General features: G+C 42.0%; 1 protein-coding gene and 1 long non-coding RNA gene across 7 annotated transcripts; one reads left to right on the forward strand and one right to left on the reverse strand.

Moving 5' to 3' along the window:
- The first annotated feature begins 7,836 nt into the window (after positions 1–7,836).
- On the forward strand, positions 7,837–84,883 carry LOC111853569 (uncharacterized). Of its 3 annotated transcripts, XR_011984508.1 has the most exons (6): positions 7,837–8,019; positions 26,840–26,963; positions 29,551–29,734; positions 30,574–30,679; positions 49,618–49,728; positions 84,754–84,883. It is a non-coding gene; the product is annotated as an uncharacterized lncRNA (long non-coding RNA). The 3 variants fall into 3 exon arrangements; XR_002840482.2 differs by lacking the exon at positions 84,754–84,883 and having other exon boundaries at positions 49,618–49,792; XR_002840483.2 differs by lacking the exon at positions 84,754–84,883 and having other exon boundaries at positions 7,838–7,927; positions 49,618–49,792.
- On the reverse strand, positions 54,244–114,668 carry LOC111853568 (F-box-like/WD repeat-containing protein TBL1XR1). 4 transcript variants are annotated; one of them, XM_023830589.2, is made up of 19 exons: positions 104,016–104,359; positions 76,823–76,891; positions 73,622–73,690; positions 67,599–67,680; positions 67,250–67,285; positions 63,857–63,959; positions 63,178–63,323; positions 62,584–62,818; positions 61,800–61,932; positions 61,052–61,193; positions 60,746–60,809; positions 60,349–60,446; positions 60,091–60,151; positions 59,868–59,989; positions 59,705–59,779; positions 57,943–58,070; positions 57,532–57,697; positions 56,975–57,076; positions 54,244–56,862 (listed from the first exon to the last, which is right to left on the reverse strand). In XM_023830589.2, the coding sequence occupies exons 6-19, from the start codon at positions 63,912–63,914 to the stop codon at positions 56,836–56,838; spliced, it is 1,557 nt and encodes a 518-aa protein (XP_023686357.1). In that variant the 5' UTR covers positions 63,915–63,959; positions 67,250–67,285; positions 67,599–67,680; positions 73,622–73,690; positions 76,823–76,891; positions 104,016–104,359; the 3' UTR covers positions 54,244–56,835. The 4 variants fall into 4 exon arrangements, with proteins under 4 accessions (XP_023686357.1, XP_023686358.1, XP_023686355.1 ...); XM_023830590.2 differs by lacking the exon at positions 67,250–67,285; XM_023830587.2 differs by lacking the exons at positions 67,250–67,285; positions 67,599–67,680; positions 104,016–104,359 and adding an exon at positions 114,650–114,668.
- Positions 114,669–144,179: the final 29,511 nt, after the last annotated feature.

A 144,179-nucleotide genomic window follows, 5' to 3' on the forward strand; every position in this document is an offset into this window, starting at 1 on the left:
TGTATTAAAGTCTCCCGCTGGAAATGATGAATTCTTTCTCTCCTAATTTTGTCATTTATGACCAAGGACAGTAATAAAGACACTTGTCACAGTAATGAAGTGAGCTCTGAGCAGCCTGATAACAATCTCCTTCCTGTATCTTCACACATTATTTCATTTTAATTTAGTCATTATGACTCCACTGCATTGACACTTTTTTTGTCCCATAATCACTCCAACCCCCCCCCCCCCCAACACCCCAAGAAGTGGCTGGTGGATGCATATAAGGGCTATGGTTCCTTGCAAAGCACGCAAAGGTTTTCTTACACAGGATAAAATGTAAATGGGAGACAAGCCAAAAAATATAGGGTTGAACTTTAATTTATGACATAACAATGGATTCCAAATTGTAACAGGGCCAGCTGTTCCCTGCATATTACCTAAAAAAACCATACTTGTTTTTTTCCTTCTTGAATAACAGCACCATGCACAGCTTGCATTAGGAGCAAAACAGCCCTTATTATCTTTGATGCTACAATCAGATACAAAAGCACCCATTCCATTGTGTGTTTTTTTCCATATATAATTAGTGTTTTTCTGCATGCTGAGACCAAGACACAATCTCATTGTGGAAAAAAGGGAAATATTATTCTTATGTGAATGTGTGGTTCACATTCCGTGAATGTTTGTGCCACAGTCACACAAACAGAGTGCATCACCGTCTGTAGTGTCGTTTGTATCGCGCACGGTGGGTCACACCACTCCTACGATGCCCGACATTCAAGGTGAAATCACCGATATTTTGTTTGCCGTTCTCACCAGCATCCTGGAATGCTATTTGCATATCTCATCTCACCCTCCTTTGAGACATACACACACATATATAGATATACACACATACTGTATAGGCGAGAGCAAAGCCTGAGGTGTGGTGTGAGCACAAGCCCAGGGTACTTACCTGGCACCCCCAAGGGTCTTGTTCAAGGGCCCAACAGAGGTGTGACTATTCTGCTGAGGACAGGATTCAAAGCGGTGCCCTTCTGATCATGGGCACAGAGGCCATGTGCCCCTAACCTGTGCCCCAAAACGCATTTATTACAATGCATTCATAAAGCATTATAAACATAGCTCTCTCTCTCTCTCTCTCTCTCTCTCTATATATATATATATATATATATATAAAAGGCATAACATGTCATAGCCTTGTGTATTATGCCTTATGAATGCTCTATGAAGCTCACATCTATAATGCACTATAGATACCTTTATGATGCAGTACAAAGGATCCGTAAGTCTTATAGTGACCATTATAATGCATTATGGCATCTATAGTGCATTATATATGACAGCTTTAAGTTTTACCATATTTTCATTCATTTTATGAATGCAGGACAGCATTAATCAGTCAACACAACAAAGATAATAAAATAAGAATAATATTAAGTTTAAGATTTTCTTTAAAAAAAAAAAACTGATGAAATTGAATTTGTAAAGGATATAATTATTTAATGATAAAACGTCAATTACTCATAAGTAATGTTATTATCAGATACCTTGTGTTCTAGGTAGTCTCACAAAATATATGCGTCTTTTTAAATGATGTTTAAATTCAGTGACTTGTCCTGTCCAGTAGCTACAACCGTACTGCAGCTGAGTCGTTCACCTTCACCAAGTCGTTCAATGCCGCTCTGGCCAGGTGTCACCTAGGACTAGAGAGGGACAGAGATGTCACAGATAAATTGGAGCTGTCTGTAGTGCCATCTGGGCCTCCTCACCCTTGACAGGGTGCAACTGGGGGTGTCGCCGATGCCACATCGACCAGTCAAGGCAGAAATGGAGATGAGAGGACAGGAAGTGACATGTAAGTGGAAAGACACGCCCCTGTAATATAGGTGTTAAGGCCACTGTTAACCTTTTGTGCAGATGAATGTCACAGGCTGAGCAAAAAGCTACTGGTTTCTCAGGAGTCTCTGCAGTGCAAAACTAATCATTGATTGGTTACAATGTTTGCTGTAGTAATCCTTCAAAAATAGGAATGCTGCAACAATTCTGGCACCCACCTCCCCCGCCACGAATCCTGTTCCGCTTTTGGGAAGGGTCCCGTTTCTGTTTTGGAATCAGATGGTGGCTGAATGACAAGGATGGTGATGACACTCCACTCCTGGACCTCCGCCGTTGCCCAGCTCCCCTACACCTCCTCCCCCCATCCCTCCAAATTTTGGCACAGAATCCCCCACTAGAGGGCGTCCTCTCTGGAGATGCCGACGACCACGCAGATCTCGTAATTCGCTCCAAGCGGCATCCTGGCTTGGCTATGTCCCTCCAGGACAGCGCTTGCGCGAAAGCCCATGGGCCCCATTCCGAGCCCCAGAAAGCGCCTGATTGGTCAAGGCGCTCGTATCGCCCTGTGGGCAGTCCGTTTGTAAAAAAAAAAAAAAAAACAGAAAACGTATACAGGCAGAACAGGGAACCCAAAGTGCTGCAGAACGCAAGACTACACTGAGATTTCTCTTCCTCAGTCGTGCTTTTTAAATAATTATTAAACATGTGATTTACATGCTTCCGTGGGATCCAAGGTAACCCCCCCCCCCCCCAATAATCAGCTACTCAGTTTTTCATCCCTGGCCCCCCCGCACCCGTAATTGCCTCTCTTAGTGTTTCTGTTTCTCCGGTTGGGTGATTTATTTCGTTTCAGTCCAGTAAATATTTCTACTTATGTTTGCAGTGTGGTTGCTGTGAAGAGAGGCCGGCCACATGGGCTTTGAGCGCTTTATTAAGAACGCATTACAGCCTCCTGCGCTTGCAGGTTAGGGAGTCCGCAAGCGGCTTGGCTGGCCCGGCCCAACAGGAGGCGTACAGTGAATTTAATAAGATTCACAATCGATAGATCATTTCACCTGAAGCACAATGCAGATAAATGACCACATCTTCCATTCTGAGCAAATTAATCTTATTGAGCTCAAGCCGTAAACACAATTATTAACAGGTACCGAGATTAGGAAGATCTTGTTCCTCCAGCTAAATGTAGGTGATTTTAGCACATATAGTCTGCTCATATATAGTAGTTTTTCACCAAAATAATGTACATGGACGTTGCAAAGGTAGTAATGTGATTTCCTACAGTACCCCAGATTAACATGCACTGTTACGATGTGTTTAGTTTGAGCTTTTAGTTTGTCTTAAGTAATTATAATGTTCATGCATTAGACTTTTTCAAAACCTTCTTTTCACATTTGGTCTTCATATTTAACCATTAGCTTCTTGATCTTAATCTTCTGTTAAGATTCAATTAACTTTCAAAACCCTGAAAATTATCCAGTTGGACCTATCAAGTCTAGAACAGGCAGAGCCTCACCCACAGGGGGAGTGACTGTTAAAGACGTAGACTCTTAAATTCAAAGGTTGCTGGATCTTATTAAATGTTCTGCTGCTGTACCGTTGACCAGATGAGCTTCACATAAATAACCCCAATGATAATGGGCAAAATCTGTTAGCTGCTTTGAATAAAATTTGGCAGATATTAAATGAAGCATAATGATCGCAGTAGGCAGATTAATTGACTTGCAACAGAGAATGTTTTATGCTTGAAAATTTCTGCAATGCCACACAGGAAAATGACTCATTCTGGAATACTCCTGATTGTTTAAAGCTGACCAATTGGCTATTTCTCAATTCTGGCCTATAAAATAGGAAGTTAGGGATTGCACAAAGAACACTATCTGAATAAGAGACACTTGTTTAACGTCATGCTCCAATTTGCTACCTGCACCTTACAGAAGGATATTCTGCTGATTTATTAATCAATGTCAGACTCATGAAACGGGACAGAACATAATAAGCATGACTGAGGGCGAGAATATGTTATTTTGAAAGTAATAAAATACAATTAAGAAGTAATTACAGCATGTGACATTTGATTTATTAGGCTCGGCCAATCCGTAACTCAGGTATTGTAGCTGCACTCACTTCACATGATACAAGATGGATAATGTCCAAAAAGTGGAATTTCAAGACGTGATATGTAATTTGAGAACTGTGATCCAGTACAAAAGAAAGCAATAAACAATAATGAAACAGACGGACACAGCGGTGAGGATGAGGAAAAAGACATTTGATGGTGTCGGCTTAGAGATCAATATGGATGCAGGTCATCCACATGTCATTATAAGCACTTCATCCGCTTTCATCTACTCCGGTCACCAGCGGGGGGGAAGACGGAATACTTTCTGAGTATGGCCGGGAATTTTAATGCAATTGGCCAGACAAAGTATTGACAGAAAAATATCGGATATTCATAAATTTATTCTTGGATGAAGCAGTCCAGGCTCAAAGAGCAGGAACCTGAAACCCTGCCATTGTCAAAAAAGAATATGAATTTTTATTACAATTTTACACTTTACAGCTATATATGGCCAGATATTTTTACTGCGGTAAATCAGGTTAAGAGCCTTCATTGGGGTCACGGCCCTTGGGGCCCAAAGACAGAAGCTTGACGGGTATTTTGCCTGAAGTCTTCCTGTATAAACCACGCCTTCAGATATTGCAGGTCTCGAAATAAGGTGATTTCTCCCTCTTTCTGATTTAACAAACAGCTCACCTCTTGGGCTGCGCAAAAGGATTAGCGAGCCTGATCAAGCTGCCCAATCCCCTTGTTTATAGATAAGGTGTTATTGCACTTCCCTTTGTTCTTGAAGGGGAAAAAGCTGCGGATTACTTTACAGACACTTTCACTTCATTCCCAGGTCAATTACTGGCACTTCAAATATGTTTTTGCCATCAAGCATCTGTTAGAGGGTTTGCTTGTTTACTGGCCAAACTGGTTAATGTAATGTCTGCGAATGTTTCATACCAATTATACAGTCATGGTGTTAGCCTTAGGATACAGCTGCAGCCATATTTTAAACAGGGTGGGGAACCATTGAACTTTTTGTTGTTATTATTAATTAAAGGATTCATCCAACTATCTTTTAACCCCTTATCCTGGTCAGGACTGTGGAGCTCTGGAGCTGATCCTAAGGGCAACAGGACACGAGGCAGCGGAAGACAACGGACAGACTGCCAGTCTAAAAGAAATAAATTTGCATTACATTAAACTTTTAGAATGGCAATGTGTGTGTCTATATATTTCCCCTGACTGTCACTGCCACTCCTAATTTACAGAGAGAAGGGGAAAGATTTCATTAAACAGCATTTGCTGTTGAAATAAAATCTCATTTTCAAGCATCAGGTTATATAACACATTTCACCATAGGTTCTTTAATGTTTTTTCAGTCTAGCACTGTCAGAGTTAAATCAACAGTTTGTTTACTCTATTGCTGAAAGCAAGCTGGATCCTCCACTGTTCACTGACACCTGTCTTGTGTGTGGTTTGTCCACAGTCTGCTTTGACATTTCTGTGATCATGCAGTACAGCCAGTCTTTGGTCAGGCTTGTTCTCAGCCTTGTCTTAAATCTCCGCAGCACATGGAATTACCTCGCACATGAGCAGGTTGTGACAGGCAAAGTCAAAAACAACTTGAACATGCACAAGATAGAATCTCATGACACTCTGCTGAAGAGTGCCAATAGGAGGTGTCTGTCCATATGCCTGCATTTTTTCAAATTTATTTACTTCTATCTGATACAGTACAATTCAAAAGTCTTAACCAGCCAAAAAGTGTTTAAAGCAACTTATCTGTAAGTGTGTATTTGAAAGAAAAAAAAAACACTTTTTAACTTTAGAATATAAGTGACAAGAAAAGTGACAAGAAATTATTCTGTTCTCCAAAAGGTTACTATTATCTTGTTGGATGTAAAGAACAACACAACTTTTGGTCCCAAACCTCAATTCGGGGGTGCCCCAGCCATTCTGTGTTATTTCGCCATCAGCTCATTTCATGAATTAACTGAATTAGCAAATTAACTTCATGAGCTATTGATTAGCCAAACAAAGTGCTAGTGGTCGAGCTCAACAAATACATGGGTATATTGGATGGTAACTGCAAATACTGGGGTGGCTTAAGCTTTCAAAGGTTTAGATATGGCTACACTGACACACTTTGGCAGACACAAAATCACAATTTTACACCAGCATAAACATAATTTAAACACAATTTTCTTTGGTGCCCTAAGACTTCTCCACAGTATTGTAGCTAGTTGACTGGTATGACTGGATACAGAACAAAAGCATTTCCAAAAGTGGTCTGTTGTTATGGCTACAATGTTCATTTCACAGTTCTATGCAGTTCCTTTTCCACTCAGAAAAATGTTACTTTTAAACACAACCTTAGTCAGAATGTTTAAGTTTAACGCAGTCTGTTTAGTTTATTGCAACTCACAATGCTTACTCAGGCACAATACTCACAGTAATGATAGACACACTTAACCCAATAATAGGATCAACAACATGGCACATGAAATTAACAATCTGGAATAAGTGGCATTAATCCGATTAACACACCATATCAAATAGCTTCTTTTATATAATCTTTTTAAGGATCATATTTTGAAACATGGTAGTCATCTAGTTTCATCAACTCGCAGCACTTAGCCTACTGACAATGCTAGCTAGATAAATTTAAATAATTCAGCATATTAAAAACTTGTTAAAAAAATAAGCATAATAAGAAAATCAGCAGTCATTAAAACATTACTTTGTCAGATTAACAATGGATAATAGTTGTCATTTCTCACGTTAACACCATATTGAGTAGACTATAATGGAATTAATTAGGATGACGTAAATTCTCACCTTGACTGTCGTCATCATCCCATTCAGGGTATACAAGAGCTTCATGTCCCGTCCTGGGCTGCCTGGGATTGGCTCCAGCCCCCATGTGACCCTGACCAGGACAAGCGCTTAGATGATGGATGGATTGTCATCATCGCCTGCTTGTTGAGTGGGAAATGGGACATCTGCCAGCTGAACAGGTGTAGAGCACAAGCACGTGGAACACATGCACGAGGATCACTCAAATTTGATATGATTTACACCAGTGGACAGTGTTAAACAGCACTACGCTGTATTAGGTATATGTCGCTCGGTCTGGCTCAGACCCACTTTTGCCTTCAGAACTGCATCAAGGGTCGACGAGCTGTACATTCAGAGGAGCTTCTGCACATCACTGCTGTACTGAGCTGTTATTTTTGCATTGTGACCATCTCGTTAGCTTTAACAGGCCTGACCATTCTCCTCTGGCTTCTCATTAACAAGGTGTTTTCCATCCACAGGACTGCCACTAACTAGCTTTCTTTTTTTATGTTTATTGCACCGTTCTCTGCAAACCTCAGGTACTGCAGCATGTGAAAATCCCGGGGACATGGCTGGAACTACCACATCTGGCACTAGCAGTCACATCACATTCAGAATCTCTCAGATGATGCATCTTTAGCCATTCTAATGCTTAGCCAAACTGTAACTGAATCCCTTGACCCTGTCTGTGCGCTCTATGTATTCACTTTTGCTGTTTGCAGCAGCAGGCTGTTTGTAATAACAAACAGGTGTACAGGTCTAATAAACTGGCCAGTATTGTAGGGACCACAGCCCTAATATACACACTGTGAGAAAAACACAGGGAAATAAACTTCACAGACACAGCATTGGGGCAGGAATCAATCCTGGACACCATACTGTTCCTTTAACATAATGTAATAAATGCTATATTATTTATAGAGGGAATCCATATAATTCAATGGGAGTTAAACGAAGATGTAAATAAGGTGTCCCATAATTATTTATCGTTGTACCGTTTACATTTTATCGCACGTGAGAAGTAGCGTTCATTACGTGAGCAGAGAAACGCGCGCTCGCTGTCCTCCGCGAGCCGGCCGTTAGCGGGGCGCGTGCCGGAGCGCCGCGAGGACAGGTGGCCGCGAGCCGAGCAGGCCGCGGAAGCTGGACTGCCGGCGAATCCCCGACGGGCGGCCCTGGCGCTCGCCGTCAGCGCGGCGCTGCCTCCGTTTTCCCCAGGTCAGCACTAATGCTAAACAGTGTGAAGAGATGTCTGCCAAGACTCCAATCGAATATGCAGATGGAGCTGGCTCCGCTTTCCGGACCTACCGGTAATTAAGGGGGAAGAGGCGGAGTGAAACGGGAGAATGCTTTGTGGCTAATTAGCATAAGATAGGTATTCATTGTGAATATGTATGCTTAAAATATATAGAAGTCTACAAATGCAGATAGATGGTTAAATGAAGACAATGAAGAAATGACACAAGGTTTTCATTAACACAGACTCTGTTATGTATTTGATATAACCATTTCCCACGTTGTAAACATAACACACAAAGTATGCGTATAAAATGTCATTTCCTAAGAAGTCCTACTTTTCTAATTTTTTTTTTCTGTAAAAATCTTACTTTTAGCTAGTGGTAAGACTGTAATTAAGCACCGTTGTTTACTTGTCTATTAAAATGAATGGTGTTCCATTAAATAAGCTTTTAATATTACAGTTATAGGTACTTTACTTGAAAGGGCATAAATAACTTAGGTACTACTCAATAACAAATCATGAACTAATACAGTTCCTAAATAAAATACGCAAACTGTTATGCTTCATTAAAGATGAATGAATATGGGATCAGCATATAACACTTAGCTTCTGGTTAATTAATGCATTAAATAAGAGTGTACTACTACATTATTTGTGCACCCTCAAGTAAAGTGTTACACAATTATATATATATATTTTTTACACATTATTCTATGCCGGGGGGGTGGCATGGTGGCGCAGTGGTTAGCGTTGTTGCTTCACACCTCTGGAACCAGGGTTCCATCTATGTGGAGTTTGCATGTTCTCCCAGTGTTGTTGTGGTGTTTCCTCCTGTTTCCCCTCCGCCATCCGAAGACATGCTGAGGTTAACTGGAGTTACCAAACTGCCCATATTTATACATGTGTGAGTGACTGATGTATGAGTGTGTCCTGAGCTTTTACCTGCCTTGTACCAATAGGCTCCGGACCCCCTGCGACCCTGAATAGGACACGTGGCTACTTAGCATGGATGAATGGCTTCTACATAAGGACATAAGAAATTTACAAACGAGAGGAGGCCGTTCGGCCCATCAAGCTCGTTTGGGGAGAACTTAACTAATAGCTCAGGGTTGTTAAAATCTTATCGAGCTCTGATTTGAAGGAACCCAGGGTTTTAGCTTGCACTACACTAGCAGGAAGACTATTCCATACTCTAACTACACGCTGCATGTGTGTGCCATTTAATAATCAAAATCTTGGGACATTATAAAATTTTGCTGTCCCCTGCCCTCTTACCTTAATGTACGATAACCTAGATCTGACTAGGGGCACAGTAGGGGTATGGATACCCCGGCAGCACTTTACAGGGGTGCTTAAATATGTAAAAATATACATAAAATTAAATGTATGTATGTGTGGGGGGTGGGGACAACATTTAGTGTGTGGCTTCAGAATTTCTAGCTCTGACCCTGAGCAGGACTACAGATGAAATCAGCCTGTAAATGCAGAGTATTCTCCGTGTTTCAGACCACGCTCTGTCGTCCCGTGCTATCACTTATGCTAATCCTCCTGCTTACTGTAGACCCAAAAAACAGACGATGCTTGGTCACTGCCACAAAGTGCACTTTTGCTTTATAAACAAGTCATTAAAATCTTTGTGTTTCGCTCAGCTAGGCACTTCTGCCGGCCGGCCAGAAGCTTCAATTTATAATCCCTGGCCACGTCGTGAGAGATTGATTTTCCCGGGCATTGTGGTAGCGGTGCAATCGCCCCCTGTGTATGTTTTATTCATTGTGTCTGTAGCCGGGTGCCACATTGAAACACGCTTACCCAAAGTCTATAAGGTTGCAACCCCACAATAACAACCCACTGGCAAAATGGTAAATAATTTCACATCGTTGTCAATACTCATGGATAGTGGGTGACTTTTTCTTCTTTAAAACCTCCATAAATGTCAGAATCGATGAGGTATCTCATGAAAATAGTCAAACTACCTTTACTAATCTATACATTTGTGTGACAAACTGAACACTATAAGCAAAAAATAAAAACGTTAAACAGCCTCACATGAGGGACTTAGGTTTACCTACACTTAATTTATGTCAAGATATGTTTTATGCATTACCTATATACCCAGTCATGCTTTAGTCATTGTTGTTGGAAGGTTAAATAGTTTGTGCATGTTTATCTGGAAAAGCCGACAAGCAAACAAATAATAAAACAAACAAATAAATGCACAAACAAATATTTTTTTTTGTTAAATGCATTCTGTTGAGACTCTGGCATTACTGACACAACCCAGAAGTCTCTAAATGTCCCATTCAGTGCTCTGCAGTAGTATTGGTTATCCTCTTTCTGTACATATTTACCTTTTAATGTGTGACTTTCATAGTCTGTAGCCCTGCATAAGGGGTGGCTACAGGTTGAAAGTGTTAAATTGTTGAAATATTAGCAGTTGTGAATGTTTATCAAAGCTACATATTAATCAGTTTGCTTTTTCTCCAGGCATCAGCAAGTTCAAGAGAGCAGCCTTAATTAAGCTACGTCTGAATTGTTTTGAAAGTCTCTTTATCCTTCAAGCCCTGTCAGACTTTACTGTTACCCAAGGGTATTTTTTTTTCCGTTCGATAGTATTCTCCTGAAGGCACTCTATGTCACTCCCCGTTGTGTATCAAATCAATTGGAAGGTACAGCTTCGCACACATGGGAGCATGGAGGAGCAAAGACTGCTGGGAAGTCACATGATGCTATTTACCCTGTCTGCTGTCCAGATTGCAAACAGGAAGCACATTGACACATGTCAGTTTGCCATGCTCAATTAATCACATGCTCTATCAGAATAACGGCAGAGAATCATTCCGCTCTTAAGCTACATATTAACAACTACGCAGAAACACAGCGGGTCTTATTGTAAATACTGTCTGGAAACAGAGATGGCCTGAAGGCAGGGAAAGAAATAACAGCAAATAAAAATATGGGCTGTCAATGCAGAATAGGAACAGCACAGCAAATCTATTTTACGATCTACATTTCAAACAAGCAATGCCTTAGGATGGACTCATTAAAATTCCAAAAGCACTATTAAGACTGAACTTACATTTACTGTTCTTGCCGAAAAATGTAATGTACTGTAGGAGCTGTATTGTAAATGCACAAGTCGTACATTTTAGCAATGAGTCATAAAATGAATCCTTAACAGGAGGACCAAGTGTAATTGGCTCCATCCTGAAGGGAATTACACAACAATGAGCAGTGGATTGGTTGGTGATGGTGAGTCCTGATTACATACCTTCTGCTTCTGAATATTTTTTGGGACTTATCAGGACTAGAGAACATTCACGCATGAAAATACATTGTGCTAATATGTAACCATATTTCTCAAAGAACAGCATTACATAGTGTTCAGCTTAGCAGGTCAGTAAACAGCGGATCACAACAGTTTCTGTTTTAAATTTAAGGGACTTTTACCAAGACTAACATGTTAGTCAGAGTCGTGTGATGATAAATGAAGGTGGCCTCCCTTTGGTGTTCCAAGTGCCCTTTTAATCGTCAATCACAGAAAAACACCCTAAGGCGACCCCCCCATGGCTGCCAACATTACTGCTTGGTCATGCCCCCTCCGGTTCACACAACTGTCTCTCAAAAACTCTGTGAATGTGACTGTACTGTAAGGTTGGTATGATTTAGCCATCAGTTATACGTGAACTTTTTCTAGATGGTAATTGTTCTTGTACGTTTCTTGTAAGTACTTGAAACCAGACCTTTATTTAGATTAATATTGTTTTCTTATTTATGTAATTTTATAATCAGTTGCTGTGTAGATGTCGTACTAAATTACGAGTCCTGATGTGCATTGCTGGAATATTCCTGGATGGGTGTGACTTTTCCCATGACTCATTATAGTTCACTCACCATATAAAAAATCCCTTTGCACACCTCAGCCGTTCATACATCTGGGCTTTTAAGTTACTGATGGGGGGGGGGGGGGGGGGGTGAAAACTTTCTCTGATTGACACACTAGTTAAGCTTGAGCTGCAGTACTGACTGCCTGACAATAAATAATGGACACAGTCACTGTTCTGACCTCTATGTGCTTTGGGCTGCAGATTAAAACGGAATGGCAATCCCAAAAATAGCTTGGTGATCCTCAGCCTCCCTATTGCCGTCCTTTTCCAAGTTACCTGGTGTGATGAAAGAGTCAGAACTTCAAACAACTGGCAAGTTAAAAGAACTGTAATATGCGTGAGGGCTAATAACGTCGTTTCTGTTTTTTATCCAGTAAGATCTGCAAATTTAAGTCTTATATAGCATAGGTGTGGTCAATGGTGTAGGAAAGACATTAACATTGACATTTAGTAATTTAAATCTTAATTTTTGGAGTAAAATTAAATATTTGGGGGGAATACATCCTCCCCACCCCCCAACTTCCTACAACCCTGGGTGTGGTAGCATCTTGGGTAAATGAGTAGTACTGTGGCTTCACAGCTCTAGGGTTGATGGGCTTATTTCTGCCCCTGAATTTCTGTGTGAAGTTTGCATGGTCTCCCTTCAGTGTTTCCTTCCACTGCTAGGAACTGGGCTTTTGAAACTGCCAATAATATCCATCAGAATGTGCTTGTGGGAGTTTTACTAACACAAAAATGTTCTGAGGGCAGAAGGAAAAATGACTGGTTCAGAGATTGAATCAGTTTGTAGAGGAGGTGGGTCTAAGCAACTAGAGGAGGCGGGACCAAGACATCTGATTGGTTGGCCCTGCTTTCTCTAGTTGCTTGGACTCTCCTCCTATACAATATGATTGAACCAATCATTTTTTGTTCAGCCCTCAGAATATTAGTGTGTAAGTGAAACTCATAAGCTCAGAATGTGACCTTGTATTGGATAAGCAGTCAAGGAAATTGGATGATAATGGATGACTTTATGTAATATTATGACAAAACCAGTTGAGTCAAAGTACCTTATCTCTCTTGAGGCATGGAGCAGGGCCCCGTTTCTGCCCCTTGCACACTTCCTGCTCCCCTGTGACAGCGGCGGTATCACTTAGGCTCCATCTGTGACGTTGCTGCAGTAGGCGAGATGTGAGCCTCATTGCTTCCCCACCCCCCACCCGCAACGTGCTGCTCTCGTGTCATGCAAATCTTCATATGTGGTGTAAGACTAATTACATACTCCTCATTACTATGTGTTGAAAATGAAGGCTTGATGAGGTGATGAGGTGCTGCTGTAGGGGCGGCGACCCGGGGGGCCTCCCCTGAATGGGGAATGAAGCGACCCCAGCCAAGTACTGTACAGCCGCCCCACTGAGGCGACAAGGCAGGGACTGGGGGACTAAATTTTAATCTCCTTAAATTATGCACCATACTACCCCCCCCCCCCCACACACACACACACACACACACACACACCTTGGTTATTAGGTGTATTTTACCCGAAAGTGACCTTTGCACAGCGAAGGTGCACTCCTACCCACCTATACTGCTGAATATTAAACGGGCTGAGTTCACAGCTCAAAGGTAAAACAGCTGGATCCTTGCTGGTATCAGATCCACGTCCTTGGCCCCTAACTGCATGTCCTTACCAGTGGATGACAGGGGCTTTTTGGGTTCCAAGCTGACAGCACAAGTTACGCAGCACAGCTCCCAGTCAGACAGTCATGTGGGGTTTTGCATCATAAATATTACAATGTATGGGATGGCAACAGAGCATAGGGGGCCGCTCTGCTAACATTTACTCAACCTTCAAGAGACATTTAACCCGTGAGCCCACAGGCTGCAGTCTCTGGTTCTGCATAATGCCATGATATTTAGGTTTACATACAGTGGTACTATACTAATCAGGCAACAGAAATGGAGAAACGCCTGGTTAACCCAAACTACAGGAACGCCATGTTCACAACAAAGCTTAATTTAACACAAGGGACTCGTTGCACTCTTTGTTTTTGTAGTTGTTGTTGTTTTTTTCTTTTTCTTTTTTTTTTTTGGTGTCATGCAGCACCTTCACCTTGCAGAAAAAAAGGCAAGTTGTTATTGTTTTAGAATCTTTAATTTGAGAATTCGCCGCATGACCAGTGTCTCTGTCGCCATGGTAACCGGCACGGCACAATCTGCAGAGAGAGGCGCCTGGCTCTCTCGCTGAGAATCTGAGAGGTGTTGGCTTATGCTGCTCCCGCTTTTTCGCTTTATTTTGCATATAAATCTCACAGACGAGGTCGCCCAACCCGGTAAGCGTTCCCAAGAGCTCACATGGCCTGCACATATGACGGACATGGATTTATGATTGAAGCCACATGAATGGCACTTGTCAATCTGGAATTTTTAACGTAGCATTTAGATGCCAGGCATGAGAGTGCATGGGCACAAATATAATACTGAAATCCCAGTGTGCTTTTATATAAAAGGTTCGGTGGTTGGGAATGGATAGTAAATATTACACACTTAAGGCAAATCTGGGTAACTTCTCAGTATAAGCATCATATAATCTCTGCCTGCTTAATACTCTTTGCTTCATGGACAATATTTGGTGCTAAACAGTATTCCAGCATTTCTCACTCTGGGTAACAGTTCCCTGATGTACCACTAGAGGTCCAAGGGACAAATTCTTTTCAAAACAGTATCTCTCCCCCCCCCTCCCCCAACCTCTCTCAGACAAGACACAGAAGAGACACAACAGTAAATTATTTGTTTGCCAGATACATGGAATAGTTGAGATCTTCGGAGGCACTCAAAACCAGGTGTTTGTGAAGACCACTGCTCTTTTACACATGTGACTACGCTGTTAGACAAGTGACTAAAATTCATTCTTGCATAACAGCTGCTTAACTAAGACATGGGCAATATCTATGGAATACTGAATCTATCCCAAGAATTACAACAATGTTGGTCCAAGACTTGCATCTTTCATAAAATTTGCTTTATGAATAACTTTTGGCCGTAGTGTTTCAATTAGTGCTGCAGTTTCAAACAAGGTTAATTAAGCAAGAAATCAAACTGAACAGAAATGACACAAAAAAAGAAGAATTACAAAAGGTTTGAAGGCAGCCAGCAGAAATTGTCTTAACACAGTTGGTCTAATCATTGTTCACATCATTATATTTCTGAAATTCTCCACTTTCTGCGACCTTGAGTCTCCTCAGCTCATAGCCTGACTGCTTCTTCTCAGAAAAACAAAGTATTTACCCATGAGGCCACACTGTGAAATAATTAGAGAAAATAAAATGTTACTGGCGGTAAGTGGAATTTATTAACTAAATTTTGAGCCAGATGACTACATTTTTCCCTGCTCACTCATCCGATACATCACGTGGCACTAAACAAGGATTACTCGCATTATTTGTGTCTTCTAACCAGCCTGGACTGATCCATGCATCACAAATATCTTCTCATTGCGGCTCACGAGGGATAGAAATAAACAAAAGCGAGGTATGCAAACGAAATGGAAGCGTCCCGGCTGTGCGGATCTACTCTCCACCGCAGGCGAGCGGAATGGAAAGCGGGCAGGGGGCCTGCGGTAGCTGGCGGCCGAAAAAACGACCCCATGAAGCCAAATGTAAATAAGGGTGAACGCCGGTCACTTCTAGCCTCGGAGCCAAAAGAGAAAATTTGCCTGGACGAAGGTTCGGCACCGGCCCAGCAAAGTGCCCAGTGACAGGGAGGGTAGAGCAAAAGGAAGGAAACAGAAAAAATGAATAATTAAATCACTGCGGTGGCTGGGTAAAGAATAGAGGAATTGTTAAGTATTGCTGCACATATAGGAACGCTAAATGCATGTTGTAATATTCAGACACAGTCACATGCCTCGTACATCCATTAGCTCTGCCAGATTACATCATATGCAGAACTTTTCTATAAGTTGATGCCTTGCCCAGTATGTGACTGGTCAGCGAGTTTGTAGCAATGTCACATAAAGTTGCTGTTCAATAAATGTTGCTGTTTATTGTTAATCGATACTGTCCTTTATACCTGTGCTTCACAAAAGCGTTACACATGTAATCATTGCTAATGGCACACCTAGATTTAACTTTAGCTCCAATGAGAGATGGGGGAATCGTTTGTACCTTTTAATAGAAAAGCAAAAATTAGGGTGCTGTGGTTCTCTGCCATGGGACACGGTGAGACTAAGACTCAGTTAAAACAGGGATTTGACATCCTTCCAGCAGAACAAATCAGAACACCGTATGCCTAAGCAAGAAACACGAACTCCCTATCTGCGTGCCAGTTGATGAGGGTGGCAGCGTGCACGGTCTGGGGCAGAAGGAGAGTCGGATGCCAGGGCACTCCTGCTGGTGTCCTGGAAAGCCGAAGCGTCCGGCATTTGCCGTGTCAGTTACGGTCAGCTGCACCGCGGCACCCCGTCGGCAGAGCCGCGGTGCCGAGGCGGGCGTGCCAGCGCGCCGCGTAATGTGTACGCATGCAGCTGGTCTCACTGTTTCCTGCGGTGCGCTGCATTAACATCAGCCTTTTTAATGCTTTTAGTGGGGAACATCCTTGCTCATACAATGGTCACATTTATTTTGAAGTAATTAAAAAGGGTGAAAAACAAATCATAGCAATCTATGTGCTTTGAGGCTTGAATTTTGCCTCAAAAAGATAAAAAAAAAACTTGATAAAGACAAATTACGCTTCTGAGAGCCGACGCGTAAAGATTGCCGTCCTGTTCATTTATCAATGTCTCCGAGAACCCAGGATGAGAAAACCTAATGCATTTTCGTCTCCATTACAAATTTAGATCTTACAGTGTATAACACAAAGCCGCTGGCTTTCAGTGCCCGCGTGAAAAATGGTTCCGCCATTGTTTAGGAATCGAATCGATAAGCGATCAAAGTTACGCCTAGCGCAAGTTTGCTCTCCAAATGATTATACTTATTATGTGACAGGAGGGACTGTAATGTTCCTGGTATGTACGAAGGTTCCCCCCCAACACACAGACACAGACACACACACACACACACACACGCATACCTATACTCAAATCTTTGTGGGGACCATCCATTCATTTCTATGGGCAAAATCCTAATCCCAACAATGATCCCAACCTTTAGGCCTACCCAGCCCTAACCTTAACCATAAGTGACCAAACAAAATACAAGTCAGTTAGCATTTTTAGATTTTGATTGCAGTTACAGATTTTTATAAAATTGAATTTCCCCAAAAAAAAGGTTCCCACAAGGTAAAAAAAAACAAGTTTTTATCACATTGTGGGGACATTTGATCCCCACAATGTAACGTATACCTGCACCACACATATACACACACACACAACAGAGTTGCCAACTTTGTTCAGCTGGCTGGAGTGAGATTTTCAATTCGAGACTAGTCTGCACATGTATTTACATGCATGTAACAGTTTACCTTGTAAATAGTCTGTAGGGTTTGCGAACTGCCTCAAAGCTTTTGATGTAGCTAATTTTAGGTTTATAATGGGATAATATAGATTTGCCTTGAGATTTCTTGCACGAGTGTGAAAGATCAAATAAGAAAGTGAAAGTGTGGATGTCACGCCAGATGTGTGAAAGTTGGCAGCAACACATGGACAATCACATAATTACATTATAATTTGTATCCATCCAGACTCCACAGCTGACTTTGATGGGAAGTTAAATTCAGGTTAACAATGGAACAGAATTCCATGCTTGATCATTCCTCGTTCTGCAAAATGATTCATCACAAAATTTTGTCGCAAACACTTATGCAACCATGTTTTTTGCACTACTGCATCCTCCCATAAGTGAAATTTCCATTACTTGTCTTGTGATGCGTTCTCAAAACGAGGGCAAATTATTCACAGACAGCCGCACACCGCTGAATGCTTCGGGGAAATAATTGGTGTGGCGTTTTTATAAACTAATTGGCCTGGAGACTGTGAATCAGGCACCACTCTGAACTTACGGTGGGTCAATTTCGATAACAGCAAGGGGAAAACTGGAAATTATATCGTGACCCTTTACAAAGAAGCTGGTCAATTAGAACTGCTTGAAAAAGAGCACATTCAAACCAGTACACATTATATGTATAATTAATGAAAGATGGATTGTTAAAACATTCAGGTCCTTCTCTGTTCTCCATGTGTCTTGGGTCCATTTGCATACGGCCCTGTGGAGGCCTTGCATCTGCCATATTTTCAATCCGACCAATTAATCAATCAGGTGGGCGGGGGTTAGGGATAATCTACATTTTACATAACTATTAGTAAATGTACTCCATCGTGTGGCCTATGCTTTACAGCAGTGTTTGCCAACCTGGTCCTCGGGGACCCAGAGAGAGTCGACATTTTTGCTCCCAGGAGCTGGGAGGGAGCAAAAAAATTGACTTTCTGTGCATCCCTAAAGACCGGATTTGGAAACATTGCTTTAGAAAAATATGTCAGTTTAAGCATTTACATACTTTAATTGGTCTAATTAATTGGCTTAATGACTTTGTTAAATACTGAGTTGGGAGGGGGGGAGCGAGGGGCCTACTCCAGCGTGCAGGCAGTGGGAAAGGCTACGTTAGGGGGACTTTACCATGGCCACACCCTCTCACATGTGGGTTGACCTATACACAATCATCAATACACCCCCTCACTAGAATGAACTATTCTTGCCACTGGGCATCGTTGTAACCTGTGCATTGTTATGTGTTTTTATTTATGGAGTCTTTCCTCTTGCTTAACTTGCAGGTTGAAAATTCGATTGACTCATTTCCCATGTGTTCATCCTGTGCTTCTGGATTTAGTACTCTGTTTGTGCCTGATCGACCCTTGCCCGACTAATGACTTGGGGGACTAGATTTGTGTTTCGGATTTTGGAAATGGCCGCATTTGGACTCTTCCCATTTGGAGCTTGTCCTGTGTTACAACTGTGAGGACTGCTGTGAGGAAGGTGTTTAGGAGTGCAAGAAGCCCTCTGATAGGTGACGAGCAGAGGTACACACTGCAGCTTTGCGGGATAGGTAACATAACAATAAATGCGATAGATTACACAATTAACCAAACATCGTCACTAATTAATCAGCGCCACAAGATTAGAGTAAAATACCTCCACAGCACACATCGAGCGCAAATCTTTAACTGGGTTGCTGGAAAATGTGAAAAAAAATCCTACTTTTATTGCATAACCTTAGACGAAACATAATAGTGAAAATGGGCAAGCGTATATCATGCAAAAGCTTTTATCAGAACACAAGGTCAATCGCGACCGGGGTTTGTGACAGAGTTGTGATGTTAGATTGCTAGCAGAACGATGAAGATAATCGAAGGTAGCTGTTTGCGCGACTGCCAGGACGTGCCATGGGTGCAGGTGGGGGCTGCTGGTCTTGACTCAGCTACAAAGACATGGCAGGACGGAAGAGGGTCCTGCCCGTTCTGTTAGACTTAAAGTACATGGTGGCCCAGGGGTCAGGTCTAAGACATCTGATTGGTTGGTCCGGCCTCCTCTAGTTGCTTGGACCCACCTCTTCTACAATCTGACTGGTTACCTCTCTGAACCAATCATTTTTCCTTCTGCCCTCAGAACATTTTTGTGTAAGTAGAACTTCGATGAGCTGAGTTGTTGGCCTCATCTCAGAAACAAAAAGAAAAATGGGCTAGTGAGTTCTGGATATTAGCGGTTCATTTTAAACATGGGAAAAGGTGGAGATGAAAGTGGGATCTGATGAAAGTTTGTGTGTGAGCTATTAATAAAATTGTTCATGCAAGTTGCTCTTTCGAAGAGACAAACTAAACCTCGCACGTTTAGTTTTTACACGTACCTTTTCTGCCTTGATTGACATGTATCACAATTCTTGTCGTATCTTTTTTCCTGATTGTCTCCTGACTCTAAGATGGACTGAGTGAGGTTTGAAAAATTGATCTTTAATTATGAACAACACGTGAACTTTAGCTTGGATATGAGCAGGATATGAACAAGCACCATCTTGTTCCCACAAGAGCATCGTGGGTCTGCTTTGGGACGACGCTGTCTCCCTCTGCTGTCAGAGTACCAGCAGTATGCATTGCAGTAAATCTCAATGATTGATGAAATTAAAACTACTCTCATGCCTTTTTACCCTGTAAAACTGCCTCAGTGATCACAGCAGAAAGCATTATCTTTGCCAAAAATAAGCAAACTTATTTCTTTTGCACAATCATTGAATTCGAGAGCCGTGCGGTAAATTTGGTAATTAAATGAAACGTGTAATCAGTTAAAGTTGTGTGGCTTCCAGGGAAGTTTATTTTAAAACATGAATTACTCCAAAACTCAGAAAAACAATAAGCTAGGGTTTCTTTTTTTATGACTCTATGAAGATATGTGCTATTTATATTGGGGAGGGAGTAAAAATCCATTTCATCTTCATTGCTCAGAAGATTGCATGTAGAATGCCTGACCGCATGCGCATAACTGCATGACTGAATTACATTTAAACATCAGTCGTGTAAGACTCTCACCATGGCAATACAGTTTGTTGGGGCGGATGGGTGGGGGGGGTATGGAACATTTACCTCACTTGATATCCAAGTTAAAGACCAGTGAACACGATGCATTTCTTGATGCATGTCCTGTGCCAATATCACTCCCTTACAAAGACATATCTTTATATAAATATGTACACTGTGTCACTGGTGTGTAAACTATTTCATCATACTATGTTTAGTAAACACCACAATCCTTCCAGATCCACCTTCACAGCAAACTACTGTATCTACGTTTAATTAATCTACATTTTTGAGATCGCAGCCAGTCACTGGAGGAATTGGGGGCTAAGGGTCTTGCTCAATGGTCCAACAGTAATGACTTTGCTGAGCGTGGGATTTGAAACAGCATCCTTTTGATCAGAGGCACAGCACTCTGACCCGCTGAGCCACATACACAAAACAGAAATAATTGAAAGATTCACACAGTTGTGTATATTTGTCTTTGCTTTATAATAAAACAGTTATTTCTGAAGGGGTACTGATTTTACCAGTGAAAATAGTTGACATTATTTTATCCAGTGGAAACTGTAGATATTACTTTAACCATGAATATAGTACTTACAGTAACTGTGTGTCCTTGTATCATCTTCGTACGACAAGATCAGACAGCAGAGAGGACAGGCCAGGATGGGAACTCTCCCTACCTGAATGTTTTCAGTATTTTGTTTTGCACGCCAGTTTTTCTGGACGCCGTGCAGATTTCCTGATGTGTTTTTGGGGGGGAGGGCCAGACGTATGCTGAGGAGATGATTAAGGAGGCTGGGCAGCGCCGTCGTTAGGAGGATGCAGGTGCGAGGGTGGTTTTAGCCTGGTAATTGGTTCAGAGTCGCTCCCCCCCCCCCCCAGAGGCTCTGCAGGGCTAGCTGGGGACCGCAGTGAGGCCAGCTGGTCGCTGGGGAGAGTAACCCTGTTGGAGTATTTGTGTGGGAAATGCTACTGTCAGGTTTGTTCAGATTAAATATTAATTGTATGTCTAAGTACAACCTGTTGTACCTACAGTGGGCAATAACATTTGAGAATTCTGTCCAATATGCTTAACAAGCGTGATGAGATTTAGAATTTATTTAGCTGAATGACCTACCTATTATTTCACTAACTATTTTACTAAATAACCCGCCTGACAGTATTTTTTCCCCCCCAAAATATATGTTATACGGATTATATATCACAGTGCCATACACATGAGTTTCTGCATGCGTTTTTATATGTGTGCTGACATTTCCCAGAAATGCTACATTATTCATTAATTATTCTATTAAGCCACTGTTTGGTCCTCAGCCCTGCCAAGTGCTGTCAAAGAAAACTACTGTGTTTCTGCTGTTGGCAAGTTAGAAGTGTCAGTCATGCTTCCAGGTAGGAGAACATTGTAGCAGAAGAAAGTGACTGTCGTTCATTCATCTTGTTCCCTCTGACCCTCACTAGGAGAGGTAAAGTCAATGAATGTTATTGGTTTCAGGCCTAATTTCAATCCATGTCTTTCAGTCTAACCCCAGATATTATGACCTGAAAAATCCCTTTCAAGTTACTTACTTACTTACTGGGCAGTGGTGGCTTGATGGTTAGGGTAGTGCACTTGTAATTGAAAGATTGCAGGTTCGAATCCCCCACCAGCAAGTCACCACTGAGGTACCCTGAGCAAGGTACTGTCCCCAAGCACTGCTCCCCGGGCGCTGAATTAGCTGCCCCCTGCTATGTCACGAAAGTCACATATGGGTCAAATGCAGAGGACACATTTCGTTGTTGTGCACTGTGTGCTGTGGTGTGTTGACAATGACCACTGATCACTAAATTCTAATTCTTAGCTTGATTATTATTGATGTTTGTTTTCCATATATGAGACAACCTGGAACACCCCCCAGGGATGCACCAGTAATTATTGGGGTCCTTACCTCTCTGTACTTGCCAGCTGGTATTAGAGCTCAGCGCTGTGTTAAGTTTACATAATGATGGGTTTAGTCCTCCGTAGACTCACAAGGTATAACACCAGGCCTTTAAATCGGGAAAGTCTGTCAGCAACATCCTGCTCCAAAATTGTGCAATTACTATAATTACCTGATAAGGTACAATGAAAACTTAAAAGTTATATGTCACATAAGATGCAACGTAGTGTACTCTTCAAGGTTTACACCTTGACAGGCTTGAATGATGTTCATATATGTTCATATATATCTACCGGGTACTTGCATATTATATGTTTTTGGTACACTTGGAAGTTAAAGAGGCCGCCTTTAATGAGTAGCCTCCAGTAAAGGCTGTTGCTTTTTGGCTCGTTAAAGTGCGATTGTGCATTTGGGTGATTCTTATTTGATCTTATTAACCATAAAGGATGCATCAAGTTGCCAATCAGCACACTTTCTTGAACAGGGCGTATGCAGGAGGTGACGTATCAGATGGGCTTCCATTCAGAGGCCGAGCTGATCTTCCGCCATGCTTCTTGGTGACTTTTCACTTTTAAAATACCATTTATCGTTGTATGGTGTTACTTGAGCATTTTAAAAGCTTCCATTTTTTTCATGTCGGTGTGGTACATTTGACTAAGGAAAAGCAGTTTAATTGATGAAATACTTTTTAGATAGATAGATAGATAGATAGATAGATAGATAGATATATAGATAGATAGATAGATAGATAGATAGATATATAGATAGATAGATAGATAGATAGATAGATAGATAGATAGATAGATAGATAGCCATTTAGACTGTAATGGCCTACAAGTCAATCTTCTAAACCTGATGTTTAGTTGACTCACACCTTGTTATTTGGCTGAATTGCTTCTATGATTTATACAGTTTCACTGTATTTATGGCTGAATGTCTATAATTTGTTTTGGGTACAATTCTTAGCAGAAAATTCACAGAAATAAATTACAATTAAGGATATTTGGCAGTTCACAATTCAATAACACCATGTCTGTGATATTTACTTTTTGAGGTGGTATTCTGTCTCTTTTGTTCAAAATACAAATGGCATTCAATCCTTTTTCTTATTTAGGTTTTTGTAACAATTCAGGGCCTAAAATTATTGGTTCAGAATCATAATTTCCATGGTTCTGAATCCAGATGAAAGAGCCGTTCTTAGCTCGAGACAGACTAGGGGTATGGCTATGAACTGAACGCCACAAAAAGTATTTAAAATGCAAATGTTTGAAATGCACATCAGTTTTAAGAAATACCAAAGACCATTTGCAAATTATGGAGGGTTGGTAAGCTACCTTGTCTGCAAGATTTGACGATTACACATGGTGTTTCATCATATCACTTATTCAGTACAGGGTCACTGTGAAACTATCCCAGCATGCATAGGGACAAGGAAGGTGATACCCAAGATGGAATGCCTTTCTATCATAGGGCATCCATTCATACTCACAGTGAGACACTATAAACAATTTAGGAACGCCAGTTAATCTAACCTTGTGTTGTTGGACTGCTCAGAGAAAACCTGCACAAATAAGGGGAAATCATTGAAATTACACACACCATCGGATTTACCATCAGTTACCGTCCAAGACACAGAGAGAATCTGCATGAATATTAGCCTGTAGTGTAGTTACACACTGTAGGTACACCTGAAAGGTTTCATGAATAAAAACATGCTGTGTACACCTGGAGGATCCTGTGCTTTTCGCAATATTAAATGCCCCCCCCCCCCCATCCCACTCAAAAAATGGCAGCAAGTAAACACTGATTGCTGGCTAACCTTTTCATATATGCATTGAAATTGAGGAAGCATTGTTTGAAAATGCCAATAGGTAAAACCATTTTGTCATGAAAACCATGTGATATACTAAAAATAGGATTTATTAACAGCTGGGGGGGTAAATCCCAAATATAAACAGGTTTTTAAATAGTTTAAATGAATTGACTAGGTGTGACAAACGAGACGGATTGTGTTCACGCTTTCTAAATGAGGGTCTAGCGTTGAAATGTTCAGGTACTGCAGTGTAAGTCTTGTCTCTAAAAATACTCTAAAAAATACCTGCTTCCCGTTTTTCAGTCCGGCACTCTTTGCATAGCATAAGTTGATTTGAGATTTTAAAAAGTAGGAATTTTTAAATAAATACGACGGTGTATTTCAGTGAGCCTTTAAATTGTCAAGAATTGGACAGAATAGAAGAAATGGGAACAACATAGACACACGGCACGATTCTTTTGTTTTCTGGTATTATTGTTTTGTCGTAGTGTCTCACTGGCTTAATTTTCCAAGTCAAATTGAATTTCAAATGCCAGATTTGCTTGTTAACCAGGAGAACAGAGCAGCTGCCGCACACACAGCGAGCCGCCTGAATGTAGCCATGATTCACTGAGTCTGCATCTGCAGGATGTTTCAGCTCAGGTAGCTTCCATGGGAGCCCACTGTGAGCCAATCCCACCCAGGCCTTTCCTTCAACCAGATCCATCCAGCTAATGTCCCTGCCAATCAAACGGGGAGGGGGGCGGGAACCCGCGGCCCAAACAGTGATGAATGGTTGTGATTGTAGGTTTTTGGGGGGGGGGGGGGGGGGGGCAGCACTGCAGTCGTCAGTGACGGCTCTTGATGAGCTGTTGCCGTACAACTTGCGAGATTCATCACCAAAATGAGACCAGAGGCCCGTTTTAACCGCCGTGCATCAAAATTATTGATTATCAAGGGATAGACTATGATGAAGAGGTCAAAGACAAACAACGCATGTGTAATCCAAAATATCCAGGAACTGCAAGCATCATACCATTGATTTAATAAGAAGGAAATAATCTAATCTAAAAGATTTTGTAATGATTTTTTAAAGACAAATTTTATCTTCATGTGCAAGAAAAATGTCTGAAGGTGTCACTTCATCTCCCACTGCTTAAAAAAGTCCACTCAGTTTGTACACACTCCCCTGCATTTATTGTCATGTTGAATGTGTCTGGTCACTTTAATTGGAAATAGAAAAAAAAAAACATCCAATCAGTGTAAGTCATTAGTCAGGGAGTGTCCCACAATTTCTTGAGCGCTTCCAACGCCGAATTCAAACAGCCTACCCTGCTACTTTTGCATGGACAACAGGGCACTTCTGAAATCCCTTAAGAGCCAGAATGAGGACCCTCAACAGCGCCCCCATCTGTCATCTATGGACTTAACAGCCAGCAGCTGCGTGACCTATTTTTCTCTCCAGGTTTTAAAGTAAAAAAAAAAAAAAAAAGAATAAATGGTATTCAGTTACACAACAGGTGTTTATTCTATAAAACAATCCCACACATTATGATTAGACAAGAAGTATTCTTTTACTAATAATGTGTATTTATAACATATGTTTAGCTGCAAGAACACAACTGCTGAGTCCCAAGAGTTTACGTGCACACCGAATGACTAATTTGCTAAAAACTGCTCTCCTCAGAAAATCGGGGGGGAGGATCCACATCTGCTTTTCAGCACCACACAGTCGCCAGCATTTCCCCTCGTCTAACTCCTCCGCCGTTAGTGTTTTGAAGCGAAGTTGGTATCGACTTCTGATTCGAAGTCCCTTGCTCGCGCAGGCAGGGCTATGGGAAGCTGCCTTTTATCTCCCTCTCTCTCTTTTCAGCCAGCTGATGGGCAGTGTGAGCAAATTGCTCCCCAGATGTCAGTTCAAAAGGTCTCCGAAGATAACAGTGACATCTTTATATAGCACTCCCCGCTAGCGCCCATGTCTGTCTTCCCCCAACCAATACCTACAAGCGCACTGTACGAACTCCCCTGTTTTTCATGCATAAAAACCCTCCCTTCACCTCTAAGTCCAACACCAGCTGCCTCCAGAAGTTCTGTACACTGTGTACAGTGTTGGGCATTTCAGGTCCAGAAGCTACAGATCCAGATGAAGATTTTTGAGTGTAGAGTCACAATCACGGAGTACTCAGTTGGTTGGTAGAAACAAAACCTTGGTCTGGATTTGTAGTTCTAGATGTAAAATGCTCAACACTCACTGTGTATGTGTAGCAGCTGTATACTATACAAATATAAAATGTGGTCATACATTTGCATCTAACTCACAGAAGAGTCATTGTTTTTCAGAAGGAGTCGGTGTAATCCTTGTGGTTAAGAATAGTGAAATGAAAAACACATATAAGTATTGTATCATATATTTATAATTTACAGCCAGTGGACAAAAGGGATATAAAGGGGCCTTTGCCTTCAGAGTATCTTTAATCCTGCTTGGAATGATGTCATCCAAGTCTCGATCTGTTCATAGTGGGATACAGGACCATTTTTCATGAAGAAAAGCCTCTGGTTCTTTGAGTGATGAAGGAGGTGGAAATGAACGTCTACTTCACAGCTTCCCGTAAAGGTTCAGTAATCTTTACTAGAAGCCATGGAAGGTTTGAAACTGAATTCAACCTTGTGTTCGTGAAACCACTTTTGAAGCCATTCAGCTGATCGAAAGGGGACATTATCATCTGGGATCTGGGAGCATCAAGAGGGAACCACATTTCCACCATAGGGTGTTACCTGGTCCTATTAAATAACATCACTTTCTGTAACCGTTGCAGAATCAAGCAGAGCAATCGCTGGACCTAACGGCCCTACGGAGATGGCTTCAGGTATCCCATGGCTTCCTTTAAAACAGAAACCAGCACAGATACAGAAAAAGGATGGAAGGTGACTCATCAGATTGTAAGACTTTTTTTTTTCCCATTACTCATGGGTCCTCATTTTGTACACCTTGCATTATGTTTTGTGTCTTTGCGCTTTAGCCTTGGATACAAGCAGTTTCCAAACAGCAGTCCTGCCATAAATTCCAGCTCTCCATCACTTTTGTTGTGTTGAATAACTATCCCATTCAGGGTACTTAAATCCCTATTGGTCACTTTTCATTTCTGAACACTGTACTGCTTTGCTAATACAGTTAAAATGTTTTTGGCACAAGCAGGCATGGATTTTGAGATTGTTCCCCATGACACATGAAATAATTTAGCACTTTTTGTGACTGATGGACTGGAAATTCAGGCACGACTCTCTGCCTTATTCAAACACCATCAGCTGCCTCATGTTGCTGTGAAAACTCACATATGAACAGTGTTGGGGAAGTTACTCTCAAAAGTAACCCGCACTCTTCTTTCATCACTAGTTCTCTCCCATTGACTTCAATACATTTCAGTCAAAGTTTTCCTATTCGAACACTGTTCATGCCACATCATCAACACTTAATATTGAACCTCAGGCCTCATCACCAAACACCTCCATTAATGACAGGTGAGAAATTCAGGTACAGAAAGTACAAATCCAGATCAAGGTTTTGTTTCAACCAACCGGTTGAGTATAAAAAGTCACAGTCAGAGTACTCAACTAGCTGCTTAAAACAAAGCCTTGGTCTAGATGTGTACTTTCTGAACCTGAACTTTCCATCTGTCTGTAATTCCACCTGTACATTTGTAACTTCCCCCCCAACACTTCATATGAAAGTGCTGATTGTCCAACCTTTTATAGACAAACTGCTAATTGGGATTCAGCCTCATTTGACTTACCTTTGTAGCTACATTTGTAATCAGATTTAGTAACTTCAAAGTCAAACTCTTTTTCACATGGTGTCATCGCCCCCCCCTCCCCCGGAAATTCAGCACATCATACATTGATATTACTAATGGACACAAAAGGACTGTGCAGCAGTGAATTGTAGCCATTAAATCATTGATTTAAAACAAAGGCAGAACAGGTCTGAATGTCTGTCCTTTTCCTAAGCAAAACTGCATTAGCAAAACGCAGGTCAGTCCTTTGGTATTGTGAATATTGGCAAGCAGGCAATGTTGGTAGTTTCTATGAATATATGATAAATAAAGCGTTTTGGACTTGGGTCCGTCGATATGCACTATTCCTTTCTATTTGCTTACTGATCCTTGAATACCTCGAAATCCGACAAACAAGAATTTCTGGGGCTGGTTTCCGTCGGTGCACGGACGCTGCAGCCCGGTGCGGCGTTGAAGGTTTAGTCCTTGGCAGGGTTGACCTGCTCTTCTGACATAGATAAACATTTTCCCCCAGATTTAGTAAAAAAGGAAACGCGCAAAAGTGGGAAAACTGGCTCCGGAAAGGCACCCCGATAACCCTCCCCATTTGTAAGTGCCGCTTAAGCTCCCCGTGGGATTACACACAGCAGCTGGACATGTCGGAGTTTTCAGGAGTAACCACTCCGCCCAGACTCTACTGCGATGTCCCCACTCGCCAAATTTTCAGAAAAAGAAGGGAAAAAAGAAAAGAAAAAAGTCTGTTGCTTATCAAAGCGGAATAAAGCCGGCAGCTGACTGGTGTTATAAACAGTAGACGAGATACGCTTTTCATGCGTATGACTATGAGTGAAAACGAACCGCTGTAAATATTCCAGCATGCGCTTGCCTATTAGGCAAAGACACCTATATATGCCCATCTATAGCCTATATTTATTATTTTGATTATTTATTTTGGGTACTGGGGATCGGGGGCGGTATTGTTATGGAAGTGACATAAATCATAAGGTCGCTGCGGGCGGGCCAGCCGCCGTTTACATTCAGGATGCATCCATAGGCGAGCCGCGCTGCGCGGTACCTTGCCTTGGGATGCCTTTCATGTGAACCATCATTTTCGACTTTGATAAGACGTTTCGTGTTACGCTAATTAATTTTTAAATCTGTAAGCAACCGCCATGCTGCCGTGCTGCTGCAGCATAGTGAGAGTTGAGACGAAAGAGCCCGAGTCTCATTTAAAAATAAGCCTCATAACTCGCGTCACGTCTTTTGCAGATAAAAACGCAGGAAACAGCAGGGGTAAGCGGCATTGCTCTGTAATTTGTTTGTCCCTTATTTTTGAATTTCCCCTTCATATTTGCATACATCATTCCGAATTCATCTGAATTCCTCACCAGAAAGTGTCTTTAGGATAGTGCTACTTTAGCCAAAACCTTAAAGTATGGTCATACGAAATAAGAATTATTAAGCACTTAATTTTATTCTGTAGTCTAATTAATTTACCGAGAACACCACCAAAAAGGTAGGAGATAAATTTTGATAGTTCATGAAAGGATTGCTTTATCTGTTCGCATACCAGTATAAAATGCATGCAGCTATTACTTGTCCACTGTGAACGATAAATATTCAGGTGAAATTTGCTTTCAATACTTCATATACCCTATATATATATTTTTTATTTTTTTTTTAAAGTTTATTAAAGTACTGATGGAACTGAAACCGATATATAGCGTTGCCTATTGACGGTCTTTTGGTTTCTGCAGATTAACACTGCCACCTGCAGGCCGGTGTTTGTCATGACAATACGACAGACCCACCGCAGCAGGCTGCAGTGAACAAAATCTATTTCACTGGAAAATGTGGCTGAGCACTCAACGCATTACTTACGATACGAGGCTTCAGTTTCAACTGTCCTTCTAGCCCATAATATACGAATATGATTATTCTGTAAGTCGAAGCAGCTAGTCTGTCTTTTGTTATGTAGATTTTTCAGTTTTGAGGAACTGTGTATGTTCATAAGTCTATTTAACAGCTTATTGGATTGACAGAATATTAGCAGAATGAGGTAGAAATAGTGTGTTTATTTTTCTTTCCCAACATTTATTTTCTTAGATGATTTTATCAAAGATTCCTTACCCTGAATTCAATTTGATTCAATTCAATTCAAGTTCAGGCAGAAGATGTCTGTCATCGGTCTTGGGGTGAGGGGTGCTGATTGCTGATTGGTTAGCCTAGTCGGGTGTGCAGCTGCACCCGGCACTTTGCACATACTGCAGAAATCAAAGAAAGAAATTTTTATAAAAAAAATCAAAACAACTGGATGCAATTAGAACATTTCGCATGATACAGCACCTGTTGTCAAAAGGAAATAATCAGACTTGTGAAAAATTAATTTGTTCCAAAAACTGGTGACAGGAATGCTGTTTTATGATATTGACTGTCTTTTGCATGTACCATAACTAAATATTTGAATACTTCCATTTTTGTTCTTGTAGATGACTGTATATAGTTCATACCTGACCAGTTCCTTCTGAATAAAGATTAAAAAGCTAAAATAAAAAGTAATGTACATTGATTTTTTTTTTGTTAACATCTAAAAATATTGATTCTTGACTATGCCACAATTCATAATGCATGATGGTGCAATTGGGGGAAAAAATCTTCTGTAACAGTAACATGTTTGCTGTCAAAGGCTGATATTTGTTCACCTGCTTGTCTGGACTACAGGCATCCAGTTAACTAGTGTTGGTAATTAAGGCACTTTCATTTTTAATTTATTCTTACAGCTGGACTTTTTAACAGCAGAGGCTCAGTGGTCAATACTATTGCCAGATATCCTCAGGGTTGCGGCTATCATTCCTGCTCTGTGATTTCTGCAATCCAAATAGATGGGTAAGTGAACTGATGTCTTTGAATTGCTCATTTACATTGTACATTTATTTATTTAGCAGATGCTTTTACTTAAAGCGACATATATTTGAGAAAGCAGGGTCAGACAGTCCCTGGAGCGATAAGGGTTAAGGGGAAGCTTCATGGGCCCAATGGTGAAATCACTCTGCCAATGGCGGGATTTGAACCAGCAACCTTCTGCCTACAGCAGCCTGACTTACTGAGCCCTGTAATAGACTAGAACCATCTCCAGAGTGGCCCCTGCCTTGTGCTTCCTGGGATGGGCTCCAGGCTCACTAGGCCCCCACAGATTGATGGATGGATGTTGGTTTCATTTTATAACCTGACATTGTAATGTTTTGCACATTTGGGTGTTTGCCAAGACATGCCTGGACTAATGTGTTTTTTTTTGGTGGACTAATCAGTCACACAGTTCGCTGTTAACAGAGAGAAACGGTGTTGTACTGACTAAGATTAGAGCATCTTTTCTGAAGTTTTACCTTCAGTGCCGTGCTTTCCGACGTTTAATGTGTTGCTTATAATTAAACCAAACTGCTCTTTAAACATTGTGGCCAGTTACTGGAAATGCCCCACCGATATTTCCATTAAGTTTGGAGGATCAGTGTAGGGCCTGCCTGCCTGCCTGCCACAAATTACGTTTTGGCTGGGTAACTGTTCTGGACCGACACAAGCCAAAGTCAGCCCACAGGGCTGTATTTACCGGCACATGCAAAATACATGTACGCTTTTATGTTCGAATCTATGAAGATGAACGAGTTTTGACCCTAAATCTGCCTTTGAAATAGCAATAAAATTAAACATGAAAATGCAGTAGTCCTATTGATTTCTGCATGTTTTTGTAAAAGTAAAATCTAACACACATCTTTCAGTGTAGCTTTCATGGGAAGTGAAATGAACCATTAAATAGTGGCCCCCGCCGACAAGGTGAAGGTCAGATTTGGCCCTCAACAGAAAATAATCGCCCGAGGCTGACCTAGGACTTACACAGGCATATGCGCATGGCTGCGAGAATGGGTATATAAAATTACAGCAGAGCTCTTCTTCTTGACTCTAATGAGATTGCAGAGATATTATAAACCCAGGACTCATCGCAAAAGTCAGTATTTATAAAGTGGGACAAAAATTAAAACAACTGTAAACTCCTCTGACAAATGGGTTTCATTTCAGAGATAATTGCATTTTTTTATGCATTATATACAAATGCCGTCTCATTTCCATTCATAATACATTTGTCTCCCTCTATACCTGTATTGTGGATGAACTTGAGCTGTTTGTGTTAGAAAACCATTTGGATACAAGGTGGGAAAATCTATCCATCTGCCTCCTGTGGACAGGTTTAGCGGGACCTGGAGTCTATCCCAGGCAGCATTGGGCACAATGATGCGGTCCAGCCTGGAGGGGATATCCATCCATCACAGGGCATATAGACACACACACTCAGAACAACTTAGAGGTGCCAGTCAGTCTAAATTCACATATTTGGATGGCAAAAGGAAACTAGAGGACCTGGAATCGTGTATAACACAGGAGGTGCTACAGCTGGGCACGGTGAAGGTGTGGCGATCCACAGAGCAGCTTATAGAAAATGAGGAAACTTTAGCGAATAGAAACAGCAGCAAGAAACAGAAGGGACCCCAAGGAGTGAAACACAGGAGATGGGCTACAGATAGGGGCTATACCTACATGCAGGGACATGCAGAAGAAACATCTACAACACTAACAGCAGCCACGACATCTGGGAGCAAGCGGGAGACTGAGGTGCAGTCAAGAAACGGAAGTCAATGCAATAACCGGCTGAGAAAAAGGGTGTGGACAGGCACGACATTTACAGAGATGACAAGGTCTGAAAAGGGGCAGGTGTGAGCTGTAGCCAGTTAGTCAGACACTATGGCTAAGGGGCAACAAGGAACAGGTGAGGGTCATTAACAATCATAAGACACTAAAGACTAAAGATACCAGAAAATACTAATACTGAAGAAACAGCGGCAACCAGGAACTAAAATGCGAGAAAGGACCAATGCTGAATAAGATTAGCACAACATAATTAATAAAGGGGAAACAAAACTCAAAATGGCCAGCATGGCCAGCCTTGAACTCATAACGTTAGAAGAGCACAGCCCATTCAGCTATGCAGCGGCCCAGGGAACAGGGGAAGACACCAGGCACTGTGACAGGTACTAAACATAGGAAAGAACAGGATGGCCAGTGACACCTGCTGGCCAAGCAGAGAAACAATAGATTTAATAGGAGAAGACAGGGACCGATCCTGACAGGAGGGCATGCTAACTCCACACACACATTCCAGTACGGCACTCAAACCCTCAACCCTGGCAGAGAGAAACCTACAGAGCTACTATGCTGTGAAGGGAAACAAACAAAAACTTCCATATAAGTAACACGTAAAACGAAAACTATCCATTATATGAATCAAGTTTCTGTGCAATTGGCTCAACGATTATTACTGATTATTTTGTGCCTCCTGAAAACCATTGACCTCCGCGGGAGAAAAAAAAACGAGACAGAACAATAATGAACAAGCAAAAAATAGTTTTTGTTCCGTAATGAATTGCTAACATGCTTTAAATATGTAAAATATGCCACCCTACAAAGCGTCAGCCAACTATGCAAAAATAGGCCATTCCAAAAGGAATTAACTGTTTTTAGTGACAATGTGGGTTGATTCAGGTGTAAACCTAAGGTCTGTGTGTGTGTGTGGGGGGGGGGGGGTGGTCTTGCAGCAAAGAAAGTGCCTTTCTTGTCAGGAAATGTGCAAATGTGAATCGTCACAATACAAGTTCTTCCTTGAGTTGTGTCAGAAAGGAAAGATGTGAAAAAATATTGCTGAAGCGCCCCCCCCCCCCTCCCTACCCACCGAGATCCCAGATCGTTTGGTGATTAATTCCTGTTTGTGACAGCACTTTTAAGGATATTTCACACACCCTGTGCATTTGCATTTAAGAAACTGAATCTGGAATGACAGTTATTTCTGGGCTGCGTGGACGCAGAAGATGCTGTACTGGTTACTGTTTCTCCAAAAACTGCTCTCTGACACCTTCGCGGTTAACCTTTCTGTGGTGGAAGAATCAGGCTGCCAGAAATGGAAATGGTATGTGGCTCAAATCACATTTTTACAAAAGCCAGCAAAGATGAGGTGCTAAAGGTTTCACTCAGTCCTGTTTAAAACACCCGAGTTTGTCAAGAATCACTGCAGTCAGAATATAGGACTGGAATAAGATTTTTGAAGATCTTGATGGCAGGTCTACGGTTCACTCTTTAAAATGAATCATGTTACTTCAACAACATTCTAAACTGCTCCGATTTTTTTGTTTTTACCATCGAAGTGGAGCTTTTCTTTATCACGAGTGTGGTTTGACTTTATTGTGGAGGAGGAAAATTCTCAGCAATCCTGAGCAAAGTTGCCGTTTGTTTATTTCTGCAAATGAACACCCATATGCCATTCTCTTTTATCCCCAGTCAGATAAACACGCTTATTTTTACCGAGTCAACTTTTAAAGATTTCAGCCCGATTAGCACACGGCTGTCGGCTTGATCTGCATATCGTCTCGGAGGAAACAGGCACTGTCTTCTGTGATGTTCAGTGTGGGCTGTATGGCTGCCAAATGGAGGCCCAGCTATGAGGTCGGTCTGAAAATCTGCTGTTTTTCTTTTTCTATACTGACTCCTAATGCCTCTAATTCCAGCCCAAGATATTTTTTTCTCCATCTGAAAGGATAGCAGGTACAAGAGGAATACATGCAATAATTGCATTACGTTTATTCATGGAAGCATATTATGTCTTTAAAGTAAACATCAGAAGCTGTATGAGTTAATTTAGTCACCCATGTAAGCTGTCCAGTTTAAAACTTTTGCTATTATGTTTTTCCATACAGGTTAAATTGAAATAAATGCAGTGGTTTACACGGTTCATAGCTGGCCAAAGCCCTAGGGTCGTTGTTCGGTGTAGATTTTTCTTTCCACCATTATTATTATTTTTTTTAACTCCTGTTACAACAAGGTCCACATCTGCCCACATCGGTTTAAACACCACAAAGTACATTGAAATGCTGAACTCACATCCCTGTAGGCATGGAAGATAGGAATAGCCCTGATGTTTTGCTAAGCAGAATATTTAAATAAATGATTATATAGAGATGGGTATAGGAGCATACACATGTTTTTAAAGATAAAGTTCTATCTTAAAAACAGAAAGAAAACACAAAAAAGGCCAACGAATGCAAAACTCAGCCAAAACATCAATGCACCCGTTTATCTTTCAAAATTAATCCTTTCCAAATGCCATACTGTATTACAGTTGACATGATCTAATTCATTTTATTATTACTATTAGGCTGGAGGTTTTAAATCAAACGATTTATAATCCAAGTACAGGCAGGTCTCTGCTTACCGAGTACTTATGTCCCTGAGCCTGTCTGTGATGTGAATTATTCATTATGCTTACTCGAAAGAGACATTTTAAGGATGTCTGAAAGTGGGCGTTGTGATTGATAGTCCAGGAGGTGTTTATATATTTCCTGCTGCATTTAAATATACATGCTTTATAGTTCATGCTTTATTTTATACTCAGTGCATCATTCATTAGGTATCAGTCCATTCATCCATCTTCTGCAGGTTATCCAGGATAAGGTCCTGGAGAGTCCCATGATGCTCTGGTCATGGGGTAGGGGGCAGTCTGGCCAAAGTGTATGTCAGGTCTTTTATTTTAAAAGATTATTTGATGGAATGGATTTTGGTTAGAAACAGGAGATGAGCACTCCAGACTGGAGTGTGGAGCTCTTGTGATCAATGGGAGGCTCTAATAAAAGCCTGTCCTGAAATGATGTGATGCCCTTTGTTTGGGGCTTATGGGATGGCGTCACAGCAGAGTCCGGGACCCCCTCCTGTAAGGAAGGCAATACCTTCATTGAGGTGGCAATTGTGTCAAATGCAGCACCTCCATGCACTGACCAGTGAGGTCAAAGTTCATAGACGTCTTCATAATCTTACAACGAGTCATTCGTAAGTGTCCCACTTTGGACTGAGAATGGTCTCGAAAGTAAGTGTGGTCATTTTGACCTGTCCCACTGCAGTTCTTTTAGAACCAGCCAGCTACGGTGTTGAGCTGCTGATGCCTCTGGATAGTACAGACCTAAAGACCTCCATAACAGCCCTCCCAAAAACGTACGTTCCTTCCTGTCATCTGAATGCAGGGCTTGGATTTAAAGGGGAAGGCGACCAAACCAGCAGCTGTCACCCCTGCAGATCTTTGACCCTGTAGACATGGAATGATCTCACTGTCAGTTCACACACACACACGCACGCACACATACACAAACCTGCACTCAAATCTTTATGGGGACTCTCCATTCATTTCTATGAGGAAAACTCTAATCCCAACAATGACAACCCAGCCCTAAGCTTAACCATAAGTAACCAAACAAAAGACAAGACTTTTTGCATTTTTAGTTTTTTGATTGCTGTCACAGATTTTTATAAAATTGAGTATTCCCTTGTAGAGACCAAGAAAGTGGTCCCCACGTCATCAAGATGGCAGATTTTTTTTATTACATTGTGGGGACATTTGGTAATACATACATGACCCTTCCCACCCGTCCCCACACACACACACACACACAGAAACATTCTCGCACAGTTTATGAACATCTCAAATGCATTTTATGACTCAAAAATTGATGGTAACTGTTAACGAAGTCTGGCACTTTTAGTAACTTATAAAAATTAGATGATTCAAAATGTTTTTCAGCAGTAACTGCCTTTCCGGGGACTAGTTACTCTTCTGTGATATTTATGATCATCACGATTGCTCAATGGCGTTCATAACTGCTTGTCTCATGCATCTGTTCACATGCACTATATATTAGAGAATTTTCCAGAACAAAATGGGGAATCGGTGATTCCTCACCAAGCTAGGTTACCCCAAACCCCGCCCCCCTCATTAGGACAGGCTGGAATGCATGTTTGATATAGACGTGCCACAGTTTATTCAGTCAAAGCTGATTAAAGTGAGACACTCAGCGTGTGGCCCTTATACAGGCTCACTTTTACAGCTGACAAGACGTCTTTCCAGATGGTACAAATGCCCGAGCCCAAGTTCAGTCCGTGTCACGTACACATATTGAATCTGTTTGCACATCTCTGACATGTTTTTTTTTTTTTTAATCCACTTTAAACCACGTTAATAAAGTGTTGGGCATGTTCAGTCTGAAAATGAATTAGGCTAATTTAATCTTACTGTAACTGTGAAATTGGCCCTGCCATTAGCAAATGAGGTCCCAGTGTCTGTTGTTTGCACTAATTTCTCTGAGTGCACTGAACCAGAACAAGCAGGAAGATGGGTTGTGATGGCGATATCTTGGTTTGATGTGCTCGGGATAACCTCTGAGCCAATTACATCGCAGCCGCTCGGATAAAGTGAGTAATGAGTGAGTTCCCGCGGTTCTAATGAAAACACTCAGTAATTACTGTTCCCAGATCCCTCTAACAGGCTGCCATCATCACTGCAACAGGAGAATAAATGAATTACTTGAATAAATAAATGAATTAGTAATTCCCAGTCAGTCATTCGGAAGAAGCTGGGAGGCGGGAGATGATCAGGAAAAAAGCAAAAAAGCTACAAGAATCGCGCTACATGTCAACCAAGGTAAAAAAAAAAAAAAAAAACATAAAAAATAAACGTGCCAGGTTTAGATGATCTCTGTGAAAGAACAACTTAGATGGACAGTTTGATTAATAGCCCACAAACTTTTATCAGGTTCCATCTTATCTCCACCCTTTTCCGTGTTGAAAATGAACAGCAAATTTCCAAAACTCAATAGTCCATTTTTTTGTTGTGATTGAGATGAGTCTGTCAGTGACCTAAAGACAGGCTTCCTCATATCTTACTGCACCAGGAACCAAAACTCACTCAGTCTGATGAAGAATCTTCATGAAATTTCCAAAATGCACTAAATCCACAGACATTTTCTCAAAAACGTACCCCACAGACTGATGATGAGTGAGTTCTGAAATGTGCTCTTCAATTGTTCAGACGGATCAAGAACCTTCCTCTTACGGATTCTTTGGCCAAGCCAAATTCGACACCTGTCTCGCACATGCCAGGACTCCAGAAATAGTTACTACATCTAACAATTTCTGACAGGGACCTTGGGAAATTTCACAGATGAGGAAAAAAAAAAAGCTTAAGGTGTGGGAGATAAGCGGCTGTGACGGCGAAGCGGGGAGGGAGTGCGGGGAAGAACGGGGGAAAAAAAGCGATGGCAACATCGACGGAAAAATTACACCACCGGAGAAAAGAAAATGTCAAAAGACGTTTGTTCGAGGCCAGAATGACTAACTGCAGGAGCAGAGAGAGAGCCTGTGTCTCCCCTGGAATCCTCTTTGCTCGGACCAAATACGCCGCTTTGCACTGCGCACCATTTCAGCGTCTTTGGTTTGGTGCCTTTGGTGACTCTGTACTATCTGTAGGTACCAGTTCAGTCCTTTCATGGGTTTGATGCACAATGGAATCAAAAGGCAGAGGATTTAACAAGCCATTTGTTCAGAAATGCTGTCCTCTTCCAAGTACGGCATACGTATTATTTATTTATTCCCGTTAAATGTCAATGCACAAAGCTTCCCACGAACTTTTCAATAGCTCATCCTTGGTAAGACATAACGGAGGGCCGGCAGGCTGCCGTTTGGGACTCTCCGAGAAAAGAAAACTGTTTTTTTGGATGTGATGTGATATGAAGATCACAGTGTGGTCTGTGTCTGATAAATGATGTTCGCTGTTGTGCGTTCTTCACTGAAGCGTGACTGTGCTTTATTCTGCTTTAATTTTGAGATTTCGATGCTACGTACCACAACCTTGTTCTTATGTCTATCTGTCTGAACCACCCGCCCCTCCCCCAACCCCCCAGTTCCCTGGTGTGAGTCTTGGAGCCAGTCTCGGTCCATGCTGCAGCCATAGTACCGGGCAAAGAAAATTGCTGGTTGACCAGGAAGCCTTCAGTGCTGTAACCTTTGTGCACTTTTCTGTTGACTACATTAAGTTAGCATCGTATGGAGGAAAGAAGCCAGACAGCCCAAGGGAATTCTTTATCATAGAGCTACAAAAAGAGGCTTCTTCCACTCATCCGATTTTTCATACTGTACATCATTAATCTCTTTTGTGTCACGGTATCCGTTTATGTGTTTAAGCTTTATCCAATTAACTTGCGAAGTGTCTCAGTTGAGATGTTGAGAATGCTATATAAAAATAAATTGAATGTGATAGGTTTTTTTTTCCTTGTTGTTGTTTTAAGGCACTTGTGGTAATTGCAGTCCTTAGATACAAAGTCAATTAAATACAATGACTGTTCTTAAAAAAAAAGGAAAGAAAAAAAAAGATTTCTTATGGACCCACTTACAGGAGAAAAAAAATCAAGAAATTAGCAGCATGAAATTTTCAAGTTTTAGTATTAAAATGACAGTACTGATGCAATGATGTGTAGGAGAACCTTAAACACACATTAGATATGGAGCAGTTAAGTTTGAAATATGTGAATTAAATATGAATTGACAAGGATGGATAAAAAATGTTCCAGTTCCTACAGATGTACAATTTATATGGTAAACCAGGATTTTTTTTCTCTGTGCTTACAGCATATTCTCAATAAAGCCTCCTTTCTATTTATTAAGCACCAATAGCGATATGCTCACATCTTCGTCTATGACAGAAGAATGACGTCGTCTATAATAACCGGTGTCCGTGCAACACTGGTTTTCCAATTTTTACTTCAACACTCAAAATGCAAATGTAAATTATTTAATTGCTGCACATCGCTCATCGTAGTAAAGTATCCTGCGAGTCGGAAATACTTCAGGCCTGTAATAATCACATCTGCACCATTCATGGTGAGAAGAGCATTTATCCAGTGAATTGGGGGCTGTTATTCATGGGGGCTGATTCGCCTTCTCATCTTCAATGTGAAGATACTGGTTCACCAAAGCATGCATGCTATAGATATTCTGTGGGTGCCATGACAACTAGAATGGGAGTCAGTCATACAATCATTAAATATCATTAAGCTCCTCAAACAATAGCGCTGCTTCACTGGGAAGCAAACTTTTTATTTTACAGTGACCCTGGAGGTGTGAGCCAGTGCTGAGTCACCCTGCTACCCTTAATTAGTCACTGCGTCTGATACATTCTGTATTTCGCTGAGCCCGTGGAGCTTTCTGTTTGATTCCCACACGAGCTGAAAATTTGCTAAATTCGACGACTGAGATGTTTATTCACGCCTTCCAAGCTGAAATGACCTCCTGACCACCTCAGGCCCTTTTGTGATGCTTCAATACTTTTTATTCACTATTCAGACTGGACCGTGGTTCCTAGTTCTGAGGCTCCAACTGGCAGTGTACAAAGACTCTTTGCTGTACTGCCTTCCATTGGGCCTGACAGGGCCCTAAGGATTGGCATTAATAGCTATGAACGCTTAAAAAAGATCGTTTGATATCACTACAGCAGTGTTTCCCAATCCGGTACTCAGGGAGCCACACACAACCCTCCGTCCCAGCTCCCTACTGAGGGACTGTCTGGCAGAGAACTAGGAGGGAGCAAAAACATGGACTGACTGTAGGTTCCAGAGGACCAGACTGGGAAGCACTGCATCACACAGTGCCAGAGGTCATTTTGAGGTGGCACATTAATCAAAATATAAATATAAGGCATCTAGAAAATGAGGGAATATTTAAGGTACCAAAATGCTGTAACTCTACATAAATTATAATTCAGGCAGAGGTGGAATTATCAAATGCACATTTAATACATCAATTTCTTGCAGTTAAAGGTAACTAACTTACACTAAGTACAAGACCCCCCCAAACTTCTGCATTACTCCTGTACTGAGAGCACATGTTTAGCAACACTATGAGCTCATTCTTCATCAGTATTTCATCAGGGACACAGAGAAACAGTTATGTAATAAATGGAGTTTTTAAATCAAAGTCTGATTTAACTAAAATGTAAAATTGACGGGGGAGGCGGGACTAGTTTCAGTCTAGGGTGGCCACGGCCCCTCAGTGCCCAGAAATTATGATGAACTTCTCTTGTAATATTGAATTGAGGTGTTTTTATCACTGGCCAGCTTGACAAAGTTTGGAATGACTAGCAGGCCGTGTTTACGATCATTTAGGCTCAAGGCCTCTATATCTAAAAACTTAATCACCACACGTTTTCGTTTCAGCTCGTCCTGGAACCGAAACTGAACTCTCCGTTTGCTTGATATCATCACATTTAATTTTATTCCAGTACATCATTTTACAGCTGATGGGCGGGTGCCAATACCTAAGTTTGTCCTTGGAGGGGATTTTTATGCAGTTCATTTCATAGTGGGACATTGCTGGTTTCCATGGAAACCGTGTCAGTTTTAGCCGAGAAGCGTGGCATATTGTACGTCTTAATGGCACCAATACAAATTAGCAAGATGCATGAAGTATTGCAGAAACAACTGAAACACAGTATGATGCGTATTCAAACTGCTCAGGACTACAAAGCTCTTAGAAGATTTCATTTTTTTTATTTTGCTTTTTTTATTTTATTTTTTTAACATGCTCATGTTCAACTGAAATTTGTAGTCCGCATCAAATTTATATTACTTGTTATTTATATTCATATTACATTTATGGGTAGCAGGTGGCACAGAAGCTAAAGAATTGGATTTGTGACCAAAAGTCCATGGTTACATCCTAAGAGCCGCTTCCATGGCAAGGGTTGGTCCAGTAAATCCCAGTCGTATAAATAGACAGGTTTAAAATTAGATCAAGGTATCCAGTAGGCGAATAAATAATGCAATGTAAAATTTAAATTCTGATATTTATTTTAATGGCGCTCCTAAAAAAATTCCCGAGGAGTCCTCCGCGTTACGGCAGTCTGGCGTTTTGCCGTGGCAGCGACCTGCAGGAATTCACCCCCGTGGCCGATGGGAAAGGCGTCCCCACCCGTTAACGGTGCTTGTACTGGTGGGCGTCTCGCGCCCTCGTCGCGTGGGTGTAAAGCCAGGATCAGAGTAGTCCACTTATAACTCCCAGACGACTCCCTACCAGCCAGAGCAAAGCTCCTGTCTGGGATCTCTGGGACCCTGCTCTATTCAGCTAGGAATGAAACGATCTCCATAGGAACCTTAGCAAAACGCTCGCCCGGTGATTCACAATGCTAACTTGCGGATTCTCCTCGCGGGTGTCCATGCCAATGCTACTTGGCCCTGCTGAGTTAAAGACCTGCTCTACTCAGCTGGTCTGAATATATTTATTAAAACACATCCAATGTGTCAAAGCTTGATCGATAGGTGTTGTGCACAAGTAACGAGTCCCAGCGATTGACAGCCCATATCAGCTATCCTGAGTCACTGCTACACTGTGTTACAGTTCATTGTCTGAATTCATGGCTTATTTGGCATTATAAAAGCACCATCTTACATTCAGACAACTAAAACAAAGTTAAAAAGGAGAATTATCACAACATTTTGAGATGAATTTACAGTCCCTAACACAACCAAGGTATGCTGGTCAGCATTTTTGTCATGACCTCCTTAGCTATTGAGTATAGAGAGATATATTAATCCTCTACATATGCAAAACATTTACTGAAATCATGAACGTAAGGAAATTTCCTGGTCACCTTTCCATCTTCCACCTTCTCTTAGTTTCCGTTCGACCTTCTCCTTCCTCGTCTTGATCTTCCTACACCTGCCACCAAGGTCTTACACCTGCCTATGGCTTCATTATAGTGCTGGGTAATTAATTAACGAATCAGAAGATCATACTCAAAAATCAGCTGCATTCCCGGGTCCCTGGGAATCTGCTTTCTTTTTGATCCCTCACCTGACATTTATGACGTGAAATTATAAAAAGAATAAAAAAGATACACTAAAAAAGTCACATTGTATTTTACTTTGTATACATTTTACCAGCTGTGTGACACAGGCACAGGGTTAGCACTGTTGCCTCGTACCCCTGGGATCACGGTTTTGGTCTCCACCCTCGCATACGTGTGTGGAGTTTGCATGTTCACCCCATGTCATCAAGGGTTTCCTTGGGGTCCCCCAGTACCCCCACCCAGCCCAAAAACATTTTGAGGTTAACTGGAGTTACCATGTTGCCCGTAGATACAAACAGTGTTGGGTTGGCGCCCCATCCTGGGTTGTTCCCTGCCTTGTGCCCTGTGATGGGTTGGCGCCCCATCCTGGGTTGTTCCCTGCCTCGTGCCCTGTGATGGGTTGGCGCCCCATCCTGGGTTGTTCCCTGCCTCGTGCCCTGCGATGGGTTGGCGCCCCATCCTGGGTTATTCCCTGCCTTGTGCCCTGTGATGGGTTGGCGCCCCATTCTGGGTTGTTCCCTGCCTTGTGCCCTGCGATGGGTTGGCACCCCATCCTGGGTTGTTCCCTGCCTTGTGCCCTGCGATGGGTTGGCACCCCATCCTGGGTTGTTCCCTGCCTTGTGCCCTGCGATGGGTTGGCGCCCCATCCTGGGTTGTTCCCTGCCTTGTGCCCTGTGATGGGTTGGCACCCCATCCTGGGTTGTTCCCTGCCTTGTGCCCTGTGATGGGTTGGTGCCCCATCCTGGGTTGTTCCCTGCCTTGTGCCCTGTGATGGGTTGGTACCCCATCCTGGGTTGTTCCCTGCCTTGTGCCCTGCGATGGGTTGGCGCCCCATCCTGGGTTGTTCCCTGCCTTGTGCCCTGTGATGGGTTGGTGCCCCATTCTGGGTTGTTCCCTGCCTTGTGCCCTGCGATGGGTTGGCGCCCCATTCTGGGTTGTTCCCTGCCTTGTGCCCTGTGATGGGTTGGTACCCCATCCTGGGCTGTTCCCTGCCTTGTGCCCTGTGATGGGTTGGCGCCCCATTCTGGGTTGTTCCCTGCCTTGTGCCCTGCGATGGGTTGGCGCCCCATTCTGGGTTGTTCCCTGCCTTGTGCCCTGTGATGGGTTGGTACCCCATCCTGGGCTGTTCCCTGCCTTGTGCCCCATTCTGGGTTGTTCCCTGCCTTGTGCCCTGTGATGGGTTGGTGCCCCATTCTGGGTTGTTCCCTGACTTGTGCCCTGCGATGGGTTGGTGCCCCATCCTGGGCTGTTCCCTGCCTTTTGTCCATAGGCTCCACACCCCCCCAAAGGCCTGAAGAGGGCAAGCAATTACAAAAAAATGTATGGATGGATGTTTCATCTGAATGCACTTTGGGGAAAAAAGCAGAAGCTTTGTTCTAAACAGCTTGGAGTTTCCACTGTCTGATACTAAGGGTCCAGCAGCAGAGATACTCAGTGGATTGTGACCAGTTCATTCCCAGGTCTTAGCGCACATATTAAATGCCACCACACTCACTCTGAGGTTGAGTTTTACGTTATTGTATCCTTCTGGTCGCAAGCCATGAGTAAATGATATATCACTATTGTGCACATAATAATCACACGATACCTGCAACATTAATAAATGCCACAAGTCACATTTACAGAAAATGACAGGATAAATTAAGAAGTGGTACATGCAGGTATTTCCCATAATTCCTCAGAGAACAAGCAGTAAAATGTGCTGGTCTTATTATAGCGCTTTGACATTAACACATACAGTGGTACCTCGGTTCTCGAACTTAATCCGTTCAGGTGTTATGCCGAAAAAGGCATCCCTGCCGTAGAATGCATGCCTGTCTCTAAATGACTGATTGGTCGCTGATCTGAAACGAGTTGAGCTACTTTGTCGAGTAAGGCTAGCGTAGTGGTAATCAATAGCCCCAAAAAACCCGTAAAACTCTAACCCTAACCCCCAAAAAACCTCTAAAACCCTAACCCCCAAAACTACCCTAACCCTAACCCTTGAAAAAACACTGACCCCCAAAAAACATTTAAAAGCTCAACTCGTCGGAACACCGGCATGCATTCTAAGGCAGGGATGCCTTTTTCGGCATAACTCCTGACTCCGGATCGAATCCTAAAAAGTTCTAGTTCTGATCGATTTTTTCCCATAAGAAATAATGGAAAACCAATTAATTGGTTCCCGGCCCCCCCAAAATTACACATAATATGTATTTTTTTAGCATTTAAACAAAAAATGAACAGGATAAAACAAGAAGAGCATTTTTTTCTTAATGGCTTCCAAAACGATAAAGATCGTATACCAACATTACCCCTGTCCTGCACCAATCGTCCGCTCCATCCGTGTGCCACGCCCCCTCGTTAACCACGTGTGGGATCCCCATGTGATCAGCTGTTTCTGGTTGTTGTCATTAGTCCTCTGTATTAAGTCCGCGTTTCACTTTGTTTCCCCAGTCCGGTCATTGGGTACGTTCGACTTGCTTACAGCGCTGGCTTAAAGCAACGCATTCTGAATTTCTGATCCTGACGCAATGCATTATGGTTAGATGCATTGTGACCTCTCACCCGGCTGCACAAACTGGAACCGCCTCCGTGACGACACACCTTTGCCCTTATTGGCTGAAGAGTTTAGTTACACGCATGACGTTTGTATCCCAGGCAGTTCCGATGTGTAATCTGCTATTTCTCCCGAATATCACGTAAAGCAGTGAGAACTGGTTTTCAGTTAATTTACCTGGTAAAATAAAGTTTAAATAAATGACATAAATGCTCTAATAGTACACGTAAGTTAGTAGTTTATTTATTGTTAGGTACTGTAATGTTGCGCTGCTTTATTTGGTTAATCGTCCAGTCTGTGAAGAAGGAATTAAAGTAAGATATTGCATTGTAGTCTGTAGATGACAATAAAAACTTTGAATCCGGTCCATTGTTTGTTTTTATTATTACTCTGTATTCGTTAATTTGTTCGTGAATAGCAAACTTCTAGGTTGTAACATTTGTACAACTATTATGTAACTTTTTGGTGAGCAATGGCTAACAAAATGATATAAAGTACAGTGTATTACCTGATACAGTATTTTCAATAAAATAGCATTATCACCAACAAGCGCTGCTACTACAGCAAATGCGAGGCTGCCACAAGCGTTACTTTTTGTTTCCGCTCAGAGACCTGCCGTGCGACTCCTGGTGCGTACAATTTATATTAGGTCAGCGTTCACGGTTCGACTTCTGATATTCAGATCGAGTTCTAGGTCGAACTGGTTTGTTCGACTTTCAAGAAATTCGAGTTCTAGTGAGTTCGAGAACCGAGGTACCACTGTATTTATTTTCTCTTTGTTTATAGCATATGAATGTTGGTGACTGAGCTGGTTTGCTACATTGGTCACTTAACATTAGAGGTCGTCTCAGGTAGTTTTGTTTGCTATTATGGGAGCTGGGAGGAAACTAAAATGTGTGCTGTACTGGGAAGGGTTATACTTCAACATAAATACTTAGTATTTAAAGTGTACTTTAGGTCCCGAAAGTAAAAATCCAGACCAAACTCTTGTTTCAGCCAGCCAGTTAATTGTAACTCTTTATACTCACCTGGTTGATGGAAACAAAATCTTGATGTGGGTTTGTAGTTTCTGGACCTGAATGTCCAACACTGAGTATTTACTCTATTAACAAAATTATAATGAGTGTTAGAAATCAGAGCAGGTTAGAGGAAAATTAGCTGCTTGGAACAGAAGTATTTTCGGAAAGAAAGAATTTTTAAAGAGATTATAAGCCCTCTTGTTACCTGGGGCTAAAGAAAGGGGCATTTTTCAATGTTCTCCTACCCTGACATCTCCAGATATGGACAACGGGCTATGTAAGATTTACGGTGTGAAGCGAATGCTTATAACCTTTTTCCCCATTTTCACACAGTACTTGGTCATACCTTTGCTCTACTCTTCTGGGATTTTATGAATTTAAAACGAGAAAACCCTACAGTGGGTGTGGAAGTGCGGTTGGAACACAGAATTGATATAGCAGGAGGACACGTTCTGGGCGGCGCCCCCATCAAGCACAGGGGAATACGGATGGATGGATGGATTTAAACGCTGGAAACATAGGGCTGATTGATGCACCCCTCACTTGTCAGATAGATGGGTATCATCTCCTCGCTCAGTGGAAGTTCTCAGCAAGCGTCGCCGACATGCTCATCATTCTCACTTAAGATGCCAATATAAAGCCCTTATGAAATGGGCTGATGTACAGGAGACGATCATTAGCCAATTTGGGCGTCACGGGTACCTGGCACACCTCCACAGGAGCCTCCCCAGGAGCCTCCACAGGAGCCTCCCCAGATCGCGCTGCAACTCATTTTCCAGAATCTGTTACCTTCTCTCTCTCACAAACGCTGAAACTATCAGCGCTTGAAAAGAAAGATGTGGGTGCTGGGCTTTTTTTGAAGAAAAAAAAAATGAAAAAGACTGTAGGACACGGCAGGTTCATAACTGCTCTGCAGTTTCTTCACCCGACACCGAGGTTTTAACTGGATTTGTTCCCTTCCAGGCCAGACCACGTCATATACTCACTGACACTAAGCGATTTTGCACCGAGGAACAATATTTATAGTAAGTCACCCTACTGGGCTAAAGTGATTTTCAATTAATCCAACCCCGTTCGTTATCTGTCTTAACTATGTCTTACTGCCATTTTCACCACGTCACTGTCACCAACTTGAAATCTCCCACTTTTTCTGCCAGCGTGTTCTGCCAAGTCACTTAATCCAGTGCCGTTTACATACTTTATCGCTTTACCTGCTTATAAAATCCTTTCCTTCCAGCAGCGCCGCCCCCCCCCCCACCACAGTGTAACCCCCCCTTGCTTCCCAGGGCCATACCTACCTGCCTCCACCTCTCCTAGAGGGTTCTGTTGCTATGTTAACCCCCCCGGCCTGCCTCCGATCCCCCGATTCGCTTAGTATTCCAGCCCGGGCTCGGCCAGAAAAAGGATGGCACAGGGTCAGCGGCTTCCAGAGAAAGGCACGCCGTCAGGTCGAGGGCCAGAACCATTTGCGATTCAATTAAAGGCGAGTCAGACACTTAGTCTACCCGGTGTGTTGCTTCACCCTCTCTCCGTTTTCTGATTAAATCAGCTCCGGCTATTTAAGCCGGGTCGACGTGATGCGCGTGACTTTAGGGGTCACGTACATGTAGACACAGACTTAGAGCGCGCCAGCTGTGCAGTGTGTGAACCTCGGCTAACGAAAGCCGTGACACTTAGTACCGACTGCTACTGCGCCATGTTTTCTCCAATGCTCTGCTTAGATGTGGATGTTCTCCACTCAGAAAACGCTCTGTTGAGCAAGCAGTGGGAGACAGACTGGGGGTAGGAATGCTGCATCTTCCTCCGCACACAAGCGCCGACACCCCCACAGACGAAGGTCAGCGAGAGACTTGCGTCTTTATGGGTAATATCTCTTCACGGCAACTGTTCATCATTTCCACGGGAACCAGTCCACTGTGGTAACCTGGCAGTGTTTATATTATGCAAGGCTCTTTAATAAGGCAATAGATCCCAGGAGACAATAGGGATTAAATGCTCAATGAATCCACATCCACTCAAGCATTATATGAAGCATGAATATGCAAAGCATCCTGTAAAAATGGAAAAGAAATGACAGTGGCTGACTGGGGAAGGTCTCAGTCATCTCCCACATCACCCCTTAAAGCCAGCCTGGGCTATCATGGAGAATACAACCTTTTGTGTTTTTACAATACGGTCGCTGTCTGACATTTCACACTACATTGTCAGAATCCCCAAATGAAACTACGACATTCTTTTTTACCTCCCATTTATCATTAAAAGTATTGTTATTTATGTATTTGCTGCTAGATCTTAGCCAGTATAATTATTGCACACTATGTTTTTGCTGTCTTACTTTTTGTTTATATACTATATTTGTTCATATGCACTATGCATATAAATCTTTCTCACCCAGCACCCATATTTATACACTGTGCGCCCCCCCCAGGTCTTAGGGGGCTATTTCATGCCACTGTACACCTGTATATGGATGGTATGACAATAAAGCTCACTATAAATAAAGCTATCACATTATTTTTTTTAATTCACGCCATTTGCAAACATTTTCCCTAATGATGTTTACTGTAAGTTTAACATTATAGGGTAAAGCTAGCACTTTAGCTGGTAGGGTTGCATGCTTGATTCCCAGTCCTGGCCGTGTCTGTGTGTGAAGGTTGTACGTCTTCATCCTTGTTAAACAGGTTTCCTCTCATGGTCAAAACAAACACTTAGGCAAATCACTGTGTAGATTTCCTATGGTGTGTGAGTCAATGCCCTGTGATGGACTGACATCCCATCTAGGGTGTCCCTTGTCTCATCCCCTGTGCTTCGTGCGACAGCTTCCAGGTCCACACTGACCCCATCCGGGAAAATCAGAATGAAAAAGAGATGAAAACGGAATGACTGATACCGTTCGATATACTGGCAGATTGTCTTTCTGTTGCCATTTCTTCATTACTTGGCAGTCATTATATTTTTAGCCAGTGCCTAGCACACAATTAACAATGTTTCTTCCCAAACAAATATTGCATCCAGAGCCCACGCCAATGTTTCCCTGCCAGCCGACACGCATATTATCGCACATAAAATAGCGAGACCAGAGGAGTGCTGGCGTCTGTCTCGGCCTGACAGAGACACAGTTCTCAGTGCCGCACACAAAGCCAACCTTGTTCTTTAAATGAACAATAAGTAATAAAAAAAAAATCATGGCGAATTGTCTGTCATGGTTTTTATTTTTTGTTCCCGCCACTGGCAGACCTCTTGGGTGAGGTCAGATTTCATCCAGGGGGTATGTGCAGATCTGACTGTGCTCCATCACAAGCCTCCCAAAATGTCACAGCAACGTGCCCCCTCACAATGAAGGGTGCCCTTTCCGGCTTCACCCTTAAAAAAAAACGCAGATGGAGGGGGAGGAGTAGAGGTTCCGTTTCTCCAGTTAGCCTCCGCTAACCGTGGCCTGCTTTGTGTCTCCCTTTTCCTTTCATTATAAACATGCTAAAAACACTTCTTTCTTTTTTTTAATCCTTAGGCATCCATTCACTTCACAGCACTGTGGTCACAGTGAGCCTGGACCCTATCCCAGGACGGACCGGGCACAGGGCAGAAGACACCTTGGATGGGATAAGCAGAGATAAGCCAGGTTATAATAAGCACAGAACAACTTATGATAAATGTTAAACACAAAAACAATAAAGACCTTTAACACTACAAATGAATATTTATGTAAAAATAATCTTCCATAAGATAAATATTTTAGTTGTAACAGCAGTACAGTTGGGGCAGCACAGTGTTGCAGTGGTCAGCACTGTTGCCTCACACCACTAGGACCTCGGTTCAAGTCTCTACCCAGCTTCTATGTGTGTGGAGTTCCTAAGTGCTCCCCGTGTCATTGTGGGGTTTCCTTCGGGGGGTTTTCCTTCGGGGGGGTTTCCTTCGGGGAGTCCCCACCCCCACCCACCACCATCCAAAAACATGCAGAGGCTGACTGAAGTTACCAAATTATCCACAGAGGCGCTTGTGGGCAGTGGTGGCTTAATGGTTAGGGATGTGCACTTATAACTGAAAGATTGCAGGTTCAAATCCCTGCCCAGCAAGCCACCACTGAGGTACCCAGAGCAAGGTACCGCCCCCAAGCACTGAATTAGCTGCCCCCTGCTATGTCATGATGACACATATGGGTTAAATGCAGAGGACACACTTTGTTGTTGTGCACTGTGGTGTGTCAACAATGACAATTAATCACTAAATTCAATTTCTTGTGTGCCCTGTGATGGGTTGGTGCCCCATCTTGGGTTGTTCTCCACCATATGCCTATAGACTCTGGACCCCTGTGACCCTGAATAGCAGTTACTTAAAATGGATAATAGTACAGTATGAGTGTATTAAAGTATGCCATCTGACTGCTGGTCATGCATTATTGAACATCAGTGTGAATGCTCTTATGAAAATAATTGGGTCAACATTTGTTTTGTGTTTACTGATAAATATTTTCATATCTGAGGCTCATCGAATCAAAATCAAACATTAGAAAACGTTTATGTCATATGTCATATGCATTTCCGGTGTGCACGCAGATGTTGTGGAAAGGTCTTGAGTGCCATCTAGTGTTTAATACTTGAAATTACAACAAAGGTTACCCATTTGTTCTCAGTTTGAATTACTTGAGGTTTTAGGTCAGAAGTACAATCAGATAGCCTTATATATTGTTTTATTAAAACGCTTTTAGAGTAGTAATTGGAATTTTATTTATTTACTTTGTATATAACAGAATCTAAAATAATGAGAATTTTTAAAAAAATCCCATATATTTGCATCCCAGATCTGATTTGGAAAAATTCAAATGACATGCATTTTTTAATATATAGATTTCTTCCACATATGATGTGGTTTTTGCAGTTCCACTTTCCAGCTGTTGTTTCTTACCTGCGTCAGTTTGTGGCATGTGGCTTTACACGCTTCATTAGCACGACGGAGGGTGAGTTTAAGCAAGGAACCCGGTGACTGCTCGACTACCAGTGTGCTCATCATCGCCGCCATGAGCACAAAAGCTGCTACAGAAGACGAACAAATCAATCTGGATTCCAGAAAGGGCGAGCCAGCCTACAGCAGGATTCCCACCCCGCCGAATAGCGGAACCATTTTAACTCCCACCTGCCTCGGTAATCCCAAAGCGAACAGGTTCACTGCAGAGTAGCATGATTATTGACAGGATGTCACGCTCCAAACATCTCAAGACAAATAATATGAAAGAAGCTGAAGAGGACCGATAAGCAGGAGGATACCAGAGAGGTATAACCATCCCCAGAAGCCTTCAAAACTTTTGAGCTGCCTCTATATTTGAGCCCTTTTATTTCCATGCATTTATCCGCAAGGTAATTCCTTTGAACTTACTATGCGTCATCTCAGTGCTTACGGCACCTGGTAGCATTCAGAGGACTTTGCATCAGCTGCGTTTTGGCACATGCGGGGCTGGGGGTGGCTTATGGGTAGAGTGACAACGGGACGTTTGTGCCAAAAACCAGAGAAAACTACCGTGGGCCCCAGCAGCACGGTGGAGGCCAGACCTGCTTGGGGATCCACGGCACGAACGTCACACCTTACGTGACGGACTTTACCCTTAGGCACAAGCACAGCACTCGATGGAGGGCTGTTACATAATTACTACTATAATCATGAATTACATCATAATTTGCCATAGGAAACACTTCATGCTACATTTATTTATTTAGCTGATGCTTTTGTCCAAAGCAACATACAAGGGAGAACAAGAGAGGAGGGGCAAATGGCCTCTGGTGCATTTGGGGTTAAGGAGGTAGTGATGACATCACTCTGCCAGCCAGGGGATTCGAACCTTCCAAACATGGGCATGGACCCAAACACCACCACACCCCAAATCAACACAGGGGCGGCCAGTTGCGGTATTTGATTTATGCTCGATGCGTTCACACCTATTGCGTTTCACATACGAGTGTTTGTTCCCCAGATATAACCATAATATCTGTTTCATAGTCTGTTATGTATTAAGACACAAAACAAAAACTACATGCAGACACATGCAATGGTTTTATAGCTACTGAGCATTAAACAAACAAAACAATACATAAAGTACAGTACTGTCAACCAGTTTTGTGACAATCCCAACTCCACTGAGTATATATCATGGGTGAATAAACCACTGTCAATCCAGTAAAACATGGAATTCTTGCCAGTTATCAAATTGGATTTACATTTTTCCTATATTTTTTTCTAAATTAATTCAGAATTACTAGCCACTCTTGGCAATGTTTTTTACAAAGGAACATTTTCCAGAATGGTGTTGGGTTAGGGCAGTGGTTCCCAAACTGGGGGGTGCAGAGGTATTGCGGAGGGGGGGGGCACCAATGGGGTAGCCTCAGGGGCAAATAATCTCTTCACAGACTGGACGATTAAACAGATAAAGCAGCACAACATTACAGTAACTAACAATAAATAAACCACTAACTTACGTGTACTATTAGGGCATTTAAGTAATTTATTTAAACATTATTTTACCAAATTAACTGAAAACCAGTTCTCACTGCTTTACGTGATATTCGGGAGAAATAGCAGATAATGCATCGGAACTTCTTGGGATACAAACGTCATACAAACGTCACGTTCTTCAATCGATAAGGGCAAAGTTGTGTCGTCACGGAGACTGTTCCAGTTTGTGCAGCCGGCTGAGAGGTGCTGTACGATCTGTCTTAAGTCGTCTTGCTCTTGCAAGGTTTCTGTACCATGTGACATGGTGACGCGTGACGACGTTCTGCAGCGCCGGACAATAAAATCTAACAATATCATGAAAAACGAGGTTTAAAATTTTCTACATGAAGTGCAGGGAGACTATCAATTAATGGGTTTGATTTAGTGTTGTTTTGTGCTATAGTATAGGCTGAAACCTGCGGTTACCATTAAAAACAAAATGCGGTAAACGTAAGACAAACTTTAATTTGTGTACGCAAATGAATATTAACAGGAATGTTAAATCTGCATTTGCATAATTTCAAACTTATGCTGGACTTTTATTTTTAATTGATTGCTCTTTCCCCCACAGTGGTGAAATTGCACCATTTGTATTTTGTAATTGCGTTTGTTTCGCTCAATTAGAAAAGGGAGTTGTATTTCAAATAAAGTTTGAATCTGAACCTGTGTAGTTTGAATGGGGGGGGGGGCTCAATAATGTTCCTATCTAGAAAAGGGGGGCCCTGCAGAGAAAGTTTGGGAACCGCTGGGTTAGGGTGCCCTTGCCACTTAAATTCACCAGAGTTCAGACCTTTTCGTTAGAATGCACAAGAATGAGGAACACAGAATCGGAAGTTGGCAAAACAACTGAAACATTCTCAGCTCCGTTTCCACCTTTTGGCTAAACGTCAAAGGGTAAACGAGCGGGCACAGTCAGGATGCAGTCGCCCACGCCAGCGACTGAATGCTGACGTAACGTACATGCTCTGACCTCACGTTGCCAAGGAAACCGAATGCCCCAAACCCTTAGCTTCGGTTCTTCGTTAAGTCATATGCTAGATGGGCTAATGTTAACAGGTAGCTACAGCATGTCTGTCTTCTAAATTAAATTGTTCGGTAAATGTTCCGGCTTCTCGGGAGCCATTTCCCTAGGGACTGGGCAGCAGTGTCCTAGCGGAAAGATTCCAGGAAAAGGACACTTGGCCCCTTCACTTTTATTACCACTGACAGACAATCCCAGGAGAAACAGATGCATTGTAAATCATGGAGGCCCCAATTAAGTCTCTAGCAATACAATCTCTCCTCTCAGCTCAGCTAGAGGTGACTGGATGTTCTGCCTGCACTGAGAGCTATGTGCTCTGAACGATAAAGATTTAAATACATGTATAACCAGAGTGCTGCTTGCTTAGTCTGAATGATAGGTTAAACACCTGCAGTTTTTCCCTGAAGGGACATTATCAGGCATTTGAATGTCACAGACCAGTCACGAACGTGGGCTCAAGGTCAGAGCATTCCGGAACGCAATGTTTATACAGTAACACTTTCCATTTTGTTGTGCGATAAAGAGAAAAACTCCCTCTGAGCAGACTGTGTTGTCTAAAAAGCAACGTCATACGCAAGCTTAACTGAGAGGTTTCAATTTTTTATAGCTAGAGCAAAAAAGAAAACACTGCGATAATATCAAAATATATTTTATTCTGGACTTTCTTTTTCAGATCTGATTCAAATTACAAGGGTCAGATCGACACAATGCAAAGGGAATATGCAACAAAAAAAGCAATTTAGTCAGAGAAAATAGAAGGGAGGGTGTGGGCAATGATGACACAGGCCGGGACCCGAATCTTTAAGACGGTGCTATTTACACGGTCCGGGATGGTATGGTACACCACGTTTTCGCTCCGGGTCATTTCTCTTTTTGCGTGAACAGCTACAAATTATTCAGAATTACAAAAGTTTCCAAAGAGTACAAAACTTTCAGGGCCGTACACATAGTAAGGGTACGATTACGGTTTGAGTTAGCATGAAGAATGGAAGCAAAACAATTGACTCCATTGTAAAAAGCACACTTCTTTTAAAACAAGATGTTATAAAATACCATTCCACGGTCATAGACTGTATAATAAACTGTCCAGATGGTATAATCTACTAAGATTCACACAATTAAAGAAAAATTCAAATAGTAAACTCTGTATAAAATTTACGATCGTAAATAAAGCAATATTGTAAACAAAAAATTTACATAAGGCTTAAAAAAGAGTGATTTTCTATATCCATTTACACTATGATACAGTACTTTGAATTCCAAGGGGTTTGGCTGCGTTCAGTGCAATAAACGCACATCCACAAAGCCAACATACCAAATCCAATATCCTATTTCTTTAACAAATACGGCCACTGGGATAACTGCAGAAGCTCAAGTTGCTGAAAATTAAATTAAATTGGCTTTTACTCCCTTAGTCTTTTCACATTCTAGTCTATAAGGACAGGAATGAAGCATTAATCTGCTACTGAATTTCAAGCACAGACATAGGAAAATAAGGGGTCTTGTTTTGCTATGACAGTCTAATGGTATTTTATAAAGCAGAACTAAATATGCTATTTAAAGGCAAAGACTCCGTCCATGTGATGCATACAGTAATTATCTCTCATACTGTTAAGTGTGTTTTTAACTGTAATACTGATTGAATTTATAAACTATCCTTACATATGAGTAGTATATAAAATAATTCCCTGTAATTACACAGACATATATTATATAGTTACAACGTTTCTCCATGTCGTATTTATCAAACGTCTCAGATTCCCTGCCCAACACCCAGACTTGCTTTAAGCTTCAATTTTTACAGTTAACGTGTGAGTGCGGTCGCTGACAGAAATCCTACGCAGATGCAATGGCAAAGTTTCGTTCGCGTGCGTTTCTGTGTTTAGGGAGTTTGTGTTTCTAAGCGGTAAGAAAATAAGCAGAATGCAAAATCTATGCTGAAAAAATAAATAAAACGACTAGTAATAGAGTTAAAAAAGCCAAGATGCAGGCAGATAAGCATGAGTGGGTGAGGGCTGATTACCTTTTAAATCTTTTCTGCACACAATTACCTAAAACCCTTTAAAGTACGAGAGGGGAAAAAAACACCGCGTTACAATACGGCCTAAGCAAAATCCCTACTGTGTTATTCATAAAAATGGAAGCTTACAGCAAGTCCCCCTTTTTGCAGTGATCTCTTTGTACAGGGACTGTAGCCCGCTGTACGACAGTATTATATCGATTCAACTTCATCTTGTGAACGTCTCTCCAGAAGCTACACACAGAATCAGTCATTAATACTGCAAGCTAGTTGCTCACTGACAAAAAAGGGAAATCAAATCTGCAGTTTACTAATGAGTGGCACCTTCTTGTAACAGTTACAGCAGTAAACCTTTGTCCAGAAAGATCTATGAATTATTATTTTTTCAATAATGTTGCTCTGTCAATAGTGCACAATCCAACCATAATGATGGTTTTTAAAGCAAAATAATGCATAGAGCATCGTTTTCCCTTTTGTGCCCATCTTGTTTTTGTAATCCTTTAAATCAGGCAGAGTAAATGTCCCCTTAGGAAAAAAAAAAAAAAAAAAACTCTACTGCATTTAGATCACCAGTAAAACCATAGCATCAAAACTACATTTGAAAAATAAGGAAAAGTGAAATTGAAATTCAATGAATCAGTCCCCCACAATATTTTTGAACCACAAAACGTACAGTACCAAAGACAGCTTTTTTTTATATAACTGTTTTCTGTTTCGGTATAAAAGAAACTGACAGAGTTGCGCCAATTACCGACTCCGTTTCATGCAACTGTAACCTAAAACTGTTAAACGTTCAAAAAACGGAACGAAAGAAACTGTAGAATGAAGAAAGCTGATATGTCTCACACACAAACTGATCTACCAACAAAAATAGTCTGTCTCCCCCCCCCCCGTACGCTGATTCTGGTTGAAAGAACAAAAAGAAAAGTTTAAAATTTTGGTACATATACGGGTCCTTGCCTTTTTTTTGTTTTTCTTTTTTTCAGTCACTTACAGAAGTCCCTTTTCATGTACGCCTGCGAGAACCCCCTGCTCTGAGAGGGGCCCCACCTTCCACTTGCTCAGGCCTGCGGTGTTGGGGAGCTCGGTTTGGCTGTAGTGGGTTACCATGGTTTCAGTAGGGACTGGAGCGGTACATGGGGCAGCGAGAGTCATTTTGGCTATGTACACATTCATAGTCGGTCCATGGCTTCCAACCGGTAGCGTTATTTCCGCAGGTCTAATACGCAAACCTGCACAGGGCACACAGAAGGGAGGGGCAGGGATTAAGGGGGCAACTACGCCTTAACAAACAGAAGAAACACAACCGAAGAACCTGGACGGAGAAACGGTGGCAGCACTTACTGATCCATCTGACGCACTTGCTCCCACTTTGTCACCTGCTGCATTCCAGCAAACTTCAAAGATGCCCCCTGTGCCCCTGTAGCTATGGACTAAAGCGCCTGTCTGTGAAGACAAGGACGACCAAGCTTTTACCCACAAGTCTTGTATGCGGGCCAATCATATTACACTCTCAGTCCAGTCATTCTCAGCAGCCAATCATATTACTCTGACAATTCATTCACTCTCATCAACCAATCACATTACATTCTCAATTCATGAGCTCCCATCAACAAATTATATCACAACCCCAATCTATTCAGTTTCAAGAAACCAATTATATTTCACTCAATTCATTAGCTCTCAGCAACCAATCATATTATATTCTATTGCCCTACTTTTTCTATTGCTGTGTATTATACCACCATATTATCATTACTATACAGATGCTGCTCAAATTATGATGGGCTTAAATTCCAATAAACCCATTGTAAGTTGAATATATTGTAAGTTGAATGTGAATATATGATATGACACAACTGAGCATCTAGTGGACATGATGGGCTTGGGAAACGCCCTACCTGTGTGTTCCAGATGTGGACACACTTGTCGAAGGAGCCACTGGCCAAGAAGCGTCCGTCGGGGCTGAAGGCCACGCTGTAGACGGGCTCCTGGTGCTTGGTGAGTGTGTGGATGCAGATGCCCCGGTCCACGTCCCACAGACGGACGGTGGAGTCGAAGGAGGCGCTGTTCGGAAAGAGAGGGAAACGGTCTCTGCTGGTCGGCCTTGTCTCCACACAGCACTCGACGCCGGGGACGATTCAATATTCACGATTCAATATTTGTGGACTATTTTAAGAGCAGATAGGCAGAAGCGTGTGTCCTGGGCATTTCAGAGCTCCTGCAGCACCTGCGCCCGCAGTCCTCCAGCTGCCTGGCCGTTTAGCCGCCGCTGGCCTATACAGACCCAGGGCAGGGTCCAGGGGACGCACCTGGCGAGCATGAGGTTGGCGCTGGGGTTGCTGGTTCCAGGCCCCGTGGGGCTCCATTTGATGGTATAGATCTCTTTGCTGTGGGCTTGCAGGTCGTGTACACAGGTGTCCTGCTTCATGCTCCAGATCTGTAGCAAAGCCAGACAAGGTTAAGAGGCGTAACGGCATCCTGGAGCAGAGAGCCAGTGTGGATGCAGCATGGAGTATGGAGGGTCACCTGAAATAGTACAAGGTATCATGATGCACTCAAAATCACCATGTACTCATTTTGATATGGTCTGTTTGTGGACAAAAAAACAGCAGTAAATACTGTAAAATTCACCCACAGAAAGAACACATGACAAGGTCATATCACAGTCATAATTCCATAATCAGTATCTAGGTCTAATTAATGAAAGAGTAGCGCACAGAAAATGCCCCCAGGCCTGACCTTGGCCTATCCCCGTAGGAGCACGTTTGCCAAACCGGGAGCCTATAACACACGCGTGTGCAAGGTGCAGGTGACCGAGTGACACGGGCAGCCCTGCCAGGAGCGCCGGCCCCTGCGGCCACATCTGAGCCTGTACTTGGCACCAAAACGCTGCTGAGTGAGAGGGCCAGGAGGAATCCCCTCTGCGGCCTGCAGCACTAATGCTCATTCCGACACATCAGCATTACCACATAAATTAGCATAGTGCTGGAGGGCATTAGCTCAGGGGGCAGCATGCTGGCCTCACACCTTCCTGTTGGGTTCACTGGTGTCTCCAAACAGCCTATATACTACAGTCACGTGCCGCATAATGGTTTGTACATATGATGGTGGCCCGTAACATTATAATGGAGCTGAAAATTCCTATCGGCTAGTGACGTCGTACCCGTTGTTACGTCACAGAGCGACGCATCACGTTTTTGGTGATTCTGGTGTAAACATACTGTGTTGCCGGTCATATACAAGTAAAGCACTCAGAATAATGTACAGTACATAATAGTCGATAATGATAATAAACAACGATGTTACTGGTTTATGTATTTACTGTGCTGTACTTTCTGTTGTTATTTAGACCATACCACATAGCCTAAGTACGTAGACGGCTATACCACATAGCCTAAGTACGTAGACGGCTATACCACATAGCCTAAGTACGTAGACGGCTGTACCACATAGCCTAAGTACGTAGACGGCTGTACCACATAGCCTAAGTACGTAGACGGCTATACCACATAGTCTAAGTACGTAGACGGCTGTACCACATAGCCTAAGTACGTAGACGGCTGTACCACATAGTCTAAGTACGTAGACGGCTATACCACATAGCCTAAGTACGTAGACGGCTATACCACATAGTCTAAGTACGTAGACGGCTATACCACATAGCCTAAGTACGTAGACGGCTATACCACATAGTCTAAGTACGTAGACGGCTATACCACATAGTCTAAGTACGTAGACGGCTATACCATCCAGGCTTGGGTAAGTTCACACTTCATTCTATGATTTTCTGAACGTATCCTCATCGTTAAGTGACGTATGACTGATTTGGTGTGCCCTCTGCCAGACTGGGATAGGCTCCAGGCCGACTTATGACCCTCACCATGTTAGAAGATGAATGATAAATAAACATGATAATGATCATAAATAAAACAATAATAATAATAAAACTATTCCTGTAACGGAGGTAAACATTCAAAGCAAGCACCAATAGCTGATGTTATACTAATTTACTTGCTTGATTGATTGATTGATTGATTGATTGATGGATGCATCTTTGACCGTGTTACCAACCTTTAGGGTCATGTCATCAGAACAGGAGGCCAACAAATTGCCAGTTGGATCCCACTTGATGGCATTGACTTCATTCTAGGGGAAAAGACAGGAAAAGGTTAAAGAGCAGAAGCACCCCAGGCAGGGCTGGGGAGGTGTGCTTGGGGGGCGTGTGGCCGTTTACCGTGTGTCCTTGGAATGTCTTGACCGGCCTGTCCTGGCCCAGCTTACAGACGTGGATGCACATGTCCGTGCTGCAGGAGGCAAAGGTGTTATTGCTCTGCCAGTCCACGTCGAGCGCCGGGGCTGTCGAGAGCGAAACGCACACAAACAAGAGCGTTGTTGCTCAAACTGAGCGGGAAGAATACTCCAGACAGCGCTGCTCAAAGTGAGGCCGACATATCCACCTGAATGGAAAGGAAACTGCTGCTTGGCTTCTCCTGTATGTGCGTCCCAGATGATCGTGGTCTAGGGGAGAAACATCACTGTCTCAGTGCCCGTGAAGTGGACGGACAGATTCACACCCCTGCAATCACTCGGACGTTTAACAAAGGCGGTGAACAATTACTCTGAGGGCCTGAAATGCTTTAGGTTCATTCATTTCCAGAATAACCCGTGACGTGCACAAGATGAGGGATCGGCGATGCGGCAGGCTGAAGCGTCACCTTATCCACGCCAGCGCTGAGGATGAAATTTCCTTTTTTATTCCACTTCAAAGCAAATATAGGACCTTTGTGCTGGCCCAGGGTACTGGCGAGGTTACCTGCCAATCACAGAGCACACACTAGTGAATCACAACTGGAGGATGGTCAGTTACCAAGGCAGATCGTTACTCTCCATTACGGCGTGGGGATCAGGGTTGGAGCCATTCCGGAATGCATTCATCAATTCCAATAAAAAACAGGAAGGGGAACTCTCTCTGAAATTTGAATTCAATTCCGATTCTGTTACCCACAGTTTTTTCCCAATCCCAACTCCAGTTACATTTTCTGATCTGGATTGGAATTGATGAATGCATTCTGGAATGACCCCAATCCTGGTGGGGATGATGACAGGCCTCACCGTCTTTAGTCCATATCCGGGCGAATCCATCATAGGAGCCGGTAGCTAGCAGCGAGCCTTCACTCTGTGAGGAAAAGGAGAAGGCGGCCATCATGAAACTTCAGTGCAAAAACACACACACCCACAAATGTCTACAATTAAAATCAGGATCCTAGATGTGCACTTTATATTACGTTATGCAATTAACGCTCGGCAAACATAAACAAAGCCTTTAAATGGCTTTTATGGGCCAGGGGCATAAATGGCGGCACACGTGGCCCGGCCTCCGGAACGGTGGGAATGCCGCTTGCCGGGGGAGACACTCACATTCCAGTCTAGTGAGGTCACGTCTTTGTTGCTGGGCACGTCCTGCCCCCCCTCCCGTATGCAGTGGCGGAGTACGAGCTGCGTGGAGCCGCTAGTGCTGTTTTCACTCAGGTTCCAGATGCGGGCCGTGGAGTCACCCGACCTGCAGAGAGACCATGGCGTTACTGGGGGTGTGAGTGGGGGTGTGAGTGGGGGTGTGGGTGGGGGGGCGAACAGGCCTCATCAGTATTGGCAAAGCAGACTCTCGAGTCACTGAGGATAAAGACACAGAAGGGGGCAGTGTGGGGCTCTGCAGGTGACGACCCCACGCCCACGATCGGAAGGTCATTATTTCAAATCCCGTGGCTGCCAGTCGGATGTCGCTGCTGGGCCAATGGGCAGGGCCCTTAACCCCAATTGCTGCAGGGACACTATCTGGCCCAGTTGTCTGATCCTCACTTGCTCTCTTGTGCTTTGTGCTTCGGACAAAAATGTCTGCTAGATAAATAACTGCAATAGGTTAATGTAAACAGAGTCTCTGAGGGTGGTGAAACAGGTTGACACCCCGACGCCGCTTCTGGAGGTCATGTTACGTGCCCACGGCATTGGGGGAGGGGGGGGGTTGACAGTACTTATTCATCATTGGAACAAGCAGCAGCTCTGTCGGTGGGAGGACGAGGGTCTGTTCTGAGTGGATGTTCCCTGACAGGTGACCCCCCGCTCACGGCTAAAGCATCAGGCCAAACAGGCGGCGGAGCGGCACACGTACCCTGAGGCGAGCAAGTCGCTGACTGGGTTCCAGGCGCAGATGAACACCTCCGACTCATGACCGCGGAGCACCAAGGCCTTGTTCTGGGGGATCTCCACATCCCCGTCAACCTCCATCATGTCCGCATGGTTGTCTGTCACGCCCGAGAAAGAGCCGTATATATATATCACCCTAAAGTCACACCATCACGGGAGTGACCGCTCCTGACACACTCTTAGTTCTACATTTGACTGGGGCTTTCAAGGCACTCATGCCATCCTCAGCAAACCACACGTCACCACAGGATGCTACGCTGTGATGCCCCAAAGTTACTTTGTGGAAGGTCACGTTCTGGTCAACGTCATACACAACAACACAGACAGCTCTCAATTTACGTAAAAAAAAACTTGCATAAATCCAGACGTACGCAAAAAATATCCAAGGTATACGGAAGCATTCATGCAAAAAGGTGACATACGCTGGAATAAAATGTATTTAGACTTTTTATTTATTTAATGTGCTCTTTAGTACGTGCTATTAGTATATTTTTGGCTTATGTGTTTTTGGCTATGAGGTTTAGTGAATGGTCTGAGGGGGTAGATCTGACTTGCGTAAAATTCGACGTAAGGATTTATGGAGCTACTCACGTCATTAAGCTGAGAGCTACCTGTATATTGTGCACCAAAGCAGTATGTGTGTATCTCCCCTGTGCATATATGGGATTATCAAGGTGAGAGCTGTAAGCAGATCTGTGGCTCTGACGCTAATGCTAGCGTAGCGTGGGGGAGGGGAGGGGCAGACGCACTGGCCAGGGCGTGAGCGCCGTTCTCCTCGCCGTTGGCCGTGTTCTCGCCGTTCTTCGTGCTGCTGGCGGCGCTGCCGGAGTTGCTGGCCGTGCTGGTGGCGGGCGCTGCGGCGGCCGCTTGCTGCTGCGCCAGCTTGTCCCGGTAGGCTTGCTGGCGCGTCTGCACCACGTCGGGCATCACTGCGTCGATCAGGGACAGGGACTCGATGGGCCGTCCGTCAAACAACGTGCCGTCCTGCAGGGGGGGGGGGGGAAGGTGAAGGGCATCACCGGGCCGCGCTCTTCCCCAAAATGTCCCATTGCACGCCGATGACAGCACTTAATGTCACCCATTAATGCCAATAATGTCAATGATGTGACCTCGGTTCAGTAAACACTCAGAAATCATCATTCCTCATATGCAGGTCATGCTTTTATCAAGATTCTTTGAAAATTTCCTGCAAAACATTTTACTCAGGCTTTATCCAAAGACACAACAGCGGTACCCTTGGAAGTGAATGAGCACATTCTAGATTAGCAATGCACATCATTAACTATTACGCCACCTACTGTTCTATGTGAGCGAGCGCACACTCAGCTGCTACAGGCGCTCACCTCATTGATGCTGACTTCTGCCTCCACGTACTGCAGGCCCTTCTGTATGATAGAGATGAGGGCAGCAGGGGGCACCAGGGCGCCGTTAATGTTCGACTGGCTGATGTGGCTCTCTATGCCGAATGTGAAAGCTGAATGGGAAAACCCTGCCCGGGGGGTGGGGGGGTTGCGCCAGAAAACAGAATTAAGCATCAACACTTCATGTTCGCAGCAGGCATTTGCTAAAGCACAATGCAAAGAAAGACTAAAGCCCTTGTTTGTGTGTAGAGCAATTAACGGAGCAGCGAAATTACATCCTCACTCACAAGATGCACAGACTGCAATGGCTACTGTGGAAAATCCGTGGGAAATGCATCAATGCTTGATGCTTGTTTAAATTTTCAGCATAACGATGAATAACGAACATTTCTCTCCCTTAAGTCAGTTCTTGCGAAGTTAATACATACCTAATGCTTTTAAAATTTACGTGCTTAAATCTCCGTATTAATACGATTCAACAGTATACGTATGTGGGCAGGAGGCTACGTACAGAGCTGTATGGCCACATATTGAAACAGTAAAATTCATATCATAACAAGCACTGGTTATAAAAGGAGGCCTTTCAGGCCAGGGCTGTCTACCACGTGTTGGCAGACAGATGCCTTCACTATATTCCTCCTGAAGACACATGGAGCCCCACCTGACTCCTGCAGGTATCTGTACACCAGGAAGTTGACCTCATCACTGCTTATGCTCATCTTTATTCCTGGTTAAACCATGAGGTCAGCACAGAGGACACAATCCTGCAAAGACAGAAGGGGGAAAAGACGCTCCTTTAATATGCTGAAGTGTCCGGTTTTTTAACAGCTGAAGGGGTTCACTGTCATGGGTCGAGCATTCTTCACTCTGCAGCTTGCTTCACCATAGGTTTCCGATATCTGCTTCCTCAGGAGCTCCAGAGGTTGCCCATGAACAACAATGCTCTTCTTTCTCGGTCAAAAACAAGCTGCAGTACCGCCAAGCACCACTACATGTCCTGTGGCAGTGTTGCACCGCCTGAGCTCTTCGAGCCTCGAGTTTCTTTACTGGGTAAAGCGACTTCATGTGCCTAGCCACAGCTAATCCAGATAAGAGCGGGATGCTGAAGAACATGGGTCTTAACATCTGAGGCTCCACTATCTGATGCCTCAGCTAAGCCATGGAGGGCTTCTATTTTGACCAAGACAACAGTAGAAAATTTTCAACAGACAGATGTATTGTGTTCGAGGAGGGAATGAGCTTTGGGGGTTTTCCTCTCGTTAAAGCAGAAGTACCAAGCTTACTGTAGACCGTCTGAGCAATGGTCTGGCTTGACATTTCAACAAAAAAATATCGTCAAAGGAGGCCCAGTAAACTGGGGTTTTGCGGAGATGTCTACTATGAAGAACAGATGATGGCAACATTCTCTACTGAAATAGCTTAACTATCAGACAGCCAAGTGTGGTAAATTTAAGGCTGAGGACAGCGTTTTCTAGTATGGGAGAGGCTAGTTTCAGGGTTACCATGACTTTGGCATCAATGCTACTATGGTACTGTGGAAAGGAACCTTTACGACTGGGCAGAAAAATCAACCTTCTGTATAATGTGACGTGAACGTATCTGGTTAAGACATTTTCTGACTTGACCCTTTTTCGAAAAACACTTGCATGTTCTGTAAATCTTGCAATTTATACATTTTTCTCTTTCATGAGATCAATCTCTGTAAATTAAAAGGAAGAGTAACAAAGCAGATAGTAAATATGGGCAGGGACTGAGGGACCATGGCCTCCAACTTTTCCTGAGCACAGTCCGGTCACCAGGTTTTTTTTTTTCTTGCATTGATTCATTCGACGGGCAAAATGCTTAAATCGGTGGGTTGCGATTTATTTTGTCCCAGTGTTCCGGAACCGCAGGGTGATGCAGTACCAAATCGCGTGCGATTGTCTCCCTGGCCCTGAGACACCAGTCTTGTGTTTATTCAGCTTTTTCATTTTGTCAACACAGCCCTTGGATCCTGTGTTTACGTGTGCGCCATGTCGTCCCGCGCCCACCCAACCCTCCTCACTCAATGGAGAATGAAATGTTTGTCATAAATCTGCTGCTTGCTGCCAGGCCTGTTTGCCAGTGCGGCCCGAGACACCTTCACACTAATCCATAGTCAGGCTAGTGGGACACATTGTGACTATTTAGTTTTAATTAATATACATTAATTCCCATGGAGCAGATTTAATATTTAATCTAAATCTCAAACTTTATTCGGATCAGCAGCACATTTTCACAGTTGCCACAAAGTGGTATACAGGGTCCTTTCTCAACAGTGAACTCGTAATCTGGAAAAATCTGAAAATGGCTCCCTGACCCCTTGCAGGATGACTATTGGATACAAGTCCTGGAAAAATTTAAAACAAAATGAAATGCAACAAACCAGATGTACCAAACACGCACATATGTTTCTTTACATGTGAGAACAATACAAGTTCAGCTTTCCGCATCAACAAATTCAAAACATTTCAAAGTTCACAGTTAAATCTTACTATTTGCTGTTTCTGCGCTCACCCTAGAATGTAAGGCAAAATCAACAAAAATATATAAAGAAAACTAGATGGTTGTTTGGCCTAAATGGAGGAGTGGGTTAGCTTAATTTTATAAAAGTATAAAAAATACCACCTACACAAAGGCATTAGTAAATAAAGGTACATGTAACTGAAACCCATCAAGCTGGACAAACATGCCAGACTCATGACAAAACTCTTTATGACCCTACAGTATATTCTACAGGCTGCTTTCTACTGGGAATGATGTGTCAAGGATATGTGAGTAATCAATTAACTTCTGTGGCTAAAACATAGCATGGTATTCCGTACGTCCACCTTTAGTTCAGTATCAATAGCCTAAATTATCAGTCCAGAAAAGGCCAGGATGGAAACACTGTAATAGTTCTTTCATGTATACATATGTACATTGGAAATGCCTCAGACATTAAAGTACAGTTGACCCTCCAGATCCGCAAATTTGACAATTCACGGTTGTGATTACAGACGCTCCTCTACTTACGAATGTTCAACTTACGAACTTTCAGACATAAGAATGAAGAGGACTGTAAATCCAAATTGTGTTCATTGGGCTCCCGTTTCCTGTCCGCAACATCAATTATTTTTTCTGCGTGCCAATTCCGCCTAGTACGACTTCTGGCTGCTACGCCCGTCGCACAGCACAGCAGCGTAGCGTGCGTACTCCCAGCGTGCAGCAGCGTAGCGTGCGTACTCCCAGCGTGCAGCAGCGTAGCGTGCGTACTCCCAGCGTGCAGCAGCGTAGCGTGCGTACTCCCAGCGTGCAGCAGCGTAGCGTGCGTACTCCCAGCGTGCAGCAGCGTAGCGTGCGTACTCCCAGCGTGCAGCAGCGTAGCGTGCGTACTCCCAGCATCCTAGTTCTTTGTACTTCTGCATACCCTTAAAATGATGTTGAATAACGACTTACGAATATTTCAAATTACGAATGGCCGTTCGGAACATATCTCATTCGAAGGGAGAGGAGCGTCTGTATTCACAAATTGACATCTGTATTCACGAACAACTAAATAGGAATATTTTGGAAGCTTTCTGAAATACTGTAGAAACTCTCAGATGATGTGTAAGCTAAAAATATATGGAAACTAAGTCTTAGTTACATACTGAGTCCCATGTTCGTTCGTAACAGTTCATGTATTTCAGGAAGTTACTATGTTTGTTCATTTACGTGCATACTATATCTTTAATATCATTATTTGCAAATCATCACATTCGCAGGGATCTTCCGCCCCTAACTGCCATGAATACGAAGGGCTAACTGCATGCACTCCAGAGTGGTGACACATTATTCATTGTAAATACAATGCAAGTCCAATGTTTGCCTTGCATTTATTATCACTTCCACATGGAAGGGACTTTAGCTAATGGGTTTCTCTTTAATTTGGACACTGGTCGTTTTCATAGAGAAAAAGCAATTCCCAGAATAACATTTCCCTTTAAATGTAAAGCATATAGATACGAATCCTAACTACATGTACAACATTAATGAAAAAGAAATACATAATTACCTGGGTGGAAATCATAACCATAACCAAATCATAACCCTGAAAAATAAGACAGGCTTATATTTTGTTTCACTTGTAAAACAGCCTTCACATATTTTAAAGCTCATTTAAACGAATATTTTAAAATGTATATTTATCTACGATATGTAATTGTCACAGATGTTTAAACTTGGATCATACTACCCAAGTAGAATTGTCCCTAATATAAGTGCAAATGAAGACCACAGTACTGGTGCTCACTTCAGTGAACCTAAATGCAGCTAGACACCTAGACAAACCTCCGCCATAGGGATCAGGGCTTTATTTCAGGGCTGTCCCAAATTAAATCCCAGCAACGCTGGACAGCACTCACCCATTCAATCGAACTGCGGGGATGAATGGCCAGCACGGTTGCTCCATTTCAGGGATCACCCCCTCGCTGAGGGCTATCCTATCTGCAGCAGCAGTCAATCAGAGAAACGCCCCACGTTTGCCAATGAAAAGATTTATCAGTCAAGGCAACAGTAACTGCTCTCTTGAATATAAGCATACTTCCACCACCCCACCCCCTCCAAAAAAAAAATGACTGGATGAAACAACTAGGATAAGAGCACAGGCTTTTGTGGCTTCTATTTCATCATGCAGCCAAAGTAAAACCAACCCAAGGCTAAACATATGCATCCTTTTGAAAGCTGAGCAAAATCATAACTGAAATAAATGCTGCTATTGTCAGATCTTTCCTGGGACATCTGCAATGTATTTTTCATTGAAATTAAATAATAATGAAATATAATAAGCTTTCGTCACATGCAATATTACATGCTAAGTAAAAAAAATAATAAAAAGCAACTGCAGACAAACAGGATATTATTATTTAAACTTTTATACTGGATAAGTAGGAAATTATCCTGGAGTGATTTTAGTTGCCAGGGTAAGTTTTGCAAAAGGACAACAGAAATGATGCACATAAAAAGGAGTTATAAAGCCTTTACTATTACTGTTATTACTACGGCGATGCGGCTCACATAAGCGTTTATTCAGGAGGAGAAGGGGCTCCTCACTGATTATACGCAATGGGGGACACTGGCTGAAAACACAAGCTTGGAGCCAGCAAGGGGGGGGGGGGTAGCCAAGCTCATAACAGCCTGCATGGTAACGGGAGACATCATGATGAATGACAGGCGGTGCGGTAAACAAAACGGAACCCTGCTCCGAGTACCGCGTCACCCGGCTTGACCTGTCCGTGTCTCTACCCATCACGGCCAGCTTCATGGAAAGAACGAGAATAGACCCGCCCTCCCCCGCTGCATTTAAAGCAGTCTACTGGCCCTGGCGGGTCAACAGTTTCCACTGTGCTCAAATGGAAGTGATTATAATCCCCGAGAAGCAGCCGTGAACATGACTGACGTTCCAAAATGCCAGGCCTCATGGGCTCGGGAAGCATCTCTCTCTACCCTGAGCGAGGCTTTAAAACCAGGCTACAAAAACAAACAAAGGACTCCTGGAGCTAGCGGGTGCTAATCGACATCCACGCTACATGCTGCATTCTACATTCCACGTAAACGACCCCAGTGATCCCGCTAGCTAGTCTGTCTTAACAGGTGCCCTAACTCTGAATAGGTGGCACTTTTATAATGGTGCGGCTAATGCAGTGAGTGACCTTTGTGACTTATTAGGATTCCTGTTACTGACCAGTGCGTTATGAACTTCTGTGTAATGAACACAGTTAGCTAGGTTCATAAACGGCTAGAGAATAACCCTTTTGCTGAGACCTGCCTAGCAGACACCTAACATTTATTCATACTGTAAGACATATTCTCTGCTTCCTGGTGGGTGGTGAGGCACCAGTCCTGCTAAAGAGACCCTATCTTTCTCCCGGGGGGGTCATGCTTTCAGTAAGGAATAATTGACGACGGGCCGTTGAATTATTAGAAAAATAACTCCGCTTCGCGTCGTGGCCGCATCACCACCTCGGGTGTGCATTATTTTTCTAATAATTCAACGGTCCGGAGTCAATTATTCCGCTTATACTACGGTTGCCACACCTCAAGACATCGATCAGATGATATATTTCAAGGGATTCGTCCGGTTTTTCTACTTAAATCGCTATTGTGAGTAGGATTATTTCTTCCGCATCTCATCCAACGACTCTTTTGCTAGTTCCAAAACGTCATTAGCTGTTGTTTTTTGGTGTTTTCTTCGTGTTTTTCTCCCTCGAGTATGTCTAGCTGTTCTTCGCTGATCGTTTTATGTCTTTTGTTGTTGCTGGCTGCCTTTGATGTCCGCTTCCGTTTATGTTGTTGTTCATCTGGACTGTCTAATACTGCTGCAGCCCAGTTGTTGAAAGTTTCATATTCACCGTAAATATTAAAATTTACTTTCGGAAAATCGTCTGTCATGTTGTTGTTTTTGTTAGTCCTGTGTGCTGTATAGGTACTGTATGCTAATTTCCGTTATCACAGTTAACTATGCGAAGTGATATGGAACTGTAATACGGTCAAGAGAGCTGCCTGGAACTACGTTCGCCGTGCGTTTCCCTGAAAATAATTACACACCTCAGAACGTTCGTCAGCCAATCAGATTCAAGCATTCAACGGTCCCGTAGTATAAGCGTAAGTAATACGCTGATTAGTGACCATACATTAAGATTCTCAAATTAATGCTTAGCTTAGCGCAGCCGAGCTTGGATTCACTGCCTCCCACGGATTCCGACAGGATGTGACGAAGTCCGGCCATGTCGCCAAAACCGGCGAGCGGCCCCAGTTGCCGGAATGACTCCGGAAAGCCATTTGCCCGAGGGAGGGAGGGGGGGGTTCTGGGGGATGTCAGTGAAACGTAACACGGGTGCTTTTATATTTCCCCACGGAGTCGGAGCGCGACACCCGGGTCCTGGGACGGGGGAGTGAGTGACAGATGGCGCCTACAGTGCAGTCCCTTCCGCCCGCCGCTTTGTGCCGGCTCCAGCCCGTGCCAGCGGTACGTCGGGCACGGTTATCCGCTTCAGAGTACATAAACCGAGATCACCTCACGGCCATCTGGCCCGGGCTGAGCGCTCTCCATTTTATTTTATACTGCGATTTTTCTTATACCGTTTAAAGAGGCCTTTCCAGTTCTTGATGCAGAGGACTGTCTGAGGGGCTGGGGCCTTACAGGCACATGCCACCCTCACTCGTTTCAATGACACACCGGAAAAAAAAAAAAACATAACTGTATCATCTGAACATCTTAAAATGAAGAAAAAAAAAACTGTAGTCTGTAGGGGGAAAAAAGGCTATTCAGCATGATCTGTGACCTACATCTACACGATAGTCGTGTCACTCAGTTCAGGAGAACTTCCACTAACACTTGAGAGGGGAAGTCCATCAAGATCTTCATACGAAAATGCGCTGTTGTTATTAGCATTGGGACAAGCTATGGCACGAGAAATGATTAATTGCATTATACCCTTCAGCATAACCGTTTGTTAAGTTGCTTCTTCCTGGGTTGCTTCTTCCTGGGTTGCTCCTGAACTTACAGAACGTCCCGAGTGTAAAAAAAAAAAAAAAATGCTTGGCTAAGCACTGCTAATTATGTGAGCTTACGCTCATCACCTCGGGCAACCTCTGAGTATCTCCAAGTAGGCCAGCGCTGTTTCCATAGGAGATGAAAAGGTGAGATTGTGATTGGCCAGCTCTGCAAGAGGAGACCCCAGCAAAGTGAAGCATTAGCAGGCTTGCTAATGCATTAGCAGCTAGACTGAAGAAAGAAAAAAAAAAAAACAACTAATAAATACATTATCATTATAAAGTGATGAGTAAGTCATTAATTAAAAAAGGAACACATTCATATGCCAAAAATTCCCAGGACAACCTTGTGAACAGAGAGAATAGCAGATATAATTATTTCTATGCAAATTGGCTTAGAAATAAATAGATTGCATTGAAATGATGCAGATGAATTTGGGTTTTATTTCAACTTTGCCATCCACAAAAACTCTCTAGTATTTAAGTCACAGATACACTAGAAGACAGGGGCCTGAATCACCAGGGCCTAGTCCTTAGGTAAGCCACAGATACACTAGAAGATGGGGGGGGGGGGGGGGGGATTATATATAGAGGGTGATTTTATTGAGTTCACGCGCCATAGCTACAGTAGATATGAATATTTTTACCTTTGAAATCTCCAGTCAAAAGGTTTTTTCATAATGTAATTTGAACTTATTGACTTAGTAAAGGGTTAAAGGACTGTTTTTTACTATCGTGTTTTTTACTATCGTGTAGTACAAATGAGCTACTCCCTTTTATCCGTCTAATTAAAACCCACCTCCCATTGGCATAATCAGCAGACATAGTTCATAATCAGAATAGTCTGATGCATTTAATCCTTATTCATTCTAATGGCACCCAAACTAACATCACAGCTGAGTGAGGTACGCTTCTGCTTCCAGCAGACGTGTCGTGCTGTGCTATCAAACTGATCTGAAGGTCAAATATGAAGCTTTTAAAATAACACCTGCCAGGCTGATGACCGAAGGCTTGATTCACTTACAGCTGTGCAAACTCTGAATGAGATCCTTCTGGTGAGCTCCACAGTCACCATCTCGCAACGCATGCAAACTCCATTCGTATTTTATCTCTGACAACAGAGATAATAGCACCCACAACGACATCATTTCTTTACAACCTAATTAAGGTTTTTTTTTTCTTGTTATTTTAAACTTTAAAATAACTGCATTGAAGTGAGAGTTGAAGGAAGTCCTACAAAGAGAGAAACCAAAGTATAATTACGCGTTTGCATAAGGATTTGTGTGGGTATGGGGAAAATTCATTACTAAAAGGCTAAGGGATAAAAACAGTGCAGAATATAAAAGACAAATGTCAGAATCACTATGACTATGCTGTGAAAGAAACTAGCTCTTTTATCTAAAGGTAATACATACACAACACTACCGAATCATAACTAAAAAGCTGTATTACATTCTTGATGTATAGCATGATCATATCTATCCATCCATCCATCCATCCATCCATCCATCTTTTTATCTTTCTGTCTCTCTCCCTCTCTCTCTCTCTATGTATCTATAGCCGTGGAAAAAATTAAGAGACCACCCCACAATTTTTTGTTCCACTCATTTCTCAATGTATGGGTGTGAGTCTGTAAATAATACGAAATGAAACCTGGTTCTTCTCTGCTTCTCGTTAATGAAGGGCTTCTTCCTTGCTTTGTGGGACTTCAGTCCTGCTTCTAGGAGACTGATATGAACTGTCCTAGCAGTGCACTTCATACCACTTAATGTGTCATCATCCGAGTGATCTCTTGATTTTTCCATGGCTGTATATGCTCAGTATTGATTATAGTATGTATAACTTCATATGCAGAATTTGTACCATTAACTTTTTGCATCATTCTAGAGTCAGGGTGCTCAAACCAAGGTTTGGCTCTACACATACATTCCCTGGTTCTAGCAGGAAGTCAATGGCAGCTCAGCAAGCATCTGTTGCTGTGAACACAAGATGTCTTTAGATACCTGACAGGCAGACCAGCCCCATGGAAAAGCAACGGAGCAAAACCAGCATATAGATTTGATGTCATCACAGGTTAGCCGTTACAAATCTCGGTCAGCTGTGAGCAGAAGGTTAAAAACTGCATGTGACGAATGGATCAGTGGACTGCACAGGCAGTAATGAGGCCTGGCTGCCTAATGCACTGACAGGACGGTCGATAACAAATTTGCTTTAATCTTCAGAAAAGTCATGAGTACATCCAAGAGAATCCATCCGCTTGTTAGCAGATGAACATTCAGGCACTTCTGATAGGAGCCAAGGTTTAACCACTTCCTCTCCAAATCAATCTTTCCCTGAACGAATGGAGGAAAGGCCCCAGGAAAATGGTTCATGCTGAAATATAGTTTACTTTATTATAGCAAGTGAAGCACAATTATAGCCACTGCAGGTGGATGCAGACTATGTCGCAATTACTGTCTACAGCGATTGTCAGCAACACTTCATAGCTACAGAAGACTTTACAACTCACAAGGGGTTTTAGCGCCAGCAAAACCGGGACCTGAGCGTTCAGAGGTCAGCTTGAGTGCCGACCCTCAAGGTGCCCCAAGGCCTTCATATCGCTGGTCTAGCCGGGCACCGAGGGTTTGCTGGGTGGCGCCCGCTCAAGCTTGCATTCTGACGATGGGGGAGGGGAAGAGGCGGGCGCGCTCTGCGGTCTAAGATTTTGGTCTCATTTCATGTCAGCCTGAGAAACAGGATGTGCCGCCTATTCATATGAACGCTACGTAAATAGCGTCACCCTCTTCAGAGTTGAACTACGACGATTACAAAATAGCCGTCTAAATATAAATTATTTCGACTGATGCATGTGGGAGGGAAAAAAAAAAGATTAAAAAAAGGAATAAAAACTTACCACAGTATTACCTCTGAAGTTTTCACAAAACAAAGATTTTAAAAGAGTACCATCCCAGTGTGTAAGTACCTGCCAAGACAAAAAGAAAATTAGCCCTGATTAATGACTAATGCTTCTTTAGAAAACAGCTACTAAATCTCAATAAAGGACATTAAAGAAAATGGTTAAATACATTCATATATCCATCTATCTTCTAACCACTTACCCTGGTCAGGGTTGCGAGGGTTAAATGTTTAGCATAGATAATTATGCAAAGGGGAAGTTCTTCATTGCACTGATACGTAAAATAACATCATAAAGTTGAATGTGGACAGGAATTCCAGATGAGACTGATTGTCTCCTTTTTGCTGCTGAGGCATTCTTTTTTTACCTTGAATGCTTTAATGAACTCAGGTTGGCACTTAAAACAAAATAAAACTAACTGAACGATGAGAAGAACTGAATCAAAAATTAAAGATAAATAAGAATCACTGATTAAAAGCAGCATTTAAACATAGGTATACTCAGGACAAGCCTCTTGATCTAAAGGTTAAAACGTGTCCGAGATGAACGGTTTTCCAAAATGACACTGTGTTCAGCAAAATAAAAAGCCAAGCGGCTCAATTCATCAGCAGTGGCTCGCACACCCATGGGTGCTGGCCGCGTTTCAGTAGCCCCCCCCGTCTGATGGGAAGTGTGGCCCATGAACGGGCCCCCCCGGCCAACATCCCGGGATTGGGGCCACTTCCCGCACAGACGCCGTCTCTCTCTCACGCCTCTGAGGCCTCTTTGTGAGGCAGCACCTGCCGCTCCTATATCATTACCGGCATCCGTTTCAGATATGGGCCGACTGCTCCACTCAGCTTTCTTCCCGGCCAATTGCAACATACACACACGCACACAAAATAAATAAATAAAATAAATAGCAGGTGCTGTATTATCTAGCACTATCCCTGGGCTGGACGGGACATTTGTGGCCAGGAAGTGCGAGTGTGTGCTGGACTCGATTTGGGCTCTGTGAGGCTGTGCGGGCTGTTGACCGGGTCTGCAGGAGTCTGGCAGATTCTGAGAAGGAGTTAGGAGTAATTAGAAGGCTCTTGCCTTTTTCCATGCGTAAAACTTTGTACTCGGGCTGTAGGATCTGGTGGTTTGGGATTGGAATCAGAATCACCTCTGATTAAACTAAAACATTTAATCTGATAAAGAGAAGATGGTTCACAGTCAACTAACATGGTCACCGCTGTCTTTGCCATCCAGAAGATCCCATCTGTTTTAAAAGGAAAATAACTGCTGGAGCCCTTCAAATAAAGATAAGCCTTGTGTTCCTGGTTGTGGTTTCTACCGACTAACTGAGTTGGCATGGCAGCCACCTCACAAACACACACATACACACACACACCGTGACACACGCACAGTGTTTACAACTGTCGCTGCACCTGCTGCTGAAGCATATTTCCTCTACCGCAACCACAAGGACAACGTTCTTTTCAGAGGACAATTCATGCTCTCGCCCTGAGAAAACCAGAGTGAACATGTACTGACTCAACAGTTGCAAGGAAATTTTAGAAGAAAGTCAAGTCAGTGAGGGAGAGTGACTTCGAATAAAGCTTGAGATGATCTGGACCATTCAATCAATCCTGCATTTTCACTCGTCTCAACTGCCACTCATCTAATCAGCAATAATATTCTGTTTATTCATGCATCAGATAAAGACCTGAAATCTTGAGAATCTTCCTCCATCTTGCAGTTTCTTTCTATCAACACAACAACCCTTTTCTGATCCTAAACTTTGCAAAGAGGAACACTTCTGAACAATGAACTCCACTGCCTTGCAGACTAAACACAAAACACTACTTCATTTCAAATGGAATTGCTTGAGAAGCAAAGGGCATTGTTCCAGAGATATCTGCTGGCTGCCCATTAATCCAACAGAAGTATATTTCACCTGTTCTGATAGAATTTATAATAAAAATCTAACCTCAAGGTCACAGACAGCCTGTGAAATTTCCTCTACATGGAGACAGATTTTCTTTGAACTGAAAATGCTCTCTTTCCCCAGATCACAAACACCCACCCATTTACACACTTACAGCTCCCCAGAAAGATGGATCCCCGTGTCTCCATAAAAAAGACTAATGCAAAGCCTTTCCTTCGGGAAAAAAAATGATACTCTTCACTCCATCTGTGCTGAGGAGGTCTGAAATACGAGCGCAGGGTGTTTTGGGGCCATGCTTGGCCCAGGTGCTGCTGACAGTAGGCTGCCATTTTAGGAGAGAAAAGCAGAAACAGCCTTTTTCTATGCACACTGCTATGCCTTGGGAGAGCAGGTGAGGGACGCTATGTGGATGGATTCTCTGCTGAGCTGAGCTGAGCTGAAAAGCAATTCCTTTGGCTGAAGGAAACCAGTAAGACCTGGAAGCCAAGTACTGACAGTAAAAGGAATACATGTAACCAAAAATAACAACACCAGCAATGATATTACACAAATGGAAAGTGGTAAAGAGAATCATAAGGCATCATTAAACAGGCATCTCTTCACTCTGACTTATAAATTCAGGCCCCTATCTTATAATAAAACCTGCTCCTCTCAGGACCAAAGAGGCATCCGACAAAGCAAAACAGAAACCACTGGTGTGGCTCTTGGGGCAAAGAGAGCTGAACCCCAGAGGACGATTCATCATTCTCGTGGATTTGTTGGGTTCATGACGTCCGCTGTTATTCAGACACATGGCTGTGGACCAACCCTCGCACAAACAGGCAAACGAGTGACATGCACCACAGCCCAGACAGAGCTGATTCTACAGACCTTCCAGGAGAAGCTGAGCACGTGGTTACAGCTTTCCCTCATTCCCAACCCCAGCGGGGACCTAGGCTGGCTCATCTCCAAGCAAAACATCAGAGCCTTCTCTCCTGCCCCCCGGTCCCAGATGGGTGCTGAGCAGGTGCCGGGGGAGCCGGACAAACAGCTATCCGTTCACAACAGTAAACATGGAGCAGCTGCGTGACAGAAGCAGACCTTAATGCTAAGAGTGACTAGTGTCTGTATACTGTGCTGTAAGATCATGAAACCTTTACCTCCTTCTTAAATAAATCTTTCCTTGTAAATCACTGTAATATTTCAGCTGATGCAGGGAAATTATTATTTTTTTTCGCTTTTAGACTAGAGGAGAGAAATGAGATTAAGCCTCGGTAAGTTGTCTGGGAAAGGGCTTAAGGGCTTACCATGTGACCAAGCGTTGCTGAGTTGTTCACTGACAACCTTATGGTACCTGCACAGTACCTTTCTTCAGCCTAGGGGGGGAAATAAGAGGGAAAAAATCAAGTTATATTTTAGCTTCTGCGTAGACATTCCTAATTTAAATCTCTGCATGAGCATAAAAAAGTGCAAATTAAGACATCTGAAACACAGCGATGCCAGAATTATGCCAGTGACCATAAAGCTGCTTCAAGAGTAGGACTGAATGATTTATCGATTTCAATTCGGAATCACAATCTGAAACAATGTGATTAGCAAACTGCAAAGGCTGCGATTTAGGATATGCATTATACAGTATGTTCTCCTTGTGTGACAGTCATTGTTCACCAATCAGAAGTGCCGTGCTATTCGCGCGCCAGTCATGCTCACCAAAAAGAAGTGGGCCAAAGTGACTGTGTGTACACACACAAACAACAAACACGCAAAACCCAAGGAAAACTTTACATTCGAAGTGCGAAATTATATTGATTCCGCAGCTGAGCTATAATTACCTATTTCATGGTCGGAGATTGTTTGCAGAAAGATAGTATTAGGGGTCCTAGCAACATTAGCAGCAGGATCCCTATTGTTTTTCTTCATTACTGGAATTGTTTTATTTTTATTATTATTACTTCATTTAATTTAAAGTTAAATAAGTTACAGCTCAATGTGAAAATTATTTTATGATTGATTGTTCTCAGCCAATAAAAAAAAAGCATAAGAAATACATTTTGTAAGTGATTCATATCTAAGGTCTTATCCATGCATTAAGCACAGGGCTCTTCGGATCTGAACCTCGATTCCAAATCCAGGCCATGTTTTCAGTTCTTCCAGGAAGTTAGTTTAATAATTACTGATTCTCAGGGGCTTTACACCTGGCTCACAGGTAATGGAAGGCTGGAAAATCAACAGTGCTTGGACTTTGAGGACCGTGATTTGAATAACCCTGCATTAGAATATAGACCAGTTCAAAATTTGATAGTATCTCATGTGGTCATGCTGTGTCATGTGTTTTAAATCCATTACACACTAGATATTGAATTAAAACTTGACTTGCAAGTTGACAAAAAAATTATATCGCAATATCTGTCAGACAAATCGTGATATTTCCCTCATATCGTTCAGCATTATTCAAGAGCTTTTTCCTTCAGAAGCAAAGTAATTTGATTTATAATTCCTTCTACATCTGACTTTCAAGCCCAAATCTCATTTTAAAAGCTCTTAAAAAACATGAACCTGACAAAGAGCGTTTTCAAACAAACTGTATAGCTTTTTAAGTACAACTTTTTTGTAAATCTACAGCGTTTTTGTATCTGCACCAATATTTCGTTTGCTGTAATAAAACATGGCTCTCAATCCTCTACAAACTACTCCACAAAAGTAGTGCGTACTGATATCAGCTTGAAGAATTTACTACTTTTAAGAAGCTTCTTTTAAAATATTTCTTCTGTTTTTTTTTTATCAGATATATGCTTTTTATCAGAAAGACAATACTCGCCTAATGTTATTCATTGGTGGAAAATCGCCCTCGTACACAAACCAAATTTTAAGTTTATATTCTGACAGCACAAAGGCACATTTGTTAGAAACATATTTAGATCCCAAATCAGTATTGTCTGGTCTCAATATCGAGATCTGCCAAACATATGTCTAGCTGTCTTTTGCCAAACAAAGCATGATTTGTCATGCTTTAAAACTATAAAATTCAAAGTTTAGTTTTAGGGGTGTACTCAAAAATGTTCCGCAGTGTGAAGAGGCCTATTTAGCACCTGTCACCTTAGATAAAAAGGGTCAATGCAAGAGTGGCAGCTATCCTATAAAAAACACAAAAAGAAAAAGCATCTCTCTTGGTTGATAACATTTCCATATGACACCAAATGCCATAAACCTTTCCTTTCAAACACTACACCCAAATAACCAAGGTTTGACTTGAATAAGAAAACAGGACCTAAAGGCTTTTTTTAAGTCCTTCTGGAGTGTGCTTGTGAGCCAGTGACCTTTCCTTGTTTTCTTCCCCTGTAAGATGACGCAGCGATACATGGAAAATTAGGTCCTGCGGGAACCAGGGAGGTGCAAGCAGACAAGGTCCCACTGCACTGTTTCAGCAACAGCTATTTATTTATGAAGGTGATGGTAAAACAGACCATGTATGTGAGGGCGCTTCTGTTCCACAACAATACCGGCATCTCGTAATTATTAAAAAGGACCTTAGAAATTTATCAAATCCCTTGCCTCCTTGCTGGTGCATCGACATTGCAAGACAAGGTGGAAAAAACAAATAATGGGGAAATTATTTCCAATTGGTTACTTTGAAGAGGTACACTTCTACTTTCACTCAACAAATCGACTTGAAATTATGTGCGACTTGTATGCAAAGTGAACCGCACAACCCCAAGGGTACACGGGTATAGCTACTGTTACGGCAGGTGACGCAAAAAAGCCATGGCACCGATGCAGCCATGACCTGCAGACACTGAGCCAACACACTGGTGTTGCCTCTCTGTGGGAGTCTTACAACTCGGCATACAAAATTAAATCGGCATCAGTCGACACCGTAGGAGAATTATAATGAACAAAACCATACATGGTAAAATGCAAAAACCGCCATGTTCAGACAGCAAAGAAACCACAGCTGTTATGGTCGATCCCAGGCTGCAGGAGCATGATTACTAAAACTGACACAAGCCAAAATGTAAGTGCTTTAGGTCTGCATTAAGGTCTGCACTGACACTTTCTCCAAACCAGCTCTAGTGCCAAGCTCAAATTTAACTCTGCTAACAAATTTGGTCAACATAAACAGAGCTATTAGCAGTGATCTACTTCATCATAGCCATAAACTTTAACTATATCATTTTCATAATTCCTACTGGCAGGAGAGAATGAATTTTTAGCATCCTACCATTACAAAGACATTTATTAGCCTGATTTTAAAAAAGCATTTCATTAGTAATATAGCTATCAGCTGAGGAGTGTGTATTTTGTACAGCTCTGCTTTGCCATCCCATAATCAACAGAGCGTGATGAGTGGAGTTCAGCCCTCCCTGAAGCTCAGTGCTGCTGCTCCTTTAACCACAGACAGAGGGGGCGCTGAGGAGCAGCTTATGGGGGAACATCTGGCGACGTGTGTCTGTCCGCCAGCTAAAGGGCCTCTATTGAAATCCATGGGACTTCCTTTAACGTACCGGAGACGTGAAGGGTACAGGGGTCTGCTAACCGTGCCACTAACCCTACTACGCCATTGCTGGTTGTACAGTGTTAGAGACAGAGGATGAAAAGTTTCATTCATTTGTTTTTAGGTAAAACCCAGAACTGAGCACTCCACCCTGTTCAAAAGCAGAATGCTTGATAAAAGAGGAAGTGTGTAGCAGTAAATAGTTGACGTTCGGGAGAGTGACTATGTGGCACTGAGCAAACCATTTTCTGAAGACAAATGAAAGGATGCACAAGCACAAAGGGGGTTGCATAAAGAGTGTAAAAGGCCCAAGTAGGGTTTCTGCTACACTGCCACTCAGAAAGTTTTAAAACACTTGGAGTTTCTTACGTTTAATTGCAATTCAAGCAATATCAGTACCATGTACAAAAGTACAGAAAAGCAATTAAGAAAAGATAAATAAACGAATGACAGACCTATCATCTAATAAAAAAACAAAACTAAACCGTTGACTCATCAAAATAGCCACCTGATTACAGTTGAACAAACTACAGACTTAATTATTATTATTTTTATTTATTTTTTCCTGAGTCCACTCCCAACATTGCTGGAGAAGTGTTCACAAATGACCTGCACTAGCTGCCTCTGCAGCCTTGACTTTTCTATCCATTTCATGCCATTTCAGCTGAATGCGGTCAAGGTCAGGTGTTTGGGCAAACAAGTTTACCACTTTCAACTTTCATCTTCCTTTTTCTTCTAAGACTTCTGACAGGGTATTGATGAGCGCACAGCTTAAAATTTAGCAAATAAAGAATAGGATGTTGAAAAATGTTTGACTGGCAGTGTAGAGGCTGAAAGAGGGCCAGAGTGGGCTTCATGTAGAGCAAAGTGTCATGTAGAGCAAGGTGTCTGCAGCAATCCTGATGTGAAAGACTTAAGGATTTTTAATGCCACTTCAAGCTGAATTTAAGACCAAACTGTAAGAATATCAGAATCAAAACTCATACATTTACACTACATTGACTCGACCCACTGTTCATTTAAGTTTATGTTAAGGAAAATGCACACCAATTAATGTGTGAATAATAAATCTAATTTACAAAGTGACAATTAAGGCATGGGTGACACAGTTATAAAACAATCCTCCTTCCAAGAAACTCCAATCATAACAGAAGCGCAATGGACTTAAACCAAGACATTTAATATCCCATTCTCCAACATTACGAGTATGTAAAGTGGTCAATTTAACAGGTTCTTGAATATTTGAATTTACACTTTCCCACAGGCTACTACCTTAAAGACGATGCCGTAGACAAGGTACCTAACTAACGTGTACTGAGAGCAGCATACAGTCCATGCTTCTTTTAGCACGAATTGTTGAACTTCCGGTCAAAAACAAATAAATAAATAAACAAAAACTCTCACATTAATTGCATCAAACATTATCAAAAGTAACCACAAGATTAACATGCACCCTTCAAAACCCATTCAATATTGCTTTATCACAACTCACACACACACACACTCAGTCCACATATTCATATCTTTATGGGGACTATCCATTCATTTTTATGCGCATAACCCTAATCCCAACTACGGAAACCTTAACCCCTACCCAGTCCTAACCTTAACCATACGTAGCAAAACAAAATACAGGACTTGGCATTTTTTGTTGTGATTTAATGTGATTTCATTCACAAATTTTCATAACACTGAGATTATCCTTGTGGAGATCAAAAAAAATAAAAAATAAATAAAAAATATTTTTTTTCCCCAAATTGTGGGGAAATCTGGTTCCCACAATGTAATAATTACAAGAAAACACACAAGAGGAGACACATACACAACATGGGTATGCGGCAGGAAAGACAAAAAAAAGTGTTGACATATTTTAGGACAGCAACATCCATGTTCAGTTATAATTTCATCATCACTATATCAAAAGGTATAGTGATAACTATAAAAATACATGAGACAGACGTGTCCAGTACAGTGTTTCAGCAACGGCCTATGAGGGACAATGCACACTATTTGATTTCCATATTATGTATTTCTATATGTTTCTTAACAACTGCACCGTGTCCAGTCACCTGCAGTGACACTAAGCGAGTGACAGCTATTGAATATAAAATGCACACATGAACATTCAACATTCAACATTAAGAAGATGTAGCGCACAAAGAAAAAGGGCTTTTCTGTGAGCTTCTTCGCTTATGGACATCAAAGGTCTGCAATTAAAAACTGCCTGACTTGCTTGGAAGGTATTATAGCGAGAAAACTGAATATCGAATATAACTAACTTACCACAGTCACAAGATTCTCATGTACAAGCTGCCATTGCAAGATGTTTCGAAAAGCCCATGTATTAGGTCAGGTAATATAACGACTCCGTCTCTTTGACTGGTCCAAACACTTCTTGCGATCCATGAGGCTGAAATATAACCTGCCCCAGAACGGATCGGTGGCATAAGGGGTAATCCTGTTAACTGGTGAACAGTACATTCACACGGCATGCATTCACTTATTTTTGCAGAAGACAGAAGCAGATCCATCAAGCCTGGAGAGCCAAATAAAATCAAACCATACTTGAATCAAGAAAAGGACTTGCCCCGCATGTTTGTAAGATATGACAAACATGCATGCAGTTGTAAAGGAGATGCAGTAGCCTATTCATAAATTTGAATCCCTTATGAAAAAAGATTGGTCTTCAAGTACATATTTTAAGAAACCTGAAGTATGTGCATGGACAATTCTGAATATCTACAATTTTATTTAACTTTTACAAAATTGACAAATCTGCCATCACCATAAATCTCCAAGAATATGGAAACATTGGTGCATGAGTGCACTTGTCACTAGTTAACAAGATCACCACATAAACTATAATGAGTAGGGTAGGCGTGTAGAATGAGTTACCAAGGTGATGTACCCCACTGAGAATTAAATCAGTGTTGTGATATCAGACAGCCAGAGCTATGTGTCTCTGCTTAGTCTCAATGTTATCTGGCTAAGCAAGAAATCCCACTTCATGGTACAGATCCAACTTGGAGCAGAATAGGCTAACAGGCTAAATTGCTATGGCAACATGTAGTGTCTACAATTGAGCTACCTTTCGCAGTACTAAAAATTCAGTGTTAAACTTCAAGTAATCTGGCTAAGCCAGCTAAACCGACTTCGTACTATACTGTTTAAGTGTCAATACTAGGGATGAAGCGGTTATTGGTTTAATGGTAAACCATGGTACAATTCCAGATGGTTACCCTTACTGTTTAAAATTTTAATTAATATTAATACCCTGGCTGATTACCATGCTTTGAAAAACTCACATCAAACACTGTCCAGCATCAACCAAAGTTAGCAACAGCCTCCCAGACGCAGGTGCGCTGGCAGTGTGCAACGTGGATTTGTTTTGTGTCAGTGAAGATGTGGGGAAACTCAGTGACCACAGCACTCCAGAGGTTTAGAATTTTATATTTGATATGGTTTGCATGTGTTCACCTATGGTATTGGCTATGTTATTATTTTGATGTTCATGTAAACCATGTTTATGGTTTCCAATATAAAACTTGGTCAAATTATTTCAGTTTGTGCATCAGTACATCTTGAACATTTTCAGCAAATTTTAACAACACCATGATAATGCTGATAACCCTGATCATTTTGTTCATTATAATCGTGATATAAAATTCACACCATTTCATCTCGAGTCAGTAACATTTAAACTTAAAATGAAATATTTTTCAACATCAGTATAAAATATGCCCATGACCTCACAAAATGAACCCTAGTAAACTTAAATTTGAGACTTAAGACTTTTTATTATCTTGCACACACTATGTAGAGGCTGTACATGGCCGGAAGGGGGTTTCATGTAGAGGCTGTACATGGCCAGAAGGGGTTTTCATGTAGAGGCTGTACATGGCCAGAAGGGGGTTTCATGTAGAGGCTGTACATGGCCAGAAGGGGGTTTCATGTAGAGGCTGTACATGGCCGGAAGGGGGTTTCATGTAGAGGCTGTACATGGCCAGAAGGGGGTTTCATGTAGAGGCTGTACATGGCCAGAAGAGGGTTTCATGTAGAGGCTGTACATGGCCGGAAGGGGGTTTCATGTAGAGGCTGTACATGGCCAGAAGGGGGTTTCATGTAGAGGCTGTACATGGCCAGAAGGGGGTTTCGTGTAGAGGCTGTACATGGCCAGAAGGGGGTTTCGTGTAGAGGCTGTACATGGCCGGAAGGGGGTTTCATGTAGAGGCTATATGAGGCCGTTAGGGAGTTTCAAATTGAGGCTCTAGGAGGTATGAAGGGGGTTTTATGTAGAGGCTTTACGAGTTCGGAAGGAGGTTTCGAATAGAGGCTGTGCGAGGCCAAAAGGGGGTTTCATGTGTCAGATTCTTTGTTTTTGCAAATCTTTCAGCAGCTGCAGCCCAAGCAGTGATGAGGTTCACAGGTTTGTACACAAAATGGACAGGAATGACTCCCCTCTCTTAATAGGCCGCCTTTCCTCTCATGAACCACAAATAAAATAGTCAAACACCACACTGTGACCACAGGTGTAAACATCTGCTGCTTCTTCTATCTTACAAAAATGAGTAGTTTTTACTATTTATTTGCCTTGTACTGTTTAATCTTGATTCAGCTAGAGCTGGGAGGTTGGGGACAAGCTGTATGCACAGCCTACCAGTTTAATACTGAAAAGCAGCACAGATGATGTAGATTTAGATGGAATGAAATCACGTCTGACCCACACTGCTCTCCTTCATCTGTCAGCGCTTCATCATCTGCAGCATAGCACTGTCTAAACTACAACTACTCCATCCCCCATCCACCCCCCGACGTCAATCTGAAGCAAGCCTGCAGAACAGCCTGCTGTTTATCTCAAGCAGAAATATCACAACCGGCAAGTACACGCCTTGTCTAGTGTTTTTCGAATACAGAGCTCCGGATGAGGTTAGAAAGGTCAAGCTCATGTCAGTCTCTCTTCAGTGGAATAGGAGAAATCGACATCAGGTTTTATGGGTAAGACAGAAGGTGATAACAACTGAATGCCAATTATATAAAAACTGCATTCATAAAAGGTACAATTTAACATGGATATAAAGAACACATGCTTAAAGTTTCGTACGCACTATGCTCATTTCTTGTTCCCTTCTCAAAACAAATGCAGAACAAAGCAGGAACTGAGACGGAAACAGCTCATTGTGTCAAACAAAAATAACCCCAGTGTCTTTGGCTTTCAGCTTCTTGCCCCATATCTCAGGGAGTTTCCTGAGAAGTCTTTTCTCTTCTTTCTCAGAGGAAAATGGCTATATTCTTTATCCTGGTTTTATTCTGTCACCTGTCATTTTAGAGGCTAGCTGGTGGCTCTCTGCTGCGACCTTACTAGGACTGAAGAGAGGGTGGGACAGCCATTTTCCTTAGATCTCTTTTAAAGATCCCTTCTTGCTACATACTGAGCTAAAAACCTACACCACAGAGTACATCAGTCAAAACAGCTTGTTGCTAGAAATACGGAAACTGTAATGCATCTTTTTAGTCAATATGATTTGCGATTTGTTAACCCATACCAAGCATTACTCTGTCACAGACCATGGAGCTACCATGTTCAGAGACAGACAAACTGAATGAGGCCATATTGGGCAGGAAACCACACAGTGGCCATTGACACACATATTCAGAGCTAAAAATGAGTGCACTGGAAATAAACACCCATCGGCTTGACCATGAGCAAGGCAGAAGAAAGCAGAAGTGATCTGTCGGAACTCGTTGCATGCCCAGACTCAATTCATCAATTACCAAGGAAACAGACTGGTCCCTATGCGACGATGATTGAAATAAAGCATAGAGACTCAAGCTGAACTGCAGAGCAGTGCAGGCAATACCTTTACCAAATATGAGACAAACTAGATGAGCATGCAGGATGAATCCGGCCATTTTTAAGCATCCACAGCAGGGAGCGGCTGTTGGGAGACGTGTTCGTGTTTAATTGTTTAATAACCACAGGGAGGAGAAAGCCATCACAATTTTACAATGGAATACTTACAATAAAAGTGGAGCAAATACCTCATTAACGGGAACTATTTTTCACATTAAATGAGGCTATAGGCAAGCCGAGAGTTTGAGCATCAAAAGAGGATAACAACAAGCCGCTTTCTCCGCCTGATTCTAAGACCTTTCTTATCAAGCCCAGCTACTAAACAGCTATGGCAGGGCCGGAGGTTCGAAGAGCAGGCACCATATCTATTAGGCAGATAGCAGCTCCATCAGGAAGCGCATCGCATCACTGAGAACGGTCCACATGCAGCTGAGCTGCCCCCACTAGCCGGCATCTCGCTTTCATATCACTTTAGCTATTGCTCAGATAAGCCTCTCTTTTGTCTTCTTGTCAATGTGCTGTTTACAGTGCTTCCAAAAATGTCAGAGAAGACTCCAGCTGGATGGGGAATGAATGAAGGTGGGAGGTTAAAGTCATAGTTTTCCTGTGAGCACAAAACTTACATTAAATGGCTTTCACAGCCATCCTGTAATCTCGAAAAAATTATAACTCTAAAAATTAAATATAAGTGTACCTGGAAGTAGGGATGCACGATAACACATCTCAATATAATCGCGATTATGTGGCGCATGCACAGTAATCAACAAGTATACATTCAGTGTATCTTTATGTTTATTAAATTCGGGTAGTGGAGCACGCCAGGGGCTACTGTTTTGATATGGAAGCGATAAGCACTGAAGCGGCAGTGAAGAAAGGTACAGCTTAGAAGCCACAACATCTTTTTGGTAAAGGAGATACTGTGGATAAACAAGGTAGAAAAAATTGGTGGTGTGATGGTACTTTTTGCAGGTTAAAGTCAGATACGTTATATAAACATGAGGATACGTCAAATCCATACATAATACTCGTTGCATGCCCAGATTCAAGACCCCCTTGTGATCTTTTGGACATCACAAAACAGCTCTCATTAATATTTTAGGCATTCAACTAACCTGCTTACCAAATTGTGGGAATAAATAAACGTTCATATAATGCTGAAAAGCCAGCGTTTGGACAAATGATTAGGCCAGTCATCTAAAGGACTGGTGATTATTGCGCATGCGCCATATATTTGTGATGTGATATCATGCAGCCCTACCTGGAAGTAAGGTTAACATTGAGCAGCACACCAATAACTGATATAAATAATGCAGAGAACAATCTATGGCTAAAGCCAGGCTTGGCAATCAGACTGCAACAGATCAACTTGATACAGGTTACCCAACACTGTTGAGAATAGTCAGAGATTTCACACAGTCACTGTTTTAGTGATCCAAACGGATCCTACAGCTGATACTACAGCTAAAGCTGACCTTAAGTGATAATCAAATAATGATTACAAAAGAATCATGGAGAGCTTCATCTGAATGCAGCCCACTGTGAAAATGAAGTTAAATGACTCTTAGAGAAAAATATAATTCCAATTTGCACTATGTGTATATTTCACACGAAAAACCACAGCATCTGTACATAAAAATTACCCAATGGTCTGCATGTTATTCTTTCATTACTATAATACAAAAACATATTCCTGTTCTTGGCTGGTTTATTATTGATGAAATTTTTAATATACTTGTCCCAGAGTAGAGGCCATGAAATCTCCAGACGCTGGAGCTCAGTAGAAGATTGGGTTAATCCTTGAGTCACTACTGTCAACCACCACTCTATAAGAGATCTCTCCTCAAACGCTGACATTCACTGTAGTAATCTCAACCCTAATTTAAAAAGGCGTAACAATTACAACTACACATGCAAACTTAAACTCTGTATATGAAATCACCAAGGAGCGTGAGAACACGTCAAACCAATTCTTTTGTTAGTTAAAACTCTAAATTGTCCATTTATGACACAGGTTACAATACAGCAAAACCTCAAACAGGATTCCATATTACCAGGTGCACTGGGAGGGTCTTTTTTCAGAAGTACCTGCTTTTCAGCCTCAAGCGAACATGCCGGCTCTCTCAGGCAAATCACTTCCCCTTGCCTGTCAGCACCAGGCTTCCCCTGCCAATTTAACGGCACTAATTTAAGTGTCGTATCAAATTACCTGCAAATTCAGGGCTTGTAACAGTGCTTCATCTAGGCTGGGGTTCTTTCACCTATGACTAAATTATTTACATTTCCGCTGCACAGTTTAGGTCGTTTGGGTCCAGCGGCCGAGGCCTTTGGAAAGGGAGTGTCTGGGTCGGGGAGGCACATCCGAGGGCAACTTTGTTCTTTTGGGCGTCCGGAAACCACCCGAGGCAGGGATCATGTATCCTGGCGGAGACTCCTTCACAAGAAATGCATGGCATTTCCTCGGGCTCCAGAGTGCTCCAGCCCCCACTTCTCACATGCCCCCACCCCCAGGGAGAAACAGCAGTAAGAAGAGACTGACTGGCAAATTAAGGCCAATGTGGTTCAGCCAGAGGAAACTGCCTTTCACTCCCACGCTGATTAATCGGGTCTCTGCTGCCATGCATGTCAGTCACAAACCGTCACCGTGTCGCTATTTTCATTCTTTGGCTTTTAAACATTTGTGGAGAAAGTCAACATTGAGCTGAGCACTGCTCCTTCCCCAGGTAAAATATGACAAATGCCATCGGAGCAGCTTCATGCTTACACTGGTAGTTTGTCAGACACTGAGCCCCTAATGAACAAACCCTTTCCAAATAGGCAGAGCACACCTGCAGGCTGCCTAACAAAATGCCAGGCATGCTCTCCAGGGAAATATGACAAACTATTTAAGAGCTATTTTTAATAAAACGTGATGGTATGGTTTTAAAATAGACGTACCGTTTCCATTTGGAGATTTTACCCTGCTGTTTGTTATCTGGCACAGGAACTCATGTGTACACAGAATGTATAAATTGACATTCTCTCCAGGTAACGTGCAGGTCAAAATGATCCAGCTATACAGTTACACATCACGCATTTTAAGTAGGTTAACTGTCAGAACTAAATCAGATGTAAATGAGGGGTGTGATTGCATGTGTAGGTTGTTTGAAACCCTGAAAGACAAGACAGACAGTTGTGGTTTTTTGACATTCCTTTGCGACAGTGTTCAACAGACCCATTATACTTTTTCTGCAGATTCAGTATAACCTGCATTCCAGGCATGTCTGCTACAAAGGCAAGACAGATCACAGCTGAACTTGTCTGGGGATTTTCCCCTGTCCTTAAATGCCCCTTGAATGAAAACTTAATTGCCAATGGCTGTACAGCTGTATATTAAATTTTCATTTAATTTGTTTTTCTTAAATTGCTCATCTAACAAAGATCTTATTCTCTTTACAGTTGATTCTGGAATATTATCAAAAAAAGATGGAAGGCATTCAACGTGCGCCTCTGTCACCACGGATAAAACCAAGGAGTGTCCATTAATGATGCTCAAATCTGTTAAAAGGAATGGTGCTGTTTTCTTTCAGATGTTTCAGAGAGTGTAGAAATTATCATAGAACTGTAGCTGTGTTCCAAGCCTAAGAGTGACTGGCTAAGCCAACATGCTGTTATAGTAGAGGTGTTGCTAACCTACTTCTTTGTTATCAGGATGACTTTAAAAAAAATAAACTTTAAAAATGTTATGGCTGACAGTCTTTTACACCAACATCTCAGAATAACAAGCAAGTTAGTAGGTCGCATAACTATAATTTTTCTTGTGTATTTCAAGCAAAACGTACGTTGAAAATCTTGGTTAAGAAGTCAACATCAGGATATGGACAACTTTCACTGCTAAAATGGTCCTAATAGAGGGTTTCATGAGTGTCTCTTTCAACATCAGCATCAGTACACTTAGATGTACAACTATACCTTTAACATTGAATGTCTTTTGGGTGTGCCACAGATCATTGTCTCAGCAACCAGCCGCACTTATGTGGTGACAATGGAATCTTGCATTTCTGGCAGTAACATTTAAACTTTTCAGTGCCATTAATTTTGCATTTTTAATAATGAGTACAAAAAGTAGTGTTCCTGGTGCATACAGCAGACATTTTGTACATACCGGGGCACAATTTAGATTGTTTGTATATTACACAAAGGGGTCTAGATGGGAAATGACAAAGCAATTTTATATGCCAATAATACAGTACTGCACAAACTGGCAAAAAAGAGACTTTTTATGTAATTGTTCAGCTAGCAGACTGGTATAGGTTATGGTTAGGGGTGCACAAGTATTATTCACAAATTTTCACATTCGCAGAGATCTTCCACCCCTAACAATCACAAGTGTGAAGGGGTTACTGTACGTGGCTAGGCACAATTTCTCAGATAAACTAACAAGTTAATCTACTGAGAGCTGGAGTTGGGGGACAGAATTGACCAAATTGAGACCCTGTATCTTAACCATTCATGATGCCCTAAGGCTTTACTGCTCCACTTGTACCATAAGCAAGATTTTTCTCCCTGCACACAATATAGTACTAAGCGTCAGTGTGTCCACTATACATCCAGCACCAGTTAATGTGGCAAAACGTGGAAATGAATCAGCTTTGTCTCCGATAAAGCTTCTCAGCATTTTACCAGGCATTTCCGCTTCGCTGGACAACACATTACTCACGCTGCTTAAATGCACGTCATCCATGGCCTGGTGTGTTATGACCTTTCGGCTGTAGGCACACTCACAAATTTCATGGTGGCATATTTGCTTTGTTAATATACCTTCAGAATCAACACTGTCCCTGATCTCCAACGTTTGCGGGTATAAATTTCCAACATCCCTTCTTGCAAAAAAAATGCAAGATTATGCAGTAATACAAAAGGCATAGGAAAATGTATCCTTTAAGAGAACATTTCAGCAATCCTTCCACTTACATACAACAGGCTTCGTCAAGAACTAGAGATACTAAATTCAAAATCTTTTTTCAATTTTCTATCTGGAGGAAAAATATGTTTATAACCTTTGAGATGGAAGCTGTAACATATCCCTGGTTGAAAGGTCCAGACATTAGCAGTCCTTTCTTGACTCGGCTATTTCAGCTTCAATATTGACATTAAACACAAATGGAGGCACTGGAGTCAAACACAAGGATCTTCACGATCTATAAAAGTATTCCAGTTTAATGCTACTTATAAAAACATGAACGCAGTTTTGCTTTATTGCTTACATTGGCCAATAAGGACACAGCTGCGCTTCGACAAACAATATTACATTTAGCGATATTTTAGGATGTTTCCATGGTGAAGGCGCCATGCAAACAATGTGCTGGTTATGTAAGTGCTTACTTGCAGTATTGGGCTCTTTTGTGCTTTTCATTTTGTGTACGTGTGTCTGTACTTCTCTTTAATGCACAAAAACACTCCTATCAACCATTTCTTTCTGTCCAAAAAGAAGAAAAAAAAAGCTTGAAATCAGATCTCATTAGCCAACTGAATAGCAGTCCTTTAATAAGAAAGATTTATAATGGTGCTGGGCATTCCGTAACCATGGTGATGTACCATGTCAGGTTAAATGTCACAAACAAGATGGATGTTTTTTTATTTTTTTGTAGATTTTGCTTGCATAACTGAAAACTACATGCAACTCTCTTCAAGAACATCGGGCTTCATTTTTCACAACCAAAATACCAGGAAGCCCAGGTCAAGCTCACCTTTGCTAAACTACTGACCGCACAGGCTCATTTAGTATTTAATGTGCTTCCCCTTTCAGTGATTTTGACCTAATCGCACACACTCATACAGCCTTTCAGTGTTTTATGGGGGTGGGTATATAGCAGACCACAAAGGTCAGTAGCATGCAGTCAAAAGCTGCAGGGCTATAAATACGCATAGAATGCAAATTCAGAGTCAACTTCTGCTGTGGTCCACTGGGTTTCTCAACCCCAGGTTCCTATGTTACATGAAGACAAAACGTATGAACAGGAAAATTAACAAAAATGTGGGAAACGTTCAACAGCATCACAATTAACTAGCTATTTCAGAGTGATCCAGATTCACCTAAGTCATACTCTGCAGACTAATACAGTTAATAAATTACAATTTCAATTTAATTTTTCAATTATTTATAATGACTAAACATATCACCTTATTCCAAGTAATGAATAACACACTTGCTTCATTAGCCTTTACATTTTATCATTTACATTTTAGAGAAGGGAATAGAATTCGAATAACATCATGACGTTTGGACATCAACTTAAAAATGCCCCAGTAATTTAAAAAACCGATAAAAAAAACCCTTGACCTGCCAAGCAAGAGATGAGGCAGAGGTGACTGAGTCAAGACCCAAATAATCATATCTGACTCTAAGGTCGCACAAAGCAGCAAAGTCAAGTCAACTTCCCCGCAGACAGACCTCTCCTAACCTAGAGAGCAGGCTGACTTTGCAGCCTCAGCCAACCTTGCAAACATCAGCGCCGTGCCTTTCTGGTGACTCAGCAAAATGGCAGCACCCGACATTAGCGATCACTATACAGCGGGGGAAGGGCACCTCTCAGGCAGGGGGATGGGTCAAATGAATGCTACCCAACCAAATGCTACTGTTTATTCATGTAGCTGAGAAATGGTACATGTCTGTATTTATTTCCTGCTTTCTACATCGTGTGATGTGGGCTATATCTTTTCTCTACTTTTCCTCCAAGTTCCTACACATTTCATCCTACTTCTGGACAATGTTTTTGTCTGAGGGCAAATAAAAATGATTTGGCCTGCTCATTTTGCTGAGTAATAATTTTCCCCTCCATTCCCCATTCCTCCACTCCTGTAATCATTTCCCAGCAGCTGCGTCTCACTCCACTGCAGCCACCTTGGGGTATTCACTCTGATAAATGTCTCAAGTGCTGCATCCAGCATGCCCAATTTCCTGATCGAATGTCTTTTCTCAAACTCCCCAAGCCGCACTCTGTCAGTCACAAATGAAGCTAAATGGCACGGAGTGAAAGGGACAGGGTGAGGTGTCTGTTGGGTTTAAGGATTGCATCGTTTAGTGCCATCGGGGGTGAGGAGGTGGGCCACTTTTTCAGACCTCCACTCCAGTATACGACAGTTTCACTACATTTCCCTCTCCTGTATAAGGATCTCAGCGCATTCAGTAAACCACCATCACAACACCATTCAGGGGAAAGATAGACTCAGATAGCTATGCACAATGTATTGAAAAAGAAACAGTAGAATAACTTATTTATAGCCTGGATCTATCCATAAATTTTCTATAGCCGTTTGTCCAATGTAGGGTCATGGTGGTTCGGAGCCTACTCTGGAAGTAACAGGAGCAAGGCATGGAATTATATATGATTTAAAAAACTATATATCTATTTCTAGCTAATTTCTATAAAAAAGAGATTTCTTAAAACATATCAACAAATAAACCAATCTGTTTGATAATAAATTCAAAATTTATTTTCAGAAAATTGTGGGGGAGGGGGCGTTGGAGCCAAAAGGACCTACTCGGTACATAGCCCTGTCAGGTTACAGGGTTTATACATCCGTTACAAGAGGAGAACCCATTCACATGCAGGCAGAAAACACACAGCTTGACATTTACCCTAAGTCCAGTATCAAATGTATGGTGATCCATCTAATGAGCAACAGGCAAATTTCTTTCCAATGGCTATATTTGACTCACCCAGATGGCAATGTTGTTAGGGATAATTGGCAACATGTCCAAATCAGGTTTGGTAATATTAATTTGCGTGAGAAGTGCAATGATGGATTACAACATGTTCTTGAAGGCAAGTAATCGATTATGTAATTAACTAGGGATGGGCCGATCCACATTGTTTTCAGTTCTGATCCGATTCCGATCAACTGCCAGTACCATTACAGATTCCTATACAAGAGCTCGTTTTACTTAGCATAGCAGCCCCTCGTGTATCTCAAGCTGTAGAAAGTAAACAAAGTTACCCATGCCAGCGACTCCCAAATTATACATTGCTTTTTTTCATATTGCATGCGTTGTCTCACATAATTGTGTGCGCTTTGTTTAGTGGGATATTCCACTAAATGCTACTCCGACACCTCAAAACTTACAAAGACTGCAAATGGCCAAGCTACTAGTTGTTGTTAAAAGTGTAAGATACTTCAAGATTCCAGATTGTCACAGTCTTTTCTGATGATCTTATGCTCCTCATACTGTAAAGGGTATGCACATGAGGTCACGGCACTCACCACCACTGAGAGGCAGCCTGAGTGTTCAGCATGAATGCTGATAAAAAACAAATCTAAAATGGGAAAGAGCTGTCATGCGATTGATTGTACAAGTACATTTAACACAAAATAGGAGCTATATAGCTATATAACTATATAGGACAAACTGCAAAAACTAAATGAGTAAGTATCGGACATGGATCAGTCATGTATGGCCGATGCCCAATACATCAAAAAGGTCTGGATCGGCGCCGATACCGATTCGAATATTGGATCGGTGCATCTCTATAATTAAAGAAAAAACAATGTTTATGAAAAGTTGACCCTCATTTGTTAGATAGTATAATTTCTATAAAAAAGAGAGTTATTGAAACATATCAAGAACTGCTCTTAAATGGTTATTAGCAGGGATGGACCTAACTGGTACACAAGTACGCATTCACCTTTAAAAACGATACGTGAGACAATCAATTGTTTGTAAAAGCGCAAATGCGTACTTATTTTATGTGGATTTGCACTGCTATGACAAGAAAATACATTGCATTTTAACCTGTATACCGCAAATGAAGTATAGTTAGCATAGAAAGATTAAAATGCAATATATTTTGTCTTCATATCAGCGCAAATGCACAGTACGCATTTACACTGTTACCACAATCAATTGTCGCACGTGTTGTTTTTAAAGGTGAATCCGTACTTGCATACCAGTTATGTCCATCCCTGGTTATAAGTTTATTGTTAGTTATTTCTTTAAGAGAAAGAGCATTACTGTTTTGTTTTCACACATGCTAGACAACCAAGAAGTGGCAAAGCTCTATGTGACAGAGCAAACCTGCTGCCCATCAGAAAAAATTACAAAAGAATAAATGGTCTCTATTGTTTTTCTTGTAATTGTAATGCTCAGGGTGAACCTGCAGACAAAACCACACCCCAAAGAATGCTTTTCTTCCAAACACCCCAAGGGTGATTTATAGACCTTAGTCAATGGATAATAAACAGTTTGGTGTTATACTTGAAGGGTTCATTCATTTGTATGTAGACTTGCCAAGAATATCCTTAGATGCAATCTCAAATAAAAACAAAACAGTATAGCTCATGATTATGAATGATTTAATTTCTCTATTGAGTCACTTTATAATGTATTAAGATTTCATGCAAGCATTCACCTACCTGTATTTCTAAGCTATTACAAGGATTTGGTTCTATGTCATTTTTCATGTTATTTTACTTATTTTAAAGTGTAGAAATAGATAGAATGTGAGCAGGGACCATAAGAGGCAAGACTCCAACATTGACATGAAAGCAGGAAGATGTAATTGGCTCAGCGGCAAAGGGGGTTCAGCTGTCTCACATTGCCATGGCACCCATGTTGCTGCCTTATGTTGGTGACAATCGATGGTTGGTCTGAATGGTCATCTTTCAACAGGCAATTTGAATTACGCGGTTCACACACAACAAAACAGCAACTATTGGAAAAAGAAAGGAATGCTGTAACCACAAAAGACATAAAAGTGTATAAAGGATTTTATGGGATGTTACCCATTGTATCCATATTACAATACATGTAAAACCTATAATTAATGTAAAAAGAACCTAGTTTCTTAAGGCATTACACACCTTTTCATCAGCACAGGACAAAAAGGATTCGGGTAAAAATATCTGACCCAGCAAAAGCAACCATTTAAGCAAGATCTTAATACACTTTCTCATATCCTTTATGGCTTTGAAGATCCACTATGGATATACAGAAAAGTGTATTTTATGGCCCATATCACTATGATATGTTGAGCAAAAAGCATCTGTCAGGTACCCCTCTGTAGAAGCATGGTACTCTTTTCTGGTTAGTGTTTAAGGTTGACATAAAAAGAAACATTCAACAGATAGAGCACTAGACGTATTCCTGAATTTCCTGGGCCATTAACTAACCAGAGCTTCCTCTTTCACTAGAGAAAAATGAGCCATGACACTGACAGAAGCTTAAATAGCAGCTCCACGAATGACAAATCTGACCTTATCCGTCATGCTACATACCGCAAATGTTACCATTAGACATTACATTACATTTTGGAAGAGTTCAATTCTAGAGTGTAATGACAAAAAAAGCAGGAAAAATAAAAGGCATTTCCAGTCTCTCAATATTTCAGACCAAAACACAAGACAAATTGTAGTGCTTAATTAGAACAAATAGACTACATTAATTATGATTAATGCTACATACCACTATAAACATTTTTGCTAAACTGTGACATGAAATGACGGCGGTGCACATTAAAACACCTTGTGCTAGAACAAAATGCTGCTCATTGGTAAGGATGGTACATTTAAAAAATTCCACCATATTATTTACAGTACAACTGAATGCATGATTGCAGACCAAAGAAATGCGCGACAAACATAATCTCTTTGAATTACCAATGAATGGCAGAGTAAATAATGATAAAAGATTAGCTATTTGCACACTTGCTACATACATGCCTTGATCGAAGCATCTTTGATCTATGATGCAGATGATATTATGTTGGGTTACTACCAGAAGATTCAAAATTTGCCTAGAAAGGGTAGGCCATCTCAAAGGACCATAATTTCATCCAGATTTTGAAAAAGGTTTTTACGCTACCTTCAACAAAATAAAAACAGCTTAAGATATATCCTTCCAGATCAATGTAATTGTTGAAAATGTCATCAGTCTTACTCATCGTAAGTGATCGGTTGTTATTTAGATTAAGTATGTAAACATGGGCTTGTATCTTTCTAAATTAGCCTCACTCTCTCTACCTCTTCAACACTTTAGTATTTACCATGGAATGTGTAATCATTTGAAGCTGAGCTTGCCAAATTAAACACAAGCACTACTAAGCAGGATTTAACTACAGACATTCTGGACTTGTGATTTTAACATCTCAAGAGGGCACAGAGAGTCACATGCTGTGAATAATTACGGTCATTTTTTGAGTGACATAAGCATGCATCTGGAGAAAAGGACTTGTATCTAAAAAGAAGTTCAAAACCATAAAATGCCAAAATACCAAAAACGGGAATTTACAGATACATATTTTTTATAATATCAAAATTCTGCTGATGAGTGACTATATTCATAATACATGACTCATTGTTTTCATTTTGCTTTATTCTTTTGAATAAACTTCATATGGATATTAATAATATGTTCACTTGCTGGATGTTTAAATATTTAAAAAATCATTAACATCTGTTTACTTAATATACATCTCCAAGGTGCAAACATTACATATGACTCACATTAATCTTTTAATGCTCAGACAGCAGTTCTCATACTTGCATTAACCTGGTCCAACTCCGCAACAATACTAGCCAAAATGGCTGAACACTAGTTCATATATTCAAATACTGCTAATGTGAGCTAATGCAATTTTTTAAGGAGGACATTTTCACCTTTGAACAAAAACAACACTATGAATACCCCCCCCCCCCCCCCCTCGCTTCCCATAAGTATTTGACTCTAGTAGATTCAACATGAAGGATGCAATTCCCCTCTTTCAGTTAAACACTGCAATGAAGTCCCTTGCAAATAATAAGGAGCCAATTGCTGCAAATGGCAGGTGAAAGACAACAGTTATTTCTGCCACAAATCACAAACAAACTACCCCAGTTAAGAACACAATTTAGCTTCTTTTTAGTCTGCAAACACCACATATAACCCTCAACGTGAAAGGGAACAAAGAAATCCCCCACCCAAAACTGGGGATCTCATATTCAAGAAAAAAAAAACAGAAAATACTATCAGTTAGTCTGAGCAAAATATTAATAAATTCAAATGTGAGAATATTACACAAAAATTACTGGAACCATAAAATGACATGAATATGTACCATCAGCATTAAAAATAAAATGGTTATTGAAATGAACTGAGCAAAATAAGTGCTAATTACAATATCAGACAGCTTCATAGAAAATACCTTGCTAGACTGAAATGACACGTATGTTTTAAATTGTTTTACCATATATATAACAGAGTTCGTCACCAACATGATTACATATTGTCAGGCAGAACTGGTACTTATTCTAGCCCTGTAATGTGAGCTGTCATAAACACTATTAAAACTGTCACACAGGAAGACAGGAGAAGTGCCACGTTACTGGGGGCTTTCCTAATTCAAATATACTCCCTAAATTTTGTGTCCACACCCACACCCACACACACACACACACACACACACACACACACACACACACACCAGAAAACCAAAGGGTGTCTACCACAGACAAAACAGATAACACAAGGGAGTGTGCATGCTACACTTGGCTAGCATAGATGCTGATTGCTTACTTCAGAAACTATGACTAGGAGAAGAAAGTCAAAAAAAATCAATGAGGAATGACACTGCACTCCATCATCAAGATTATATATATTTTTCTAATCACTTGGGCGTATTGTTTTACATGTAAGTGGAAGAATTTTCTGTGCACCATTAATGGCTACCCATGCAGGCTAGCAATTCTTGGAAAACTATAGCCCAATAAGTTACTGATAAATGATTATTGGTGAATATCCACAGTATACCGACCCAATACATTATAATCCAATTAATGTCTAACATATTACAAAACAAATACATATTTACAGAGGAATGATTAATTTATTTCTGAAAAATCCACACTCATGTTGGCTCTCTTCATTAGAAAATATTTCTGTTTTTCATTTTGAACATTTTAAAAGAAGGTGAGGTAAACTCATGAGCCTGAGGTGATGTACAAAATTATGCCCTTATTAAAAGTACAACACTTTGTAATAACCAGGAATCACTTTGCCTATTGCTTTGTTTTTTCTCCCCCATTCTCATTCGGTGGCCTGGTTTTCATCTCCTTCCTCATGAGGGCCCTAATTGTGATTTAAATAAATTATAAGGCCCTCCTATTAAAGCACATCAGATCTTGAACTTGGTCTTCAGCTTGTTGAGGATATCTTGGTTCATGCCATAGAAACCCAACGTAGGCTGCCTTCATGAAATTCTCAGTTTGTGCCAATTTATATATCCTACCTCCTTTCCCTCCCCCACGGCCTTGCTCTATTTATGGAAACCACAAGGCATTCCTGTTTTTTCCCTCCTTAAAAGGGAAGCATTTCCTCAAATATCGAGTTGCTAAATTGAGTTTCCCATCTAAATTATCGGCATTTAATGTTTCTAGTAGATCGTTCATCTTTTTTTTCCTGTCACCCAATATTCTCTGTTGATGACCGAACATAACTTTAAAAAAAAAGTGGTAAAAGCCAGAAAATTTCTGGATTTAGAAGGTGAGTTGCATTCTTGTTGCATCACCGTGTGGTCAATGTTCACTTTCTGCATCTAAGTGGCAAGTAGAGAAAATTGGTTGTTATAAATAGCTATGATACAATGTAAGAAATTTTATGGAGAAATGTTATGGTTATGGACAATTAATCTGCCCAGGAGACAAGCAGGGAGTATTGAGGTATAACACTAAATTCTAAATAAATATTTTTTAAAAAGTAAAATTTAAAAATAACCCACATCTTAGGTTAACTACAAATATAAAAACAAGTTCATACATTTGTGTACAAAATTATATCTCAATAGCTTTCAGGTATAACAAACAACCAACCCAACCAAAATTTATAAACACTGATATTCAGATCAATGAGTCCTGTTAATATCCAGCTCATAAAAGACACAAAGCCAGAAGACGGTATACAGAACCTAGATTTTGTTACTTATTAAAGTCCAATGTCCATTTTCAAACAAGACAGAGCTTCGATTCAAAATCTCTCACGTAACTAAAGAATTTCCTATAATTCATTCATCAGTGACAATTTCAACCCTCTGGCTCTGTATACATACTAAGGCTACTCTTATCCAGCCCAAATAAAAACAGTAAGGGATTTCCCAAGAAAAGGCCAGCCATGACTGAATCGGAGTGAGCTTCTAAAACTAGCTGGTCATTTCCACTTATTGTTAGTGCTTGGAAAAAAAAATCTGAACAAAATCCAGGCACAAAACAAATAGCATACAAAGGCATTTCACAAAACCAAGCTCTGTCCATGTACTAATTTGATAAGTACTTTAACCTTGATCCATCATGAATTCTAGGGGCATTTAGACAAGGGTTCAGCCCATAGGTTGTTCTGCTGCCAAAGTGTATTTCAGTAAGTGTGCAAAACTAGTTTCTCAAAATACCAAAAACTGGCCTATGGTCAGTAACTTCAGTAATTTGCAGTCTGTTCTGCTAAGATACAAAAAAGTGCAGCTTCACTGTTATAATACAGCCCAGACTTAGTTTTTAAGGTAAGTATTTTTTAAATAGACTATTAATGGGCAATTCCATAAACAAAAACACAACATAGCCTGGATCTTCTTTGTCATGAAACACCACTTGTGCTGTTAGCTAAAAACAACTTACACTGAGTATCAAAGCTACTATGTATCAAAGCTGCAAAGTTTTAAATAATGTGTTGATTTCTGGTGCCAAAAGGTACACAGAGATAAAGAACACATTTTTTAATACATCAAGGTATAGGAACATTTTAAATGTGTAAAAGTGTAGTATGTACACACAAAGAAAAACTTAAATGAGCAAAATCCACAAAATCTTTTTCCTCCGCATGTAGATACCTAATGCTCAAACTACACTAGCAAGCAGATTTAACCACAGATAAGTGGATCTTACTCACCCTTGTTTAAAATGGTCAGTTTGACAATGCTAATACTCTGTGCCCAACAATAATCCCAATAATCAGTACATTTAACCAAATGTACTGGAGCCTGCATAAGGTTCCCTTCAATATCAGTGGATTTGACGGCCCCTTGTGTACAATCACTTTACGTTAAAATCACTTTAAATTCATCAGCCAGTCAAGGTACATAAAATTATCACTCTTCGGTAATGCATGCAGTTGCACATGCAACTATCGTACAGAGGCATATGAGAGGACTAGACCCTTGCTAATTATGAGATAATGGATAATAAGTCACAAATAACAAATGCAAATTGAATTTTGCATTTGTCTAAAGCATCAATGGAAAACCTCACACATGACTGGCCAGTCAGAGTCAAACACATTCTTCCTACTCTTCATATATCTTTGGTCCAGTGTGATACTTCCACCTCACATTTTCAGAAATTTCCTGCAACTGACCTACTTTAACACTGATGGCTAACATTATTCAAATATTCTCCACGAGAAGTTATTTTTACTTTTTTGACATAATAAGGTTCTTGATATTTAAAGAAAAATGCAAATAAACAATTTCCCCTTCAGTGCATGAAATGAGTAAATGTGATGAAAGTGACAATTAATTTTGCTTCTTAATCAAATACATTTTTTATTAAGTATAATAATATTGCTTAGCATCAGATCTTTGTGTACATCACTTTCTAAAAAGAAAAGAAAAACATCTGGACACAAGCTTCTGGTTCAGAAAGCATGGTACATGTGGTTTCTGCATTTCAGGGGAAAACTGAATAAGTCCCTTTAAGACGCGAGGCACCCAAAAGTGCTTGGCTCTTACTCAACACGTCCCCATATTACCATTTCCAAAATCCATTGAAAAATACATTGTATTAGTGTGTCTGCCAAGGACACCTGACTAACAGAAAGGAAGATCAAGGCAGAACCAGCATTCAACACATCTGCATTACGCAACGAGCATGCAATGTTTCATGGGGTCAACCCTAATGGGAGAACCCAGAGTCTCTCAACACCTTGGAAAGACAGCTTGTTTATCCTGATGAAATATGTCTCAACATCGTTCAGGTTTTACCACTGATAAATTGGACTGATATTTTACAAAATGGTATTTCAACTGTCTGATATATAATGTAAAAGAATGACAAGAGTGACAAGAATTAAAATTTTCATTGAGAGCATTTGGTAAACAATACATTTTATTCCAATCATTAACATACAGATTCAACAATGAATCTGCAAAGGACAAGCAGTGAATCAGGAATCACTGTTTAGATATTTATGCAGACACCAAATGATCTTTTCCAAAATAAATCCAAAAGAGTTCCTTAGTATTCTCAATAAAATGTTTTGGGTTTTTCAAGCACAAATTTACAATTAAAGAATGCCTGGTTTCCTAATGTTTTCAGTGTGTTACAATCTGACAAAGGGCATTATTAGGCTCACCCTAGATATCCGACAAGCTAATGCAATACGTACATCCACCTTTGGTGTCAATTTGCTTGGTTCACTGCGTGGCATGTGACGACACCGGGGAGGTAAATATTTTATGACCCTTTGTACCTTTATAACGTCTAGAAAGCAGATATGGAGACTATACCCACACGGTGCCAAACAAGGGGTGCAGCAGCCTAAAAATAAGTATTGAAACAACCAAATGAATGCCTGTAAAACCCCTCCCGATATAGCACAAACAGTCACAGCTCTCACTTTGCCTCCCCCTCCCCCACTCTCGCATACACCGTCTAGCAGCAGAATTACATAACTGTGCCTGCTGTAATTGGAGAAAGTGTAGAAGGCAGAGATCAATAATTCAGAATCAAGATACCTTTCTCTACCTGGGGCATACTGAAGACAATCACGTTAGCAAACGAGCCAGTTCAATTATATCACCAAGCAATTAAAAGGCCATTTAAATAAAACACAGCACTCTTAAAGCTAAAATAAAAGCTCATATACAAAAATGTGGGCGAATCTTACACTTGCCTTATACCAAAACACAACAAAATTGGTTAAAATTGCATGACCTTAACCAACATTGCACCAAATTTAATGTACAAAATGTAATAACAATAATGGTTGTTGTTGTGACTCTGCAGGTAATGAAACATCAGTTCTATTTTGGAAATTTGCTCCTAAGTCTCAAAGGCAAACATTAGCATCCCTTGTACTACTGGAAAACAATTAATCAAATGTATGTTATTAGTAATACTTGTGCCTTTAACAGAACAATTATGGGGGAGGGACACACTAATACTTCACTAAAGAATGAACAATGGAGAGCACTGTAAGTTTTGAATTTCTTTAGGCATTACAAGAATTTCAAGCTGAGTTATGTGAAGTAGCATGAATGTACAGAAATTTCTATTTAACACAACTGAAAGACCTATTCAAGCTGCATAAATTGCTCAAATTCATTTCAAGAAAAACATGACAATCAGGAATGCTGTCCCAATGTCACTGTCAATGAGTGTAAAATACCTTGGCTTTGAGTCTGGCATCCCCTCCCCCACGCTCTGAGCTGGGGCACCGGCATATTGCTGTTGTATGCCACAGTCATACGTTTCTGTAACATCAGCCCCCCAGATCCCACCAAAATTGGAGGGAAAGCATGTGAAGTGGACTTCCAAGCTACTCCAAAGGAATGGAGGGCTTCCATCTCATCTTACAACATGACCCAGTCATCCAGTGAAGGCTGTCTCCATGAACGCACTGCCCCATGCCCTATTAGGCTAAATTATGCCACAACATCACACATGCTGGTTTACCAGCTAACTGGCCACTTTTGTTATTGTTGTTGTTGGTGTTGATGATGCTGCTGCTTCTTCTGCTTCCCCTACTGGTGTTAATGTAGGTTATACAACATAACCCATGCCTTATATAAAGCACATTAGTTTGCGAAGGGAGCAATTAGATGGCTGGTCAACTACATTAAATGTTATGATCAAGTCGAGATTACTGCAGAGAGAAAACACAGAAGCACGCATACATATACATATACACACACACACACACACACACGCGCACACACGCACACACACACGCACACACACACACACACACAGGCGGCCCATCCCCCACCCCAGTCACTTATACAGTAACGTTATTCTCCTCACATCCCTGTCAACAGCAAGGTACGCTCACTCTAATCACGCAGTAAACACACCTTTAATACACTGTAATGCGTGTCCTTTTAATCCCCCACCCCCCACCTCACGAGGGAAAAAAAATATTAAATACAAAACGCAGAGCCCTTACTTTAAAATCCCGATCACACCAGGGGTGTCTTCTTCGCTGTCGCTTGTGTGGAATTTCCTCCTCAACTATTTTTTTAACATGAAAGCAAATAACGCGTTATGAACCCCAGTTGATGGCGCTGGACCGGTAGTTAAATTCCCAGATAAGCGCGGCGTCGTTCAGAGATAATTCGTAGCTTTTTCAAAAAATTAATAATAATTAAAAAAAGAGCTACAAAATAGATATAGAGGAGAAATTGAGGAACATTGTAAGGCTGTTAGCAAGTAGAGAAAGAGCCAAACGGTTCAGGAGCAGCCAACGGCTTCAGACACTCAAACACAGAAGGGGTGACTCTCCAGGCGGAAATGGGCAGGCGAGCAGGCTGGGAAGCCGCGTGTCTGCGCGCCGCGCTCGCGCTCACCGTACGGGCGCACGCGTTAACCAGTCTATTGCTCTCATTATTGGTCAAACCGCGTATTTATCTTAACAACTGCACTTCTGCATATAGGCAGAAAAACATGCAGGCACGTCGACATGTCTCACAGCAAATGCGACATTTCAGGAGGTCGTAGTGGATTTTTTTTTTTTTGGGGGGGGGAAGGGTTGTTTGTTTAAATTGAGGATTTTCATTAATTTATTTATAGTAATTTGTCTGTTTTGCTGTTGTAGTTATTGTGCTTCCATATTCTACACATACCCAATGCACATATAATACACATACAATTCTATGAATACATCTGCATTGTTATTTCAAGGTGATGAGTCAAAAATCTAGGGACTATTGTGTTCAAATGTATAAATCCCCGCAGTTACCCTGACCAGGATAACCAGTTATTAGGTGAATGCTGCAAACATTTTCCAATGATCACCGAAACGTTTCACTTCCTTTAAAATATAATAAAATATATCTGTACTATTTTTTGTGTTACATTTTCTGTTATTGGATGCCTACCTATTTGGAGATATTCAACACTCAAGGCACAATGTTTCAAAAATCGCTATATACCCTGACATGGTTTCTAGGGATCAAATGAGAAGCTAATTACCAAATTGTCCCATAAGCCTTACGTATGGAACTGCATGTAAGGCTAAACAATTAAAACAGTGACTCATGCTGTCACAAGCTACTTGGGGGCTTCATTATTGCCAACATGGCTAAATTGTCTTTGGCATAAAAATTGCTTTCATGTAGAAATGTATTAGTTCTGTAATACAGAAGAAGAAAATGACTTTCAAGTGTTGATACTATTGCTGTAACCCTTGTCAGAAATAGTTGTTGTGATTTCTTGTGTTGAAAGAGCAAGTAATGTGTTTGGCCAAATGGAAGATTCTGGAGACACAGGCATATGAAAGCCCATAAACCTCCACACCTGGGATACAAATAGATATCATAGTGTCTTCTACAAGAAAAAAAAAAAAAAAAAGGAGAAGCGAGGAAGCGATGGGAACAGGAATCCTGAGACTCTGTGGGGAAGGGAGCATCTTTATAAGCACAGGGTGATGTGGGGTGACGGCGTCTTTGAAGACAAAACGGGCAGAGCAGCAGGAGCAACTGCTATGTGGCTTCTCAGAAGTCAGGAGGGAGCAGAAAAGGGACAGAAAGGACGCCCCAGTAAAGGTCCACTCCCATATCCACATTGGCACTGACAGTTCTTTTTAGGTAAGACTTTTCTGTATGCACACCTTAAAACAAAACAAAAAAAAAAACAGGTTTCTGTCTATTTTTACGGAGAGGGAAAAAAAGTCTTCCTTTGAGCCTCTTCTGCAGCATGGAGCTGTTTGGAAAGAGCCAGCAGGTCAGCAGAAATCTGCATTTATTGTGCCAGCTTGACTAGCAGAAGCAGAAGCGGGGGGCAGGAAATACTCCCTGTCAACATGTCCGTGTCTGTGTGTGTGTGGATTAGGGTTATATTACTTTGTGGGGACCAAATGTCCCCCACATTATAACAAAAACCTGTTATTTTGACGTTGTGGGGACCATTTTTCAGGTCCCCCGAAAGATCTGCGGATGTAATCACAAAAGTAAAAATGGCAAGTGTCTCGTATTTTGTTTGGTTACTTATGGTTAAGGTTAAGGTGGGTAGGGGTTAAGGGCGCCGTGACTGGGATTTGGATTTTCCCCATAGAAATGAATGGAAAGTCCCCATTTAGATAGGCATGCCAACACATGTGTGTGTGTGTGTGTGTGTGTGTGTGGTCCAGGTATAATTACATTGTGGGGACCAAATGGCTGTGTATTTATGAGGCCTAAATCACTGACACCCCAGAGGATACAGATGTGCCTCTATAGTTGACATCAGAAGGGATTAAACTGGTGCAGCAGGGCCTAAACCAGGTGTGGCCAATCGTATCCAGAAAGGGCTGCTGTCTATGCGGGTTTTCAGTCTAACTCCCTAATTGGATCACTAATTAGAGATCGGCTGATTGGCTGAGGAGTCCTCACACCTGGGTTTGAACAGCTGACCTAAAGGTTATCCCAAAAACCTGCATACACACCTGCCTTTTGTGGATAATATTACCCACCCCTGGTCTAAATCATGACCATAACAACTGAAAGATGTGTCCTCATGAAATATATGGGGTTATTTACATCCAGCAGTAGTGTATTACTATGTTGAACCAGAATGATACAAATGCATTTTTCTCTGGGTTACTTTTACTGTATAAGACAGCTAAGTTTCTGTGACACAGACCATTTGCTCTTGGTATAATTTCAGTATATTGTAAAAAGACCTTTAAGGTTCTTTTGTTACATGACTTCTTTTGTTATATGGCTTCAATGTAAAGGTTACCACCATGTAAATGTTGACACAAATCTTTGGTTGGTATGGTTATGAAACAGTTCCCCATTGTGTGTGTCTTACATATGTGATCTCCCTCCAAAGACTCACACAAGTCGCTTTCATTGGAAAAACATTTCCAAAAGAACCTCACAGAAGCTTAAAAGGCGCTTCAACACTGCTGGAACTTTTTTCTGGAGCCAGAACCTTTTTCTGGAACCAAGGACTTTTGTCATGTTCATGTCACAGGAACTCAGCCTGATTGTGGTTCCTTGGAGGCAGTCCCAGAACCCAGTTTTAGTTCCTACTCCAGACCAGGTACTTTTTGTTCGAACATGAATCACTGGGGAGACGCTTACAGTGATAGCTTGCTGATTGGTTGACCCCAAGCACCAGCGCTAACTTGCAAGTAACTGCAACTGCAAAAGTTGAGCAGATGGAATTATTTTTGTACTCCAATTACATTTAATATGCATCTATTTCACTTTTGTCTTCATATTTCTGCATCAGAAAATTTGATTGCTAACCTGTACATTTTTCTCTAATATTACTGGGGCTGGCAGTAAAACTTGCCAGCGCTTATTAGCATGATATTGTTACATCATTTTTAAAAAAAAAATTTTGTGGAAAATGAAAAATCGATCTTCTGGCCAGATTAAGAATTTAGGAAATGCTTAACATTTCGTGGGTCGCTTAAGTAAAATATAAATACAAGGCTGTGTCCCATTTTGATCTCAGTCCATCCCCCCAGTAACTAACAAAACGACTTATTTATCCTCCATTGCTTCTGCAAGGCAGTGTAGCTTCGTATGAAATTATGCGTGAAGTTTAACCTACAAGCTTTCTGTGTCTCCCATGCTTATTTACCGTAAAGGTCCCATTTCCTGTTGTGTGGTGTGAAAACAACACGCGAAAGTGGCCAAGAGATACAGAAGTGCCAGGTTGACAGCCCAGGTTCCGGAACTTAGATGTGAAAGGGCCTGTTGTTACGGTAAAAGGACCTGAGGCGGAACCCAAGTCAAAATGCACTTGTGCTCTGGTGGTCATCACTCACTAGCCCAGAAAAGTCCGTTCCGTGATAGTCTTTTCACACGGCTGGGTGACACATCCTCTGTGTACGTCAATAAAGGACAGCTTGTCACCGTCACCTCAGTCATTCCTTTAAACGCGAACTGAAACATGATGCCCAGGACCCAGCTATATGTAGGCTGACTCTTAGTATTACCTTGTGCCCCCGCCTTCCATCCCCCCCCCCCCCACCCCTCTCAGTCGCTTTCTAAGAGTTACCAATGTTGTACAATAAGCAGGAGCATCATCCAGACAGATTGCAGTTCTTTGTTCAAATGTCAGGCATCTATAAGCTTATGCAGTAGGTTTCGGGGGGGGGGGGGATGGAAAAACAACTTTATTCCACTCTTAGGCACAAAGATTTAACCTTCCAGATTTATGGAAATTCTGATTTTCTCCTATATTTACAACACTCTCAAACCAAACCATTTAATCGGGATTAGTAATATATCACTGGCTTCAGGTCCTCTACCTTGGGGGACACCAGTGAATTTTTTTCACCTTTTTCTTTCAATTGATTTTTATTTAGCAATACAAATAATGAACAGGGAAGTATATTCTGTATATAAGTAAACAGTTCCTGAGTAGCGGCTGAGGAAGCAATGCCTCACACTGCATATGTGTCACACTGGAGAACAGCACTAATGCAGCATAAGAATGAGCGTGACTTATACCTTGTTATACTTGTTCTTTTACACGTCATTGTCACAGTGACTGTAAGGAGCACATATCCTTCATTCCTGTCTTTCCAAGATGAAGTTTCACCTGGTGGCTAACAATTAACAAGCTTTTTTTCTTTTTAATTCTTCAAATACAGCACAGAATGGAAAAATGGGAAAAGCACAGTAATACATGTGCGTGTACATACACTCACCTAAAGGATTATTAGGAACACCATACTAATACGGTGTTTGACCCCCTTTCGCCTTCAGAACTGCCTTAATTCTACGTGGCATTGATTCAACAAGGTGCTGAAAGCATTCTTTAGAAATGTTGGCCCATATTGATAGGATAGCATCTTGCAGTTGATGGAGATTTGTGGGATGCACATCCAGGGCACGAAGCTCCCGTTCCACCACATCCCAAAGATGCTCTATTGGGTTGAGATCTGGTGACTGTGGGGGCCATTTTAATACAGTGAACTCATTGTCATGTTCAAGAAACCAATTTGAAATGATTCGAGCTTTGTGACATGGTGCATTATCCTGCTGGAAGTAGCCATCAGAGGATGGACATGGTGGTCATAAAGGGATGGACATGGTCAGAAACAATGCTCAGGTAGGCCGTGGCATTTAAACGATGCCCAATTGGCACTAAGGGGCCTAAAGTGTGCCAAGAAAACATCCCCCACACCATTACACCACCACCACCAGCCTGCACAGTGGTAACAAGGCATGATGGATCCATGTTCTCATTCTGTTTACGCCAAATTCTGACTCTACCATTTGAATGTCACAACAGAAATCGAGACTCATCAGACCAGGCAACATTTTTCCAGTCTTCAACTGTCCAATTTTGGTGAGCTCGTGCAAATTGTAGCCTCTTTTTCCTATTTGTAGTGGAGATGAGTGGTACCCGGTGGGGTCTTCTGCTGTTGTAGCCCATCCGCCTCAAGGTTGTGCGTGTTGTGGCTTCACAAATGCTTTGCTGCATACCTCGGTTGTAACGAGTGGTTATTTCAGTCAAAGTTGCTCTTCTATCAGCTTGAATCAGTCGGCCCATTCTCCTCTGACCACTAGCATCAACAAGGCATTTTCGCCCACAGGACTGCCGCATACTGGATGTTTTTCCCTTTGCACACCATTCTTTGTAAACCCTAGAAATGGTTGTGTGTGAAAATCCTAGTAACTGAGCAGATTGTGAAATACTCAGACCGGCCCGTCTGCCACCAACAACCATGCCACGCTCAAAATTCCCATTCTGACATTCAGTTTGGAGTTCAGGAGATTGTCTTGACCAGGACCACACCCCTAAATGCATTGAAGCAACTGCCATGTGATTGGTTGATTAGATAATTGCATTAATGAGAAATTGAACAGGTGTTCCTAATAATCCTTTAGGTGAGTGTAATATGTTGTCAGCTTGTCTATGCACATTGTGTAAGCAGGCTAAAAATACCATTTGGAGGAGCAGTGAAATGCTGCCACACTCAGGGTGTAAAAGCAGGAGGTGGTGTGAGCTGCTCAGATGGAGCAGGAGAAGAAGAGCATTTCCTGGGACATTATGCCCCCCCCCCCCCCATCTATATCATCATCATTTCATTAAAATCGGTCAATGAGGAGATAAACAGAATTTGTTGCCATGATTGGTATGTCTGGGGCATGGGGGAAGGGCTGTAGCTCTGACTAGGCGTCTCTGGCCCCGGAACCTTCTATAATGTGCTGACTTTAATGACTACCACCAGTGTGCTTCGAGGAAGAACCTCCCACCCCCACCCTCACTCCTCACCCCCAGCCCCAGCTGCCTGTTATTCTGTCTGAGTCAGGCTGTGGTCTTGGCAGCTAACAGAAGGCATTTCCTGTAAGGCGTGCTACGTAATGTGGAATATAATTCTTCTTTTAATACCCCCCTCCCCCATGTTGCCAAAAAATCCGTCTTGATTTATCGCGTTGATAATCTCGAGGCCTCTAAGTGGCTGAAATTTGCCATCATCCCACACCCCAATTATATAACCATTTAAGTTCCACTTCTGTCAGGAATGGCAGCCTTTGCTCTGTAGCTGCTGTAATTGTGTTACGCTCACCAAAAAGGCTGGGGAAACATATTATAAAATATTGTAGAGCAGCGCAGCCTTTAAAAAAGATTACATCTGCAGATACTAGTCACTGCAGGATCCCACCCATCCCCCACAATGGCGTGTAAGCTCATTTTTGCCTGGCTGGGCACTGCCTGCAATAGATTGATTCCACCCCACCCCCTATCCCTTGCTCAGTCATTCAGACTTGGAACGTCAATAACAAGCTGACATCATCATTGGTTTGTATATTACACTGCTACTTTCAAGTTACCCACAGTCTCCTAAGAGAGGAGCACTCATGTTTCCAAAAGAATAAAAAAATAAACGAACACGATGAGGGCTGCAAGGCAATAACGTGCAGAGAAAAATATCAGCACATAAACAACTGCGCAAAACATATTAAGCACTACGTTTTCAGATCTGAGCGTAAATTGAAGACGATGGGCAGATACACACTGTATTCTCTACAAAGTCTTCCCCCCCCACAACTGGTCACACAATTGCTATCGATAGAAGTAGAGCGTAGATATTTCTGGCGTGCATCAGAAAAACAATAATATTCCGCAGAAAAGACAGTAAGTGTAATTGGCTGTTGAAGTTTATACAACTCAAACAAAAGGTCAATAAACCACAGCACCCCACCTGACCTTTTGAAACCAAAAGATACACCCAAAATGGTAGCTACTTTAAAGGCGCGTATACATCCATCCTTCCATCTTCCATGCTGTTTATGTAAAATATTGGGCTCATGGTAGGAGGCATTTTGGACAGGATACCAGTCCATTGAAAAGTTCCACTCAAAGACAATGGACAAAATAGTGACTCCAGTTCAGCTAACTGTATGTTTTTGGTACGTGGGAGGAAACCCACACAGATATGGAGAAAACGTTCAAGCTCGGCATACAGAGTGATGGGGGATGGGGTTTAGGCCAGGACTCAAGAGGTATGAGGCTACAGTGTACAGATAAATAATCCATATTTCTCGCCATTGATGACAGGGATAAAGCAGCTTGTGCAGCCGGTCAGGTACAAGCAAGTCCAAGAAATGTCAACATTTCTGTTGGAGAAAAGCATGGGAAAGTGAAAGCATAGGAGCTGAAATCTCATTTCCATGACAGTTGTGTTCTGTTACAGTCAATCTCCATGTGCTACTCATCCAAACCAATACTCCATCCGTCCGTCCATCCATCCATCTGATCACTTGTCCCAGTCAGAGTGATGGACAGTGTTTCTGGTCTATCTTGGGCTCAGTTACGTTTATTTATATATTTACACTTTGTGGCGCTTAGGATTTATGTACCTTCATGAACGCAGCACACATCTGACCCTTAAGTAGGGAAACTATTATTTGTTCCACAAATTCACCAGAGCTTGTTTCACAGAGGTTTCCTTTCACTACTTAACCTGCATTTATGGTCCACAAAGTCCTTTTGAAAGCTTATAAATGCTCGGTGTTTAGACAGGAACTTCATGTCTGCAGCCCAGACAGGAGAACGGGCAAAGTCAGTATGACTCGCTCACCTGAATGCTGTCATTATCTAACACTGGTCCATGCGTCATGGTACGACAGGCAGTCAGTGCTCAGTTGATGCAGCAAAAACATCTTTAGCAGGTAAAGTCTGATCCTGTGTGGATCAGTTGATTGTTGATGGTATTTTTTGTTTTTTTTTTGGATTCAATGGATTTTTTTATCCATCAAATGCTTTTGGAATATCCATCAGGTGGATGCCAGGTTCAACTATGGAAAAGCTTGTTCATATGTAGAAAACAGATGAATAAGGAGTTTGTTGCATATGAGGCAATGGTTAAGATACCATATATAGAAATATGATTCCAGAGGCGTGAATAGACTCTATGCATCATTAAATGACCTTGGATAACTTTATCACAGGCCCATCTGTATTCTAAGGCCTAGAAGAGACACGTAGAGCCCGAGCTACATTGGTATATCTATCTGTTAAGTATGCATATAGCATTATGCAATAAAAGCGTGCAACGGCAGGGTCGTTTGCATTTATTTTTTTATTAAATCCAGCATGCATAAGCAGACACCTGCAAGGGTGAATTGAACCAGGTCAACAGCAAACAGAGCCCAGGTGAGAGCCTAACTGGCCATGCCTCATTATCAGAAGCTAATGACCCCATACCTGCCCCACTAGCTCCTACAGACAGCAGGCAATTTGGACTGGGACTGGGCAGAGCTCTGCAACCACTGATAAACCGGCATCCTTCAGACTGGAGACTCTTCCCTCCATCCCCGCTAGGGACCCATTGCATGGCCCCTCAGAAGGCTGCCCGAAACTGTGCCCGAATCGTTAAAAAAAATAGCACTCTGTCCGACTGCAGGGGCCTGATGTACTCCAGAAACCTAAATATAGACGCCACCATCTGCGTTTCTGTTATTCTTTTTTAAAATGGTGCCTTAGTTTTAAAGAGACACAGCTTGCTGTGAATGCACTGGGTCCGCTTCAGAGCCTTGCATGCACTATGCCACCACACTCGGCATGCTGGCTTGGTGATGCCTGCGTGTGAACGAGGTCAGTGCGTGAAAAGGACGCCTGGCTGGCGGAGGACGCGCTGGTGACCCTACTCGCTCGCCACAAAAACAGTCGACTGTTAGGGCATATGTCTCCTGCAAGCCATCAGTCCCACCTGCGGGGGCCCCTCTCAGGGGCTGGCTGTATGCCGGGGGGGGGGATGATGACATATTCTGAAACCCTCCGCGTGGACCAGGTGTCGTAGGGCACAAAGTGGGCTAACCATGCGCGGGATGAATGGGAAGAAGAGGCTGGGATAGAAGAAAGATCTGGTGGATCATTTTGACGGGATTAAGCACATCATTCATTTCCACAACAGCTTTCGCAATGGAGAGTGAACTAGCAAATGGACTCCAAATACCACTAAAGACACACTGAAGGCTGTATCCCGGCCCATAAGCCAAACCCACCATTTCTCCATGTAACACTGTGCTTGTCCCTTTGTTAAATTCCATGTACCTTCATTGGTCATGTGACCAGAGTAAAAATTTATGCATTTCCTCTGGCAAGCAGTCTGAATCAGAGGATGGGAGGGTAGCATTGCGGGGGGGGAGGGGTCTTTTATTCAACCCCTGCCATCTGCAAGGGACGGGGTCGTGAGGTCGGCTGCGTACCGGCTGCGGAAGTGAGAAGTAGGGCTGTAAAGGGGGAGGGGTACATTGTCGGCTGCCACGCGGAGCATTATCACAGCAAACTGGGGCGGGTGGGGGTGGGGGGGGGGGTGCTAGCACACAGACAGACGAGGAGATGGGGGAGAAACAGCAGCGTGCGCCCACGCCAGACCCTAGCCCCACTTCACACATGCCCCAGGGCGTGCAGACGCACGCAAACACAAAAATAGACGCGCGTAAACTTAATCGTCAGATGTCAAAAGTGGGTTGACCACATCACATATCGTAAATGGCAACGTACATCCGTGTGCAAAAATGAGCCCGGCCGGAAATGGATTTTAGCTCACAGCTGGTCTAAAATCTTCAATGCCTTTTCAATCCCCTCCTCACACAAAAACTGAACCACCAAAATAAAATAAATAAATAAATTACGAACCTCGGTTCTAATCAATGCAAAAGTCCCAAACATTTTTCAGGCAGTGTGATCCATTACTCATTCACGAGGAAAGCCAAAAAATGTACTTCAGTCCTGGTTTTCTTTCTCCTCAATGAAAACCAGATTACTACAAAATAAACATGAGAGTAACATCTTTGACTTGCATTTATTTGGTCTTTATCAAGAGAAATGTCCGTGTAAGATCTCGCAGCGACCACAACTGGACTAAAAAAAGACCTCTGCAGGGTCTACACTCCATATATCTAGAAATGAGATCACTAGAAGATCTCAGGTACTTTTTATTTCAACCTCCATTCACTGCGGCAATAACGATACTTCACAGAGAAAATACGGTGTTTCTCCTGATAAATAAAAACACCACGTGCAGCAGGAAAGTTTTCCTGACCGAATTACAGCTGCCTTCTTGCCGCACTCAGAATGCAAAAGTTGCAAATCCACTCATTCATAAATTATTCAGCACTCTACCTCCGGTCTGTGGTGCTGTGGTTTCCATTTTGCAAAGTGATTAATTGACCTCATGGCAGTGTTTCTGAGGATATCTGTGCTGAGAAGGATGGGTGGGTTAGTTGATCAGTTAGCTGGATCTAGGAGGAGGAGTTATTCAGTGCACAGAAGAATAGCACTCCAAGTCATTGTCTCTTGAGAAAACTGTGGCGCCTCCTACAGACCATGCCAGCTACTGCATTGCACATTCTACAAATACGGATTAAAATGGGCTTAACGATTCTTACAGACTTAATTAAAATGTTTATTTCCAGGTTGTAACAATTTGTTATTCGTTAATTGTTGCTGGTAGCGAGAATTAAAATTTAAATGTACACCAACACAATAAAATGCTCTACATTCCTTATATGCAATCGATAGCACATTGTACATTAATTTTATTTATTTAATAAACCTACTTCTGCAGTACAAGGTGATCCTGGAAACACACGCTGGAAACACAGGACACAAGGCAGGGGACCCACTTGTATGGAATGCTGATCGATCAAAGGGTATATACTCACACACTATGGGTGTATCTTGAAATAGCAGTCTGTTATGTACTAGGCAAAATATAGTATTCAAAGTGAGCAGTATGCCCGAATCCTCAGTATGGATGAGATAGTAGGCGAACAGTACCCGGATGACATATTACATTCTGCGGATTTTCGAAATGTGCAACTGAGGACACTATGCTATCCCACTGGAGCAGCAAAGAACGTCGCTTGCTCAGAAATTTTTGTCACGGTGATTGAGGAAGTACCCCCTCTTTACAAATTTAAATGGAAAACAATGCTCACGTACATTATTTGACTTGAATAGGGATTTTTTCATTGATTGTTTTTAACTCTCAAAGGGGTCACACTACATCTTTGGAAAATATCCAGGTCAGGTAATATGCGAGATGGCACATGTATGCTTTTCTCATGCATACGCACAGTACATACTGAATTAACGGTTGAGTAGAAGGCTTCGGACGAACTTTAGTACATACTGTGTAAGTAGGTGATTTCCGGCATATCCAGAAGAAAATTGCGCTGCAGAAGAAAACTGACACAAACAGGAGGAGCACGTGTAAACCCCAAGCATGCGGAACTGGAGGCAAAAATCGAACATCCAAGCCAGGAGGATTGTGGGTACACTGATAACCACTGCAGAATCACACCATGCTACATGCCTTTGGGACTTAGATTTATAGCACTAAGACTTTTCTGTAACAAACGCACAATAACAGAAATGTGCTGCCTTGCTAATGCACACCACATGGTGTGAAATACATCAACACACTGCTGCTACACTGCTGACTTTGTATGGTGAATAAAATTAAGGTAATTTCGAGGCTCACTGCTTCCCACAAGCTATATTTTATATCCTCTCCTTTCATATTTATAGAAAAAGCCTTTCACAGGAGCACAGAATTCATTAACTGGCATTAACTAACACAAAATCTCTGAAGTGATTGCATTATGCAAGTCAGAACATAAGATACCATAGATATTGTCACATTTATGACATATATAATATTCATGCATTTCCAAGCAGGAAAAATAGCAGTTTTATGTGCATAAGTATCCATCGGACCGTTTTGTACAACCTCTTATCCAGTCATAGTCCTGCTGATCAGGCACCTGTGCATGGAACAGAGATGGAACAACAGGGGTCCACAAATTGCAATGATATACACAATTTCATAAAACCTACTCCCACACTGTCCGTGAAAAGACTGAAACAAATATTATTTATTAATCTATCATCAAAATCCATTATATTCAGTTGAATTGCTAGAGGCAATTGCAGCAAAATCTTTATCTTTGAGCAGCGTGTTTTCTTTTCGGTTTAGTTCTTGTCTGAAGAGAGAAGAGAGAAGAGAGGCACGACTTTGTATATCCACAAACTAAACGTGCCCAGATGGTACTTATACACTGACCTAGTTAAGCAAAGCTCAAAGCTTTACTGCTTCCGTGTTTCTTCTCAATTAAAAATCACCAGGCGTGTGTTCCTTTTGAAAGGTAACGATATTTTGGCGATGACTTAAAAGGCACAAGACCAAGAGGGACTCGATAACAGACAAAGTGGTTTTTCTCCTGCCTTTTGCAGTTGTATTTTTTGCATTTTTTATTGCACTGCTACAACATTCCATAAATGATCTATTTACAAAATCATCACTGAAAGATTATTATTATTATTATCATTTTATCTAAACGTATATCACTCCCGCAGAGTGATGCCCAAGGATAAACACAAGCTTTCACCAACTCTAAATCATCTTAGATGTTTGGTACAGATCAGTGACTTATCTTCTGGCAAGGTATCACTCTCTGCCTAGTAAATCGCAACGCCGCATATGTCTTTACTCATGAAAGCATCACCTTATTGCCAGCCTTACTTATCACAGAAGTCTGGACCTGAGTGAATGCCATCCACGCACCACCAGGGAACAGTAGAGTGTGAAATACAAACAAATAAATATGACAGGATCTGATAGCAAAGACCTAAAACAGATCTGACACTCTGCTTTCTGTTTCTTCTTGGTCTTTGAATCTGTGCCACGTTCATCATCAACGGATGAGGCTTTCTGAATGTGGGGAACAAGCGGCTTTGTTGAGGTGGTTAGAAGTGGTGAAGAACTCACCTCCTGTTTGGCGAAAGAGAGAATCAGCCTTAAAGCATCAACCTTAGACAGATACAATTCCATATATTAGAAACATTCCTAGGGTAGAGGTAGGGGTGTAGGAACTAGGGGATGCGGGGGTTGGGGGGTATGTGCACCCATAATATTTAATTTGGCTTCATTCCCACCCAGAAAAATTGACCTTTACATTCAAATCATTAAGTTGTGTCCCCCCCATATCAAACTCTCCACTGTGCCAGGAGTAGAGGAAGTGACACAGAGTGGAAATACCAGGCTTATTAATCATTTAGAAAGCTGTCGATATACTGTAAATAGCCTTGTTTGCTTTAGAAAATGGCAGACGGTGTTGGTTCTGTGCTTCGAGGCAACCACACAGAGAAGCTGGGCCAGGCCTCCACCCTTTCAAAGTAGATTTCACACTCACATGAGCAGAACCGAAAATAGCGTCCAGGACAGAGAGGTTCCGCTGGCCTTTCGGGCTGCCTTTGGCTTAAATAATGGATTGCTGCTGCTCTCCCGCTACAAGGGTAAAAATAAACGGAAGCATGAGGAAACAGCGGCGGCCTTGGGCTGCCTGCGCAGCATAAACAATGCGGCATGCGAGAGCATGAGTGCTACGGCGAATTCCGCAGAGCTTACGTTGCCTCAGACAACCCTTTCCAGTTGCATCGCAACGGGAGCTTCAGTCAGCTTCTTAGCAACTGTTGTTGCTAAGAGAGCCCTATTGAGGGCTGAATGTAAACGACAATAAAAAAAACAAGGGGGGGGGGGGCACAAAGTATCCTGTTATTCAACAGCGACAGCCAGGCAGAAGGGGAGCCCTTCCTGAAAAAATAACGACTTCGTTTCAACATTTCCCGACACCCACGTCTCATGCTTTGCTCTCGTTTTTGAAAGGTGCTACTGAGGACTGATCACACTTACAGTTACCACAGTCGCTGGAAACATTGTCCTTAATAAAAGCAAAGCCGTACGAAACTTAGGAATTTATACCAAAAGACAAAATGGGACGCACCTTATATGGTGAAGAATTTAAAAAGTCTTTCTATGTGTCCAGTGCTTTACTTAGTCATTAATACTGTATGGTGACCATCAATATATAGGATATTACCTGTATAGCACTTTCAAACGCTACAAATGTGCCTTACATTATAAAATAATTCATTTTCTTTTTATATATGGAGTCTTTGCATGATTATTAGTCTTTTTGGTTACCTGTCACATATATTATGTACTCATTGGTCAACCGCAGATAGTGATTCTAAGTAAAAGCTCTTGGTCTGATAGATGACCAACTCATTATTTCCTGGTACCACAAACCGCAGAAGAAGCAGAGCTATGTTTACTCTGTGCAGGTTTCTGAAATTGGGTTTAGCAATGATAAACAGCCTAATGGAAAACAGAATAAATAGCTTGAAACATAAGAATAATTCTATAGCAAATGAATATGGATTATGGTTATGGTACACGTGCATATTGATAGTGTGACAATTAAGATTTCTTGAATCTTGAATTGAAACGGCTAAAGATGTGCCTTTGGGTTGCTGAGATGAAGCCCTCGATATTCTGTCTCCTGCTAAGTCCTGCTAAGAAGCATCAATGGAAGGTAACACAAAGGCCAGGATCATTAGTGTCTTCTGCCTCATAAGTGTCCTCTTTAATATCACTATCACCGTCCAGATCCTACGTGATCATTTGCCTGACTGTCAACCTTCTTTGGTTTCAGATTTGGTTCTCTCTGTCAGCCTTGTCATGATGCATCAATGAATAGTTGATTTTACTAGAAATCTAAGGGGCATTCATGGGTATGCTGCTTAAAACACAAATTATTCAATAGCAACAGCAAAGGTATCGATGACATTTATTTGCAACACTTCAACACTTCTTTGGAGAAAGGCACGCCAAAACACAGATCATGTAAACACTAGCAGTTCCCGTTCAAACAAGAAAAGGTCACAATATTTTACTGACAAATGCATTAAGTAGCAATCCTATCAGGCTTGGGTCAGCTTGACACACAGAATAACAGGGCTAACTGAAGTCACTTTTTATTATGTCTCAGACGGACATTTTTGCTGTACAGTTACTTTCTACAAAGCAAATTATATACTGTAACATGAAACAACAAAAATTATTGTCTTGTATTCCCATGTATATCACTTCCACACACACACACACATCATTTGGTCAAAGGACTTTTATGGTTTATTTGGCCGTTAAAGGAAGGAGGTATATGAACATAAAATTCCCTGGAAGAGTCATATCAACATCCACATTTTGTGCTGTATTGGAAGCAGAAGTTTTCCATGTGACTCTCCGCTTCCTTGTGTCTGATGTCTCTTTCTGACAAAAGCAGATATGATGGTTCTATAACACACAGGCAGGGGGATGATCATGTGTCAGAGGAATGAAGGGTCTTATTGAGGATCCTTCAGTTCTGCTCTGAAGGCAAAGTCCTTCTTATTTTCTTGTTTCTTTTTGGTTACGTTGACATGAGGGAAAGCGAAATTCTTTCCTTTTCCTCCAAACAACTGCTAGATATTTTTGTTGAGTGAAAGGACCGGGTGTAATGGGTTATCTCTGCCAAGCCTCCTGTGGTCTAGTATAAGGTGAAAAATAGAAAACAAGGCTTTTTTCCCCCCATCTGGTGACACGTTTAGTTTGAGGGAGTGTCATCGGCCTTAAGGCATTTGTGCATATGAAGATTAAAGACTGAAGCGTTTGAAAAATTAAGCTTCTACTCCTTGGGTCACAAGAAGGATATCTCGAAAATACAAGCTTTGTTCACCTGAAGCCAGGCAGAAAGCAGAAACCAAGTGCTTTTTCTAAACCTTAGCATACTTTCCAGCATCCCCAGAGAGTCAGGACTACAGATCTGCATGTACAAGCTCATAACCCAAAGGTTCCTGGTCCTGGGGTACTGTGCTTAATCTGCAGTCCTCCAGTACACATCTCAAGCTGTAAAAATTGAAACCAGCTTTGGATAATTAAATGCAGTTTAAATTCCCACCTCACCCCAAATGAATCATTGCTGCTAAGAACTGAGGTTCAAGAAAATAGATTTATTCATTCTCAGAATTATGTCATATTGTGCATTTGTACTATAATCAAATTCAACTGGTGTGGTCGCATAAGGCATGTGCTTTAAAATACTGATACATCTTGAAAATACAAATACAAGTAAATAAAAAAACTACATCTATATATCCTTGTAGGCCCACTGAGCCTATTAACTGCTCTTGTTTTTCATATATATAATTTTTTTTTTTTTTGCATGTTGCAGTATTTTAAAAGTAAGGTCAAAATAAGGTATTGTTTTTAGCGATTTCTCTACAAATCTGTTGGCCCTCCCTGATGCTTCAATTCTGGCATTTAGTTCGGTGACAGCTGTAAATGTTTACTCCCGCAGATTGGCTTCAGGTCATGAAAAACAACAGCGATTAAAATGTCAAGCTCCTCACAAGGACAGGAACCTGACCAGAGGATAAAAAAGACGATTTATTCGACTGCTATGTGTGCATTACTCCTAGTAACAAAATAATTTAGTGTTTTAGGGTTCTGATATTATAGTAAAGCAAGACAAACATAATTTAGTGAAATGTGTCTCATCCCCCTCTGTCAGTTAGGTCCCTGACAGAGCAAGCCATTTCCATGCAAATATTTACCTTCAATCACTAATGGAGGCCACACTGGAATGAATGGCAGTGCTGTGTGGTCGACTCCCACCATAGCTGGATTTCTGGATGTTAAATCCGTACCATTTGATGTCAGGGTATGTGTCATGGAATAAAATCAAGCCTGAGAACGCATGTGAGTTCCAGGCAGTGTAATTCTGATGAGGGTTACCAGTCAACACCATGTTTGCTGAATATGTTTTGCTTTGGCCTCACATCAATTCTGTCTTTTTACTTGGGGAGTAAACACTGAGGTTGTTGTGAAGGAATCTGTTATGGCTTACAGGAGATGTTAGTGCAGTCGTATTGCACTTCATGATCTTGGAGAATGAGTGTAATGTTCATTTTGGATCAAGGCATTATGGGGATTTTTGGATGGGCAGAGCCAGCTAGGTCAAGATCCCAGTAATTCCCAGTGACAGGCAATTTTTTCGGTTTGTTAATCTTTCCAGAGTTGTGACACACCCCTTCTGTAAATTCTCCGCTTTTTTCCAACTGTCATGTCAATTCTCGACTTCTGTTTACAGTCAGGTAGAATGAATGAATGAATGAATGAATGAATGAATGAATGCGTTTGTTGTCATTGCACGAGGTACATCAGAATTGGAAGACTATCCTTATCGGTGCAATAAGGAAAGAATAGAGAAGAGAGCAATGGTACAGAAATAAATAAGATGAATAGCATATAAAATAAACTCAATATAAATAGAATAAACAAGTAAATATAAAACTGAATATAAAAATAATGTAAAGAATAAAAATGTAAACAATTTAAAAAACATGAAAAAAACGTTTGGTGGGGTTAGTGCTGTTGTCTCCACATGTGCAGGGTTTGCATGTTCTCCTTCTGTCATCCTGGGGTTTGTTCCTGGTACTCCGGTTTCCCCCCCTAGTCCCAAAACATGCTGAGGTTAATTGAACTTATTAAATTGCCGGTAGGTGTGCATCTGTGACTGACTGGTGTGTGAGTGGATGGTGTGTGAGTGACTGGCGTGTGAGTGAATCACGTGTGAGTGACTGGCGTGTGAGTGTGCCCTGCGATGGGTTGGCACCCCATCCTGAGTTGCTCTTTGCCTTGTACCCATAATCTCCAGGATAAGCTCTGGCCCCCATGAGACCCTGAATAGGAGAAGTATTTACAGAAAATTGATGGCTGACAAAAACTAGGTGTCTAAATCAAATGAGTGGTGTGTTAATGACCCCATGTGCTGCTGGAGATCGCCGCCACCGTTAAAGTTCAGCTGGTCTTGTTCTCCACTGGAAAAGCAACCCTCAGAATTGTTGTTGACAGAGAGCACAGTTCCTCATCATACAGCTCAGTAAGGCAAAGCTTTGTGTTTCATATGTCCACAGCCTATGTGTCATGCAGGCCCCAGACAAGCATTGGCGTGATTGTCAGCCTGTTCTTGCTGTTCAGATAATCTCTACTAAAAAAGAAGAATGTACTGCAAAAGGCCAGATGAACGAGGGAAAAAAACAGAGGAGTGTTCACATGACCTTAGCCTGGAGGTGGGTGTATGGGTGTCAAACTGAGTGCTTCTCATGAAAGGTAGACATCCCCTGAACAAGCTCTACATTCTGCACCCGTGCGCTCGTTGGAGCTCAGGTGCAATTTTACTTTTGCCCCTTTGTTTTTACATTTTGCGAGCACGCTAGAGAAGACAGCGAATGGTGCGTACTTGAGGTTGCCAGACCTCTGCGGAAGTTCCTCTGCTAAGTTCACGTGCCCATCTTGTAGATATTTTCGACTAGCCTTTTTTTCAGATAGACTTTTGCGATGTTAATTAGGTCTATCATGTACAATATTTTACTTTAGAATTCGGCAGGGAATTTGTAATTTTTATAATAATTATTAAGGACTGTTGTCTCCCAGCCATGGATATCTAGGATACACATTTTGGTTGTAAAACTGCACATCAAATATATGTGTTATTATTCTGCTACCTGATGCTAATTTCTGTCATTATTATTATGCTAATCTAACATGATGTGACCTGGCAGAACTGAGCTGGGTTTATTATTTATTTGCTTCAGTGACCAACCTGTTCACACACACATTTTGGAAAAGCGAGGGCCTCTAGAATCAGCAACATCTGAGTTACTCTATATCTTACTCACTCTATATCTTCCCTCTGTTTGCTTCAGAGACCAGGCCGCATGTTTCCAACATATGGCCAACTCAAACAATTTCGTTAAAACTCCAGACTGACAAAATTTTTTGTCTTGACCCGCAACGACATCGCCACCAAACCTTCTGGGGATGCCTGTTTTCGTTGGTTCCTCTCTCTATTCATTCTATACCCACTTGAAGATAATCGTTTCCATGTTTTCTATTCTTTGCCATATGAGATGAAGTCTGTATAGATCCACTACTTACATGTTAAGAGAAGTTCCTGTTTTCCGTGTTGAATAGGAGGCCCAGGCCACCTCCTTCCAAACAAACATATATATAGATATATTCAAATTAGCTCGCTGGAGCTGTTGCAGAATTAAACTGTCATTGTTTCTACTCTTTTTTTGTGTGAGAATCTTTATCCGTCTACAGTCTTAACAGGCACATAAAGTGAATCAAGCAACATCTGTTTTTTCTTAGAGCTTTTCTTGAATGTCTTCCAATAATTATGCTTGGAGATATTAACCAAGAGGAGACCAAAGTATTTTGTTTCAGTAATACGCAGAGTAACAGATTTATTTCTTCTTCAATTGCCACATTTAAACAGCTTCCAGAACCACTCAATGCATATGGAAATGAACACATCTCTTTTTTTTCCCTTCCGGAAACCATTTTCTGTTCATTACTTTAAAGGGCAGCAATGACAAATACATTTGTTGCATTTTAAAATCTTCTGCAAATGTCATATTATATACAACCATTTTTAAGGGACACACACTAGGGGCAGGCAGTCGGGTTCCAGCCAAACAGGCACCTTCCTTTGGCCTGAGAACATCCCAGAAATTCAAAGATGGAATATAAGTATAATACTACGGTTGAATCAAAAGACATTTATTATGAATCCCAAAAGGGTTCTTTTCTAGGAATATCCTCACACTCTAGGAATTTTTTTTAGCAATGCCTTCTCATCACCAAGTCATAATCGTTTCACAGATTCCCCTCCTCCATAACAACCATGTCTCCCACGGTTATTCCACATACGAAGTGATGCTTTATTTGCTGTTTGCAGAAGGACATTCCTACTTTTTGTCATATCCTATCCTTGCAAAACATATACACATGCAGGTGAGAGTGAAGCTTGGGGCAAGGTCAAGCATTTATTTGACGCCCCTGGAGCAATTTGGGGGGGCTTAAGGGGCGTGGCTCAAGGGTCCAGCGGAGATGTAATTATTCTGCAGACGCCAAAGCTCGAACCTGCAACCCTCCAATTCCAGAAGCCCAACCCAATAGACTACATATCGCTGTCCATATAGGTCTGCCTTGTATGTCATGTACTTAAATGCATTTACAAACACACTAATAGTACATTTCAGGAAGTCATATTTCAGTTTCAGTGCTGCAAATGTTCTTTTTTTGTTCTTTTTTGAAAAACCATTCTCATATATTAGGATTACAAAAGACATGCATTATGTTATATGACGTTCCGCAGCACAAGTGAAAGTCACCTTCTTGAGGCATTGTGAAATGTACTCTTAAATGTACTGAAATGTTCCCTCAACCAGAAGCACTCGAATAGCAAAATATGACTTTCAAGCCCGGCATGTACTCCCAAAAGCAAACCAAAGCAAATCTAGTGTAAGGAGAATTTTCTGTCATTCACTGCAGCCCATATGTCCTGTGTTGTCATTCCACATAGACCAAAGTGCTGTGACCCTTATCATCCCCCTAGCGGAAAGAACCCACTACTTTAATTTTCACTATGTTCACAACATTGAGGTATAATTAAAAAAAACCCACTGGCAACCTATATTTACACTGTTCTGGATGTATCACTCTAACTTTGTTCTAACAAAGCCAAGGAATTACTTTATAATGTGAAATTACAGTGACATTCATGGAGCAGAAGACTAATTTAACCTAACAAAGAATTGGTGAGAAGGTTTATTTTTTTGTAAGGCAAGATTTTCTTTTTGTATATTTGTGTATATGAGAGAGCATCTTTTTATATATGGTTTTTGCACATCTGACGTTGCCACTATATTTGGGAAGCTGGGATGAAATTATGTGTGTACAGTAAAAGGAAGCACAGCCTAACTCTGGATTTTATGCACAGTGCAAAATATAGCAGCGAGGAAAAGCAAGCTAACTTGGTCATAATTTTATGTCAACAAATGGAAAATGATGCAACACTGCTGAAAGAGCATTTTTAAGGTCAGGCCAACAGTTATACAAGCCAAGCAATTTTCCCTTTCCTTTCCCTCTAAGTAACGACCGTGGTTGTAGGAATCCTACAAGAGGAATGTGAAATTTGATAAAACAGTGCAGAGGCTCCAAGTGTATGGTTTGGTTTCAGTTTTAGTGGTTTGGTCTCCACAGACGGGTGGTTATGATTTCCAATCGCTGCTTTGCTGCACCGGGAATCCGGAATGCCCTGTTCCCTTATGGAATTCATCACATTCCCGACACGCCTGCCCCCCCTCATGCCAGTGCATCTTACTACATCAGCCGAGGGGCTCGGCCAGCCGCGCCCGCCAGTAGTGCACCCGGCGCCGTGATACCGCGGCGTGACGCGCCAAAAAGGATGCCCGAGAGGAGGCCATGTGGAACATAATCGCGCGGCAGAACCGGCGTCCTCCTGCGCCAGGAACGCAGGGGCCGGGATGTGGAAAAACACATTCCGGCTGAGATGGGGAGTGAGGAGGTGGGGGGGGGGGGGGCAGGGACCGCTCTACCTCAGCCAGTCGACATTTCCAACCCTGTATCCCACACAGGCGAGACTTAACCCCCTGTGTGTATGTCAGTTGCTGCTGTGGCGGCCCAGAGGGCTGTAAAGAGGCCCAGTTGAGAGGCGCAGTACCGCTGTCCCGACCAAACGCCGGTCACCTCAGCACCAGAACATAGTCACTCCTTAGCACTGCGTTTTGGGGACTGCGTCTCAGCAATGCAAGTCTATGGATGATTTTCAAATTGGCGAATTGTTGGTATGTGATTACAAAGCGACATATGACACACACAATAGTGCACACATTAGTGCACTTATTAGTGTACACTTATTAGTGTGCACTTATTAAAGTGACAAGGATGCATAAAACTTAACACATGACACACAGGAGTGACCCTCTGATGCACACTTCTCAGACGGTACACATTTTACTAGCCCAGACGTAAATACAGCAAAGGAAGGAAACGCCCACCCCCACTCCCAACCCCCACCCCGGGTGCCTGTTTCCAAGCAACATAAGCGGATGTCTGTACAGTTGGCCCATCAGACCATATGGCTCCATGCGGGGATGGTTTACAGCTGCCAAGCTAAAACACGTAGCTTGCAGACTCCACTGTGACGTTTGTCAGCAAACTCTGCTGTGGGGATTCATTCTCTAACCGCAATTAGCAGGGAATATAACTAAGGGACTCTGGCTGTAATAAAACTCCCCATCGAAAAAGCAGGAATCTTTGATGATATCTGCCTCTATTCCCAAATAGGTGTGTCTCAGACCTGCCTAAGAGGTCTAATTTGTAATGCAAGCCTTGAAGAGGTATCTATGGCTTACTGAAACAATGGCAAAGGTAACCAAACAAGTCCTTTGAGTGTCAGCTCTCCTTGCTTGTTTCTGTGTGAACTTCAGTGAGGAACACGAATCTTGCCTAGGGAAAACCTAGGCTGGTGTGAGCTGACTAAAAATCACAGGAATGTAGCTGTAGGAGCCACGCTGGGAATGGTGCCAGGGTTTTTTTTTTTTTTTGGGGGGTGGGGGGGGGGTAGCTGAAAATCTGCAGCACAAGGAAATCAGGCGAGCTTGTCACCTGAGAGCACATTAGCGTAGGTATGTAAGTGTGCGTAGGTGCATGCATGCGTCTGGGTGCGGATGGGCCCATCTGCACACAGGAAGAGCCATCCTCAAGGAGGGACATCTACTAAGAACAAGAGATCCCCATCTAAGGATCTCTCATCGGTGGTTTCATGTGGCTGGTGTTCATTCCCTGGTTCTGGGGCATATTTCTATTCCATATCATCTCTGAGGACATTCTAAAATCTGGGCTCCCTTTGATCTGCCTACTCAATTATCTCAGTATCCAGCTGGCTTCACGCCTAAATAAAAAAAAATAATAAAAATTGGTCTAACTCGGAATTCGGTGCGGTGGCCAAGATTTTACAAGGAGAGCCAGCCTTGGCGTGTTTTCGGGTGAAATTTAAATTAGCCTAGCACTACATGCAAAATGTTCTCCTGCATTAACTGAGCGGTACCCTCCACAGGAACGTAACGAGGTGTTAACCCGTCGCTGGTCACATGTCCTACACAGAAGAGGGAGACCAGGGGCAGGTGGTGTTTGTGCTGTCTTCAGGCGATACCTACATTTCACACTTTTGTTTCACTTCGGCTTGTGTTCAGACCCAAGGGCTCCTGCTTCTGTCATTTAAGGATACACAATGAAGATCATCCGTCCATTGATTCATCTTCTGCACCACTTATCTAGGACATTGTCACGGTGAGCCTGCAGCCTATTCCTGGAATCAAAGGATGGAAGACACCCTGTAATGAATGCCAGTCTTATTAAGATTGCTGGATTCTTAAATACGTAGCTCATGTTATTGTTTTCAAATCCATCAATCTTTATAGAAGGAGACATTGCAGTCGGTATTGAACCTGACACCCAATGGACCCTGTTTCATCAAATCTAATGGAATAAATACCAGTTTTTGCTCAACCAACCTAAAACCAAAACATGCATAGTCACCTTCCAAAAATAAACAAAATTTAGAGGCATGTTTCATTCAAAGGCTCTATGTGAGATGCATGAAACTCTGCACAGCGACCCAGCCTTTTTTAAGCAGGTTCTTCTCGTTTGTGGCCGGAGGCGACGGAGGCTGCTGAGATAAAATCTTATTATATGGTAACAGCTCATCTGAATGCAGTACAGCTCGCGCCTTTGTTATCAAAGGCAATCTCTCAGTGATCGGAGTCACGCATTAGTGATCTTCTCTCCCTGGAGGGTTTTGGTGAAATGATAGGAGGTAAATATTTATTAGCTCCAACAGGATTAGGACAGAAAGATACTGAGGCTAGCTGTGAAGATTGCGATAATTTGGGAACGTGCGTACATATACACTGGCATTCTTTCCAGGGCATTTCTCCATCTTGCCATGTACTATCTGGCATAGACTCTAAGCTTAACGTGATCTTATACTACTTTGGTGGTTATGGATGGATGGGTAGCTGGGTGGATGTACACATACTGTACTAGTCAAGTTTGGACACACCAAGCCGCCTAAAAGGAGAGTAATAGGGTCACATCACATGACCTGGCCACCTGACCTAAAGATAGAAGGAATAGTTATGGAGGAGTTTGACCAGAGAGTGATGGAAAAGCAGCCAATGAGAGCTCAGCATATGTGGGACCTTCTTCAGGACAGCTGGAAGAGCATCCCAGGAGGCCACCTCATGGAACTGCAGTAGAGGAGACAGTCAGCCAGTCCATGGAGCAACTGGGGTTAAGGACCACGTTCAAGGGCCCAGTGGAAGGATCACTCTGCCGACAACGGGATTAGAACCAGTGACTTTCTGAGTCCCAACCCACAGTTTATTGAGACAAGGGTAGAGGGTGCTTTCTGGTGAAAGACTGTCTACATGGATCCCGGACCCTCACTGATTATAAACACAGTTTTAGCTCTTAAGTGCAGAGTTTTGGGACTCTGATGTACAGTCTTTACTTATGTCTTCTTATTTTTTTTTTAAACTGCGGCTAACCGTCTTTAATGCATGTGGAAATTTTATTTTTAGAAACGGAAATGTCACACTAGATAGAATTTAAGTGTCATGCCTGTCCAAGAAAGTACTTGTGCGGAACCAACAGAGACACAAAAATTCCTACACTCCGAAGGCCTTATTTATGACGAAAGACCAACAGAACAGACACAACTGTCATAATCTTCTCAAGTTTCTTAAATATATTGGTGCTACCAAAATTAAACCTACAGGCCTATATACTATAGAAGAAGCAATTAATAGACTATTCCTCTTGTATGTTGTGGTACATCAAACAAAAATTCTGGATGTTATACATCACCATCATTTAGGGTGACATGTCATTAAACCCACTATATGCATTGTCGGGATGAAGCTTTTTTCCAAACTAGCACTAAGAGCAAATTATTATTATTATTAATATTTTAATATTTTAACAGGTTAAAAGAGCCACATGGAATACATTGGCTGACTTTTATTATTTGCAATATTTTATATTGAATATTTTAATTACACATTATTTTAATTACTGGTAAAAAAAATTGACAAAGTTATATTGTGAACAAACAGCTGGAAACCAGCATTAACAACAATGCAATTAATGAATGCATATTGTAATGTCTATGACGATCTATCGTGTTACCTGTTTGTTGACATATAGCAAGAAGTAATGCTATTAGTGAACAGTGTGGTGTCTTTTAATCATCTTCAGCTCCTCCAGATTGGCCTTCACAGTGAGACGCCCTCCGGAAGCCTCGTAGACAACCTGCAAAGCTAAGCTGGGAAGCTACTGCCGTCCTGAATTATCTCTGAGCTTGACTGCACTTAGCAAATTGCCATTAAGCTAATATATGTTCTGCAGTGTCCAAAGCTCCCAAACGCAATCTGAATGTGTCCAACTGACTGCTGTTTTCACAATAAAAATTGAGCGACAGCCAGTTCCATAACTTCTTTGTCGTTGCCAATCAGTGTAGTCATTTGTGTGTTAGGGTATTTCATACATCTGTCTTTAAATCACATGTTATATATGAACCCAAAAGCACATGTATACCATAAGCAGAGTTGGGTAATTCCGGTCCAGAGAGTAAAAGTTGAGACTAAACGTTTGGGACTATAACTCTCTGGACCTGAATCAACTCTGACCCCAGGTATATCACGTGATTATGTCACTGATTTGACGGCCTTAGTTAGAAGCACTTGTCACTTTATTTACTGACCTGAATGTTAAATGAATGTGAAAAAAATCAGTAAATGGAAATACAAATGTGCGATATTGGGTGGTAAATATTTATGTGGTCAGGTATGTTAAGTATCCACTTTCTTTAATTTAAGGCTGGAACAATTCCTGGTGCTTTGTGTTTAAGTGCACATAGTAACATTTGAAACACATGGTCACACTGTTACCCCTATTAAACAGCGTGCCAGTGGAGTATAGGAAGGTATAAATAACAATGGAAAGACAATATAAAAACAAGGAAAGGTGAAGGAAGCTGATCCAGGACTCCAGGCTACGCAGAGCGATTTGAACCTTGAGGAGGACACAGTAGACGGATGGATAACCCAGAATCTGCAGCCAATGTAGCAGGAAATTAGCTTGAAGTTGGAGCCGGTAACTGCTTTGCATAACCTGCAATTAAGAGAGAGGAAGGTTAGCCATCAATCTTTCGGTACAGTAAATAGCTATGCGTCATTCATTTTACATTTTTTAAAGATATACATTAGTCTTTCCTGGCTTAATTACCAATTCTTCCATTAGACATACCAATGCTACTACCATTGCTAGTAATAGTAATCATCATCATCATCATCATCATTATCTCCATCATCATCGCTTTTATCGGTATATGCACATACAATGAAATTGAGGGCCACAGCTATTATATTCATATGCTGAGTGAAAATATTACTTGTATCTTTTCTTGTCGGTATATGTTTTTTTTACTTTCTGGTTGCATGGCGTATGATTCATAGTGAGGCAGAACAAATGGCTGTTTGATGTAATTTACTCGACCAGAGAGAGATTGCTTTATTCCGGTAAAAGCACTTTGAAGAGCTTTTTTTTTTTTCTGGACATGAATATTACTCATCACTGCTGTCTGTTCCCCTACTTTCCCTGACAAACAAATTTGCTGTAAGAGTTCTTGCCAGTTCTTGGGTAAATAAAATGACACAGTTTGGGTGGTGAGAATTAGCAGAGAGTCACTCCAGTCGTTATATTCAGTAAGTCAGTCAGAAGTGTTCCTATTCTGAAACGCCACCAGTCACAGGGAAAGTACGTATCTTACTCAATATTTGTCAGATTGTTAAGGATTTTAGTGATGTTGGTTCCGTCGGTTGGTTCTTACTTTTAGCTGTTTGAGCTGGTTGAGGGGACAGGGCAGATAGGAGTGATGAAGTGTCCCTTTCTGGCTGCAACATCCTCCCTTGTCAAGCATAGGTAGGTTTCCCACACTGTGATTCTTACTGGAAACCTGCCTGCTTTAATCTAACCATGTCTTATGGAGCTCCAGTGAAGTTTTGCACCTTTATTGTCAGGCCAGCCATATAGAGTAACATAGTGGCATGAAATAATGTTCCTCAGGGGGAAGGGGCCCAGGAAATAGACACGAACAGAGCACCTAAAAATAAAAAATAACAAGATATTACCAAATTCTCAAATAATGTAACTGTAGACATTACTGGAATGTATAGAATTTAGGCAATGATGGAAGCAACAGACCACATAAAGTGCTGCCCTCAATACATGTCTCATTATTATTATTATTATTATTATTATTATTATTATTATTATTATTATTATTAGTGCAGGAGTAGGTGGCCCTGATCCTGGAGATCAGTACTTAGCAGGTTTTCCATCCTACCTGGTCTGTGATGAACCACAACTGACCTCAGGCAGGCAGTAACTCATCAGGTAGGATGGAAAACCTGCTGGACACCGACACTGCAGGATCAGGGCCGCCTACCCCTGCACTAGCGTAATAAATCTTCACGGGGTGCTCATTCCCCTGATAATCCTCTGCAGAAGGGGCACCAGGCCAGCTGATAGGAACATCCCCTTTTTTTCCCGTCCCATCCTGGAGCACGTCTGCTATGTTGAAGCTGCTTGGTCACGCACAGGATAAAGTCGACCGTCCCGAATTACAGTTCAGGAGGCCAGATCGTTTCCTGAGTGCCGCAAACTGGCTCAATCCTTAGAACTCAGTTGTGGGAGCTCACGCTTGGCATGGTGTAGTCATGGAAAGGTGGACGACTTAAAATAGCTGAGGACAGAGGCGATTGTTTTTGTAAGGCAACACCATACCTTGCAATGCTCTTGCTGGGTCAAATGCGAGTGAAATTTCTCTGTCTTGTGAAGGTGTTTCTGATCTGTAAAATATCTCATCATTTTTACTGCACTTCCATTTGCAATTTAAGGTCAAATGATTTGAAAGGACAAGGAGGAGGTAACATGGTGATGCAGTGGTTAGCACTGTTACCTCACGCCTCCGGGACCCGGGTTCGAGTGTCCACCATGGCTCCATGTGTGTGGACTTTGCACATTCTCCTCGTGTTGTTGTGGGGTTTCTACCAGTTACTCTGGTTCCCCCACACAGTCCAGGTTTATTGGAATTACCACACCGCCCATAGGTGTGAATGGTGTGTGAGTGTGCCCTGTGATGGATTGGCATCTCGTCCTGGATTGTTCCCCGCCTTGCACCTGTAGGCTCTGGAACCCCTGCAACCCTGAATAGGACAAGTGGATGCAGAGAATGGGTGGATGGATGGATTACAAGCAAGAAGACTATTCAGCAAATTGGCTTCGTTTATGTCGTCTCCAGATTTTCACAAATCCTTTTTTCCTGCTGCTAGTTTCCCTGTCTATTCCAAAGACCTCTCAGTCCTTCATTTTTTTGCACGTCAAACTGTGTCAATTCCACAGCCATGCAGGAATTAAACACTGCAGCCCGCATTTGTGCAGCAGGGAAGGAGTCGCATTTTCAGACTGCCAAGCCGATATTTTAATTCTGTGCAGGCCATCTGGATCCGCATGCCTCATTTTTCTTGGTGGGGGTGGGGGGAGGGTAATTAGCTGCACATAATTCTCACTCTGGGCTGCTGCTCTTTTTTCCTAGTGAAACCGTAACCAGCCGCGTGTTTTATGACACCAAGCCTCAACCAGTCATCCATCTTTGTGGTGTCTAACCTGAAGCCTCCGGCTGGTCCACCATAGCTAATATATACTGACCAACAGTGAGCGTTCACAGAGAGCGCTGCCATTCTTCGGCTCCTGTTTCATGCTGCCTTTAGATTAAATCGTTTATGTTGCCATATCCCTGATATTTCATGACAAGCAACCAGCTTTGAAGTAATGAGTAAAAATTTTGTAATTAATCAACTGAGGGCAATCTCTGTCTTTCAAGGAAAGACGTTTAATAAAAATTTGGGATATATGTGTAATTTTTAGCAGCCCTCAACCAGTACCACGAAGGGACCGCCATCGTCTCCGTACACGGACAAACGTGTCTATGGGAAGATTTATCTGTAGTCATAGTAAAACAAAAACAACGTAGGCTAGGTTTCTAAATACCACGTTTGGTAAAAAAAAACACTTCGTTCACAATGTCGGAATTGGATTTGGTGCTGAGCCCTGGTACTAAGCACCTGGCCATAGGACAACTACTGGTTTGTACCTCACATATAACGGGGGACACACTTGGTGCTGCATTAGAGCTTTACAGGGCATCTAATCAATCACCAGGTCCTTATGTGACAAGGTGACTTGAGACTTGTCACTTAATGTGACTGAATTTCCCTCCCCAGCTAACTCAAACACTCAAGTCCGTTTCTGCAGAAGCTAATGACTGCATTAAACACAGAAAACCATAATGATTATTTCACAGAATGGAGAGATCTCTGGCAAAATGCTGAGTCCCCCAAAAACTTGGATGGTACAGAGGCCTCATTTTCATTTAAAAACCCCCTCCACTTTAAATGGCGACGCCGCCCTGGAACTCAGCACGGCTAATGTCAGAGTTCCACCTTAAGGGAACTAGAAACCAGGCAGGGTGACCTTAAAAGCGACGGTGGCTGGCAGCCAGAGCGAAAGCTTCTCATGCTCCATAAAAGCGCTGGAGGAAGGCGGGCGGTGCGAGCATGCTGAGGTGGGGGAAGGGCGAGAGAGCGGGCGGGTGTGGGGGAGGGAGAAGGACAAGGAGCGAGAGAGAGAGAGAGAGAGAGAGAGAGAAAGGAAGGGCGTGAGGGAGGAAATATTTTACTATCTGTCCGTTCAGACTTGCCCTTCTGGAACCTCTCCATGCCTGGATAATGGGGAACACCCGTGGTGGCTATTTCTTACTGTCAAACAAAAAAAAAGAGGAAGAAGGAAGAGGAAAAGAACAGGCTAGTATGGTGAAAGTACCTTACAAGGGGAACCTTCTGCTCATTCGCGTCAGCAATCTTCTGCACTCCAGAGAAAAAAAATACATTGATATATATATATATATCTATAGAGAGAGAGAGAGAGAGAGAGAGAGAGAGTCTGTACATGTGCACAAACAAACAGAGGTTGTGATCGACTGATAACAACTTGCTATTCAGGCTCAGCAGGGGAAAAAGCACTAAAAAGATATTACCCAGCAAACATGTGCTGGCCTTAAATACGGCGTTATGGAGTCACTGGGTTCATGATCTGAGTATCATGTGCTCGCTGGCACAGGAGAGCAGGGCGGGGAAATTCAACAGATGAGGCCATATTTAGCTCTCCAGACTACATGGTCTGTGAGGACCGGGCCAAATTACCGTAGCAAATCCATTCAGATCTTATGCCGGCCGTGGGGCAAAGTTATATATGACAAATGACATGTCTAGGCAAAACCTTTAGGTACAATCGTGCTGCATGGCAACAAATGGATTATTTTATTTTTTTGTAATTTATGTTCATTGCGACTCCTTTTCTTGACTAACCTTCATAGCGTAGCAAGTGAGTCCCTTTACTGCCCCCTGATAAATCGCATAGCTTGGTGAGCTGTTCCAAGCAGGACATGAATACTAGCCTCTACGCTTTGCCCTTAACGTGAGGATAAAGTACAACCCTCAGAAAACGCAATAAAGCACAACCCAACCACTTTAAGCTATTTCATTTGATTTGTTAAAGCGTGTTCAGGCTAAACGCTGCCGGTTCCTATGTCAGAGCCCCTCTGGCTAATGACGGTTAAAATGCCTGTTGATCCTTTACTTGAATATGACCACAGAAGCACAGTAACAGATGTATAAATGTGCAGCCAAATCATCGCTGAAATGTTACATCACAGGGAGCGACGCGCCCGTGTGTCTTGTGACGCGTTCCGTTCCCTGGCGACGCGCAGCTTTGATGAGGCCCATCACTTCTCCGAGGGTGGCGGGCGGCTCGCCTGCCCGCGTTTACTCAAAGGAAGCGCAAACTCACCTTCCACAAACTAAGGGCCTGCTATTGCCGTTTTACGTGGCGGGCGGCACAATTTACTCATTCTGTAAGACACCGTGGGTGATTTAATTCCGAACCCGATAAATTGTCACCAGCCCAAAACAGTCACAGTTACGCAGCCGAAAGCCAGTGACAGTGGCCCAGTTTACGCACAAATAATAAAATGAACGAGTCCCAACTTAGCTGGTCATGATGATTTTCCTTCCCCCAACATTAAAAAACAATCCTCCCCAGACATGAAATATTTATGCATCCCAATGGGGGTAGCTAATCTCTAACCCAGCTCCACGCGCCTCTTGTTCTCCTCTATATCTTGAGATCGATAATCGGTGTGGAGGGTAGCCATGGTCACCACAGCGCACTGCGAAACAGGGCATGGCTCCACCTAGGACACCGTACTGAATCTGCAGTGACTGTCTGTCCCCAGGGCGCCCAGCCTGTATTTACTGATGTGACTCACCAGAAAGAGAACAGCCATTGATTAGAGGTAGCTGCTCCGGCGACCATGGATGAGATGCCCTACTTTAGCCCACATATGACTCTGTCATGAACGCCTCGTATTAAACAGGCAAGGGGAAAGACAGCCTGTGTAACCACGCAGACTTTTTCCTCTAAACGGCGGAATGAGAATCCCATAAGACGCTGTCGCGCCTTTGTGCTAATGTCACAATTTCACACCTACGTTTATATCTACTTGCTCGTCTATGGCTTTCATGCAAAGTGAGTTATTTAATTCATTTGTGGAGCTGGGTATTTTATTGAATGGGATGGCAGAGCAGAGTAAAGGATGGTTTCCTCTGACCACATTACAGGACTGGGAGCTGAATCATGCCCCGATGTTGGGTGTTGAGATTACACATCATGCATGGGTTACATGTGAAGGTCATCTGGACATTTCTTTTTCCCATTGCAGTTGTCTTGAAATTGCCTATAGTGTATGAGTGTGTGTCTTGCTATGGACTGGCATCCCATCCAGGGTGTACCCAGTCTCGTGCCCTGTGATGGACTGGCATCCCATCCAGGGTGTACCCAGCCTCGTGCCCTGTGATGGACTGGCATTCCATCCAGGGTGTACCCAGCCTCGTGCCCTGTGATGGACTGGCATCCCATCCAGTGTGTACCCAGCCTCGTGCCCTGTGATGGACTGGCATTCCATCCAGGGTGTACCCAGCCTCGTGCCCTGTGATGGACTGGCATTCCATCCAGGGTGTACCCAGCCTCGTGCCCTGTGATGGACTGGCATTCCATCCAGGATGTACCCAGCCTCATGCCTTCCAGCCTCTCACCCACTCACCCGTGACCTTGAACTGGGTGATAGATTAGAAGATGAATGGATATTTTACTCAATGGATTGTAATGTGTGGCACCAGGCTCAAACGACAAGGACATTCCTACTATATGAACTGGATTTTTATTTTGCTGGAATCAAAAGGGTTAAAATTAATTCAAATTGTGATCAATCAAATTGGAACTACTCAACACTGTCAGATTTTTGTCCTCATAATCTTGTTGTCATAGTCAGTAAATTTGCATTTACCTAGCTGCACTTTTGCTTTTAAAATTTAGTGGTACACTAAATGAGTAGTTAAACAACTGCCTACATATATCTGCAACTTGGGTAACTACCGTTGCGTAATAAGTGAATAGAGGTTGCTAGGGATTTCAGCACGGCAGTAATTCTCTGTTAAATATGAGCATGACTTGTAGGCATTGTTTAATTGCCTGGATACCACTAAGCCAATAAAAGCTATCCTCATTCCCCCTAGCAACAGTATCTCAGCTTGTTCTAAATGAAGCAACTGATTTTTTTTCTAAGGAAAAAAAAAAAACAGAATTAATAAAACACACCAAATGATGATATCAGCTCCCATCTATTTCTTTATTTTACAGCATGTAAAATCCGAATTAAGCCGTTTGAGTCTTAACAGTTTTCTGTTTTTAGTAAAATGCACAAATTAAATAAACAAACTACTTAGCAGAAAGCAGTGGATGAAGGTGAAAGATTGTGACATTGCAACAGATATCAGCTAAATTTCAGTGATAACTGGGAAAGACCCTGTCCTACAACCAGACACCAATGTGATGCAAAATGGATAACAGCTATGCGTTTGTCTGATGATGAACGTTCCTTGTTCCTTCAATTATCTCTGTGTGTGTGTCTCTCTCTCTCTCTTTCACACACACACACACACACACACAGAAACAGAGATTGCTTCCATAGATAATACGATCCCCCCCCCCCCCATTTCTCAGATACACATGCAGGCTCAAACCCATATCTTCAGTCCAGCAGGTAGTTAAATAAAACAAAAATACCAGCAAGCTTAAACCAGAACTGGCTTTAGGAGGAGGGAAGGTACCTTTATTAAAATTCACTCCAAGCGGAAGGATTCCACTCATGAAAAGGGATGAAGCACTCAAAAAAGAAAAAAATAAGCAGGGGAATTCCTGCTCTGGCCTACCGCTGACATGAACTAATTAAACAAACTTGACATACTGAGCCATGGGAAGGTGGCCCAGCCTTCATTTCCATTTCCTGCCAGTCACGGAGCTCCGTCGCCTGCTTGCCGCCACACAAACCCCCGGCGCTCAGGTGAATCTAGCTCGCCTGTTGTAGATTGCAAGGTGCAGAACATCTCTGCATTTATATCCTAAGTGCGGACTTGCGCGAATCTGTCGGAGCGTGAACGGTCGCATTAATTTCCCACAATACATCTAGGTCAAACCTTTAAACCTTTTAAAGCTTTACGCAGTATGAAAATACTATCATAAGCTGCCCCCCCGGCTTTGAGTCACACAAATGTTTCTACATATTAAGTACAAAGGGCTACAGCTTCTTGTTCTAAATGCTGCCAAAAGTCTCAAGGTTTAAGCATCGCGTGACAATGAAGACAAAACCGCTCCAAAAACAGACACTCGACATATTTAAAATCAATTCAGTGCGGAAAATGATAAGGGCGTGCAATCAAGCTATGTGCCCGTCAGTTGTTGACTTATAAGGAATAACCTGCACAAGCTTCATATTCAACGCTGATGAGAAGCTGCTTACATTCCCAAAATCTTGCTTTAATAACTTGCCATGTGTTCACATGTGTGAATTTCAGATAACCTCCAATGGACACTGCAGGACTTTCGGTGGTAGAAGAACCTTCATTAAGATTTCCTCACAATCTCAGCTCTGTGCAAAGATGCCACTGAATTCACTGCTGTTGTAGCAGAAGGAACTGGCCCAGTCCCAAAACTGTTGTAAGGGAGATAAAATTTTTAGAAACTACAGTAAAATTCCAAAACAAACAACAAATCTTTACCATTAGATTTTAAAGTGTATTAATTAATAATTATAAAGTGTATTAATACCACAACCCCATACCAAATAAAGTTATGGAAGATGAATGGGTAAAGTATCCATGGATAATATATGAATATTTTAATACTATACAAAAGATTTTAATATAATGTTATTTCAGTGTGAATGGTTGCATTTTTTACCAGTAATATTCAGCAGGTTTTTATATTATTTTGGAGAAATAATATGCACACAAAAAAACATTTTCTATAGGCATTTTTTAAAATGTGCTCTTATCTTCTTAGGGTATATGAGTAAATAAAAAAATTACTTTCTAAAATGAGCTTTTCTTTCACGCGTCTGCGGCTAGCAGGCTTAAGTTCCCTGGCTTTTCTAGGGGACAGGAACAATTTCTCTCTACATTTCACAATAATTTACAATAATAAAATATGAACATCCATATTTATGCAAGTAGACCTCAGTTCTGAAATAAGCTCGCTGGAAACCTTTTTAGGATTTTATCAGAGGGCTTAGTAGGTAGTGCTATGTTGACACCAAGCGTATTGGTAACTTCGGACTTATCTCTCTTGTAAAAGCTGAAATGAGTTCCCAAATAAACCGATGTATTTGTGTTACATGTGTGCATCTGGTGTCAGCAGAGAAACAGGTCAGAGTCTGCCCACAAAGGTGACTGACAGGCTCCAACCTTCCCCCCAACTTCCCCATAAAAGCCGCCCCTCCTTCTGAAGCGAGCCGTTCTAGGAACGGAGCTGTCTGAGAGCAGACGCCCTTTCACCTACTTTTCCGCGAGGGTGGGCCAGCTTGCTGGACTGGGCCTCTCCACATGACTCGCACATTCCCTGCTGCGTGAACTCGCTGCCTTTTCCAGATTCGCCCGGCACAAAACCTGCCACGGGCCACGTACAGACGCAGGCTTCGCGGAGCAAAACCCGAAAGCCACGTTATACCGTTCTCGTTCTCCTCCATTAATCATTTTACCTATCACTGGTCTTGCCAAGCCTTGCTTCCCGAGGTTACGGCAGGCTCGCTCATTGGATTTAGTGTAATCCAATTTAGCGTTGCGCTTCGGTATTAGTCATCACTGCACTTTTCTTTTTCCTTATCTTCTGGACAACAAATAAATTTAAAAAAAAACATGGCTTGAGCAAGTATCAAACAATATGTTCCACAGAAAAAGTCCACTTTGTAGAATTCACAAGGGAGAACACAAGAACAATAGAATTACTGAAGAGGCTACATTGTTTCTTTTTGGATTAATATTTCTGTGTTGGTAAATTTCGTCCAGCACAGGCTTGAGTGAATCAGTGAGGACTTAGCCTCCTCTGTCCTGGCCTGGAAGAAAGTTCATTCCAGACCTCCACTCCCCTTTGTTTTGAAAAATGTTTTCTTTGTTCCGATCCAAAGCCATCCACACTATTTTCCATTTGTGGCCTTGTGTCTTCAATCAGAGCGAACAATGAAAGAGTCACCAGGATCAGTGTTTTCCATCCCCCTCGAGATTTTTATGTTATGATGTATGTCATACTTTTCTGGAGACTAACGTTGCTATCATGAACGCTAATGCAAATCAAACAGACATTTGGTCTGGATCATTGTCTTGTTTCACTACAATTGAGGTTTAACGACGTGACAAATACTGTTCGGCCAATATCATTACAATGAGACGGCTCAACTGTTCTGCTCGCTAACAAAATTCCAGGACGGGCACTTAGCGGGTTGCTACACTGACTTGCCGATTGCAAAATACAAAGGGGCAGAAGATGCTATAGTGTGGCAGCACTAACGGGTGTACAAGTGAAATGAAATCCAAATGACCTTCTGATAGAGTTTTAAGATACTGTGTCGTAATTTGTCATTTATGACCTCCGAATAATAATAATAATAAAAACAGTGAAATTACATTTCAGAATGTAAGCACAGCTGCTCTTTATTTACTAGGGTAGATTGTAATTCTACACAGACCTTTTGCTTGGAAGAGAGAGGCAAGGTGCTTTTTTTTCTTCCAAAGACAATCCGTCTGAAGGGGTTGCTATTGCTGAGGTTGGATAATCCCGTAATTAGTCAGCATTTGACTAGCATTAGCAACCAGATACTTCCCGTTCTATGGAGTTTTTCCAATAGTAAACTCAACATGTCTGAGATGCTAATCCTCCCCACAGCATTTGGGACATCAGATGATCCATCAGAAATGTGCATAATGGTAAATACTGGGGATATCGGTGCCATGGATACACAACACTAACTTCCAAGCAGCTTCTTATGTCAGCAGCCACTAGATTTTGGATTGACTGGAACCATTTTTCAGCTAATGATAAAGCAGAACATTAGTTTAAATGAAAATAATTGTTGGTAATGATAGCATTTTTTCCCCACACACCTAAAGGCTTGGGGTCTGGATCTGACCTCAGCTCATTGTGTATGCTTGCATGTGTGTGTGTGTGTGTGTGTGTGTGTGTGTGTGCACACAGTGATGGACTGGTATCCCATCCAGGATGTGCCCCTGCTTTCTGCTCTCTCTTGCCCAGGATACAGCCCAGACCCTCTTCTGACTCTGCACTGGATAAACAATTGGAAGATGAATGGCTGGATGTTACAAAAGCAACGAAAAGCATTATCGGGCTTTTAAGGTGATACATCGGCTCTGTTTGACATTATTAAAGGTTTTTACTTTCAGTTTAATATGTTAATTCTGTGGATTAACATAAACCTCAACACCAGCTAATTTGATCTGTATAATTTATGAATCCTTCATGTCGATTAAAAATCAGTTTCTCAGTAATATACATGACAGCTGTGACCTTGAGTTTCTTGTTTTATAAGTAAAATTCAGTAATGATTGTATTAGAAAAGAACTGACATAAATGGCTCGAAAAGTAAACATAGGCATGAGAGTGGATCACATTCTACAATCGCAAACCTCAGTGTATTTGGGCTAGAGAGTGTTTCCATCCCATGTGTGATGGGATGTCATGGCAACCAAAAACACTGGCTATGAACGGCCAGCACAGTGCATGCACTTGTACATTTGACCTTTAACCTCCTTTTCCACTGGGAACGGTGTCAACCAAACAGGAAGTCTGTCTATGCGACCCAATGATACACAGAGATTTTCGACGCGGAGGTCTGTGTGTGTGACCTCAAAAGAGGAAATGAAACCATTTTGTCATTATTTTTACACTCTGTTGTCTGGGTTACAGTCTATTTCCATATAGGAAAGTGGTAGCAGGTTTGGCTTTTTAAAAGGGATTATATTGCATAATTAAATGCACTTAAATAAATTCTTCCCTGTGCTAGCTTCATTTAATAGAAATGTATATTTTCATTGCCTCCATCTTTATCCAGTATATATGTCTGACAAAGTCAGTTTCTTTGTAAAATGACTGTAAAATGACTTTATCTACTTTCTTAACTGATGCTGGAATCAAAATTGAATTCGAACCCTTTTCCATAGGGGTACACTTTCCTGGAACAGAAGAATCTTCACTTTAAGGGGCTTCACAAAGCTGCAGCAGCTATCAGTGTACAAATCCCTGGCTTAGGAACGTCCAAGGACAGTTCGTACTTACAGTACCAATAGACTACCATTAAGCTTATCATATAAAAAACTTGAGTTAAACGCAACAGTTTGTAATAACGAATGCACACATTACTTTGTGACGGTCATGGATGTTATATATATTATTATGCTTAAGATGTTTTAGTGCAGTGTTTCTTAAGCCCCTCCAGACCACGCAGATGTTTTTTGCTCTCTCCCAGTTCCCTGAGCACAGGTTTGAGAAACAGTGTTTTAGTGTCTTTGGAAAAGTACACAGACAAACATTCAACTAACTGACCCTAAATAAGAACCGTGCGTATGGGCGTCTTTGGGTAGGAGTGGTACCGCCATGTTCACGATAAAATTGCCCACTGTGGCCCTTTCAGATCTGGCCTCCTAATCATCCCCTATATCTAACTGGTGAATTCTCTCCTGCCCCTTCACCGCCTTAGCTGCTGTCTGGGGAGCGTATTGGTGCAGAATGGCTGCTGTCATATTCAGATGGGGGTTACACAGTGGGGGTGGTTGAAGTGGCCCCCCCATTGGCTCTGTATAGTGCTTTGGGTGTCTTGAAAAGCACTATATAAATGTAACATTCATTCATTGGTACCTGTTCGGATTTACCTACAGATTCAACTTCTAGAGTCAGGAATGGATCTTGTTCGTAACCTGGGAACTGGCAGTAGTGATTACTAGTCTTTTTCCTGCGCCCTTCTTGCGTGTGTGGCGTTTTGTGGAACGCGTTCTCCCCGTATTTGTGAGGGTTTCCGAACAACTACTGCAGTTTCCTCCTGCAGTGCAAAAACAGTCAGCTTGGTGAATCGGTGACTCAGCATCTGAAATAGTGTGCGTGTGCCCAGTGATCGGCTGGCATCCCATCGAGGGTGTCCCCTGCCTTATGCCCTCTGATACCTGGCAAAGCATCTTTATTCAGGGTGGGGGTTCCTGTCCTGGACTGCGGTACTATGTTCCGTCCCGTGGGAAGACCTTAATGTGTATCGCAAGTACCGTTTCTGAAGGAAACCGTAAAACGGGCTCTAAAAACAATACTAAAAATATCCCAGTTTTATGAAAACATGCTCAAAATGATTTAGATGCTCTGGGACACGAGTGAACATTTACATCGTTGGTAAAAAATTATGTGTGAGTATAACAACAAATTTGGTGTTACATTTATATAACTAAATGATTGTATTTATTAAGTGTCTGTCAGTGTCTGAAGCCATACTCCATTTTTTCTTTTTTGTATCCTATATATTCCAAAAATTGGACCTGGCTCTGGGATCTCTGCTTTCATCTTCATCAGCTTTCAAATCAGTCTGGGAGAAGGCGGTCCCGAGTCGCTTCACATCTTTCTGACTTCCCAAAAATGTACTGGCAGTCGTTGTGTCAGCTGCCATTGGCCCAGTTCCCACACATTTGGATCCACAATTGCCGGGCTTTTTCCTGGCTCTGTTAATTTGCTCCATTTTTTTTTTAGTCTCAGTAACACCTGCTTTGAGGTTGAATTCTGCCTGGCTCTACAGACGGAACGTAATGTCACATTTCTGACTGCTGGAATGCAGCACACACACACACACACACACACACACACAGAGGTTTATAATTATATCTTTGTGAGGACTCTTCATTCATTTCTGTGGGGAAAAATCTAACCCCAACATGACGATCTTAACCCCTACCCAGCCCTAACCTTAACCATAAGTAACCAAACTAAATATGAGACTTTTTTAGTTTTTTGATTGCATTCATAGATCTTTGTGGGGACCTGAAAAATGGTCCCCACAACGTCAAAATAACAGGTTTTTATCACATTGTGGAGACATTTGGTAAGGTATACCTAGACCACACACACACACACACACACACACAAACACACAAAGAGATACACTCACATTTAAACCAGGCCATCCATATGACAGCAATTCTTGTACATGATTTAAAAATGAGCATATAAATGAAAATTTACATTTAAAAAGTCTTTAACGGGTTATCAGAAGCTCACTGTTTTGGCACCTTGGAAGATGCAAAAATTATTTAGAGGACACTTGCAAAGAGAGGCTCC

This window comes from Paramormyrops kingsleyae, chromosome 21 (genome assembly GCF_048594095.1).
Source record: "Paramormyrops kingsleyae isolate MSU_618 chromosome 21, PKINGS_0.4, whole genome shotgun sequence".
Classification (NCBI taxonomy): domain Eukaryota; kingdom Metazoa; phylum Chordata; class Actinopteri; order Osteoglossiformes; family Mormyridae; genus Paramormyrops; species Paramormyrops kingsleyae.

Excerpts from the sequence above, each read along its gene's own strand:
- LOC111853568 (XM_023830587.2), bottom strand. The coding sequence starts at position 63,914 with ATGAGCATAAGCAGTGATGAGGTCAACTTCCTGGTGTACAGATACCTG. Across the intron at positions 60,152-60,348 it reads TCAGCGCTGGCGTGGATAAG|ACCACGATCATCTGGGACGC; the intron begins GTGACGCTTCAG and ends TTTCTCCCCTAG. Across the intron at positions 57,077-57,531 it reads TCCACATCTGGAACACACAG|ACAGGCGCTTTAGTCCATAG; the intron begins GTAGGGCGTTTC and ends TTGTCTTCACAG.